Below are 102,458 nucleotides of genomic sequence, written 5' to 3'. Positions count from 1 at the left end.
GTTAGGCACTGTTCTGGGCACATGACGTGCATTAAGACATTTCACAGCAACTTTGTGTTGCTGCAGGGACAGTTTTATCACCTTGTTATTTCCTGTGTTCCTGGAGGGGAAAATGTGAGTTTCAATGGAAATCTATGCGTTACCTACAGGAACAGCGTGTCGCAAACTGTCGCCTGTGGGCCAAATCCTGTCGGCGCCGGTTTTGGTGAGGCTCGCGAGCTAAGAATTCTCTTACCTTTTTTAATTGGTCGGTGAAAAAATCCAAATAATATTCTGGGACATGTGAAAATTATATGAAATTCAAATTTCCGAATCCATAAATAAAGCTATGTTGGAACACAGTCATGCCCATTTGTTTCTTTATTGTCTACTCTCATTACAATGAGCAGTTGGAACAAAGATTGTATGGTCTGCAAAAACTAAACTATTTACTATTTGACTCTTTACAAACAAATTTTTTTTCCTCTTTGTTAGAGGACACCCTTCAGGGTTTTCTGATTTTGATTCTATGGGAGATATTTTATAAACCCTGTGGTTATAACTGATAACAGGGAAAAATAATTCTTCCCTATAGACATGCAAATGAATTCTGCTGAGTGGAGAGATGCCCACCCCCAGTTTTTTGGCCTTCATTTGCACATTCATTTTACTGTGCTTGTTTTGTCTTGTTGTTTGGTTCTTCTTTGAAATGGGCTTAACGCCTGACCAGTTCCCTTTATTAACAACGAGTTAACAATTTTGAACACGTACTCATTTTTATTTCTGTATGAGAGTCGTGATTTTTACCTTTTTTGGGAAAATTATCCTTCAACACTTCCTACTGCTGTCAAGTAACTCAGTCTGGTATTCCAGGTTCCAGATTTCACTGCATTTTTGTGGAAAACCTCCAAAATGGTTAAAAGAGGGGGAAAAGTCAAATTAGGATTCACGAAACAGAGTCAGGTAAACTTTTTCAGCAGAGAAGTGCATTTCATGGTGGCTGAAGCCCTGGCAACTCCAAGAGGTAAGAGAATCTTGCTGATTCTCTATTTTTCTCATCTGTGTTTTCCTCTCTCTAGATAGGTGCCTTGTTTTTGATGCTTTTATGATGGGTAATGTCACCAGCATTAGAGGCATCAGGGACTGAGAATTTGGCTTTATGGTCTGACCATTTGGCAATCTCTATCAATGGATTACTGGTTTACTGGCTGAAAAGCAGTGGAGAATCCACTAAGAATTTAGTGCCCACCAGGAGGAACAGCTTTTGATGTCTAGACCTGTGATTTTGGGTGTTTCTGTTGAAGGAGTTTTCAGAACATGCCACCGCAAAATATGCTGCTCTGGTAGATTAATTATTTTGAGTTAAAGGCATTAGTAAGACTGCAAGATGCAACAAGGGCTCTTGGTCTTTCCTTTTTCTTACTGAAAGCAGGAAATAAAATTCCCATGGCAAAGGTGCCCTCCCTCTACTGGGAGGAAGAAACCCTCTTATCCCCAGAGACAGGGAGTCAAAGCTGAGAGAAATCTGTACAAATAGGTCTTGTTGAAATAACTCTTATCTTCCTTTAGTCTCCCCCATGTATTTTAGTTGCTTTTCTGCAGTTGACACTCTGTTCAACCTAGTAAATAACAAGTCTTTGGGTCTTCATTTTTCTTGCGAAGACTCCCACGTACATGTAAATAAATTTTTTATGCTTTTCCCCTGTTAATCTGTCTCGTGTGTCAGTCTCAGCCAGAGACTTGTGTGCCGAGAGCTTGGCTTGGCTTTCTGTCTGCTAGGGCATGCTGGTTTTGGTCCTACATGTCCAACCATCAGGTGAGAGCCCTGAGAATATGTAGATGGCCAGAAAGAAATGTGGGTTGCACCCCATTTGTGGCTAGGGTCCTACCGACTACTGGACCACTGTTGCCAGCCTCTGAGGGGAATTGTCTAAGTCTTTCTCTCTTTTGGCCATCTTTGGGAGTGGCTGTGGATCTTGAGAGAGCTGCCTTTTTTGCACCCTCTTTGGGGACCCCTCTATGGTTTAGTCATAGAAGGCTGATTGGTTTTGGTTTTGAATCACTTAGAATAGGTATGCTTTTGGTTAAAAAAAGAAGTTAAAAAAAAAAAAAGGGAGTTCAATACTGCCGGGAAAATTTACTGTTTGTCTGGGCTGAAACCTGATGATAAGATATTGAAAGGATTTTTTTTTTTAAAAGGAACTCTATGTCAGAAATTGGCTTTATTGGAGACATTCAGAGCCTGATTGGAACTATTTTCAAGGCCTTCTTCTTTCCTAAGCCAAAATGGAACTATGTACTCAGAGGGCTATTTGGAAATACACCGGCAAGAAAAAAAGTTTAAAAAGGCTTCTTCACAAATATTAGTAACTTGATCCATCTGCCAGAAACACACTTTGGATCCAAATTTTTTTTTTCTTCAATAATGAGTTAAAAATTCTTGTACCTGTCTCATGGCTAAAATTTAAAAATAAAAGTTATAAGATCTCTGCTTCTGTCTCTAGGTTTATGTTTGTCTATATACATGTGATATTCTTCTACCTCTGGGAAGTATTGCTAAAAATTAACTTGTAAAAGAGCTCTATTTAATTGGCTTAAAAAAAAGTGCTTATGTAAGTTGATTAGTCAAACTAATTGTCTCTACTAGATGTTTAGATTATAAAACTGTAAATTCAAACTAAGAACAAAACAGACAATAAAAGTTAATTGCTTGATGTATATCAAGCACAACAGTAAATTTTAAAATAAAGGAGGTCATATATTTAACTTTTTACATTCTTCTGTGATTTTTGATACTTGATTTATCAACAAGAAAAATAACAAGATTATGGCTAGCTATTTAATGACTCATGAAATTTTCATGAATAATTTAAGCATAATTGTTAAAAACAAGTTAAGTAATAAATGTAAATAGGATAAAAGTTTATAAGTGAACTTCTCAACAATAATTTTGTTTTATAATGTCTCCTGAAAAATAGTTTCTAGGGCTTCCCTGGTGGTGCAGTGGATAAGAACCTGCCTGCCAATGCAGGGGACATGGGTTCCATCCCTGGTCCAGGAAGATCCCACATGCCACGGAGCAACTAAGCCCGTGCGCCACAACTACTGAGTCTGCGCTCTAGAGCCCGTGCTCCGCAGCAAGAGAAACTACCGCAATGAGAAGCCCGTGCACCGCAGCGAAGAGTAGCCCCTGCTCGCCACAACTAGAGAAAGCCTGCGTGCAGCCACGAAGACCCAACACAGCCAAAAATAAATAAATGTAAAAAAAAAAGTTTCTAGGGCTTCCCTGGTGGCGCAGTGGTTGAGAGTCCGCCTGCCGATACAGGGGACACGGGTTCGTTCCCCGGTCCGGGAAGATCCCACATGCCGCGGAGCGGCTGGGCCCGTGAGCCATGGCCGCTGAGCCTGCGCGTCCGGAGCCTGTGCTCCGCAACGGGAGAGGCCACAACAGTGAGAGGCCTGCGTACCGCAAAAAAAAAAAAAAAAGTTTCCAGAATCATTTTGGAAACTTGAAACCTTATACTAAGTTAAGTGAAATGGTGGATATTCATTGAATATGTAGATAATTTTCAAACATGAGAAAATACTGAAATATTAATCAGTAAACATAAGTTTATCTCGTTGGCTTCTTGATTTTTACAAAGGGAGTAGTGATGTTTCCGCTAGTAAACACGTCCTTTGCCACATCAAAAATTTGTATTATAAGGAAGCATATGCATCTAGAAATTATGAAATGATGTATCCATAAATTTGCTAATCTACTAGAGAATGTTGGTATGGCCACAGGCAGTTTACAATTGCTTGCTTCCTAGTTTTCACTGGAACTTAGGGTTATGAATTATAATCAATGTAAGTAAATGAAACTGCTAGGAATAATAAAGGTACAGAAAAAAAAACTCTGTATAAAAAAAAAAAAAACTCTGTATGTGAAGTGTGCACGGAAAATAAGATGTGTTTCTGCAGGAAAGAGTATGAGGTATGAAGGATGCGCTCTTTTTTTTTTTAATTAGCAAGTATTTAATGTAAATTATTTATGTTTGGCTGCGTTGGGTCTTCGTTGCTGTGCATGGGCTTTCTCTAGTTGCGGCGAGCGGGGACTACTCTTCGTTGCGGTGCGCGGGCTTCTCATTGTGGTGGCTTCTCGTTGTGGAGCACAGGCTCTAGGCACGTGGGCTTCAGTAGTTGTGGCACACAGGCTCAGTAGTTGTGGCAGTCGGGCTTAGTTGCTCCACGGCATGTGATATCTTCCTGGACCAGTGATTGAACCCTTGTCCCCTGCATTGGCAGGCGGATTCTTAACCACTGAGCCACCAGGGAAGTCCAAGGATGCGTTCTTAGGAAGGAAAAAGAAGAGTAATTTTGTCCTTGTTTAAGGGTATTTAGTGATTGTCTCAAAATACAAAAGAGGAAAATAAAGGAGAAAAACCTAAATGGATTTAGAAAGTTGGAGACGGAGAAAGAGGAAATCTTATCTTGTGTGGTCAAATTGGCAAAAATTAAATGGATTATTATAAGAATTTTTAAAATGAGCTTTATTTTTAAAAATTTTTTATTGAAATATAGTTGATTTACAATGTTGCATTAGTTGCAGGTGTACAGCAAAGTGATTCAGTTATACATAATATATACCTATCTATTCCTTTTTAAATTCTTTTTCATTATAGGTTATTACAAGATATTGAGTATAGTTCCCTGTGCCATACAGTAGGTCCTTGTTGGTTATCAACAATGAGCTTTACTATCAATAATGTGACTAGAATTTGGCTTTCTTTCTCTGTTAAAAAAATAACATTTTCTTGGATTATTGTAAGAGATTTTTCTTTACCTGTTAAGTAATTCATATAGAAAACAAAGATTCTGTTTTATCAAAATGTTGTCTTTATCAAGTCTCTAATTAGGAAAACTGAGTCGTCTCAAAATTAAAAGAGCTGGAGCTTTTTCTTTTATTATGTTACTGTATTTGCCTGTCACATCTTTTATTGTCACTTTGGTTAAATAGGTAACTAAGTATTGTTTCATTTAACGTAGTGTTAATTTAACCTAGTGTTCGATTTAACCTAGTGTTCGAATCTTTGACATTCTGGACAAACTTCCCAAAATCAAATTCTAAATTTTATTTCCCCTACACTGTGTTTCCTGTTGAACCATGGTTGGAATTTTAGAATTGGAGCCACTAAACTCTGTCTGCATACCTATTGGTCTGTAATTCAGAGAGGCTTTTACTTCTCACTATGTATTTTTGTATTTTTCTACACCAGGAGGTGTGAGAGGCAGGATTCTAAGATATGGCCCCAAGATTTCTGCCTCAGATGTACATCAGTACATCCTCCTCAAGTGTAGGTAGAACTTGTGAATATGATAAAATGCAAATATGACGTTATGTTGTATTTTAGAAGGGATTTTTAAAAAACTTATTTTACTGAAGTATAGTTGATTTACAGTGTTGTGTTAATTTTTAGAAGGGATTTTGTAGGCATAAGTACCCTAGTCAGTTAATTAAAAAGGAGCTTGGTTAGTGCCCTCACTGTGATGCATTTCTTTTTTTTTAATTGAAATATAGTTGTATAATATTATATGTTATAGGTATACAATATAGTGATTCACAACTTTTAAAGGTTATACTCCATTTGTAGTTATTATAAAATATTGGTGGGACTTCCCTGGCAGCTCAGTGGATAAGACTCCCCGCTCCCAATGCAGGGGGCCTGGGTTCGATCCTTGGTCAGGGAACTAGATCCCACATGCATGCCACAACTAAGAGTTTGCGTGCCACAACTAAGGAGCCCGCCTGCCACAACTAAGACCTGGTGCAACCAAATAAATAAATATTTTTTAAAAAAGATTGGGCTTCCCTGGTGGCACAGTGGTTAAGAATCCGCCTGCCAATGCAGGTGACATGGGTTCGAGCCCTGGTCCGGGAAGATCCCACATGCCACGAAACAGCTAAGCCGATGCACCATAACTACTGAGCCTGTGCTCTACAGCCCGCGAGCCACAACTACTGAGCCTGCATGCCACAACTACTGAAGCCCACGCGCCTAGAGCCCGTGCTCTGCAACAAGGGAAGCCACCGCAATGAGAAGCCTGTGCACTGCAACGAAGGGTAGCCTCCGCTCGCCACAACCAGAGAAAAGCCCACGTGCAGCAACAAAGACCCAACGCAGCCAAAAATAAAATAAATAAAATACAATTAAAAAGAATATTGGCTATAGTCCCCGTGTTGTAGAATATATCCTTGTAGCTTATTTTACACCTAATAGTCTCTACCTCTTAATCCCCTACCCCTATATTGCCCCTCTCCCCTCCCCCTGCCCACTGGTAACCACTAGCTTCTTCTCTATATCTGTGAGGTCTGCTTCTTTTTTTTTTTTTAAACATCTTTATTGGAGAATAATTGCTTTACAATTGTATGTCAGTTTCTGCTTCATAACAAAGTGGACCAGTTATACATATACATATATCCCCATACCCCCTCCCTCTTGCGTCTCCCTCCCACCCTCCCTATCCCACCCCTCTAGGTGGTCACAAAGCACCGAGCTGATCTCCCTGTGCTATGTGACTGCTTCCCACTAGCTATCTATTTTACATTTGGTAGTGTATATATGTCCATGCCACTCTGCTTCTTTTTTGTTACATTCAGTAGTTGGTTGTATTTTTTAGCTCTGTGATACATTTCTTTAAAATTTTTTTTTTTTAGTATTTATTTAATTTTTGGCTGCGTTTGGGTCTTAGTTGCAGCTCGTGGGATCTTTCGTTGTGGTGTGTGGGCTCCAGAGAGCGTGGGCTCAGTAGTTGTGGTGCGCGGGCTTAGTTGCCCTGCAGCATGTGGGATCTTAGTTCCCCGACCAGGGATCGAACTCCCGTCCCCTGAATTGGAAGGCAGATTCTTAAGCACTGGACCACCAAGGAAGTCCCTGTGATACAATTCTATTTGGCAAATTCCTGAAGGTGCATTGGCTGATGTTAGGGAACCACAGGACAGCATTATCAATCCTAATTCCAGTTACTCGTTCAAGTGTGAACTTGGCCACGATCCCACCACATTGCGTTTAGTCATCCCCTCAGGCTCCTCTGGTCTGTGATTCTTTCTGGTTTTTTTCTTGTTTTTCATGACCTTGACACTTTTGAAGAGGACCGGTGGGACATTTTGTAGAATGTCCCTCCATCTTGGTTCGGGTGCTGTTTTCTTGTGGTTAGACTGGGGTTCTGGGTTTTTGGGGAGAATCCCACAGAGGTGGTGTCCTCCTTGCGTCAGATGGTGCGTGTGATATCACATGATTTACCCCGGTGCCTCTAACTCGGATCACATGATGTTAACCAGGGTCACGTGAGGCTCACCTGGCTCACGTGATTAAGGGACGTCTGCCAGGTGTTTCTACTCCACTGTCAGGTTACCATTTCTCCCTTTCCCTACTCTTTGGAATTGAGTTCCAAAATCCAGTCCACTCTCAGGGCTAGAGTCGGGGGGTGGAATTAAGCTCCACCTCCTGGAAGACAGACTGTTTCCAGATACAATTTCACCAGCCAGTTTCAAGAAACTAAGTTGGACTTTTGGGAGCCAGTGCTTACAAAACCCTCACAGGAAAACTGGCTTGTCCCTTGCTTGAGGGTCAGCCCTACAGGTCCAGCCTGGCCAACCAAGATCCTTGCCATACTTTGGGGACATCAAAGAAGAGAGAAATTCACCAAAAGGCACAGATGAAACTGCAGGTGAAACTTGAGTTGTCATCTCCAGTTAACAAATGATAGAGGCTTTTAGAAGTCCACCCTGAGATTCCTTACAGAAACTTCCAGTAAAGCAAACTGGACGCCTGCTGCACCTGTGTAAAATAATCAGGGCAAATCCCATGAGACCTGTCAAGGAAGGACTTTCTTTGAGATTTTATTTTTTTATTTATTTTAATTTTTTTGGCTGAGCTGGATCCTCGTTGCTGCGCGTGGGGTTTCTCTAGTTGTGGAGAGCGGGGGCTACTCTTCGCTGCGGTACGCTGTCTTCTCATTGTGGTGGCTTCTCTTGTTGAGGATCACGGGCTCTAGGGCATGTGGGCTTCAGTAGTTGTGGCTCGCGGGCTTTAGAGCACAGGCTCAGTAGTTGTGGCGCGCGGGCTTAGTTGCTCTGCGGCATGTGCGATCTTCCCGGACCAGGGCTCGAACCTGTGTCCCCTGCATTGGCAGGCAGATTCCCACTGCGCCACCAGGGAAGTCCCTCAGCCTGCCATTCTAACTCCTGATTTTGCTGCTGTCTGGGCCTTTTTACACTGGTTCTCCTTCCCTGAAACACCATGATTTCCCCCCAGTGAACATATTCTTTCAAACTCCCCAGACAAGGTCCCTGCCCCATCCTCTGGCCTTGCCTGGCTCCAGTTACCATTCTCTGGCTTAACCCATAACACCCAATGTGAGGCAACAAAAAAGGGGAGCTAGGGATGTTTGTTGAATTAATAAATACATTTTCTGCCCAATGAACTCCTAGTCACCCTTCAAAACCCCAGTCCCAATGTCCCTCCTCCCTATGCAGAATGTTCACTCCTCCTCTGGGTTCTCTAGTGCTGGTGCCTCCCCCTCTAGCCCATCCCTGCCCCCATGGGACTAGGAATGTCTGTCTGGCTCTGCATCCCCTGGACAGGGGGCTTCTCAGGGATTCCAGCATTGTGCAGATCCAGGAAAAGGGGATTTGCTGACTTATCAAATGAATCACAACATCCAGAAGTGAGAAGTGTTTATTGAACTAGTTTCAGTGTAGCACCGTTCTCAGTGGGGCGAGATTCTTGATCTCAGGGCAGAATTTTGAGTCTCGGCTTCGTGGAATGTGTAGAAGTTATCTGGATGATAAGTAGTGGCTGCTGAGTCAGGGATCAAAAAATGAGGGCAGGTGGGATCTTGTTCTTCCAGCATCAGTTCCCTCCCAGGGCACTGGCCATCACTTGAAGCAGACTTCCTTGTGGGAACTGGCTCTGAGTTGGCAGACATCCGGCTTCTTGCCCTGGAGGAGATGGCCACGAGTTGGGGTCCTGAAAGGAGACCCTGCCCCCACCAGCTGAGTCCCTCTGTTCCCTGTCTAGCTTACCTGGTACAACTGGCAGATGAGGCGTAAGAGCTGGTCCTTCTCTTTCATGGGTTTCTGCACAAGCAAGACAGGAGGTCATAAGTCCCACTTGCCCCAACCGACCCGTGCTCGGCCCAGAAGGGGCTGCAAATGGCCCCAAGTCTGGCCCCTGCCTCCTGCCTCCCAGCCCAGTGGTCACATCCATCAACCCGGTCCCTGCCTGGGGGATGACCTGAGAGCTGCAAGAGTTCTTACCCCATTGACGACGACCCAGGGCACATACTCGTGGGGTGGCTGCAGAGCGTCCGTGAGCTGGGCGTTGATGTGCAAGAGCTGCATGCCACGGTCCCCTGTGGCACACTCCATGATGGAGTCAGGGGACACCTTTGGAGCATAGATCTGCAGGCACTGAGGGCAGAGGGGTTGCTGACTGGCTGGGGTGTTGTCTCAGCTTCCTCCCTGTTATCTCCCCAACGGTCCTCCCACTAGCACCACCCCCCAACCCAAGCCAAGCTTTTGTTTCCTCACTAGCAACAGGAGACAGTTGGGTTCACAGGGACGCAGCAATACCCATAAACAACGGGTGCTTAATTCATGCCTGAGTGGAGGCCCCCAAGGCAGGGGCTCAGGCTGCTCCTGTCTCCCGTAAGACCAGACCCGCAGCCCGACCCCTATAGTGTTTTATTTTCCTGAGAGCATCGTACTTGCTCTTCCCTCTGCCAGGAGCACTTTTCCTTCCCCTTCCCCTGAGTCTCCTGAGTGTCCCCTCATCCTTTGCACTCCATACTATGACTCTGCAGGGCCTGGAGGTGTCTCAGGGTGGCTCAGGTCTCTTGGGTGGCCCAGATGTTTGATGAATGAATAAACGATCAGGGCAGATGAGCCACTCCTTTGGGAGTTCTTTTTCATAAACCCCCAGGGAGCTAAGTGGGCCTGTCCTGTCATCTCCTTACCCCAGAGAAGGGTCACTATCTGTGTCCCTGCACATTCCTGTTTGTCTGAGCCCAGCTCGGAGGCATCTTGTCCAGGAAGCCCTCCCTGATCTACCCACGTCCCAGAAGATCTTGGTTCTCTCGATTCAGAGATCGAGGCTTCGAGAGGGGAGGCTGTTTTCCTGGGGCTGCACGGAGAGTGGTAGTCGTGGCCAGCACTTGAACCTGGGTCTGTCTGGATGCAGGAAGGCCAGGGCCCTCCGACCCAGGCTGAGTGAGGGGCATTGCTCACCGGCTTCAGATTTTTCTCCATGTCATCCATTTCCTCTAGGCAGACAATGGTCAGGAAGGCCGCGCTCTTCTCCAGCTGGTCCAACAGGCAGGCCTGGCGGGCGGGGGACAGGCAAGGATGTGAGGGTGGCCCAGAGCACCCCAAGACCACTCTGGGAATAACCACGAGTGTCCACTAATGAAGCGGAGAATGAAGATGTGATTAAATGGAGGCACACAGGCAAGGGACGGAGCTGGTTGCAGTCCATCCCTTGTGAGCCTTGATTCCATTTTCCTTACGGTGGGCACTCTCCCCAGCCTCGTGTCCCCCCCCCAGGAACTCTGCGTGCTGCTCACCTCCACCTTGTTAAGCTTGCACTCCTGCTCGCCGTGCTGGCACGTGAACTCCCACCTGCCGCTGATGTTCTGTTCCTGAAAAGCAGTGGGGTGAGTGCTGGCTGCACCCCCCGACCCCCTTCCCCTGGCCACGGGCCTCAGTTTCACCTGTACCCACGCACATGAGCGTTTCCGTAGGGCACCAGCGTGACATTGAGGATTTCCCAGACCATCAGCCACGTTGGGTAGAGCTCGCGGATCAGGAAGTACCGGCAGCCGGGGCACAGTGACTCATAGTAGAGGCTCACGTTGATGGGCGGAGGGTCAGACTTCCAGACGGGCACCTGCAGGCACAGCTCACCGGCCTGCAATGGAAGGGAGGGATGCGATTCAAATGCAGCTCTGCTTGGTTCTCTTGCAGGAAGGGAGCTGCAAACAGTAGGTTGTCTATCTCACACTCCTTCCAGACCTTGCCAGGTGGGATCCTGACTCTGAGGCTTTATGGCATTCCTAAATATTCCTAAATGTCAGTCTGTCTGCAGAATGGATGTGACAAAGATTTGCAAACGGTAGGCAGTTAATGAATGCACAAGCCTTGCTTTCTTCCTCCAGGTGAGGTGAAACTCCTCACCCAGGGGACGCCATGCAGTAAGAATTCAAGGCATGCACATTTCTGGTCTCTGCCGTCAATCCTGCCTTCTCATGAGGCATACCACTAAGGCAGGCTCATTCGTTCCCACTTCATCCCTAGAGCCTTGGCCCTGAGCTGAGCAAGGCCCTACATACCCGCTTGACTCATTTATTCTTCCTCTCAACCCCTCCCAAGGCTACTGCAGAGGCAGCGCCTAATAGGTGTTGACTTCCGACTACAGCTGAGGGGCCGCGGGCGGTCGCGTCTGTGAGCGAGTCGTTCAGCCTCCAGGGCATCTGCTTACTCCGCACCAGGAGCACGCGAGCTCTTCCCCGGCCGAAATGCACCCAGTAAGGCGCCCCTAATAAATGCGGTGGCCACGCGCAGGCCGCGTAGCTAGTCTGGGCTTCCCCTGGCCTAAAAGAGGAGACTCCGATTCCTGCTCCAGATGTACACAGTAGGTGCTCAATGCACCCTGGGGGGGGGGCGGGGGGAGTTGCGGGGGGATGGGGTGGGGGGACAGCTGAGCGACTCAGACTCCAGTTAGGGAAGGAAAAGGGAAAGGAAAGTATGGCCAAAGTGTCAGGATTGAAGCGGGGGTGGGGGGTGGGGCGGCCGGCACCGACCCGGGCAGCGTCCCCTCCGGACCCCGGTCGTCCCCGTCGAAGTCTGGGGTGCGGGAGGAGCCGCGTGCACCTCGCCCGGGCGCTGGTCCCCGCCGGCCCGCCCGCCGCGTCGCCTTCTCTACCTCGCAGGGGGCCGCCCCCTCGGGGAGTATTTCCAGCGGGGACGCCCGCGCCGCAGCGGCGACCTCCAGCAGCAGCAGGAGAGGCAGGAACGGCAGGAGAGGCGACGAGGCCATCACAGTGGGGGCGAAAGTGCGACGGCGGGAGCAGCGTCCCGGGAAAGAAGCCGCCTTTAACCAGGCGGTGGCCCAGCCCCCAGGCCGGACCCGCCTCCCGGTGCACACGCCTCTCGGGGGCCGGGGCTGACGTCTCCAGGTATCTCTACTTTTTTCTCTCTCTCTGGGTCTTTCTTTCCACCTCGACCCCACCCGCATCCCACCGCCCGCCAGGTTCTGGGCCCCCAATCCCCTGGACAACGGGCTGCCCTTCGATCTTCCCCGACACTTCCCCGTAATCAGCCCCGTCCAGCCCTGTGAGGCTGGGTAAGCTTTAGCACCTTGAGCGGAGGATATGCGGGGGCTTAGAGACAGAGACACGGAGAGACCAAGAGATAGGAGGGTCTCTATGGGTCCACGGATCCCTCTGGGGGCCGCCAGGGTGCTCCAGGCCCCTGCTCCTAGCCCGGGGACCCCGCCTCGCCACCCCATGCTCCGGTGAGTGGTGATCCCTGGCTTGGGAGCGGGCAGCAGCTGAGCAGCCCGGGCCCTTTCCCCTAGCCTGGCCCGGACCCCCCTCATTCTCAACCGCCACCCCCTCCCCCTCTCAGGCTCCAGAGCCCAGATCCACCAGCGTGGTCCCGTGGGGCTGACTCAGGCTTGGCCACAGCTGGGCCAGAAAGCAGAAATCAGAGCAGGGAGGGGCTCACTTCTCTTGGCTCCCTCACCCCTGGCTGGGGGTTGGGGAGAGAAAAAAGCTGGTGTTCCTTCTTTCCACCGTCCAAAGGCTTGAGGAGGAGGCCACCCCTGTCCTCAGCCAGCGCCCTGGTCAGAAGAGGCCCGGGTTGGAGCAGTCATTACCTGAAGCCTGTACTCTGTACATGGAGCGGGGGTGGGGGATTGGCCCCGTAGGACCCAAACCCACAGGAATCAGCTCTGGGACCGTGTGGGCATCTCAAGAGATGAAGCCTCAACTCATTCTGTAAAACGGGAGAAGTGAGGTTTGGGGAATAAAGCTACCATAGAGGGCTCGGAGCAGAGAGAGAGCTGCCCCAGGCTGGGTGTGGAGGTGACAAGGTGAGCCTGGGGAGGTGTTGACAGGACAGTGGTGCGGGCAGGGAGAATAGCCCAGATAAGGGCTTGGCGGCTGCTGGTGTTGGGGGAAGTAACCGAGACGTTCAGACTTCGAGGCCTTGACACGACCCAGATTCCGATCCCACCAGAGGAAATGCTCACCCGTGGGCCAGAAAACAACCCAGTCCTCCGCTCCACAGCCCGTGTCCCGCTTCAGTTCTGGAGAAACCCTGGCCCACGTGGCCACATTCATAGCAGCAGGTTTGGGAGCTGGAGTTCCCCTGAAGTCTCCACTGCGGGATGATCCCCCCACCCCATTCTTCTGAACCCTTAACAAAACCCATTTCCTTTGTGAAACCTCTGCAAGCCTAAGCAACACAAGTTTGGGGAACTAGTGTGTGCTCGGTCTTGTACTGGGCAGGACAGAAGACATAGCAATAAATATAATTGCTACTATTTTTCCGGTGGTTATGAAACACCAGCCCTGTTGGAGGAATTCATAAATGTAACCTCACCCATTTGATCACGGAACCCTCAGAGGTGTCCACTGGGGGCAGGGGTAGAAACCATTGACCCTACTTGGTAAGAGGAAGCAGGATCAGAGAGGGGAGGTGATGTCTCTGAGAAAACACAGTTGATTGAGTGTGGGGACCGGCTAGAGGCTCTGTGAGCCTCTGTGAGCTGGACTCATGGGACTGAGAAGGTGAGCTTTACCCTGCGTCCACCCATGCAGTGGGTGAAGACCGCAGTGGGGGCAGAGTCCGGGCTGGAGTTATTTAGGGGGTGCCTCCTGACTGATCACTCAGCAGGGACAGTGCTTGGGAAGGACCAGAGCTCTGAGGCCAAGGGAAGCAAGTCCTGTCCCTCTGAGAGCCCAGTGGAGAGATGGGTCAGAGGCAGCCTGGTTCCTTCATCCACCTGGGGCTGCCTCAGGCAGGGTGGATCCTGACAGGTGCTGTATGGGGAGAAGAAAGGTGAGAAGGTTCCCAGCCCTGGAGGTGTGAGAGGGGAGGGTAGAGAGACAGGGACCTTTGGGAGGAGGAAGATGGTGAACATGAATCTGCATCAAAGACAGCATGAGGGGGCTTCTCTGGTGGCGCAGCGGTTGAGAGTCCGCCTGCCGATGCAGGGGACGCGGGTTCGTGCCCCGGTCCGGGAAGATCCCACATGCCGCGGAGCGGCTGGGCCCGTGAGCCATGGCCGCTGAGCCTGCGCGTCCGGAGCCTGTGCTCCACAACGGGAGAGGCCACAACAGGGAGAGGCCCGCGTACCGCAAAAAATAAATAAATAAGTAAAGAAAGAAAGAAAGACAGCATGAGGACCCAGCTCAGTGTCCCCTGGGACGTGGCAGCCGGCGTCAGGGACAGGTGTGGAGAGGGCGTCAGTGGAAGGTCAGCAGGGAGGGGCTGGCACTGCAGACTCCTCTGGGTGTCACGGGAGGGGTTGTGACTATTAAGCCTGCCTGGCAATGAAGCTGCACATCAGAGGGGAGGTGACTTTCTGGAGGGTAGGGCTGGTGGCTGATTGCCGGAACTCCAACTCAAACTTGGGGGCCAGGGAGGAGCTGGGCCAGGGTCTGCCTGGGGTCCCCCCAGCAGGCCAGGGTGTGGGGCAGAGCTTGGGGTCTGAGCCTCTGCTGTGTGACCTTGGCAGGTCTCTCAACTTCTCTGGACATGAGCATCTAAACTGGGGTTGGGGGACTTCCCTGGTGGCACAGTGGTTAAGAATCCGCCTGCCAATGCAGGGGACACGAGTTTGAGCCCTTGTCCAGTAAGATCCCACATGCCGCGGAGCAACTAAGCCCGTGCGCCACGACTGAGCCTGTGCTCTGGAGCCCGCGAGTCACAACTACTGAGCCCACGTGCCACAACTACTGAAGCCCGCGCACCACAACAAAGAGCAGCCCCCGCTCGCCGCAACTAGAGAAAGCCCGCACGCAGCAACAAAGACCCAACGCAGGCAAAAAATAAATTAAATAAAATAAAAAATAATAAAAAAAATAAACGGGGGTTGTGGGGGTGGAGGTGGGGAGGAGGCAGGGGTTGTCAGCCCTCATTTAGCAGCCCGGAGCTAAAGAAGCCTGTCACGAAAGACAGAAGCATCCATCAAGTTCAATGTTTTATATCCACATCAGTATCAACGTACCATACAAAACCCGCCTGCCAGCCTGGCCAGGCAGGCAGGAGGTGGGGTGGGGTGGGGGTCCGTGGGCGGCATAGAAAACCAGGGCTCTCGTCCCAAAGAGGAGAGAAAAGAAGGCTTTACGTACAGTCGAGGAAAAACAAAATCAGAGCCCGACATGATTGAGAAGCCTTGAGTCTGCGTCGCGTAGAGGTGCTGTGGGCAGCGCTGCGTGTCGGCTGCCCCAGAGGTGCTGGTGGCCTCGGTTCCTGGGAGGCCTGGGGTCAGCTCATGAGTTTATTTTTACTTATTTTCTTTCTGGGGGTGACTTCTTGGCAGCAGCCCCATTGTGGTGTTAACTGGGTTTCACTTCAGGATTTGAAGGGGAAGTTGGGGTCTGTGGGGCAGGTCCCACCTGGCCCCAAACGTCATGGATGAGGTTCTTGGAAGTGGCCAAGCAAAGTTCCTTCCTGCCCTGATCCCGGTCTATGGCTTAAAAATCGGGGTACCCAGGTCGGGGCCGCACGGCCCGGAGGCCTCTGTAAACATGGCAGGTGCAGCCAAGGTGGGGCTTTGGGGACCCCAGGGGCCTGTCAGGGGCAGGGCACAGGGGTGTGGGTGGCCAGAGCTGCAGGGAGGGCAGTGCCGGTGGGGGGAGGGGGATGGAGCGGGGGAGGCGGGACCCCCACAATAGAGGGAAAGAGACCAAGAGGGAAAGAGAGGACAGACGGATGGAGCTAGAAAGAGACGAAGTGTGACAGCGCGAGATGCACAGAGACTCAGAGAGATGGAGAGACAGGCAGACATGGAGGAGAACCTGAGAGAGACAGAATTGCAGAGAGAGAAAGAGAAAAACAGATAGACCTGGAGAAATTCACAAAGACGAGAGAGATGGAGAAAACCCAAGAAAGGAGAGACAGGTTCAAAAAGGTGGAGACCGCGGATGTAGCCGCCACCCCAGCTGGGCCGGTTCTCCTGCTCAGAGCTCAGCGGGGGGCGGGTGGGGGCCCGGGGCCCGGGGCGCGCACAGGATGGGCAAGTGTGACGGTGAGCGCGTCGTTGTGCTGCACTAGCGAGGCGTGCTGGTAGTGCAGCACCAGCTCCTTCAGCGACCCGTACAGGTTGTAGGGTTCTGCGAAGCCAAAGCCCGTGGCTGTGCGGTAGATGACGCAGTGTTTGGTGTCGCCGTCCACCCTGTGGGTGCAGGCGGAGGGGTGGGTCAGATGGTCCCCCGCCGGGCTCTCCCAGCCCCGCCCCCCTATTCCTGTCAGGTGACCCTGCCTGGGACGTATATTTCCCCCTTTCCTGGATGCTGGATGCCGACCCGGTCCAGACCCCGCCATCTCCTGCTGTGATACCGTCCCAGCTTCCTCCCCCGTCCCCAAGAATGCAGGGCTTCTTCCTGTCTTTCCGAGGCCTCACATACAGTTGGCACTCAATGAGAGCTCTCGGAAGGAATGGGCGGATCCCTCCTCCCCACCTCCAGTCCACTCGCCGTTCCCTTGCCAGGCACTCACACCACAGAACAGGCATAGCAACCCCGCTGGCTGCTTTCACGGATGAGGAAGGTGCCATCTCGCTTGCCACTCAGCATTTCCTCAGCTTGGGTGCGGTTGATCTTGCCTACATACCATGTGCGTTCCTCGTGGTGGGGGAGATCATCTTCATCCTCCATCAGTGAGTACTGGCTGTGGGGGAGGCAGGGAGGAGCCCTGGTCACTTACTCGTTAGCCTCCAAGGTCCCCCTGCCACCTGGACAACTGTCCCTCCCTGGTGAACTCCTACTCATTCTGCAAAGCCCACCAAAAATGGCCTCTCCCCTGGGACAACCCTTCCCCCACCACCACAAATTGGCCACTCACTCCTCAGTCTCGTTCTTGATCCCCAACCATTCATTGATCTTCTTCTGCCGGGCACCTTTCTGAGTGAGCCACCTGGGGGGAAGAGGAAACGTGGGCTCCTGCCGCTCTGCTGGTAGGGGAACAGCAGCTGCAACACAGGCAGGGCAAGCCACCATGGGCCAGGCCAGCCTGGTTGGAGGCAAGGGCTGACAAGTGCAGGTTCTGGGTGTAATACCCCTGGTTGCCACAAGGGGTCAGCCTCGGTCCGGCCAAGGACCACTTGAACCCAGGTGGACTCCCCAAGCTCTGCCAGGGAACCCCCCTATTTCTTATGTTTCTGTTAACACTTTTTGAGACTCTGGATTGTACCATCATGGCAAGGTCTTATCACTATCAGAGGCTCAGTCCTGGGGACTACACGGTGGTGCACCTTTGCACAGGGCAGATTTACAAAGGACTTTTAAAGGACCTAGTGAGCTAATATGTGCACGGTGCTTGGCACACAACAGGTGTACATGAGCGTCAAAGACCCAGGCAGAAGAAGGAAGCCCCTGATGAAGTCCTCAGTGGGTCAGTGGGCAGAGGAGGGATCTTGGGCTCAGGCTGGGCGCCGTGTGCTGGGTTGCACAGTTGGCATTCATTCATGGAGTGGACCCTGTCGGAGGCTCCCAATGACCTGGCCTCGTGAGAGCAGTGTTCCCGTTACACAACTGAGGCTGAGGCCGCCGCACAGGGAGCCCTTCTGAGGGGGCTGGGAGGAGCCTGATCGAGAGGGAAGGGGTTGGCGGACAGACGAGGGGGCTAGGGGACCAGGTAGGGCTAGTTGGTGGAGAAAGCAAGAGTGAGATGCATGCAGAGGTCACCTCGCCAGGTGCCCCTGCACTAACGGGGGGATCCACGGGTGAGTGCAGAGCCAGGCACTCACACGAGGTACTGGTCTCTGATCTTGCGCAGCTGCATGAGGTCTGGCTTGAGGCTGTTCATGCGCTTGTCAATCTCTCGGTTGTCGGAGGCCTGTGCCCGCAGCTCCTGTTCCAGCTTTGTGCGGCTCTCGTGGATCTCAGCAATGCGAGACTTAAGTCGCTCTGAGTTCAGCAGGATCCTGTGGGAGGAGTGGCTCAGAGGCCTCAGATGGCTCCCAGTATCTAAGCCTTTGGACATGCTGTTTCCCTGATTGCTCTTTCTGGCAAACTCCTATTCATCCTTCAAAGCCCATTTCAACTGACCCTCTCTTCCCCTGAAACCCAGGCTGCCCTCTCTGTTTCCGTTCTTTCCCCACTTGCGCTGTGTCAGATCAAGGTGCAGTAGGGCAGGGCAGAGGAACCAGACTCACCTCTGCATCTCTTTCTCATTGCCCTCACGCCGGAAGCGCTCCAGATATTCCTTGCTGCACTTCTCCTGTGTCTGGCCCTGCTCTTCAAAGATCTTGATAGTCTCATTGAAGGCCTCAATGGCTGTGCGCTTCATCTGCAGTTCCTGGAGGAGGGGGTAAATCTGAGCACCTCCTGGGACTCCATCCAAGTCCCTCGTGAGGGATAAAGGCAGATCCCAACCTGATATGGAGACTCTGCTCAAGCTGTTCCCTCCACCACGTGCATCGTTCCTCTAGCCCCTCCTTCACCAAACGAACTCCTATTCAGCCTTCAAACCCCACACTCCCCAAACCCCCTCTTCCTTTAGATCCTCCTTTAGGCACCTTAAAAAATACCTGGGTCTGTGAGCACGGCTGAGAATTAATGATAAATCTAGTTGCTACAATTCATGGGGCTCCTTCTCAGAGTAGATGCTGCACCAAGCACCTTCCATGCATCATCTCATAAAACCTCCCAAGAGCCTCCTACAAAGTCAGAACTATTAATGGGGAAACTGAGGCTCAGGGGGCCTAAGCCATTTCCACGGTCATGATGTTCCTAATTGATCCCAGACAGGTATCTTGTCCACTTAGAACCTCAGGTGACCCATCACTAGAAAGGGGACAAGACAGAAATTGCTCAGGGACGACAGGGGAGACAGAGAAATTCCCTGCTCGAGATGGGATGTTCTATCTGAATAAGTTGCATCTCAACTTACAAAAGAAATTTATTAACACAGTCCTTGAGTAATAAAACCTCCCCCCACTTCCTTGTTTTTAAAAGACACTGCTCTTTTCCATGACCTCCCGACCCTTTGTCTTAGGCAACTCTTTGTCAGGTGGTTATTATCATTTTGAATAACATCCAGGTTGAAGGGGATGGAGAAGTAATTAAGACTCACGGTTCCAGTTTCCAGATGGGGAGACTGAGGCCCAGAGGCTCAACCAAGACATCTCCCACAGCTCAGCCGCTCCTGGGAGGCTGGTTGGTGCCTCTTCATCTGTTTTGGTTTTTTGTTCTTTTTAGAACCACATACATTGATTTCTATGTTTTTAGGGTGGTCCCTGGTTGTAAGAGCCTGCTGTGACCTAGAAGTGGACGTCTGTCCCTGTGGCCTTGGCACTGCCCCTCCGTGCCTGGGTCTCCCGGGGTGCGCTGGCCCGCGGTACCTGGGAGGTGCGTGTGTACTCCTCGTAGAGCTGGTCATACTCGCGGCTCTTGTCCTGGTACTGCTGGTGGTAGACCTTGAGCTGGGCGCCCACTGCTTCCACACTGTCCTCCTTGACGATCTGGTCCTGGGGATACCCGGTGCCGTCAGGGAAGCTACCTGGGAAACAGGCCCAGGGCCGGCCAGGCACCACCACCACCACCACCACCCCCGCCCCCAACTCCCACCCCAGTCCTGCACCTGCTGGTACTTGGACACCGGGTAGAGGAGCCGCGTGTCCAGCTTGGCGTTGTACTGAGCCAGCGACTCGTGGCGGTAGTGGGTGATGAGGTCCACAACAGAGCAGAAGGTGAGTGGCTCCGAAAAGCCGTAGTGCCCGTCTCGGTGGAAGACCTTGATCAGTTTGTTGTTCCCACCTTTCCTAGGGGCGGGTGAGAGGGGGTGTCAGCAACCAGCAGCATCCGCCAGACCCAGCAACGTCCCACTGGCTGTACGACCCCCAGTCCTCTGACCTGGGTGTTCTCCCTCCCACCGCTCACCCCTGGTCTCCCTGAAGGGACAGGCCCCCACCTGAGGGTCAGCGTGTACTCCCCCTGGATCTTGCTAGATGCATCTCGGACCAGAAAGGTGCCATCAGGTGTGTCCCGCAGTTTCTCATTTACCTCCTCCCTGTGGAGACAGCCAGGACTGGGGCTGCCCACTGGGAGACCCGACCCCTCAGGCTTTGTCCACCATGTAGCTCCACCCCACAACCCTACCTGGAGATGTCACCCCAGTACCACTCAGCATCCTGCAGGGAGGGCGGGTTGCCCCCATTGGCCAGGCCTGTGGGGGCTGGCTTTGCCTTGGGGGGTTTTGGCGGCAGTGCTGGGGGACAGGAAAACAAACGCACACTGAGCACCAATTGCATACTGTGGCCAGCTCCCACTGCAACCAAGCCTGCTGATACTGGCAGGGCTCCGAGTCAGCATTCTTGGTCCCCAACGATAGGAGCTAATAAAAGGGGGTGGAGGTCACCTGGGGGCACAATCTCCTGTTCCTCCAGATGTTCCTGAAGCAACTTCTCCACCAGAAGTGCAGGGAAGTCGGGGGTGGCCTCAGTCCTAGGGGGAAGGGACGTGTCGTGAGCGCTGGGTAGGGCCTGGTGTGCACAGGGCCCTGCACGTGCATGTGGGTCTGGCGGGGGGTCTACGTGAAAGCATGCAAGGGGAAGAAGAGTAGGTGACACAGGTGTGCGAGACCCACTACTGTTTATGTATATGCAGTTAGCTCCCAGTAAGTATTCATACAACAAACAATAGGAGTCAGCGTGTGAAGGAAGGTACAGACACCACCCAAGTGCCGGCCCTCCGGTCTAGGCCCCATCGCCTTGCCCCAAGCCCTGCTAGAGTCTTCCTGGACCTCAAGTCCCACCCCTTGTTATCTTTCCTAGCTCGCCCATCATGACAGCTCTGGCCTCTTCCCCCGCTGGGCCCCGTCCACACTCCTTTCTCATCGTCTAGACCCCCGCCCTGGCTACATCTCCAGCCCTTCCTCCATCTAAAGCCCCACCCCTTTTTGCTCCGGCTCAGCCCCGCCTCCCCAGCCCTGGCCACTCACCCGTCGGGCGCGCCCCCTGGCGGCGGCGAAGGCGACGGCGCCCGCAGCAGCAGCGGCCCGAAGGCGGCGCTCAGGGCACGCACAGCTGGGCCCAGGGCTGGGGCGCGCCGGGCCACCCGGCCCAGGTGCTGGAGCAGGAAGCGCAGTGTGAGCGCACTGTGCAGCGGCAGCGTCGGGGGCTCCAGCGCCGGCCCCACGGGCCCCGCGGCCTCTGCGGACAGACGGCCAGGGGAAGGTGAGCCAGGGCCGGCACCCGCCCGCCCCAGCGCCCTCCCCAGTCCGGGATTCCTGCCAGACTCACCCCGCAGGGCTCGGTGTGCCTCAGCCGCGGCCTCGGGTGTCACAAGGGGTGCGGGCAGCGCCAGCAGGAAGCCCTTCACGCCATCTGTTAGGGCTGCAGCGTCCCACTGCTCCATATCGTTCAGCGACCAGTCTGCGGGTGCAAGGGGGTTACATCGATCCAAGGCGGGTGCAGGGAGGGGACATCATCCGTCCAGGGCAGGTTCCTCTCCCACTCTTGCCCACTGAAGCTTTCCCTCACCTGTGCGCGCGGCGGGTGCCTCAGGCCTGTAGCTGTCTAGCCCTGTGGGGAAGGGGATGGGGTAGGTCAGTGCCACCCCACGTGGCAAGGCCAGCTCTCAAATGCTGCCTCGACCCCCGTGTGGGGTCTGGGGTGGCTACTAACCTCCCAGAGGTAAGAACAGGGGGAGGGGAGGGAAATGGTGGCAGAGGGCACGGCACATGCAATGATGGGGTCTACATTCCCCTGGGAGTTACTCCTTCCCCAACTCAATACGGAGGCCCAGAACATCCAGACTCAGCCACTTCCCATACAGAGTGAGCCCAGCAGCCCTGTGAGGGAGATGAGTTGCCCATCACCAGAGGCAAGCAAGCAGAACCCAGGGGTTGCAGCCAGGCCGAGGCTCACCTGTCCGCTCAATGGCCTCCACAAGTTTCACCAGGATAGGGGGAGCCACATCAGGCGGGGAGAACTGCTCGGGTAGGTCAGGGAGTGTGAGGCCTGGCAGGAGGGGACAGAATGTTGGCAGGGTCCCTAGAAGGACCTAGGCCCCTCTCTTTGCCTGCTGCATCTCAGCCCAAGTGCCTGGAATCTGGACCACCACTCTTGGGGGGGCGGACAGAAGGCCCAGCTGGTGGGGCTGGGAGGGCTGAATTAGTGGGAAACGATTTTCTAGGTTAAAATATCAATTCACCCAACTACAGAGGCCAGATAGTGTTGGCTGACTAGTGTCCTCCCAAATGGTATGTCTACTTCCTAATCTCTGGTACCTGTGACTGTGACCTTACTTGGAAATAGGGTCTTTGCGGATATAATTAAGGTAAGGATTTCAAGATGAGATCCCTAAATCCGATGACTGGTGTCTTTATAAGAGAAGGCCATATGAAGAGAGAGGCAGAGATTGGGGTGATGTGGCCACAAGCCAAGGTACACCTGGAGCCCCCAGAAGCTGGAAGAAGCAAGGAAAGATCCTCCCCTAAAGCCTCTGGACAGAGCACAGCCCTGCCCACACCTTGATTTTGGACTTCTGGTCTCCGGAACCATGAGAGAATAAACTCCTGTTGTTTGAAGCCACCAGTTTATGGTAGTTCATTACAGCAGCCACAGGACACTCATACAGCAGGTTTAGGGCTCTGCCACAGGACACTCATACGGCAGGTTTAGGGCTCTGCCATTGCTTGCTGTGCAACCCCAGGCACAGGACCCACCCTCTCTGTGCCTCAGATTCCTCAACTGAGAAACTGGTCGATGGAATCATCTCTCCTTTCTCAGTGGGAACAACAAAGTGGTTGAAGAGAGTAAAAGGAAAATATCCCAGCTGGATCAGAACACCTCATTCCAAGGACCTTTCTCCATTTTCTAAGTCATTTTGCTTAAAAAAAATTCCCCCCTTTTAGAAATGCTGACCTCCTTCCATGTCCCAACCCCACCCCACCCCCAGCCCCATGTTTCTGCCCCACCCAGCCTTTTGTGCTCAGGCGAACTCTGCCTGCACGGCCACCATTGGATGCAGCTTTGGCCCTTGGCGGGGACGCCCTGGCACACAGCAGGAGCAAGCCGGGGCCTGCGGGGCCTCCCTGAATGATGGGCCAGGTGGTGCCTTGAGCTGAAGAAAGGCCCAGCTGTGTCGAAAATGAAAAAAAAAAAAAAAAAAAAAAGTGAGGGAACAAGGGGAGGTGGGTGACATCCCAGCTGGTAAGGGGGCTCTGAAATTCAACTTTGAAATTTGCCTGTGACCAGTTTGCAAAGCATGGAGGGAGGTCCCATCAGAATAGGCATTATCCCCATTTTACGGATGAGGAACTGAGGCTCAGGGAGGGAGCAACCTGCCCGTGGGTGCACAGCCAGATGGGGGCACAGGTGACATCAGGGTTTGGCACGCAGCTCCCTGCGTGGAGTTGAATGGAGGGAAGGCAGGGAGCTGCAGCCTGCTGCCTGGTGGTCCCAGGATCCCGGAGGGTCAGGGCTTGAACAAAAGGACTAGTACCCCCCATTTCCAGATGAGGAGACTGAGGCCTGGAGAGGGCTGGTCCTAGCCGATGTCACATAGTCCTGGAAGATTTGGAGGGTGGGGCCGGGTGGCCGCCCGGAGTGGGGATGTGTGTGGTGTCTGGACCCAGGCCAGGCACAGGAGGGAGGCGGCTGTTACCAGGGGGAGAGGCAGATTCTGGCTGGGAGCCCGGATGGGGCCGCCTCCTGCTCCTCTAGGCCGAGGCAGGACGCAGGCCCCGGCCCTGGAGACACCAGATGCTGCAAAGCCCAAGACAGCAGCCATGCTGCCTCAGCACCCCGCCATTCCACCCCATGCTGTGGGACTCTGGCCTGACCCTCTTTGGGCATCAGTGTCCCTCGGGCACAAGACCAGGCAGGCCATCGGGTGGGGCCACGGTGCCTCCCAGGGGCTTTGGCCTTCACTGGGTGACTGCCCCTGAGCGAGTGGTTCAACCCCCTTGCACCTTGGTCTCCACATCTGTACACACGGCCTCACTGGGCGGCTGTGAGGGTTGGAGCAGACCACGCCGGGTGCTCAGCACTCATCAGCCTCCTCCCCACAAGCTGAGCCTCGGTTTCCCTGGTTGGAACCCACACACCCTGCCCAGCATACAGCCCAGCACACAACAATTGCAGCGTATGTTCAGTGCCCTGATTCTCCACTCCCAGGACACTCTTTGTCTGCAAACCACAAGATGAAGCTAAATTGAGCCCCTGAGTCTTACTGGACACTCCCTATTGTCTTCAAAATCAATCCCACGAAGTCCTTGAGGTGAGGACCCTGCCCCTTTTCTCACTCTGCTCCACCTGACGGCTTGTTCCCTGAACCCGTCATGACATTCCCACCTCAGGGCTTTTGTCCTCGCTGTACCTGCTGCCCGGAGCCCTTTACCCCCATCTCTCCTGAGAGGCTCCTTCCTCACAGCATCTGTCATTCCCTAATCACGTTCTCATCACTTCTTGAACCAGAAGCTCCATGAGGGCAGGGCCAGGCCTTGTGTCCACCACTCGGTGCCCAGTGCCATGAACTGCATCCAGCCCTGACGGCAGTGTAATCAACATTTGCTGACCAACCAAATGTCCTTATTCCTCCTCTCCTGGAAGAAGCACCATTGCCTCATGGGAGAGAAGAGGAAACTGAGGGTCTGAGGGCACTCCCCCTTTTCCCCAGCCCTGCCAGGGCCCCTACCTGTTGCTCACCTGGCTCAGGGGGCCCATCTCGGGGCCTGGCAGGCAGTGGGCGTGGGCCACGTGGGCGAGGCCCAGGCCGGGCCAGGGTCACAGGCCCTAGGAACTCAACATAGGTGCCAGGGAAGTCGCCGCGCTGCCGTGTACGCTCATTGAGGCCAGGCATCCAGCCCACGCTCTGTGGGCAGCGCTCGCTGCCCTCGGCCACGCCCAGCGCCTGCAGGGCTGCCCTGCTCACCACCAGCACGTCGCCCGGCAGCAGCTCCAGGTCCTCCGGCCGCTCCCGGCAGAACGGGTACAATGCACGGTATTGGAAGCCCTCGGCGCCAGCCATGGCTGGGCAGGGTGGGGTATGGATGGTCAGGTGGCTGCTTGGGGCCCCAGTGGCCCCATCAGCCTGGGGTGGGGGCCAGGAGGGTCCGCTGGGTGGGCTTGGGGACTCAGACCTCTATTTCCACCAAGAAGTTACAGGTGACCACAGGGGATGCTCACGCCTTGCTTCCCACCATTGTTCCACGACCCTGACAAGGGTCACTCGTTGCTCGGTCCACCATTCGTCAACTGGTGGGAGGGGGTCGGCAGCAGCGTGATCTCAGGTCACTCAGCCGCTGCGTCCCCCCTCAATCCGTAGGGCTGGGCTGGGCCGCTCACTCCCTCGGGTGGGGAGCCATCGGCTCCCGAGGCTGGCGGCTCTTCCAGCTGCGCCAGGCGAGGGGGCCGAGGGCACAGGCTGTCACCATGCTCGGCTCGGGACGCCGACCTAAGGGGAGAGGGGCAGGGCAGCATCAGCCAGTTTGGACTCCTGCCACCCCCAACTCAGAGATGGGCCCAAACACCAGGTTAGAATCCCCTGACTCATTGGGTAACAGGGGGCCAGTCCCTGCCCCCTCAGTTTACCCAGCTGTAAAATGGGTACAATAATAGCCCTCCTTTGGGGTTGTTGGGGGCAGAGCTCCAAAGAATCTGCCCCGGGCATATTGCATGCTCAGTAAACAAGCTCTTCATCACCCCTGTTAGAGATGGGGAATCTGAGGCTCAGAGCAGGGAGGTCTTTGTTGGACAACTCAATGGGCCAGGATGCCAGGACTCAAAAACTCAGATCCGTCCAACTTCACAAGGCCCAGGATAGATGAGAGGAGGCAGCAGCCACATGACAGATAGTTATACCCAGAGTGGGTAGGGTGTAATGGGTGATGCTCAGGGTGCTGTGGGAGCCCTGAGGAGAGACTGGGCCAGCTGAGCACAGGAGGCATCAGGGGCAAAAGGCGGTAGGAAAGGAGGTCCAAGCAGAGGCCCTAGCACAGGCAAAGGCCTAGAGGTGAGATCAAACAAATGGATCTCTGATCTCTGCAGGGGAGGAGGGAATGGGGGGCGAGGTGTCCAGACATTGCCCAGTTTGGTGCCCACAGTAGGTACTCAAAACAGAAGGGGGTTGGTGGGAGGCCAAGAGGACCTTAGCCCCAGGGTAGACATGGAGCCAGTAAAGGGTGAAGGGAAGGAGGGCACTACGACTGCCAAGAGGGAGGCTGCTGGATGCAGGGGCAATGATCACTCCTTAGGAGCCCCCAGTCTCAGGGTGACACAGCCCAGCACAGACACGTTCTCAATCTCAGCCCTGCAGGTTCAGTCCTCCAGAGAGGTTGGGGGGTGGTAGGCGGTGCTTTTCCTAGGGGCGGGTCCTCCAGAGGAGAGGAGGGGGCACTGGCCAGAGTAAATAGTACAGGCAAAGACTTGACAGCAAGAAATGCTTGCCGAGAGTTCAGGGTGGCTTTAAGAAAGCCGCAGACCACGCAGGGCCTCGAGTGCCAGGCAGAGGGTCAGACTTTATCCCTCAACCACGGGAGCAGCAAGAGGTGTCCAAGCAGGGAGCACAAGCTCCACATTCCAGGACGCCCCAACTTACCCACTCCCTGGCCCCTGTACCCCCACTCTACAGGTGGGGAAACTGAGGCCCAGCGAGGGGGACGTCCAGGAAACCGCCTAAATCCGCTTGCCTGCCCGCCTCCGCGCCCAGCTGAGCACACGTTTGCACACGCCCCGGTGTGCGCGCCTGGGAACCAGCGCTCCCCGAATCCAAGAGGCGGGTGGAGAGGCCAGGCCTGGCTGGGGTCTTGGCGGCTGGACTCAGGGCCTGCGCGCTCACGCGTGTGCAGACGCGCACTCGGGCCTGCGTGGACCCCGCAGCCCAGCCCAGGGGCCGGAAGTGGAGTCGACCCTCTACCGTCTTGCACCCCACTATGCCCCACACAATGCCTGGGCGCCCCTCATTACTGCTCGATGCCCCACTCCCGGCAGGGCCTCCCTCAATTCAGGGCCGCAGCTCCAACCCCTTATCTCTGCCTAGGGTCCCCCGTTCCGCCCCCATCGTCCGGGGAAGGCTGTAACGCAGCCAGGTCGAGCCAGAGGCCTCCCGCTCCCTGCGGCCCCCAATTCCCGCGGGGCCCGATGCAACCCTGCTCGCATTCTGGCTTCCACCGCGGCCCCACACTCTGCCTGGGCGCCCCGCATCTGACCGAACCCCCAGACCGGCCTGGCACGCGGACCAACGCGGACTTACCTGGTCGCGGCCGCCACCGCTGCTGCCGCGGCCGCCGTCACGCAGAGCCGAGCCAGACCCGTGGCTCCACCGCGGCCGCCGTCGCCGCAGCCGCGGGATCCCCACCTCCGCCGCCGCCGATGTTCCGAACGGTCGGGCCCGCCCCCGGCGGAAACGGCCGAGCGTATTCGGGCCGAGAGGGTGCAATGAGGCCGAGGCAGAGCCTGGGAACGCGCGAATGTTTCCGGAAAGAGCCGAACGTACTCCCGCGGGACTGGAGGGTAACGGGGGTGGGGGTGGGGCGCCCCGAGATAGCCGATCATTTCCGGAAACAGCCGAACATAATCGGGTCAGAGGACTAATTCGGAGGCTGGGCTCGGCTAGGCTCGGCTGGACTCAAGAGATGCCCGAGCGATTCCGGAAATGACCGAGCGCGCTGCCCCTGGACCGGCAGAACAGAGGCTGGGCCCCGAGACTTCGGAAAGTTTCTGGAAAGAACCAAGGGTGCTCGGTCCCAAATGAGGCCCTGGGAACTTAGATCTAGGGGCGACCACCAGCTTCCGGAAACTGCCGAAGCACGGACGGCTCCAGAGGACGAGTGAGGCGGCCCAGAACTCAGGAAATGGAGGCGGCAGGGTTGGGGGGAGGGGCTCAGACAGAAAGCTGCGCTTTTCCGGAAACAAGCTGAGAGCCGAGAAGGAGCCGGAGTTGAAAGCCGGGGTTTCCGTGGTAGCCCAGAGTGTCTGGAAACAGCTGAACTAACTCTGTCGGGTACGGTGAACTAGCCCAACGCCTGTACAGATGCGGACTGTTTCCGGAGATAGCCGAAGACACTCGGAAACAGGGGGCGTGGCCAAAGGTTTCCGACCTACGGAGCGCTTCGGAAGTAACCGAACGCGCTCGGGCTGGGCTGGGTACCAGTGGTGGTGAGGGGAACTTAAGGGCACAGCCCAAGCAAAGACGGGTTTAAAAAGGACACAAAGATGGTTTATTTATTTATTAACACAGCTTCAAGGCCCCAGACGGGTGTCTGGATGAAGCTTCTAAGGACAGAGCCCATGATGGGTACTCAATTCAGACAGGGCAGCAGGAGGGAAGCAGGAGGCTAGGACCAGAGAAGGCATCAGGAAGAATCTCAACAGTGAATTCCCAGCAGCCTTCAAAGCCCACTTCAAGGGCTTCTCTGGTGGTGCAGTGGTTGAGAGTCCGCCTGCCGATGCAGGGGACACGGGTTCGTGCCCCGCTCCGGGAAGATCCCACATGCCGCGGCGCGCCTGGGCCCGTGAGCCACGGCCGCTGAGCTTGCACGTCAGGAGCCTGTGCTCCACGACCGGAGAGGCCACAACGGTAAGAGGCCCGCGTACCGCCAAAAACAAAAAACAAAAACCACTTCAAGTGACTTTGAGCCAAGGGTCTGTTTTCATCCCGCCCCCCACCCCACTCTTCCCTTACCCTTTTCTTGGCCCCTCACAAATCCAGACATTGGACCTCTTCTTTGTAAATGTGGGCTTTTATTCACCGTCAGCTCCGGGATGGAAGGTGGGAGCAAGTCATGCACAGCCTTGATCTAGTTTCAACACCAGGCAGTGCTGCACGGATGTCTCCAGAGAGAACACAGAGTGGGCTGCAGTGCCTGGAAAGTGCCCTCACCATTGTGGGGTACGGTGATCTTGCTGGGCACCTCTGAATGGGAAATGGAGACTCTGAGATGCCCAATGGGTCACACAGCATTACAGGGGAGAGAGCTGGAGCTGGAGTCGGCTGTATCTGACAACAGATTCTCCATTCCAGCTCCCTTGACTACAATGCCCAGGACAGGGCCTGGCTGCATGACTCTTTCCAGGCAATGGTGGGGGCAAGTCTCCACGCCTTGCCAGGCCTTAGTTATTTGTCTGTAAAATGGGGATGACGACACCACCTCCAGCCTTCTCAAGGTTGGCTGAGGGAAAAGCCACAAGTAAAGCGCTTGGCATACAGTAGGTGCTTAATAGTCGTTGGGATTTGTTTTGTAAACACAAGGAAACTGAGGCACAGAGTGGGGAAGTCATTTTCCCAGAGCCAAACAGTGAAGCCAAGATTCCAACTTGGGCCTCACTGCCCCCCAGTTGGATTTTTCTCACTCGAATTTCAGCCCTACAAGGCTCTGGCATATCGAGGGCACCCCCCAGGGGCTGTTTCAGACACATCATGGTCAAGTTCTCACCCTGGTGGGCATCAAATACAAAAAATCTTGTCCAGGGTCTTCTCCTACCCTGGCAGTGTCCTCTGAGGCCTCTGCCTCCTGGGCCATCAGTGTCTGCTTGTGACGCAGGTGACCCCTCTGCCTAGATCTGGTGAACTTCTACTCATATATCAAAGCCCCAGTTCCCACACCTCCTAAGCCTATAGGACTGGAGGCAGACTCTAGCATGGCTGGCCTAGGGATGGAGGCTATGATGGTAGGAAGTAGCCTTCAGAATCCAGTCCATCATCAAGATTACTTTGTTTTGTGGTGGAGGGGAATTGTTTACGGAATCTCCAAGTCATCCAAACTGGGCCTGGACAGGTAAGCTTGGCTGCATCCCTTCAAATCTGCGGGTCTTGAGTCAGGGGTGGGATCAAGTCACACAAAAAAACTTTAAAAGTACAGAAAAACCATAAAACACGAATACACGTTGACTTGTCCAAAGTGCTTCCTTCTCAGCCCAGGGGGCAGGGTCTACAGATGGGTCCCAAGTGCATGGGACAAGACCTGGGCAGCTGCCTTAACAGTGGCAGCTCAGTCTGGCTATCGCTTATAAAACGTAATAAATTAGCTGCAGGGATTTGCTGCTATTTACAATGCCACCCTAGTCTCCCTTGCCTGCCCCTGTGGCCCCCTGATTGATCGGCTCCAGAACATGAGGGAGGCACCTTCCAGCAAGAAACGCGATCGCTTCTCATCTTCCAGGTGTCAGAGGCTGGTGGCTCAGTCTCCATCCAGGTGTCAATTTATGGAAAACACATTCCACAAAAAATGCGTTGACTTCCAGGCCGGGGAGAGGATGGGTAGGAGGGATTAGTCTTTCTCAGAGGGTCCAAGGGCTCCTGGCACAGCCTCAGCGCCCTCCACGGCGATCTGCGGCACCAAGGTGGGTGGCCCAGTGGCCTCCTCAGGTGGTTCATCAAAGCTCACCTCCTGCACAGCCTCCTGCTTCTTGAATGAGTCTCGGCGCTCGGACAGATGCAGCCGTCGCATGACCACCAGCTCGGAGTCTGGCCCGCGGCTGCGGCGCCCCAGCTCCCCGTCGAGCCGCTCACCTGTACCCAGCTTGTCAGCCGACTGGCCTCGGCGCAGCCTTGGGGACCGGGCAGGCGCAGGCGGGTGCCCTGGCAGGGGTGAGGGTGAGCGGGGTGGGGGCGCTGGCACGGGCGGGCAGGCCAGCGGGGAGGGCGGGATGCTGCTGGTGGACTTGCGGCGGCCGGCTTTGGGGCGGGGTGGCCCAAGCTTGGTGGCCAGGCCATGCAGGGAGCTGGGTCGGGTGTGGCCAGCGGCAGCCGGAGATGCAGGGCTGCTGGAGCTTGGGGATGCGCTGGGTGGAGACACTGTGTCTGTGGGTGACGGGAGGGTCAGGGCCACCAGCCTCAATGTGCCAGCCTCGAGGTGGGGCCCTAAGACTGACTGCCAAAAGCCCACACTGTTCCCTGTGGCCACCCATCAGGCCTGGTGTTTCCTTTGTTTGCACAGGCTCTTCCTTTGGCTTAGATCTGGTGGACTCCTACTCATCCATCAAAGCCCTAGCTCCTCTTCACCCACTTCTCACTTAAATGACCCACTGACTCATTCAGCCAAAGGTACCTGCCCACCGTCCATCTATCCATCCCATGAGCCATCCACCCACTGGTTCTGCAAGTTATCCAGTAAGGGCCCTGCCTCTGCCTGTGTCCACTCCCCACCCCTAGGCCTCAGCCCCTGAGGATGCCTGATCTGAGAAAGACAAAGATGGCACAGACACCCCCAGCCCCATGAGGTCAGGGTAGGCCAGAGGGAGAGATAGCAGTTGGGGTCCCCAGAAGGCAGGGAGGGCTTCCTGGTGGCTCTCCTCCAGGAGGCCTTCCCTGCCTCTGTGGATTGCCCCAGACTGTCTCTCTAGTCTGATGCTAACCCAGTGGGACTAGGGGTGTCCACCTCTGTCTGTCTCTCACAGACTGGGGACCCTCAGGGTTGGGCCAAGTCACCATCCTTTCCTGCTCCAGAACAATCTTTCCATGCCCTCTCTGGCTCACCCTCCATGGCTCCCTACTGCCCCCCAATTTAAGCCCAGCTCTTCGGCCTTATCCATCCCCCAATCCCCTCTCCCTAGCCTCCCTCTAGCTTTCACATCTCTCCTGTCTGGATCCCCTTTGTTCATGATGTTCCGTCTGCTGGGCACAATCTTCCCTGCCCATCCCAGACTGCCTTTGAGGCTGTCACACATCAGGTCATTCCAGCCTCCCAACTCTGCTCACTCCCCCGCTGGGCTGACCACCACAGCCCTAAGGGGCTGTTCTTCCCAGGGTGGTCCTGGGGGTGCACCCACCTGCTGGGGCATCGGGAGCCGGGCTGCAGCAGGGCGTGGTGGGGCTGGGGGAGAGGCTGTGGGTGGGTGAGCCCGGGAGGCTCTCACTGGATGACAGGGAGTGGTGGAGGCCGGAAGAGAAGCTGCGGCTGGTGTGCAGCACCGACGACTGTTTTGAGATCTTCTTGAAGAGCGACTTCCGCCTGGGGGTTAGGAACCCAGATTCTTCAAAACCCCTGCCCCCAGCGGCCCGGGCCGCCCAAATGTGCCACAGGTCCTGCATGAACCCTCCCCGGCAGCCAGGCCGCCGCTCACCGCTCCTGCGTCTCCCGCCTTCGGCTCCGCTTGTTCCTGCGCGCCATGCGGCCCTTGGTCACATTCTTCCGTGCAGGGCCCACCTTGATGGAGGTGTTCTCCAGGGGCGTGGTCCGAAGGGCGATCTTGTTGCCACTCTGCAGGAGGGATGGCAAGGGGTCGCCTGTGTGCCTTCCATCCAACGAGCCGTCCATGCACCCACCCACCCACCCATCTACTCATCCATTGGAAGCCCCGGATCCTAACCACCCGCTTCTTACCTAATGACCCCACCACTCATTGGGCCAAAGATGGATGTCTGCCATCTGTCCATCCATCCAATGAGCCATCTACCCACCCACTGGTCCCGGGAGCTATCCAACTAGGGGTCTGCCTCCTCACCTGTGTCCACCTCCCCGCCTCTAGGCCTCAGCCCCCGAGGACCCTTGGTCTGAGGGGAGGCAGGAGGCCAAGACGGTACAGATACCGCCAGCCCCACAGAGTCAGGGTGGGCCAGAGGCAAGGTCAGGAGAAGGGGCACTCAGGGGGCAGGAAGGGCTTCCTGGAGGAGTGGCTCTGAGGCAGAGGGGACGGGGCATGCAGGGCCGAATGCGGAGTGGTATGGTTGGACGGGGGGAACCACACAGACTTGGGAGCTGAGGCCAAGGCGTAGGGATGGAGGTCACAGGAGCAGCCCAGAGGGTGGGCAGTGTTGGGAGATCCAGGGGCCCTGAGGATGGACGGGGGTGGAGGCTCTGGGGTGGAGGCTGGGGTGGGGTTGGGGGCCTGCACCTTCAGCAGTAGCTCCACGACGTCCATGTGCACCAGCCCCAGGACCGACTCCCCGTTGATGTGGGTGATGAGGTCCCCGGCCCGCAGGCCTGCCTCCTGGGCAGGGCTTCCCTCCTCCACACTCTGGGGGTGGGGGCAGATAGCGGGGTCAGTGGCCTGGGCCCCAGAGCTAGAGACCCCAGCCCAGCTGAGTCAGCTACAGGCCCCCAGCAAGCTGCTGCCTTTCACACTGCCTGGTTTCCCAGACCTTTCAGAGACCAGTAGGGAGGGGACAGGTCCTGGGCTGGGGGAGGGAGGACAAAACACTGTGCGGGAGCTTTGTGCCCACTTGAGGTCTCCATCCCTCTTGCTCAGTCCTCTCCCCATAACTGACAAGGACCATTAAGACACAGGTGGCATCAGTTCCCTGCCCTGGGCTCCAAAACCTCATAGGCAATGAGTACTCGCTTGCTTTCCAAGACTAACAAATGCAGCTCCAAAAGGGAGGCGCCTTGCCAGGGCAGAGCTGGGACTCAAACCAGGTCTGGCTGTTCCCGCCCATCCCAGGGCCAACTCACCCACACGACATGGTGCACGGTGTAGATGTCACTGTCACCCATGTAGACGCGGATTGCCCGCAGGCTGAAGCCATACTTCTTGCCCGAGCTGTGGATGACAATGGGGGGCCGCAGGCTGCCACACACGGGGGAAGGGTCTCGGCTTGGAGAGGAGTCGCGTGACGACGGGTTTGAGGACAGCGAGCGTGGGGACAGGGGGCTCATGAGGGGGCCGCCGCTACCGTCATCTGCAGGGACGAGGTTCAGGGAGGGGGGTCACTCCCTTGTGGGTCCCCTCTCAAGGCACCTTCCCCTCCCTCCACACCGATCAGTCAGTTTGTTTCTGTTTTTGTTTTTTGGCCGCACGGCGCAGCATGTGGGATCTTAGTTCCTGGACCAGGGATCGAACCTGTGACCCTGCAGTGGAAGCTCAGAGTCTTAACCACTGGACCACCAGGGAAGTCCCCACACTGATCACTCTGGCTGCTTTGCTGCCACTCCAATGCCCCGAACACCCTCCCCCTTCCCCTCCAGGCCTTTGCACATGTAGTGCCCGCTGCCAGGAATGCCAGTTCCCCAGCTGCTTCCTATCTCCTGGGCTCAGCCCCGAACAGCAGCCCTGGGAGCTTTGTGCCTGGGGACACATCACCTGGAGGGACCCCCTCCAGCTCCCGCTGGCCAAAGCAGCCCCTACTCCGTGGTTAAAATGGACATGGACAGACAAGCAAAGATGAGGCTGGGCCATGGGCGTCACCTGCCGTGATGATGAGCGACAGGGCAGACACTGAGGCTGACTTGGGCACGCGACCACCGCTGGGGGAGGTCCTGGATTTCTCAGGGGCTGAGTCTCTCGGGCCCCCAAGGCGGCGGCCCCGGCCGGCATCCAGGGCCCTCGGCGTAGAGTGTCGTGCACCGGTGCTGTTGCTTCGTAGGCGCGCGTGGCTGAGGGCAGCTGTGTCAGCTACGGGGATCAGCAGGGTCGGGGGGTCAGTCTGCCCCTCCCCCATCTCACCACTTGGCCCTTCTGCCCTCAGAAGGCAAAGCCCCTTCCTCCCTGGTCGGTGTGTACACAGTCCAGCCTCCTGGCCTTTGTTCAGGCATTCCCTCTTCCTGCACACCTTTCTTTCACTGCTTTCCCTGGGAAGCTCCACTCTTCAAGTCCCCTACTTCAAGAAGCCTTCCCCTCACCCCAGTCAGATTCCTAACTCCCACTCTTGCAGCTCCCCAGTTCAATTCCTCTCTCCCATCCTAATCCAATGAAGCTGGGGGGTATCACCCCCAGACTGAGGCCTTTGTTACACAAGTGAATGTTGTCTCTAGAGAACTCCTACTCATCCTTCAAAACCCATCTCAAATAGTCCCTCCTGTGGGAAACTCTCCATGACACCATCCCTCCCACCCTGGATTCCACCTACCAGAAAGGCTTGAGGGCTTGGGCAACACTGGGGTGGCTGCTGGGGGTGGGTCAGGCTCCCCGAGAATGAAGACGGGCCTTTTGGGGCCCACAGGAGCTGGGCCGACTCCCTCATCCTCTGATGAGAAGGCAAATTTGGGCATCGTGTCCAGGTTGATGGTGTTCAGGAAAGATGGGCTAGGGCCCCGCTCAGGCTGGGAAAAGGGTAAGTGGCAGGAGGAACCGGAGGATGTGCAGGACCTCAGCCTGTAGCAGGGAAGAGCCTGAGTCACACCTGCCAGGTGCCCTCACCCCAGGACACCCAGTCTCCCCTAGTGACCATACCTTAACTCTCAGCCTAGAGTCAGAGGTAATTTGTAAATATAAGGTGAGTTCCCTCTGCCTGCTCTGTCCTCTGTGACCGCCCAGAGAACTCCTATTCAATTTTTAAAACCCAGCTTCCAACGCCCATCCTCTAGCAGACATTGATTATTTCTGTGAGTTTGGACATTGAAAGATGAAAGGGACTTCATGAGCAAAGGGTATTCTGGGCAGAGGAAACAGCACAAGCAAAAGCCTAGCAGTGTGATGGTACATGGCTGCTTTAGGTTTAGTGTGGTTAGGAATGCAAAGCCAAAGAGAGTGATGATAGGGGCCAGGTTGGCAGGGGTCTGACAGGCTGGCCAATATGTTTTGCCCTTTTCTACTGGGCCACTGGGAAGCTCTTTCCAATGTTAAGACTTTGTGGCTCCACCTCTCAGCAGGTTTGGAAGCTGGACCTGCTTATACTCCCCAGCCCACCTACCGGACCTCGGTGGTGCTCAGCCGGCGCCCATAGTCCCCCTCACTGCTGCGCTCCCACCCTTCCTCCCGGTCCTCACTGAAGCTCCGTTCAGCAAAGGTTGGGGTGGGCTGGGCGGCCAGGAACTCAGAGCTGCTGTAGACCTGGGAAGCAATTAAAAATAACAGTAACGGGACTTCCCTGGCAGTCCAGTGGTTAAGACTTCGCCTTCCAATGCAGCGGGTGTGGGTTCAATCCCTGGTCAGGGAGCTGAGATCCCACATGCCTTGCAGCCAAAAAACCAAAACATAAAACAGAAGCAATATCGAAACAAATTCAATAACGACTTTAAAAAATGGTCCACATCCGAAGGGGAGTTCTGGGCAGAGCTCTGGCCCTTGAGGCTTCTGAGGAGGAGCTGCTACCATCATGACAAGCATGGATTTCTGTACATGAGCCCCTTTGGCAAAGTGGTAACACCTACAGACCTCTTCTCAGCGTAGTAATTTTTTTTTTTTTTTTTGCGGTATGCGGGCCTCTCACTGCTGTGGCCTCTCCCGCTGCGGAGCACAGGCTCTGGACGCACAGGCTCAGCGGCCATGGCTCACGGGCCCAGCCGCGCCGTGGCATGTGGGATCTTCCCAAACCGGGGCACGAACCCGTGTCCCCTGCATCGGCAGGCGGACTCTCAACCACTGCGCCACCTGGGAAGCCCTCAGAGTAATATTTTTAAATGCATCAAATGAAATAGGTCAGGTTGCAAGTGAGGCTGATTATATTAAAATAATATTAGAATATTTTTTAAACCAGCAATATGGTACTATACGTGCCTCTTTAGTAATGCATTAAATAACAAGATCTAGCAGGTCTCATAAGTACCATAATTTTGAAGTAGTTTTGAACTTGAAAGGTATTTTACAATGACTCCAGCGTGATGTGAAAAATCCATGATTTGTATTGGTGACAAAGTCAAGGTCATGCTAATATTACTGTGATTTGTTGCTTATATTACAATTGGAAAACATACCAAATTTCAGTTAGAGATTAGTGAAAATAAAGATGTAATTTATTCCCATGCAAGTTCACAAACCCTAGATTAAGAAGCCCTTCAATAAATTCAGATAGTACCTGAAAAAAAAAAAAGGTCTACATCGTAAAAAAAAAAAAACAGAAACAAAAAAACCATAACAACAAGCACATTCGTGGGGGACGGCTTAGTTGAGTGTTTCCTACATGCCTGACACTTCCCTGAGTCACTTCCTCAGATGCTTACTTACCACATCTCTAAAGACGTACAGTTTTTTTTTTTTTTTTTTTTTTTGCGGTACACGGGCCTTTCACTGCTGTGGCCTCTCCCGTTGCGGAGCATAAGCTCCGGACATGCAGGCTCAGCGGCCACAGCTCACGGGCCCAGCCGCTCCGCGGCATGTGGGATCTTCCCGGACCGACGCACAAACCCGTGTCCCCTGCATCGGCAGGCGGACTCTCAACCACTGCACCACCAGGGAAGCCCAAGACGTAGAGTCTTTAGCCCACTGTACAGGTGGAGAAACTGAGGCTCAGAGCAGCCTGGCTACCAAGGGGCCACAGCTGGGGTTTCCTGCCTGGGGCCCAGACCCATAAGCAGTGCAGGTTTTAAAATCAAATTATAAACAAAGGAAGGAACTCAAGTTAAGCTGATGAGGCTATAATATAACACCCAGCATAGCAGATCTATTTACAATTGCCCCAAAGTGGAAACAACCCAAACGTCCATCAACTGATGAGTGGATAAAACAAAATATGGTCCAACCACACAATGGAATATTATTCAGCCATAACAAGGAATGAAGCACTGACACATGCTACCATGTGGATCAACCTTAAGAAGCCAGACACAGGGAATTCCCCAGTGGTCCCACATAGCGTATGATTCTATGTATGTGAAATGTCCAGAACAGGTAAATGCATAGAGACAGAAAGCAGATGAGTGGTTGCCGGGGGAGGGGGAGACGAGGAGTGACTGCAGCCGGGTACAAGGTTGCCCTTTGGGGATGATGGAAATGTTCTGGAACTAGATACAGGTGACGGTTGCACAACATTGCGAATGTACTAAATGTCACTGAATTGTATGTACAGTTTAAAATAGCTAAAATAGTCTATTTTACGTTACATGTATTTCACTACAATAAAAAAAAGAAAAAAACCCCCAAACATCTTGCCCTGTTTCCTGAGCACTAGCTACATCCAGGGCCCAGGCTCACCTTGCTGAACCGGTGGGAACAGGATGAGAACTGGGGGATCTCCGTGGATGACTCCTCATCATTCGTCTCGTCATCTTCAGAGCCCAGGTGACGGTAACGCTCTGAGCGCGCTGCGGGAGGGAAAGGCATGCTGATGCTGGGGAAGGTGGACACAGGGGCTGTGGGGTGATGTGGAGAGGGCCTCCCAGGTCGGGAGACACTGTCAGGGCAAAGGCTTTGTGGTGGGACCAGGCTTGGTATGTTTAAGGACCAGAGGAGGCTTGGGCGGCAGATTTAGTATCTGGGAATAAATCCCAGTTGTGTTCCTAAAAGCTGTGGGACTGTGGATGGGAATTCTTGTGTCTCAGTTTCCTCACCCTTAAGATGGGTTACCCAGAGTTAGGTAAAATTGTGCATCTCAAACATAAAGGATGTTCCTCATCTTACAGAAAAGGAAACAGATGCTCAGAGAGGATCTCTGACATGCCCAAGATCACACATCAAGCTCTGGAGGAGGCACTGGAAGCCGGGGGCGTTTACTCTGCGTTTGGCCAGAGCACCGAGTGGGGAGAAGGAGATTTGTCTGAGCTCACCTCAAGTGCTTGAGGGGACCCCCTCCACTAAAGCTGAGCGAGGCACCCCACCCTCCTGTATGACAGGCAGGGCTCCATGCCTGGTCAGGGCTGACACTCAGGAGGCTGAACCTGCTGGGGGACCCCCAGGCAAGGGCTGCCACATGCAGTGCTTTGGTTTCCCCTCCCGCAACCCAAGGTGGTGCGACAGCCTCCTGAGCTCAGACGCATAGGAAATCCGGGCGGGGGGCAGCCAGCAGACATGCCCCAGCTTCTTGGAAAGCTCAGGAAGTTGGAAGCTCCAGGCCCAAGGCGAGGCACGAAGCTGGGGTGGAGACCCTGTTAGACACCCCTCACCACCCCAGGAGATCGTGGGACAGCACAGGCCACCTCCTGGACCCCTGCTTACTGTCAAAGTAGCTGGTGTCGTCCTCAGCTTCAAGCTGCGGCACAAACTCGGCCTTGTGTCGCAGAAGCCCCGCCCAGTCCAGTGTCCAGAAGAAGGGGTGCTGCTTTACTTCGTGGGTGCCTCCTGCAGACATGCCTGGCTGAGCCCTGCTGGTCCCCACCCCCCATGGCCCCCTGGGCCAATTATGAACCCAAACTTGGCCAACACAGAACCAGAAAGATGGGAGGGGAAACGAGCCATCCTTTAAGAGCCCATAGGGGAACCAAGCTAGGGCTAGAACCCAGGCCCTGCTCTTCCCTCTGCTGGACTCTGAGACCCCATCACCTGGAGAAACCCCAGAACCTTAGGAGAGGGCTTTTTCCACATGTTTCTACCCCATGGAGCAGAGCTGACTGCATGAAGCAGAGCTGACTGTATCCTGTTCCCCAACCTCAGCCCCCATAGTCCTCTCCAGTGGCCAAGCTGCATCCTGACTGTGATCTGTAGTGGCCACATAATGGGTGGCTGCATGAATATTAAATAGTCCCTTAATCAATATTTTGGTGGCTGGGGAAACTTGGGACAGTGGGATCCACTGGGCTGGGCCTTGGGGACCGTAGGACACAGCCCATGGCGACCTGGCAGGCTCATATACACAGCCTCAGTGCCCCTTGTCTGAACCAGACCCAGCTACCTGTTACTCTTCAAAATCTTATGCTAGTTCTTGGTGAGCTCCTATGCATCCTTCAAAACCCCAGTTTCAAGTCCCCCTCCTCTATGCAGCCTCTCAAATAGAGCTCTTGTTTACCCCAGCCCCCAGCCCACCCACCTGGGCCTCACCCACACCTACGTACCAGTGCCCAGACGGTCCAGGGGGCTCTGTCGGAGCAGCCTGGTGATGAGGTCCTGGGCGTCAGCTGGAAGGGCTTCATCCCCCTCTGGCCACATGATCTCATCTAAAATGAGAGGAGGGAATGAGGGACTGAGGATAGCGCTTCCTAGCACCTCCTACCACCTCCCCTTTCTATGCTCCAAGCCATCAGCCTCCTCTGCTCCTTCAGCTACCAGGCTTGGTCCCATACAGCCTTTGTTCTGGCTGTGCCCTCTGCCCTGAGCACCTTCCCTTCATCCATCTCTGTGACTCCCTCTCGCTCCTTTAAGTCTTTGCCCACACATCACCCAGTGTGGCCTGCATGACTCTCTATTTAATATAGCACCCCTGCACCCGCCCCCCGCCCCCTCCCTTCTCCCTGCTTCCTTCCCTCCTCGGCATTTTTTGCCTCTGATTGCTCCATAATTTGCTTATTTATCTCCCTTACTGTCCCTCTCACCCTTGGCTGTGTCCCCAGGGCTCAGCTGGGGCCGGGCACGCCATACGTGCCCAATCCACAAGTGGGCCTGCTCCCCTCCCCGGCAAAGGCAGGGAGGACCACCGACCGGAGCCAAAGTGGGGCTGAGACTTAAACCTGGGGCGACAGGGCAGGGGGAACGCACCACTGACCACCTGGCCAAAGAGTTCCTCAGGGGTATCTCCGAAGAATGGCACACAGCCCACCAGGAATTCGTAGAGGACGACGCCCATGGCCCACCAGTCCACTGGCTTCCCGTAGCCCTGGCGGAAGATCACCTCGGGGGCGATGTACTCAGGCGTCCCGCATACCTGGGCCAGGTGGGACAGGGAAATGAAAGACCGCCCCCAGCCAGGGAGGGAAGTGTGGGTAGAATTACAGGGATAGTTTCTTTTCTCCTTTTTGCTGCAAAGTCTCCCCATGTCCTGGGCTCAGGCTTCGGGCAGAGGGAGGCAGCCCCGCCCACCTGCTTGTCCACGAACTCCCGAGTGTCCTTCTCGATGTGGCCCTCGTAGAGGTTGGTGGCCATACTCATGAGCCCGATCTTAGACAGGCCGAAGTCAGTTAGCTTGATGTGGCCGAGCGAGGTGATGAGCAGGCTGTGGGCAGGCGGGTGGTGCGCTCAGGGCTGGGGGGCCCGAGGTGCCTGGCTGCTCCCGCCCCCTCGCCCCCCCAGAACTTGATCCTACAGGAGGCGGCCCGACCCCTCCCTGGATCAGAAAGCACTGCCTGTGCTTGATCACGTTATTGAAAGAAGCAGCGGGTCTTGGGCAATATTACAAATTTGGCAAACATCTCTGTGCACCAACTGGGTGCATCTGGTGTTGCTCTTAAGCATCTACTGTATACTCCGCTGTGCAAAAGTTAAGTTCCTGAGAATCACAGCATGTCCCCACTGGGCATGAAAACGTTTCGTGAACACTTCCTGGGGGGGATCTACAGCATATTCTTGTACGAGCATCCATGATTTTAACAAACTGAATACTCTGTAAGCGCCTATTGTTAAGTGAACATGTCTTTAGCACCTGCTGTGTACGGAAATATTTGTGCCTCTCATGGGCGCACCAGTTTTTTAAAACTCACACACCTACCATGCATGCTGCGGTTCATGTTCTCCTGCAAGCTTAAGGATATAAATATTTTAAGTGATAAAATGATATGCGCCAGCTTTATTTTATAAAGTCACATTTTCACGCACCTCCTGGGGACATCTACCCATTTAAAAATAAATTTCTGGGGACTTCTGTGGTGGTCCAGTGGTTAAGACTCAGAGCTCCCAATGCAGGTGGCCCAGGTTCGATCCCTGGTCAGGGAACTAGATCCCACATGCGTGTCGCAACTAAGGAGCTGGCGGGCCGAAACTAAGGAGCCCACCTGCCGCAACCAAGACCCAGTGCAACCAAATAAATATTTTAAAAAGTAAAAAATAAATAAATAAAATAAAAAGGGGGAATTTGGACACAGACACGCACACAGGAGGAGCACCACAGCCTAGGGACTAACAGAAACCGAGAGAAAGGCCTAGAACACATCCTTCCCCATCACCTTCAGAGGGAGCACGGCCCTGCCGACACCTTGACCTTGGACTTCTGGCCTCCAGAACTGTGAGAATAAATTTCTGTTGTTTAAGCCCCCGAGTCTGTGGTACTTTGTTACGACAACCCTAGCAAATAAATGTACCTTCTCCTGACTTGGGGTGTATTTGAAATTTTCCGAAGCAAAGAGGAAAAAATATTTTTCTGGAGCACCTACTGTGTGGGCCTATCCCTCCCTGAACCCTCCAGGGCTGCACCTTCCCACACCGTTTTTCAGAAGAGGGTCCTGAGCTTGGGAGGGGCAGGCCCTGCCTTGGGGACACTTGGAAGATCCCACTCCAGGATGATCCCACAGAGGCCCAATGGGCACAAAGCAAGCAGCCTCAGAGCGTCGAGCACAGAGGCCCAGGTACACAGCAGATGCCAACACACATTTGCTTTGTTTTCTAAGTCACTCGCAAACAAGATGCCCTGAAAACATGCAGGGCTCTTAAGGCCCTGAAAACATGCAGGGCTCTTCACGCCTCCACATAGCAAGTACCTCCATTGGAAAGGGACCCATGTCCCTGGCACACAGCAGGTGATCAATGCATGCTGACCTCAACATAAAAACTTTATAAAAAGATAGCTGCAGTGTTCGGGGACTGACACACAGCCTAATAACTGTTGTTCTGATCACCTTTACACAGCTGGTGCCCAGTAAATACACACCAGCTAAAAAATGTGCTTTATAAACTCAAAAGGGTCATCAGTGTGTGAGAAGTTAGTTATGCCGCCGTCTGGGTTCCTGAAAATGGTGAGCACAGGCCCAGGTATACAGCAGGTGCCAAATACAGGTGCTTTGTTTTCTAAGCCACTTGCAAACTACAAGATGCCCTGAAAACATGCAGATTCTTAACGCTTATGTCCGCACCTCCACATGGCAAGTACCTGAGAAACTCATACTTCTTGCCTGGTATCCAAAGGGCACTTGATGAAAGAGCAGCCCTTTCCTCTGTACACAGGAGGTGCTCAACTAATGTACGGAAGAGTGCTTTGAAAGTTATGAAAGGGTTACAAAGCATGAGGGATTATTTACACCCACAGTTGCGTTTTTCAGTCACCCAGAGAGCACCAGGCACTCAGTAGGTGCTTACTAGAAACTAGGATAAAATAAACACTCTAGGACCCTCTTTCTTCCCTGCACTAACACACAGCAGGAGCTCAAGACATGCAGTCCCTTTCTCTACACATAAGGTCTTGCAAAGTGTATGTCCCTGCTCTTTGTATATAGCTGGTGCCCCATAAGTGCACGTTCACTTCCCTTGTGTGGCAGCAGCTCTGTGAGTGCATGGTCCCTTCCCCTGTCCAGTCTGTACTGCCTCACTTTGCCTGGCCAGCACCTCGATAAGTGCAGTCCTTCCCCTGCACACAGCAGATGCCTGTTAAATACCTGCTCTCTTCAGTACACACCAGGTGCTCAACATTGCCAAGATCCCTGCTTTCTACCAGCAGGGGGCCCATGATGCCAGGAGAATCTAGACGGTGGGGCTCCTGAGCAGTCCCAGACCCACTCAGAGGCCCCGCCCCCAGGCTACTCTGAGCCCCGCCCCCTGAGAGCCAGGCCCACTCACTTGTCTGGCTTGAGGTCCCTGTGCACGATGCCATAGTTGTGCAGGTACTCCAGCGCGAGCACCGTCTCGGCGAAGTACATGCGGGCCATATCCACGGGCAGCGGGCCCATGTTCTTTAGGAGAGTGGCACAGTCGCCGCCTGCAGAGGGGTGGACGTGCTCACAGAGGCCCTCGGCTCTACAGCCGTGCCCAGATTTGTGCCTATGTGCCCTCCCCACCTTTTGGAAAGTGTCTCCAATCTGTCCTGAATTGGGGTGGGGACCTGGGAGGTGCGGGAGGATAGGCAGACCCTGCCTTCTGATTTTCCCCTGCCAGGGCAGCAGCTCTGTTAAGTGCACAGTCCCTTCCCCTGTACACAGCTGGTGCCTCCTAAGGGCATGTTCCTCTGCTCACCCGGCAGCCGCTTGGTAAATGCATGTCCTGCACTTACCTGAAGGCCCTGCTCTTTCCTGAACTGCAAACCTGATCCCACAACTCCTCACCCTGGCCCCCAACCCCCCTAGTCCTTCTGACACACGCCTCCCTCCCTTCGCTGCTCTAGCCTCTAGGCCCTTGCCCACCAGTCCCTCCTGCCTAGGCCGTCCATCCTACCCCTATACCCTAGGGTCCTGCCCTCACACTTCTCTTTGGGATCCCCCAGTTCCAACTCCCTGAGGCTGGGTCCCCCACCACAGACTGAGGGTCCCCCAAGGCAGGCTGGGACCCCATGGAGGACAGAGCAGACTGTGGGCTTGATCAAAGGAGGGATAAGGTATTTCTTCTGGATCAGGAGTAAGCTCTCCATTGCTCTGGAGGCATGCAAGCCCCAGTGACCGCACCTTCCACATACTCCATAACCATGCAGAGGTGGCGCCGGGTCTCGAAGGAGCAGAACATGCTGACCACAAACGGGTTCTCAGCGAAGGTGAGGATGTCGCGCTCCACGAAGACCTGCTGGATCTGGTTGCGAAGGATCAGGTTCTGCTTGTTGATCTTCTTGATGGCAAAGCGCTGCCTCGTTTCCCGGTGCCGCACCAGGTAGACGGCCCTGGGGCGGGGCGGGGCGGGGTGGGGTGGGGGGGGAGCCGGGCTCGCTGAGGCCCGAGATCCAGGTCCCGGCAAGCACTGGGACCCGACCTGGGTCCAGAACCCAACCCGCTGTGCCTTTGCCTGTGCTGTGCCCTTGCCTGTGCTGTGCCCTCCACCGGGGACACCTGTTCTCTTTACCCGGCCCTCCCTTCTCCCAAAGCGGCCACCGCGTGGGTTTAAGCCACTCTCCCTGGTGTCATACAAAGAGCCAAAGATGACTCTTAGCTTGTTTATTTCTTCACAGCCGACTGTGAGGGACTCCTCCCCCCTCTCCCAAAGCAAATCCGTCAAAGCGGCACTTAAAGAATGCTTGGCGCACGCTACTGCCATCGTGTGGCCATCTTTGCCCTTGCTCAGTCCCCAGATTCCTAGAACCCCAAACACCTGGGGTAAGTAAGGACCTAGATCACGGACAAGCCCTTCCAAGGCCATGCCCCTGCTGTTTTGTGCCTCCACTTCCCTCTTCAGGCCTCAGTTTCCCTGTCTGCACACTCAGGGGCTGTGTGGGCTTCAGCCATCCCCATGAGCATCTGAGAAAGGGGTCTACGGGGTACCCAAGGACTCACCCATAGGCCCCGTTGCTAATGAGTTTGATAGTCTCGAAGTCGCTCTCACAGGGCTTCCTCCGTGAAGGGCCGACCAGGGCACGACTCTGGGGGGTGGGTAGCAAGAGGGGTCAGGGTCCTGCCCCACTGCTGAGCAGGCTGTGTTCTTCCTGCCCCCAAGTCCCAACTGCTGGTCCTGGCACCTGACGCTACCTCTTCTCCTTTACAAACTTCTCAAACTCAGCTTCCGAGTTTGAGCTTTTGCTTAAGCCACGCATGCCCTCCTTCCAGAAAACTCCTACACATTCTGCAAAGCTCCCCTTTCCAGTGCCCCCTCCAACCCTGCCCTGCCCAACCTCCATGGCAGGGCAGTCTCACCTGAACCCACCATCCCCCGCAAAGTCACAGGCGTTCATTAAGCACCTGCTGTATGCAAAACCTCAGCAAACAGCAAACCCAGCCCTTCTCACGGCCACCTGGTCTACCGTCAAAAGAACAAGACAGGTGGGGCCGCCAAAGCTCTGCGTCTTACTTCTGGGGACTCCGGTGCTGCTGCTGGTGCTGGGGGCTGTCCTCCACTGTCATCAAGGTGACTCAGAGGCACCGTCTCTGTAAAATGAGGGAGGAGCCTCAAATGGGGTTTCTGAGCCCTGCCCCTCCACCACCCAGAGACTTCCGGAGGCCTCCAGGGCTCATCCTGGGCTGGGGAAATGGTGCCTCCCCTGACCAGCTCCCACGATACTGTCATTCAGCCCCTACTGCGTCCAGGTGTCGGTCAAACCCAGGAAGCTGGACTGAACAACGACTAAGGAACCTTCTAGAAGGGCCAGTGGGAAGCCCAGGCTCCGAATGCTCAGCCTACCTTGAACCCTGGCCCCAAGTCTCGGGCCTGTGAACACCGGCTGTGACGCTGCCCCTCTGGGTGATGGCTCCTAACATCCTCCTCAGCTCAGGGCATGGCCCAGGCGAGCCCCCTTAGTTTCCAGCCCTGGGGCTTAGCAGAGGGGTGGCCCCGGGTGGGAGTGTGCAGCTGGTGAACAACAGCAGTGACGGTGGCCATGAAGACAGTGTCTTGCGTTCACAGAGCAAGGCTAAGGTGAGGCAGTGAGCCTCGGGGTGAGGGAGGCCCGGGTTCAAATGCAGCCCACCCGTCCCACTGTCAGTGGGCCCACTGCGCGGTGCCGGGTAGATGATCTGCCCCCGCAGCCTCAGCTGCCACCTGCCTGCCTGGCCACTTCGTGTTTCCTCTGACACCCGGGCCCACCCACAGTGCCACCTGCGTCATCTTCATGAGACAGAAAAGAGGTTGGCTGCGGCCACACGGCTAGTCCACGGGCGATCTGGTCTCGGGCACGCCTGGGCCTGAACCCCAGCTCAATCTCATCTGCCCGGAGCCTGAGTCTCTCCGACTTTAAATGGGGACAATGGCAGCCCAATCCCAGCGGACGCTGGCCACTGCGGCTGGTCCCTGCTGACCCCGTCGCCTCCCCACAGCTCCCCTCCTTCCTCAGCCACACCCCTTTCCTCGCTGCTCTTTCAACACGCCAGACACAGACCCACCTCAGGACCTTTGCCTTCACCATTCCCCCTGCCCGGTTCATTTTCTCTCTCCCCTAAATCTGCACACCTTTCCATCCTCCAGGCCCCAGACTGAATATCCTCTCTTCCCAGAGCTCCCCTAACCACCCCTGGACCAGGCCAGGTTCAATGCTCCCCTAGCACCATGTCTCGGTTGTTCCCCCGTCCTGGCTGGGGGGTTCTCGGCCACCTCGGTCGTGCCCATGGGCTGCCCCGTCTGACTCCCACTTCCCGGGCCACAGTAGGATGGAACTGGGAAAGTGCTTTGTGAATTCACAGGACAGCGTGAATGCACCCTGGCCCAACCTGACTTAGCATTTGAGGACTTGGCAGGTCAGGGGCTCCAACTTGTGGCCACCTTACCCCGGAATCCTGGGCACTTTCCCCATAATATGCCCTGCAGGTGGCTGAGGACAGGGCCAAAGAGAGAGGAAGGACAGTGTGGCGGCTCTGGAGTCAGGTGGGCATGGGTTGGAATCCCGGCTCCACCGCAATCTCACCCCAGTTTCTTCTTTCTGCCCCACCCCCAGCTCACCCTGGAGGGGGTCCTTAGCCAGGCCCAGCTGCCCAATGATGTACCGCGGCAGGTCCGTCTTGATGCCCTGGCCCTCGCGGGCCTGGCCCTCGGCAGCCTCCAGCAGGTGGTAAAACTCCTCAGGGTCAAACTCCTGGGGGTGCAGAGGGGTTGGTCAGCCGAGGCCTGGTCCCACCTGCAGGCCTTTGCACACGCCGCTCCCTCTGTCTGAAGCATCCTCACCAGTGGCTCCAACTCGTCCCTGGGATCTTAGCTCCCGGCCCCTCCTCTGGGAAGCCCGCCGCAGCCCGGCAGCCCCCAGCATTCCTCTCAAAGCCCTATACGATGGGGCCTGTCTCTTGTATCTCGGCAGGACTGTTGGGTGCCTGGACTCAGCCCGGCACCTGGCCATGTGCCAAGACACTCACCAGACACTCGAGGAGCCTCGCTGGCCGTGAGATGATGACCAGCAGCTTCCGGACAAGCTGGACAATGAAGCCAACTTCCTCACTGTCTGAGCGCTCATGGGCCTGGGGGCAGATGGGTGGTAGCGTCATCCGCAAGCCCTTGGTCCTGCCCTGCCCTCCTTGGGGACCCCTAAACCCTGCGCTCCCCTGCCCCCACGCACATCCTGCAGCAGCCTCTCCAGCTTCTCCTGCATCTCCAGGAAGTAGCGGGAGGTGACAAGAGCCTCTCCAGACTTGGCCAGGCAGTCGCGGGCCAGCTCGATGATTTGGTGGTGGATGAAACCCAGGACGCCGTCAGCCAGTGCCAGCCGGGCGCCGGGTGAGAAGGCGGCCAGAAACTCCTGCAGACGGCCCTCCATCTGTGCTGTGGCCTGGGCAGGGAGCGGGGGAGATGGGGTGACCTGGTCATTGGATGGGGCTGGGGAGCGACATGCGCAGATGGGGGCGGGAGAGAGAGAAGATGTGACGATGGGGTCCAAAGATTGGAGGAGAAGAAGCAACGTGTACAGGTGCGGGTGGGGGAGGGGGGAGTTTGAGACAGAGAGACAGGGAGAAACAGAAATGGACAGATAGGGGGGACGCAGCCAGGAAGACAGCAGGTGCCATTGGAGGGACAGCAACACGGAGGGAGCTGGGGCTGGTCTAGCCGCCAGGCGCTGCCCACCTTGGGGAATCTCTCCCGGTACACGTGATTCATCATGACGATCTCATTGTCGAAGGCCCCTGTTGCGCGTCCAGGGCTGAAGGAGGGGACAACTGGCTTATGACATGGGACCCAAAACACAGCCCAGGGAAGGGCGGCTGAGTCAGGTCTGAGGGCCAAGGGCCGGAGGCCAGGCTTGTGCACGGTCAGGACCAAAGGTGGAGGAGGAGCCATGATGTGGGTCCCAAAGCCAGCCCAGGGAGGGGCTGGGGCTGGGGTCAGAGGTTGAGGCCCACCTGAGGCTGCGGGAGCGGGGCCGAAGGCGAGGTGAGTGGTGGCCGCCCTCCTCATCAACCATGCTCTCTGAGCTGCGGAAATGCTTGGACAGGAAGCATAGTTCGTCCGGCGTCGGCTGGAAAGGAAGCTGGTGGAGGCGCTCCCTGGAGGATGAGCTCGACTGGCAGGAGGGGGTATCGGGGCCATGGGTTCATGGTCAGTGCCACAGCCAGGACCCCAGCATTACCCCTCAAGGCTCAGGCTGTCTGCTGGTCATCAGATGGTAACTCTCCTGCCTGGCTCCTATGCATCCCTTAAAATTCCAGCTTTGATGTCCCCTCTTCCAGGAAGCCTTCCCTACCTGCTCCCTTGGCAGCCCCAAGACCCCCTCTGACCAGGCCTTCCCTGACCACACAAGGATGAGGATATCTGTGTATCCCGGACCAGGAGTCCCTTGGGGCTGAGGCTGGGTCCTTTCAGGGACGCCCCAACATTGCCCAAAATGGGGCACAGAGGGGCCAGCCAGGATGTTTGCTGATTGGGTAACTACCCAACACCTTAAAAAAAAATCCCAAAGGGGCTTCCCGGGTGGCGCAGTGGTTGAGAGTCCGCCTGCCGATGCAGGGGACATGGGTTCGTGCCCCGGTCCGGGAAGATCCCACATGCCGCGGAGCGGCTAGGCCCGTGAGCCATGGCTGCTGAGCCTGCGTGTCTGGAGCCTGTGCTCCGCGGCTGGAGAGGCCACAACAGTGAGAGGCCCGCATACTGCAAAAAAAAAAAAACCCAAAGATGTGTCTTCCCCACCCCCAACCTGGCACTCCCCTGTCTGCCTGCCAAGGTAGGACTTGTGGGTACCGAGACAGTGGAGCTGGGCGTGTTGGTTCCATAGCCAGAAGACGGGAGGGACGCGAGGGACCATCTTCTGCCGTCGGCCCTGGAGAGAATGAGAAGTTGGAAGGAAGGCAAGGCCCCTGCAGCTTGTGGGGACCAAGGGCAAGCACTGTGGCTGGCCGATCCTGGCCCCATTGGAGGAAGGACCTTCAGAAAAGGCCAAGAACAGGAATACAGGGTGAGCAAGTCCACTGTATGTTTTCTCCTTGTTCTTCAGCTGCCTCCTCCGGGAAGTCTTCCCTGACACCAGCGGCCAGTACGTCCCCCATCAAAGCTGCTCTCTGAGTTGCAGCTGCTGGAGTACACGCTGGCCACTCCCACCAGACTGAGGACTCCCTGAGGGCCAAAGTCCAGCCTCCCATTCCTCAGCCCCCAGTGTAGGGCACGGCATCCAGCAGGCACTGAATAAACGTTGTTGAATGAATAAGTGACACCTAAGTGCCTGGCACATAACAGGTCCTCCATCAGGTCTTGTTAAGTGAATTAACAACTTTCAGTGAATGAGTGATTCCTGGACCAAGCCATGCCACCCCCTCCCCCTGCCCCTCCCCGAGGGCTCATAGAAATTACCTGTCTGTGCTCGGGATGTGGCTGCAGGAGACCGTGCGTGCATGTGTGCATTTGCCAGGGGCGGAAGCCAGAGGAGAGACCACAGCAGGGCAGAGGCCAGGGGTGGGGAAAAGGCTAATGAGGAGGCAGGTCCAGCCACCAGGTGCATGCCCCTGCCTGTCCCCTCGCCCATCATGTCAACACCATCCCCCAAAGCCGGAGACCACTCACCTCCGGGCAAAAGGGAAGTTGACAGCAGATGCAGCTGAGAAGTTCCGAGGACTATCCAGGGGGCTGCTGCCTGCTGAGGAGGAGGTGGGGGGGAACTGAGTCAGTGGGGGTGGAGACAGGACACTCCCACCCTGCCCCGCTTGCCCCCGCGCTCACCTGTTGGGATGGACAGGGGTGACAGGGGCCGGGAAAGGGTCGGCGAGGGCGTTCCTACCACCAGGCTCTTGCGGTTCCCGCTGCGGCAGCTGTTGGGGGGGAAGGTGGGGACAAGTCCAGGACTCCTGCTTCACAGGACCACTTGCTCGGCTGGGAGCACATGGGTGATGGCTTCAGGGCAGGACAGGAAGCTGGGGGTGACCACTCTCTCTCTGCTCCCCAGGCGGACCGCCCCTCTGCAACATCATGGCCCTGGCCCAGCTTCTCCAGCTTCTGTGTTCACAATCCCACGCCCAGGACTTCCCAGGCGGTCCAGTGGTTAAGACTCCACACTTCCAATGCAGGGGGCACGGGTTCGATCTCTGGTGGGGGAAGTTCTGCATGCTGCGCAATGCCGGGGTGGGGGGCGGGGTGGGGGGAAAGGTTGCTCCACAATCCCGCCCCCACAGCCTTGCCCACATCGTGGCCACTGCCAGGAACAATGGCAAATAAGGCAGAGGTTGGAGAGGATCCTGGAACCCACAGGTGGGTTGAGGCAGGCGCCCACTCCATTTTATGCACCTTTTCCCAGGGCCACTGCTCCAATCTCTGAGCAGACCCCCTCCCCAAGATCCCCCTAAAACGCCAATCTGATCCTTGGAAACCCTAAAGCCAGCATCTTGCATATTGGGTCCTGTTCTTGTTCTACCAAACTTTTTTTTTTTTCAAAGAATGTTTTTTTTAAAAAAGTATTTATTTGTTTATTTATTTATTTTATTTTGGGTACACCGGGTCTTCGTTTCGGCACGTGGGATCTTCGTTGCGGCACACGGGATCTTTTAGTTCCGGCATGCGGGATCTAGCTCCCCGACCAGGGATCGAACCTGGGGCCCCCCCTGCATTGGGAGCGCTGAGTCTTACCCACCGGACCATCAGGGAAGTCCCTGTTCTGCCAAACTTTTGCCCACATGTTTTCCTCCCTTCATCCCAGCTCCCTCCTGGCCACCAGACCCCTGGCCCAGGCGCCCCCCGCAACCCTTGCCCAGTAATTCCCATATGTGCCCTGGCCCCAGCCCCCGCCCTGGCAGAGGGAAGTTGGGAGCGACACGGTTCCCCCCACCCACCCCAGCAGTCGCCCGGCAACGGCTCCTATTGCTCTCGACAAGTGCATCAGCCCACACAGCCTGAGCCGCCAACGCAGCCCAGCCTTGGCGGGAGAACTGCTCAGGGAGGGAGAGATGACACCTCGGGGCCTCACAGGGCCAGGAATGGCATCCCAGGCAGAAGGCACAGTGCAGGCCAAGGAGAGTGAGGTCAGCAACCAGTTCAGGAGACAAGACATGCACGGAGGAGGGGTTCAGCCTATCCACGGCTCCATGTGCAGCTGCTCTGCTGAGCCTATTTTCCCATCTGTATACTTTGCAAAGGTGCATACACAGTGCTCAGCTTTGGGCCTGGCACTGGGTAAATTGTGGCATGTACGTATATTGTCATCTTTCTCCTGACATTACTCACAGGGCCTGGTGCATGGTGGGAGAGCAAGCAATGCCTCTCCAGCGAATTAAATCACCAACATCTGCCAATACTAATAAGCCCAGAGGAGGGAGAGACCAGCTGCACCCATTTCCCAGCCTGGAAAACTGAGGCCACAGATGTCATCAGCCACAGAGATTGTCCTCTAGTCTGAGATGCAAAAGCAAAAGCGAAACCCACAGGTTCCTGCAAAACTTCCTGTCACCACCCCCCCAACACACACACATCCGACAGCCCACATCCTCTTCCAGCCCCTCACCCCCACACTGCACCCCAATGCATCATTTTTCACTTCCAACAGCATTTGGGAAAAACACTGGGAGCCTCCCTCTTGCTCTCAGGCAGGGCTTTCTTGAAAACAACCAAATCTGAGATCCCAACGGGGAACTGGGCATCATCTGTTCAATTCCCGAGCATCTACTGAGCACCAACTGTGTGCTCAGCCCTCCCTGGAGAAGGCCCAGGACCCTGAGAAGCTGCCTAGTTTTTCAATAACCAGCCCTGTGGCACAACAGAGAGTGAGAATTATGTCAGAAAAGAGGAGCCTGAGGCCAGTTTCCTGCACCTGATCCCTGAGGTGCCCATGAGCCTTCTGTGGCTCCCCAGGTTCTGGGAGAAGAGCCTAAACCCTGGATTAGTCATTCAAGGCCCTTCAGCAGCTGGTCCCACCGCCCAGCCTTTGCCTGTGCTCCCCTCTGGTGCCCCGACCAAGCACTGGTGAGACACTCAAGCACAGAGAGGTTAAGGAACTGCCTGAAGGCACACAGCCTGACAGTGGCTGAGCTGGAATTTCAACGCAGGTCCAGCAGAGCTCACAGCCCTCACTTAGCTTCTCTGCCTTTCAGGAGAAACTGAGACTCCACTTTGCTCTGGATAGAACACCGTGATTTCCCCCCACCCCCCCATAACCGACAAACACACCATCCTCCCGCAGCAAATGTTTGCTTCTGAACCATCATTTCCGCTGACTGGGCCCCAGGGACTAAACAGCCTCAGTTTTTCCAAGAAGCTCCTCCGCAGGTCTGCCCAGAGGACAGGTTCGAATCCTGATTCAGTCCCAAATCCCTGCTGCTTCTGTCACCACCTGAGCTGCGACCCCGGCGGACAGACATCCCAATTTGGGTAAGGAGCGGTGAAAGGAAGGCGCCTGGGACCCCAGGGGATACCTGGATCCCAGTGCATCCGCCCACTTCCCCCTACCGCCGGACACAGTGGCCCTCCCCGCGCTGCCGAGACACACTTTTGGCAACTCGTGTCTGCTCGGTCGGCCTTTGCCCGCGCGAAGCCCCCTACCTCTTGGAGCGCTGCAGCAGCGCGCCCTTGGCCAGGCGGCTCCGGTGGCCGGGCGCCGCCACCGCCGTCCAGTAGCTAGGATCGGACATGCTGCTTCCCTTTGTGCCGCCGCCGCCGCCAGAGGCCCGAGAGGCGCGCGGGCGCAACCAGCGGCGGCGGGACGCGAACCTTCACGGCGGTATCTGCCCCGGGAGTCCCGCGGTGAGGGGCGGGGCACGCGCCGCGGGGCTGGGGGTGGGGGGCGAGGAGGAAGCGCGAGGCCTGGAGCGAGGCCTGGAACCCCGCCCAGGACAGCGCGGGGGCGGGGCCTGGCCTGGCGGGTGGGGCGAGCGACGCGGAAGCAAGACCTGCGAACCCGCGTGCTGGCTGGTGGGCGTGGCGTTGCCGTGGCCGCGGGCGGAGGGGCGGGGCGTTGCTAGGGTTGCGGGCGGCGGGGGCGGGGCGTTGGCGGTACCTGGATGTAGGACCTTCGAAGTTGGCTCCCTTCCTTCAAAATGTAAATCCGATCGCGCCCCTTTCTCCCCTACCTCGGCGCTAACCCCTTCTGAGTGCGGCACTCAAGACCCATTCAGCTGCCTGGCCCAGCTCATGCTACTGCACCCACGCTGGCTGTACTTCTTGGAATGCCTTTCCCGCCTGGCAAAATCCAGCGTCCCCTCCTTCAGGAGGTCTTCTCTTGTGTCTGTCCAGCTCTGTCTTCCCCAGGCTTGGGCTCCTTGAGGTCCCAGCATCTTCCAGCACTGGACTGGCACAGAGGGTGTGTTTAGCAGACTGAGTCAGGGCATCTGATATGCTCTTCCTGTCTGTACGACGGGAAAGGCCATCAGCCTGGCTACTATCAGGAGTCAGATGCCTGATTTAACTTCTCAAGCCTCAGTATTCTCAACTGTAAGATGGGAGGAAGATGGGGCTGACATGATTACACTGTGCCTCCCAAGAGTGCCTGGTAAACGTTCGATAAACGTTAGCATTAGGCAAACTTCCAGGCCTCTGGTTCCCCATATACACATGTCCCTTTGTGAAAATGTAATAAAATCAGAGGCACAGAAAGTGCCTGGTACAGAGCTGGGGGTACAGTTCATCTTCACGATGGAATGTCTGTGAATTAATGCTTCCTCCTTTCATGACAGCCCCAGGAAGTCAGGGACAGTGTCACCCTGAAGGTGGACCCTCCACAGGCCACACAACGCTTTGGGAACCGGCCGAGGCAGGACTGACCTGGAGCCCAGACCCCACATCTGAGAAAACTGAGGCGTACAGGGGGACTTGCTACCTGATGTGTAGCCCTAACCCTGCCCGTCCATCTTGCCACCGATTTTGCTTCTCAAGTCTCTTTCAGACTCCCTGCCTTGCTGCCTCCAAGCCCAGTGTCTCCTTCAGGTGGCCCACACGCAGTGGGCCAGATATCTGCTGAGTGTCTCCCCAGGCCTGCTCTCCATGCCCCCAGACTGGGGCTCAAACAACCCATATCTGGCCACTCATTCACTCAACAAACATTGAGCACCTACTGTGTGTCTGCCCTTGTACTGAACCCTGGGGATGCAGGCCACAAATAATCCCTGCCCCCAGGAGTCCCCAGTCTGGTAGGGGAGGCAGAGAGTGAACAGGAAACAATTAAATGAACAAGTTAGTTTCACACACTGAAGTTGAGGAAGGAAAAGCGCAGGGGTAAGGCTGGCAAAGGACGACTTTAGCCAGGAGGCCTCTCTGAGGTGACACTGCAGCCAGCAGTGAGACATCGAGAAGGAAGAGGAGCCAGCCATGGAGAAAGAGCATCCCAGGCAGGGAGCACAGCTCACGTGCAAAGGCCCTGAAGCAGGACTGAGGGGAAGATGCCAGCAAGACTCACCATGCGGGCCTTGTGGGCTACAGGGAGGAGTGCAGTTTTACTGCAGCAGCAACAGGGAGTCATGGAGGATGTGTGAGCAGCGGGAGGGTGTGATCTGGACTATGTCTGTAAACCCCGCCCCCCATGTCTGCCATGAGGAACAGAAGCTGTTGGGGGGGCAGGAGTGGAGGCGGCAGGAGGCTAGTGAGGGGCTGTAACAGGGTCTGGGAGGGGAGGACACAGGCCTGGACCAGGGTGGGGCTGTGGAGTAAAGTGGGTGGATTCTGGACTTATTCTGAGGCTAAAGAACAGGCTCTGCTGTGGGGTCATATGTGTAGATGAGGATGAGAGAGGTTACCCATCATCCTCATCCTTAGTCTGAGCCACGTACAGGAAACACAGCCTCCTGCATGGGAGGAATTCGAGGTCCCATAGGTCTGGGGACCCAAGTGGGGATGAAGCCACGGTCTCATGCACCATAGGCTAACGTGCTGTGTCCACAAGCTCCCCCTACCATGTGTGCCGGGGACACTTCTGCACACAGTTAGTAAAGGAGCTGCCCATCGTCCCCAGCCTGTGCTGCCTACACGCCTCCCACTATGCCCATTGTGTTGGCATCCCCAGCAGCTGTTTCTCCCACGCCCATCTGGCCTCAGTTTCCTCCTCTGCAGAACAGGGCTACAGCTGGCAATCCAGAGGGCCTGTGGCCACGGCAAAGACCTCCCGCGAAAGGCTGGCTGATCAAGTGACCTCTGGCGCCAGCCCCTTGCCCACTAGATCAAGCCCCTCCCCTACTCACACACCCTCCACGGCTCCTCATCTTACGGCAAATTCACACTCCTGGGTCAATCCCTTTCCTAGAGCTCGAATCCTAACTCTGTGCCTCAGACTTTGCCTCTCTCTGCTTGTGCCAGTAACTGTGTAAATAGGAAAGCCCTAGGTGGACAAACAGACCCCCATCTCCGACCCCACATTGGTAGGGCCACCCCAGCCCTTCATACCTGCCCATGAGCTGTCCATGCCCCTCCAAGCCCCATACTTTATGTGGCTCCCAGTGCCCTCGGTAGAAAATCCAAATTCTTCCCGTCCTTGGTGTCCAAGCCCCCAGAGGGAACACGCCTCTGACAATGCTGTTCCTGCCTGGAACAGCCTCTTTGTCGTCCCCTTGGCCATATGGGCCCAACTCATGACCTTCTCTTCAAACTGCTCCCCCCCCCCAACACCACAGGTACAGCCCTCCCAGCTGCTTCCCATTTGTCCGTGCCACAAGCATTAATTGAGCACCTGATGTATAGCAGGCCCTGCCTGAGGCTATAGGATGACCAGGACAGATCCAGGTCAGGCTTTCAGGGGGCTCTCAAACCTTTGGATGAGAAAAACAACTCAATAATCACACAAGAAAACATGGAAATCACAACCATGATGGGGTCAGGGTGAGGGAAATGGATGTGCATAATGGATGCAACCGGGGCTTGGGGGCCCTTATGGTGGGGTGGGGCAGGGGCGGGCAGGTTTAGACACGAAAGGCTTCCTATCTGAGAGCTTGATGGATACTTGACAAATGAATAAAGGAGTAAACAGAGAAAGCGGAGCTCTGGGCAGGGGGGGCAACAAGTGCAAAGGCCCTGAGGCTGGCCAGCTTATATTCTGGCAGTCCAGGAAGCCGCACGGCTAGAATAGGGTGAGCACTGGAGAGGTGGATGGGAGAACGCGGGGCGGGGGGGTGGTTCATCACAGGAGCTGGACCCACAGGGCCTTGGAGGCCGAGGGGACAAATGTGGGCTTATTCCCCCTGGAGCAGGGGAGGCAGGTACCCATTTCCCTGCCTGGCCCAAGTCAACGGGGCTCTGCTGCCCCCTGGTGGCAAGCAAGGGGCCAGTGGACTCAGCTAGAATCCCAAACTGCCTCTATTTCCTCCTGGTAAAACTGGCTTATCTGCTCTCAACAGGTCCCTTCCCTCATCTTGTCCTCACCTGAGGTTGAGGCCAAGGACCCAGAGTCAGATCTGGCCTGACACTCTCTCTCAGGGTGCCTCTGGACAACACACTTTGAGGTCCCAAGCCGAGTTTCTCCTCAGCTAAATGGGGGCGACACAGTCTCTGCCTCCCATTGGACACCCCAGCCTGGTCCAGGCCCCACCATCTCCCACCTAGATGTTGCCCTAGCCACTTCCCTGCCTCTGCCACCTCCATTCCTGTCTCCTGTCCCCAGCCAACCTTTCTTCCCCCAAGGTAGCCACAGGGGCTTTAAAAATCTTGGTCCTGCCTCAGGACCTTTGCATGTGCAGCTCCCTCTGCTTGGTGCTTCCCTTCCCCTAGCTCTGCTCAGGCCTTGGCTCAAACACCACATTAAGAGATCTCCGTCTGAATGTGTCTTGTTTGTCCATTCCCTTGTTCATTGCCTACTTCCTGAGAACTGACTGAGCGCCTCATGAGGGAGAAACTATGTTCATCTTTTCACAGCTATGCCCTTAGCACCTGGCACACAGTAGATGCCTACTTAATGAAGGTACCTGCCTGTTGCCCAGCTCCCAGTGTGGGCTCCAAAGTGTTCTCTCTTCTTCCCACTAAAGGCCCATGGGAAGAGTCTGAGCAGCTCATTCATACTAAGGTGTAAATGGTTGATGGGCCATCAAATTCTAGACATCACTGACCTGTACATCTGTCCCCTCCCTGAATTTTTGCCCAAGCTGTGTGAGGAGCCCACTATATCCCTGATGTTCTCTCCCATACAGGGGCAAGATCCTGAGACCCCGCCATCGCAGAGAGTGGCTCAAACCCTCAACAGACTCTGATGGCAAAGCTGGCCCTGACTTGGCCCCCAGACGTACTGAACCAGGAGAACTGGTGTCCCCTCTCTGAGCCTCAGTTTCCTCCACTGGGCAATGGGATCAGAAAGGGTGCTTCTCTCCCAGGGTTGCAGAGGGGACAGAAGGAACTTGAGGTGCTCAGTCAAGCTGGTTCTTTTCTCCCTATACCACTTGGCCTGGTTGACTTCAGTGCACAGGGCTCTAATGGTGGACTCTCAGCGTTAGGAATGTGTGTGTGTGTGTGTGTGTGTGTGTGTGTGTGTGTGTGTATACATTCACAGGGAGGAGCTTTCCGGCCAGCTGAGCTGGGTCACAGCACAGGAGGCCAGGCCAATTCAGCAGGGCCCTGAGCAGGCTGGGAACCCAGCACCTGTCTCCAGGAAGTCCTTGGGCAACAGCTCAAGTTCTGGCCTTGCCCTGACCGTCTATCAGAAGGGGGAACCTGCTGCCTATGACCGAATATGGAATTTTCCCATCATGGTCCTAGTGTGGATCACAGTGCCATTTTATGGAGAGGTAAACTGAGGCCCAGAGAGTCCATGTCACCAGCCCACAGTACCTTGCGGGGGAGCTGGGTCTGGGCAGCTTCCAAGTCTCTGGGGTGCCAGGGCGATGTCCGAGCCCCGCCCGCGCGCGCTGTCACTTACCTCCAGGGGTGCAGGCCCAGTGAGGGGCTGCAGGGGCTGCAGGGGCTGCTGGGACTCAGTAAGGACGGGCTCTGGCTGCTTGGAGACAGACTGCAAAGAAAGAGGCCGGGGACGGTGAACCCGGCAACGGCCCCTGCGTGTGGCCGAATGGGGAGACGGGACCGGGGTTGTGGTTTCCTTAGGGAGAAGGGGCCTGAGGCTGGGGATACTAGATCTCTCGCAGGCCGCGAGGGCGGGGCCAGGCCGTTGACCCGGGAGGGCTCCCTGGAGGCGGCGGTGCGACTCGGGGCGACTTGAACAGAGACACGGAAGAAAGGTGGTTGTCAGTCTGCCCCTCTTCCCCCAAATCTCCCCTTCCAGGTCCAAGCACTCACTCGAGGGTCAGCGCCGGGATGTGCAGCTTGTCCCTGCGGGACTTCATGACGAGGCCGGGGCCGCGTCTACGCGACCGAGTACTGACGCCCCCTTCGTGGCCGCCAAGCCCCGACTGTGTCGCGATCGGACAGACAGACAGACGCGGACAGCGGGACAGCACGCCTGGCAGGCGAGACAGACGCCGAGTGGGGCCTGGGCCGCCGGGTGGTGGTGGGGGGGCGGGCTCTCTCCGTCCCGGGGCGGGGCTCGGAGCCCCGCACCTGCGCGCAGGCACAGACCCGCAGCAAAGGTCGGATTGTGCGAGGCGGGAGCCGCGGTGCCACCCCTCCCGAGCAGGGACGCCGAGGGTGCCGGGTATCGAGCCCCCGAGCTGCACGGCCGGAAAGGAAGGGCAGTCACTGCCTTCTCTGCCGGACTTTTTGCTCCATCAACTGGCCCCGCCCCTTCCCTGTCGAGGCCTTACCTCCGCGCTCACCGAGCCCCGCCCCGCCCCGCCCCCGGGGGGTGTCTCTCGGACACCAATCCACGGTGTGCGTGCCCCACCCCAATCCTCCCACCCGCAGCCGCTCGGCCCAGGCGTTCCCGGCCGTCCGCAGCGGGTGTCACCATCCCGGCGCACACCGGAGGCCCCGACCACGCCTCCAGCACTTTGTTTCCCTGGGTTCCCTCTGCCAGGACAGTCATCCCCCTCATTCATATCCTAATTCAGCCCCACCAGCCTCCTCCCTACACGTGGACCCCTGGCGCTCAGAGCCCCACCCTCCCTCCTGCCCAGCCCTGACTCCGAAGGTTTGCGGTTGTCTGTGTCTGGCCATGGCCCCCTTGAAATCCTGGTTGGACCCGGTCAGGCACACCGCAGGTGGCAAAGACTAGACAGCCCTCAGGGAGTCTTTGTCCCGGTCCTATTCCGTGGCCCAGGACTTTGCCCTCAGTGGTTTGTACTGATTCACGGTCCACTACCCCGCCCCCAGCCTGGGCAAAGGCTGGGGACAGTGCCTGCCTTCCGGGCAGTGTCCAAGCCCCTTCCCTACTGGGGTCCTCAGGGCCCTCCCCACCAGGTGCACTATTCCCAGTCCAACAAGAGATGGTCTGGGCTTGGGGGCTACTCCCGACACCAGCCCCACCATCAGATTTCAAACTCTCATCCAACCCCCAGGACCTACCCCTTCTCCTCTCCCTCCACCTCCCCTATGCTCACTTCACCCCAGCTACCCCTGTCTCCATGCTGTTTTTCCAGTGCCAAGCTAGTTCGCACCTCAGGACCTTTGACCATGCTGTTTCCTCTGCCTGGAATGCTGTTCCCCCCACACCTTCCCCCTAGCTCTTCCTCCTCTTCCAGATCTAGTCTCAAATGTCACCTCCTCTAAGAGATCCCACATCTTCAGGGCTAAAGCCACCCTCCAGCCCCCTCTGTCTGTCTCTGTTTAATTTCTCCCCTGTATAACATCACTTCATCACTCTCCCCAAGAGAGTGCAAGCTCCATGGGCAGGGTCCAGCATTGACTCGTCACCGTGTTCCCTGTGCCTGGAACAGAGCCCAGCACACAGTAGATCCTAAAAAAATGTTTGTTGAGTGAGTGATTTCACTGAGGCACAAGGGAATTCCCACCCCCAACTTAGGCAAATGCAGCCTCCAAAGAGGGAGTGTCTGCACTCACACTCCCCCAGACCACCAGTACAAGGCAAACTCCTCCCCCTCCTGGGCTTTGATTTCCCCATCTGTAAACAGGGGAGGGCACTGAACAAATGTTTTTTGAGCTTTTGGGATCTCAAAATGCCAATCACCAGGAACATTAATGTGACCCTGAAGTGTATGATTTTCTGCCGGTGTTCCCCAAAATAGAGTGAGCTTCCTGTCATGGGAGGCATGCAAGCTGGTTCCAGGATACTTGACTGGAATTCTACAGTCTGGACTCTGGATGCCACCTTTTCAAGTTGGTTGCCGTACAGCCAGTGAAACAACCCTTATGCACCTCAGTTTCCTCGTTTGCAAACTGGCATAGTTTGTACCTCACCTCCCAGCCTGTGGTGAGGGCCACGTGAGGCACCTGTGAAGTACTTTGCAAACACCGGGGCAGGATCAAGGTGAGAAGCTTTGTAGTAATTACTAAATAAATTCACAATTTGGAGGCTGCTGCTGAAATATCTGTGCCCAGGACCACAGGGCCCCACCCAGCCCATTGGCCCCAGGTGAACTCACCCACGTCCCCGGCGCGGTAGGCTCAGCTCCTTCTGAAAAGAAAACAGGGGTCATTCTCAAGGAGACAAACTCTTCACATCCCTAGCTTTCCACCCACCTCATTTCCCAGTTGGCCCCTTGTTCACCCTGTTCCAACCAATGCCTCTTTTCTGCTCACCCCACACGTTGGGCTCAGCCCTGCCTCAGGGCCTTTGCACCAACTGTATCTTCTGCCAGGACCACTTTCCCTCCCTTCTGGTGCTTGTTAATTGAAGCTCATCCTTCAGGCTTCAGCTCAAGTGTCCCTTCCTCTAGGAAGCCCTTTCAGATTCCCAATCTACCTCCCTTCTCAGCTCCCCTACTTACATTTTTTTAAAGTCATTATTCAAAATAAATTAGTTATATTTACAAAGAAGTATGTCAGTAGTGGCTAAATACTAATAATCTATTGAGAAAAGGGAGATTCCTTAGTCATCCTCACCCTGTCCCCTCCCAGATCTGAAAGCCATTCCCCGCTCACCTTCTGCAGAATCTATGCAGGTTTGGGTCCTGGTCATTTGTGGGGGCTGGGCACACTGACCAGTGACTCCCTATTGAAGACTCTTTTAGAGCTCAGCAAGCCGATCTGCACCAACCCTGGGTGTCCTCACCATATATAGGGCAGAAAGCCCTGTGCTTGGGTTCCACTGTGACCCCAGAGTCCACCCTCAAATATGGCTTGCCCAAGAGGGCTTTTTAATTCTCAAAAGGCTGTGTGGCACAAGTTTAGAATCTGAGGACACCCAGACCTGGGTCCAGATCTATCATCTGTTCTTTCCTGGCCGTGGAACCTTGAGCCAAGTGACTGGTACTACCTGTGCTTTGGTTTCCCCATCTGTAATTTGGAGATAATGTAAGAGGGTTCTGGGGTAAAAATGATCAGAAATTATTGTTGTTGTGTTACTGTTGAGCTCAGCAAGGGCCTTCGCAGACTATCGCAATACTTGCTAAATTTTACGCACATTTACTGAGCCGCTACTACGCATCAGGAGCAGAAGCCTTTTTACAGGCGGGGAAACTGAGGCGCGGAGGGCAGCATCTGCCCACATCTCTCGACGGAGGTAGGGCCGGGAATCCAGGTCTCTGGACACCACACACACCCACACCCACACACCCACCCACCCACACACACCCACACACACACACACACACACACACACACACACACACACTGGGGCGGTTGCGCTGAGGATGCAGGACTATTTTTACCTCGGTGGGCTCAGGGCTGCCCACATCCAGAGTTGGGCGTTCGTCATGGCAACCAATGATGTCATCAGCCCCCGCAGCCAATTGGAGGGGGCCGGAAGCTGCTGGGCTCGGGATGACAGGGCTGGGAGGGGTTAACAGGGTCTCCAGGCAGGGGAAGAGGAGGATGTGCGGGGGTGGGGCGTCGCCCTGAGGCTGGACCCCGGCTACCTTGAGCTCAGAAAATCAAGTCAGAGCCCTTCAAGGTGGGAGAAGGCTCACCTGCCACCCTGAGGTCCCCTTGTTTGCTTGAATACCTCTGGGGACGGAGAGCTCACTATCATTCTGTGCAAACGTTCGTGGACCCACCACCACCGCCACCACCATTAGGGTCTCCTTCGGCCCCCTCCGGTTGTTATGAGATCTCATACCAGCTTCCTCCTCCCCTACTAACCCGCAAAACAGTGAGGAGCTGGGATCTGAACTCAGGGGTTCTTGCTGTGTCCACACATGCCACCCCCCGACACACCCCATCCCAGCCATTTCCTTCCAAAACACGGACAGTCCTGTGTTCCCAGTCTGGCTCCCTAATCTGGTCTGTGTGATCCCCGACAAACGACTTCACCCGTCTGTGCCTCAGTTTCCTCCTTTGGAAAATGGTCCAGTTACATAGGGCCCTGGGAGGAATCAAGTAGCAGGCTCAGGGCCTGGCGCTGGGGGAAGCTTTGATCGATCAGAGCCCACACAATGATTTTGTGAGGTTAATAACTACCAATTCAACCACAAATTTTAATTTACTTCCAAAATACAAAAAGATGTGAAGTGGCACAGAGAGGTGAGGGACAGTCAGCAGCCCCCCTACAAAGGCTCAGTGGAACGCTGGGCCCACATGGAACTCTCCCGGCACCACCCCCGGACCCTCTGCTCCCTGCGCCATCTGCTTCTGCCTTCAGCCCCCTCTTTGCCAGCTGTTCCTCAGCGAGTGGCTCCCGCCTAGGAAGGGGGTGGGGGTGGGGTGGGGGTGGGGGTGGTCTAACCCCCCAGAACTGCCCTTTAAAGATAATATTTATGGCATCTTCTTCTGGGCTTGACTGGGCTGGGAGATGCTGCCTCCTCACCAGAAGCCTCAGCTCCACCCTGAGGAGCCCACATTCTGAAGGAGACAGGGTAGGGCATGGACACCCCCATACTGGAGGCATCAGTAGGGATCCAGAGGAAGAGAAGGGGCTGGAGTGAGAGGGGAGCCAAAAGAGTTCCAGGAGGAGGGCTTCAGGCTGGGCTAGCAGGCTAGTGGGAAACAGTAGGGTGGAGGTGGGACTCAGCCCAGTGGGCACCAAGTCTCATCGGAAGTTGGCAGCTGGAGCGAAGAGAGAGAGGTCAGCAGGGACCACATGGCACCAGCCGGAGGGCTTCCTGGAGGAGGAGAATAGTTGGAACTGGGCCGTGAGGATGCCAGATGGACCTTCCAGGGAGCTTCCCCAGCAGCAGGAGAGACAAAGTCCAGACACAGACTGGACACCTTCTCTGTCCCTGGATGCTCTCTTTGGGGATCTGCTTTTAAAATTCTGTCGTTTGTTAAGCAAAGGGCAAAGTGGGAGATGATGAAAAAAATGATAAAATAATAGTGGTAGTAGTCCTAGTAATAACAGCTTACGTTAACTGGCGCCTACAAATGCTACACAGAAGACTGAGCTTAACCCAAACCAGAAGGGCCAGTCTCCACCTCTTCCCCTTACCCACAGCCAATGCAAACTGGTGGTCCACAGGCCAAGCCAGGTCCTGTTTACAACCTCCTAGTACTCAGTCAACCGCATGCCCTGCATTGCCACAGTCAGATTGGCCAGGATACCCCCAGCTATTGTCTGGACTGGCCAATCGGCACCTGACTTCCTCAAGCTTTTATGAATTGACTCTTTGACCTTTGGCAAGGATCACCCTCCAGGGTATCTGATTGGCTCTGACCTGATCGGCTGGGGGCGCTCTGGGCTCCAATTAAAGGAGTGTGTGACTGATGCCCCAAACCAAGGCCCTCAACATCTTTGCACCCTCAAGTGCCAGACCACTTAGAATTCCAACTCCCTGACTTCCTGGGTGTTATTTTCCTTCTCTGAGCCTCAGTTTCCCCTGGTGAAAAATAAGGCTAATAATCTCTTGGGCTGTTGGAGAACTAAATGCAGGTGCAGTGCTTAGCATTTGTAGATGCCCCTTAATGTGAGCAGTTATTATTTTAAAAATTATTTTCATGTGTCTCCTACTTGGTCCTTTACTCTAGATGCCTTCCTGGTTTCTGGCCCCCTTTTTGGCCCCCACCTGCTCCAGAGGAGTCTTTCAAAGCGCTCAGATCTGACATGACCTCCCCTGTTCCATCACCTTCCATAGCTCCCAATCACCCTAGGAAGAAAGTCTAACCTCTTCAAAATCGGCACTGGAAGCCCTGGAAGCAGATGGTCCCATCTCACATGCCCAGTTCTAGCGCTAAGAAATGGCTTCTAGCTTCCCCATAAACACATATGGTTGCATACCTCTGGGCATTTGCACGTGCCGTTCCCTCTGTCCAGAATGCCCTCACTCAACTGGGCAAACCCTACTTGCCCCTCCGCCTCCTTGGATGGAGGCCTGCCAGTGTGGGGTTGGGCTGCAGGGAGAGCCAGATCTGCCTGGGTTCAAATCCTCTGTCGCCTTACACACTGTGACACCTGGACAGAGGCTATGATTCTATGAGCCTCAGTCTTCCCATTTGTAACATGGGACTCGTCATCAGGGAATGGGTGCCTCTTCCCCATGGAACAGCAACCCCCCCGTTTCTGACGTCAGCTGCACCCCCCATTCGCCTACCCGAAGGCGGTTTCTCTATTTTAAGAGGCTGCAGGCAGGGCTCAATTCTATCTGGGGCTCCGGGCGGGGCTTGTTTCCCCACAACACCCCACTGCAAACCAGTCCTGCTGCACCCCCTCCTCTATGCTCAGGCCCCCGACTCCTGCCTCTGGCAACGGTCCCTCCCCCCGCCCCCCGCATGTCCTCAGGGTCTCTGCCTTGCAGCTCTACCCACACCCTCCCCGACTCCCAACCGAAACACATGTGGCTCTTCCTTCACCTCCCAACAAGTTCGCAGTTCCGCAGCTGGGGTTCAAGGCCTGCCTTTCCCCTCCCTCCTCGGCCTCAGTGCCCACCTCCCCACCCCATCCCCTACTTTCTAGCTTCTCTGAGCCTCATTCATTTCCCCAAACACCTACTCCCTGCCCTGCCACCAGTGGCTGCTTCCTCTGTCCCAAGGCCACCCAGCAACCCTCGGTTCAGCCGCCTTCTCCAGGGGTGCCTGAGCGTGCCCCATCGCAGCTGACACCTGTGCGGGGTCACTGCTGCTCAGGCATTCGTCTCCCCCAACAGGCTGGGAGATCCAGGAGGGCGGTTCCAGGGGTGAACCCCCCCATCCCCCGCCTCTCCAGGGGGACGGGGGTGGGGTGGGACGGGGGACTACAGCAGGCACTCAACAAACGTTTGTTGGGTAAATGATGAATCCCGGGTTCCCCCACTTGCAACTGGTGGCTTCTTACGGGTGTGGTCTAAGCCCCAGAGGGAAACGGCTAGATTGTCTAAATTCCCACTGGATGGATGGGGACACTGAGGTCCAGAGAGGTCAAGGAAGTTGCCGCCGCGGGGTCACGTGCGTTAGAATGTCAGCCTCCCCTAGGTCTGATGCCTTTTTTGCTTATCTCCTGGTGGCGCTGCCTCCCGAACACAAACCGGGGGCCAGTGGTCAGAAAAGGAGGGCCCTTCTAATGAATGGGGAAACTGAGGTCGGGAGACCCAAGAGTGCCTCCCAACGCCTCAGCCTCCCCACCCCCACCCAGGCCACAGAGCTAGCTGGCAGTGGCTTGTGCACCTGAGAGCTGGTTAAGGTCGCTGGACTGAATCCCTGCTGTGCGACCTGGGGTTTGTGACTTTCCCAGACTCCAGCCTCAGTTTCCTGATCTGACGAAAGGGCGGACTGACATCCCCAGCCTCCCCATCTTGCCTTAGGGGTGAGCTGAGGCAGGGCTGCGGTGGCGCTGCGAAGGCACGAGTCATGTATTAATACACATTAATTAATATTAATATAGCACTAGTAAAAGTATTGACACAACGAGATGAACTTATGGTGAGCGCTCAAAGGCTGTCGCTGCTCATATGATTAGAGCTGCTGGTGGAGAGGTCGAAACCTCAGCCCCTTTCTCCCACGGAGCCTCAGTTTCTCCATATGTCAAATGGACATACCCTCTTCCCAACAGGCGAAAAGCACTTTGAGATGCGGGTGGACAAGTGGGAGTCTCCGGAGCGCGCACCTCCCTCCGCCTCAGTTTCCCCTGGTCCGCCAAAGCCCCGAGCCCGGCACCCAAGCAGGTTCGCCAAAGCCCCGACCCCGGCACCCAAGCAGGTTCACTCCGCCTGCGCCCTCTGCCCGCCCGCGCAGGGGCCTCACCTGGAGCCCACGGCGCCGCAGGAGGCTCGGCTCGTCCATCGCCGGCTAGTCCGCAATGCTCGCTTGCGCCCTGCCCCGTCTCAGTCTGCCAGGCCCCGCCACACCCTGCCGTTGGCCAAAGCGGTCAGCTGACGAGGCCTGACCCCGCCCCTCTCCGAGAGCTGGTCTCGAAAGGCCCGCCCCCTTCGAGCGAGCCTGCCCCGCCCTTTCAGGCCCCGCCCCCCCCCCCCCAGAGCCTAGAAGTAAACATTTTTCAATGAATCTTCCTAGAAGGGAGAGTTATCCCCATTTTGCAAATGAGGAAACTGAGGCTCAGAAAAGTTAATCCATGTTCCCCGCCCCGGGGGGCACACAACAAGGGTGAGGCGAGTGGGGCACTCACGTCTGTGCAAAATTTAAGAAGCGCCCACAAAAAACGTCAGTAATGAAGATACACAACATTTTAATACAATAGTTTAACAAATCGAAACGAATACAAAAATGCATGATGAGCTAGACATGAACATTTTAAATAAAAACAGGATCAGACTCTGCCCTTGCACGACCCTGCCTGCTTGCCTCACTCCAAGCCTGGCCCTTGTCCCAATAAAACTTTATTTACAAGAATAGGTGGCCACTGTAGTTACCAGTTTCTTTTTTGAGGATGGCTGCCTTTGCCGAGCGCCAATTGGGCACCCGACTAAGTGCCTCATGAGGACCTCCTCTCACAGGTATCTGATGATAATTGTTCAGCCTGACTTTGCAGAAGGGAAAGGGAGGCTGGGAAAAGTCCAAGGTCCCAAGGTGGCACCCATATTCTCTCTTTCACTAGGACTCCCACTGTCTCTGCAGCTGCAGGGTCCCTTGGTTACCAACTGTTCGAGCTGGACATTAGAGTATGTTCTCAGATTGGAGGGAACCCTAGCTAAGGTCTCTGGCTAATCGCCTGTGAGGTACAGTAGTGTCCCACCAAGTTATGGTGGCCAGATTGAGCACATAAAAATACAGGACTCCAAGGCCAAATTGACTTTTCTCACACACATTTTGAAATTAACATGTAATTTACCTACCATAAAATGCACCTTTTTAAAGTGTACAATTCTGTGGTTTTTAAACATATTCACAGGGGTGTGCAATCATCACCACTATCTAATTCCAGAACACTTTCATCACCCTCAAAAGAAACCCTATACCAGTGAGCAGTCACTCCCCATTCTCCCTCCCCCAGCCCCTGTTAAAGACGAATCTTTCTGTCCCTGTGGATCTGCCTGTCCTGGACATTTCACATAAATGAAATCATACAACATGTGGCCTTTCGTGTCTGGCTTCTTTCACTCAGCAAGACGTTTTCAAGATTCATCCTTGTTGCAGCAAACGCCACTACTTCATTCCTTTTGATGGCTGAATAATATTTCATTGCATGGATCGACACATTTTGTTTACTCATTCATCCATTAGTGGACATCTGAGTTTTTCCACTTTCTGGCTATTGTGAAGAGTGCTTCTGTGAACATTCAGGTACAACTTTTAGTGTGGACATATGCTTTCGATTCTCTTGGGTATATACCTAGGAGTGGAATTCCTGGGTCCTATGGTAACTCTACATTTAAATACTCTCAAAAACTACCAGACCGTTTTCCAAAGCAGCCACTGTTATGGGTTGAATTGCATTCTCCCAAAATTCATAAGTTGAAATCCTCACCCCCGGTACCTCGGAATGTGATTGTATTTGGAGATAAGGCCTTTAAAGAGGTAATTAACTAAAATGAGGTCATGTGGGTAGATCCAAATCCAATATGACTGGTGTCTTTATAAGAGGAGATTAGTATACAAACTTGTACAAGGGAAGACCACGTGAAGACACAGGGAAAAGATACCATCTTCAAGCCGTGGAGAGAGACCCTGGAAGAAATCAAACCTGCCGACACCTTGATCTTGGACTTCTGGCCTCCAAAACTATAATAAAGTAAATTTCTGTTGTTGAAATCACTCTGTGATTTCAGTCTGTGATACTTTGTTATGGCAGCTCTACCAAACTAATACAGACACCTGGTCAAATTTAATTTCACATAAACAATGAATACTTTTTCAGTATATGTCCTGTGCAATAATTGGGACATAGATATGCTAAAAAGCTATGTGTTATTTATCTGAAATTCTAATTTAACTGGATGTTGTGTGTTTTATCTGACAACCCTACAATAAATGGACTTCATCTGGAGCTTGCATACCCCAGGTGAAGCTTACACCCTACCATGGCCAACTTTCTGTCTCTGGCTAGTTCTGCCTAAAAGTTCTGTAATCCAAGCTGGGGTGGACATGTGACCTAGAGTCCTTATCCATCTCAGTCACTGTGATTGGTTCAAGATGGAGATGTGACTCAAGCTCAGCCCTCAGGGTTCCAGCCCTGGGACTTTGGCTGGAACCCTGAGGAAAGAGAGGTTCCCTGTACTAGAGGTGGTTGGGCTGGACAGATGGGGAGCTGCTGGAGGGGAAGCCACCAGAGAGGTCTCAAATGCCCGTGATCTATCTGGAGAACTTCTTCCCAGAACCCCTTCCCAAATGACCTCTTCAAAGGGCAACAGGGAGCATTTATTGACTGACCGACTGGAGGACTGACTGAATGCAATTTTTCCACGGTGAACACCTATCCTTCAAAATCCACTTCAAATTCTCTTTGAGAATCATCAGAGAACATTTATTGAATAAATAGATTTTTTTCTTGCAAACTTCTACACATCCATCAAAACCTTCCTCAAATATCTCCATGAAGAGTATCAGGGAGTGTAATCAGGGAGTGAATGAATGAGTTCTTTTCTTGGTAACTTATGTATTCTTTTTTAAAAAATAAATATATGTACTTATTTACTTTTAGATTTTTATTTATTTATTTTTGGCTGCGTTGGGTCTTCGTTACGGTGCGCGGGCTTCTCATTGCGGTGCCTTCTCGTTGTGGAGCACGGGCTTCAGTAGTTGTGACATGCGGACTCAGTAGTTGTGGCTCGCGGGCTCTAGAGTGCATGCTCAGTGGTTGTGGCACACGGGCTTAGTTGCTCTGGGACATGTGGGATCTTCCCGGGCCAGGGATCGAACCTATGTCCCCTGCATTGGCAGGTGGATTCTTAACCACTGCACCACCAGGGAAGTCCCACCTATGTATTCTTTTTTTGGGGGGTGGGGGTGGGGCCCCACACTGCACGGCATGCAGGATCTTTGTTCCCCAACCAGGGATCGATGTCCTATGTCCCCTGCAGCGGAGGTGCGGAGTCTTAACCACTGGACCTCCAGGGGAGTTCCCCTATGTATTCTTTTTTAAAAAATCGAATTATAGGGCTTCCCTGGTGGCGCAGTGGTTGAGAGTCCGCCTGCCGATGCAAGGGACACAGGTTCGTGCCCCGGTCCGGGAAGGTCCCACATGCCGCGGAGTGGCTAGGCCCATGAGCCATGGCCGCTGAGCCTGTGTGTCCGGAGACTGTGCTCCGCAACGGGAGAGGCCACAACAGTGAGAGGCCCGCGTACCGAAAAAAAGAAAAAAAAAAAGAATTATAATTGACCTACAACATTATGTTAGTTCCAGGTGCACAATATATTGATTTGATATTTCTATATCTTACAAAATGATCACCACTATGTATTCTTTAAAGCATCCTCAGTTGATCCTCTGGAGGCCTCAGGAAGTCCTGGTTGAGTAAATGAAGAATGTTCTTATTGGTGAAAAATGTTCTTATTAATAAATGTGTTTGTTAAATGAACTCATGGATTTTCTCCTTGCCAACTCCTACTCATCCTTCAAGATCCTCCTTAGATGCCCCTCAGGGGCACCAGGTCTCTTGACCACATGGAGAGAAGCTCAGCCCTTCTCGGGCTAAAGGTTACTACCTGTCCTTCCCCCAGAAGGCGGAAGCTGAGGGGGTGGGGAAGTTCTGTGGTTCTTCCCATTACCATTTCCTGGGGAGGGCGGCCTATGACCCTATCCTTCCTGCCTCTCCCTCCCCCCAGTTTGTGGGGCATCTGAAAGTGGGACAGCTCTGGGGACATATCCCACGTGTGCTTCTGGGGCAGCTGGGAGGGCTTCCTGGAGTAGGTGGCAGGCAGGCCAAGAGAGGTGGGAGTATAAAGATTTGGCACGGGGAAGGTGGGCTGCGGTGAACCTCAAGGTGAGCTTCCAACTGTGACTTCAAAAAGGGTAGAAACAACACCTGACAAGTGGCTGGAATCCTTCTCACACTCCTGCCATAGCTCCTTGGGAAAAAGCTCTTGGGAAAAAGCCCAGCCCTTCAGCCCAGCACTCAAGGCCCTGGCCCCCCTTACCATCTTCGTCTCTCCCATGGAGCCCCAGACCTGCCACGTTCATCTTGCTGTTCCCCAAATCATGTCCCCCAAACTTTTGCCTCTTCTGTGACCTCTGCCGGGAATGCCCTTTAATTCTACAAAGCCAGTTCAAGACCTCCTTACTCTGGGCAGCCCTCCTTGGTCCCCTGCAGGACCCCCTTAACCTCTGCCCCTCCCTGCACCCAGCCCCTGACCTCAAGGAGCTGGGGGTGTCTGTGTCCAGCTCTGCCCCACCCCCCTTGACGTTTTTCCAGTGACTGCTCTAACTTTGGGGGGATGGGAAAGAGGTGTGACAAGCGCAGAGGCCACTGTGAGCCGCCAAAGAGTGATAAATCATACTGGCTGTCTGGTGGGCAGCAACCCTCTTTTATCCACACTCTAGCCCATTTGCAGATGGGGAAGCTGAGGCCTGGGAGGCCCAACTTTCGGGAGGGGGGTTGGTGGGAGGTAGGGAGTAGCCCCGGGGCATGGGTCTTACTCTGGAAGGTGCAAAGCTCAGCCCCACTGTGGGGGGTGCCCTGCCTCAGGGTTTGCATCCATGTTTTCACCTCTAGCTGGGGCCCTGAGTGGTCTGGGTGTCTCTGGACCCAGTTTCTCCATCTGCAAAATGGGGCACCTGATGTAGGGGTCTCAGGATCATCGAGAGGTGGGCCATGGGTTTACCCCTATCTCCAATGGTCCCTTCTATCTTTATGTTTCTCTCCATTTGTGTCTCTGTCTCTCTCTGTCTCTGACCCTCCCCCAGGCCTCAAACCTACTCCGCCCCCTGGCCTGGCCTGGGCCCTGCTGCCTGTGAAGACTGCTCTGTGCAGGGTCACAGGGTCCCCGTCCCCACTGTGCCAGGCCTGGAACACTGCCTCTTTGTTCCGATGGCTCTGACTTCATGGCCTGCTGGGCGCCTGACCCTGGCCAGCCCAGCTGCCCCTCAGGACTGGCTCTCAGAGAATGGGCTTCCTCCTGGCCTCTTGGGCCTCAGTTTCCCCAGATGCTCTCCCCCAGGAGAGACCCTTACCCTGTTCTTTTCCCACCTGGGCTCCGAGAACATTTTTTTTTAGGTGAAAATCACATAACATAAAATTAACCATTTAAAAATATACAGTTCAGTGACATTTAGAATATTCTCTATATGGTACAACAATTACCTCTGTCTAGTTCCAAAACATTTTCAGCACCCCAAAATGCAGCCCCATCCCCATGAGCAGTCACTCCCCGTTCCCCTCCCCCAGCCCCTGGCAACCACTAATCTACCTTCTGTCTCTGTGGATTTGCCTGTTCCAGACATTTCTTATACATAGAATCATACAACATATGGGCTGCTGTGTCTGACTTTTTTCACTCAGCCTGTTGTTTTGGGGGTTCATCCACTTGGTAGCATGAATCAGCTCTTCTCCATGGACATTTTGGGCCTTTGTTGACAGAAACTGAGACCACCCCCCTCCCCCCCCCCCCCACCTCTCCACCTCTGGCTGAGAAAAAGACACAGAGAAAAGACAAAGTTGAGTCTGAAGGAAGCAAGGAGACTCTTCCAGACCTGGAACCCAGGGTGCCCTGAGGCTGGAATTCGGGAAATGGGGAGGTGGAAATTTTTGGAGGGCCCAGCCTACAGCAAGCACTTCATAACAATTTACTGGGAGAGTGAACTCTGATGTCTGAAGACCCTGGCCTCCCATTTAGCTCCTAAGTCTCAGAAGTGGACCAGAGAGGGCTGGAGACCTGGCCAAGGGCACAGAGCCCTAGGCCACCCATGGGGCTCTCACCCAGTGTCCAGCTTCAGTCTGGGGCCAGCAGAGAAGACCCCCCGGACCTAGGGCTCAAGGGTCCAGGGCTCGGGTGTGTTTGTGGTCTGAATGAGGCCACCACGCCCAGGCTGACTTCCTGGGTTTCTTTTTCACTTTGACTTGCCCTGGGAGGGGCCATGACAACTAACTTTTTTTTTCCTTTTAGTTTTTCTTGCTAAGCTTTAATGTGTTCCTGGGTGAGGACTGGGTGGCTGGGGCCTCTCCAGCAGCACAGAAGCTCGTCTGGGATTGCCACCCTCTTCGAGGACCTCATGGGGCAGCGGGTGACCAGGCTGGTCTCCCTCTTTCTCCTCCTGCTACCCCGGCAGGGCGGTGAGTCCCCTACCCTGGAGTAGTCCCCTATGGCTCTTCTTGCCGGGGCGGGGGGCTGTGTGTGTATATGTGGAGGGCTGTGGACCCGGTTCCCAGGGTTGTTTCTGTGTCTCTGGGCCTCAGTCTTTCCCTCTATCAAATGTGAGCTGGATGATCATGGATTCTGATGTCAGACTTGGGCATCTCCCCTCCGGTCTTGATTTTGTCTTCTGTGGGGTGGGCTGAAGCTCTGAATCTTTCCCACATCCCAGAGTTTAATGAGAAATAGCTAAGGAAGGGATAAAGACCAAGTATATATATATTATATATATATATATATATATATATATATAAATAATAGTGTTATGTACCCAGTGTACGTAATATACATACTCTCTCTCCATCTTGTGGAATCGAATGGGAAGGGACCCAGCCCCCAGCAGATGACTAGGTTTGGACTCTCATCCCAGCTCTGCTGTTGCATGACCTCGGGCAACTTCTTTGTGCCTCAGTTTCCCTCTCTGTAAACAGGAGATCAGCAAGGTTTCAGGGCTTTTAGAGGTCAGGCAGGGCTGGAGACCAGCAAAAGGGAGAGGTACAGGGGACCCTGGATTGCTTTAGAGGAGCGGCCCGAGAGCTGGATGGGTGGGTGGATGGATGGATGGGTGGATGTATGGATAGATGAGTGTGGATGGGTGGATGGATGAATGGATGGATAGGTGAGTGGATGGATGGATGGATGGATGGGTGGGTGGGTGGGTGGAAAGATGGATGGCTGAATAGATGAGTGGATGGGTGGATGGATGGATGGATGGATGGATGGATAGAAAGGTGGATGGGTGGGTGGGTGCAAGGATGGGAAAGTGGGCAGGTGCATGGATGGTCACTGGGCAAGCCCCCCTCCCCTGCAGTGAAAGGCTGAGACTGTCATTATCTCTTCATTGCCTTTGCAGCTGAAGCCTGTGGCACCATGGGGTGCTGTTTTCAGGATCCACCGTATCCGGATGCAGACTCAGGTCTGGGGCAGCTCCCCATCGTGGGAGGAAGGGGTTGTACTGGGCTCTGACTGACCCATCCCGAGCAGCCACTCTCTCAGCTCCCTCCTGCCCAGCCAAAGACTGGGGTCTCAGGAGCCCCAACCCGACAGCCTGATGGCCTGGCCTCACCAAACTCAGGTGTCCTGGAGCAGTCACCTCTGTAAGCCTCATCTACTCCGTAACAGGGTCGCAGGACTGGTGTCTGTGTCCGTCCTGATTGGTCAGCATGTGGGGCTAAGAAGCTATTAAACATTTTGAAGTTGCTCCGAGGCAAGCATTGCTGGAACATTCATGCTTGTAACAGACTCACTAAATCTGCCACGGGGCAAGGCGTTTCATCTATTCTTTTGTTCCAGAAATATTTACCAAGCACGTACTATGTGCAGACACAGTTCTAGACATGAAGGAATCAGCTGCGAGCCCAGCTGTCCTCCTGGGGTCACAGCCTAGTGCAGGAGGTGGACAAGAGGCACATAAATGCATATCCTGCATACAATGACGTGCTAGGAAAAAAACAGCAGGGTGAGGGATGGAGAAGGAGGGGGCTGCTTCAAATAGCCTAGTGCTTGAAGAGGTGACACTGAAGGAGAAATTGGAATGTCAAGCTCTGGGCCAAGGACATTTCAGGCAGGGGGCATAGCACATGCAAAGGTCCTGAGGTAGGAGTGAGCCTGGTGTGTTTGAGGACCAGTGAAGAGGCTGAAGTGGCTGGAGGAGGAGATGCAAGGGAGATGGCAGGAGACAGGCGGGAAGGGCACAGGAAGGTGCTGGAAGTCACAGCGTGTTTAGGCTGAGGTGACACCGGATTGCATAAGTGTCACAAAGATTCCTCTCTGGGGTGTGTCAGTTTGGGGATCCCACCCCCCCACACTCTAATCTGTTCTCAAACCTCCAGGCTTAGCTTCGGGTCCCCGGGACCTAAACTGCTACCGGATACTCAGCAACGCTGGTTACGAATGTTCCTGGGAATATGAGGGCCCCGCAGCTGGGGTCAGCCACTTCCTGAGATGCTGGTGAGGATCCTGCCTTTGCTCCTGACCCCCTGCCTCTACTCTCAGATGTATGAGCTCGGCAGTGTCTTTGCCTCTTCCTGGGCCTCAGTTTCTCATGTCAGAAGGGAGGGCTTGGGGATCTGTGTTGTGGGGTCAGCATGGGTGGGTATCCAGTTTGGGCGGCAATTAGGATCCCTGTGGTCCTTCCTTCATCCTCACCCTGTGACTTATACATCCATCTATTCATTTCTTCCCTCCCTCTGTGGCAGCCCATGTTAGGAGATTCTGGGATCCTCCAAACCCCTTAGTCCTAAGTTGATCCCTAAGAAAACCCCAGGCTGGGGAGCAGCGGTAAAAGGGGAAGAAAAGGATGCTGGGAAGTGATGCACATCATCTGCTGTGGCCGCTGAGACTCAGTACCGATACCCTCCTTCCCGCAGCCTCAAGCCTGGGCGCTGTTGCTACTTTGCTGCAGGCTCAGCCACCAAGCTGCAGTTCTCCGACCAGGATGGCATATCCGTGCTCCACGCTGTCACTCTCTGGGTGGAATCCCGGGCTGCCAACTGGACAGAGAAGTCCCCCAACATTACCCTGAACCTCTACAGCTCAGGTCAGCACCCTGTTCTCTTCCTCTCCACTCCCACTTCCTCACCCAGAGAAGCCTCTGGTCCACAAGCCTAGACCTGAGGGAATTCTGGGTCCCTGGCAAGGGGCTGGATACTGCCTGCTGTTTTTACATCCAACTCTGTCATGTAACCTGGCAGAGTCTTTCATGGTCCCCTAACGGATCCCCTACTGATGAGCATGTAGGTAGCTTCCGTTTCTCCTTGATACTGTAATGTGGCCAAGACCCTGTTGGGTCTTATAATTTTTTTTTTTGTTTTGTTTTTTTGCTGCATTGGGTCATCATTGCTGTGTGTGGGCTTCCTCTAGTTGCAGAGCGTGGGGGCTACTCTTCGTTGCGATGCTCTGGCTGCTCATTGTGGTGGCTTCTCTTGTTGCGGAGCACGGTCTCTAGGTGCGCAGGCTTGAGTAGTTGCAGCACACGGGCTCAGTAGTTGTGGCTCGCGGGCTTTAGAACACAGGCTCAGTAGTTGTGGCGCACGGGCTTAGTTGCTCCGCGGCATGTGGGATCTTCCCGGGCCAGGGATCGGACCCGTGTCCCCTGCATTGGCAGGCGGATTCTTAACCACTGCGTCACCAGGGAAGTCCCCTGTGTTCGGTCTTTAAAATCTGTTTTCACGAATCAATAACATATACTTAGTTTATACTCTTTGAACTGCTACTGAGTGCCATGCTCAGTCAACAGGGGACATGGGCAAGGCCAATGGAGGTCACAGAACAGGGCTGGGACAAGGGTGAGATGAATGAGGTACGCTCCTTGGCCACAGAATGTTATGGGGGTGCCAAAAAACCTCAGTAGTCATTATAAACCATATCATGATGCAACTTTTCTTTTTTAATATTTATTTTTTTTTTTGGCTGTGCCGCTCTTAGTTGTGGCACGCAGGATCTTTGTTGCCACATGAGGGTTCTTTGTTGAAGCATGCGGGATCTTTTAGTTGCAGCATGCATGTGGGATCTAGTTCCCTGACCAGGGATCGAACCCAGGTCCCCTGCATTGGGAGTGCGAAGTATTGACCCATGGACCACCAGGGAAGTCCCATGATGCAACATTTTAAAAAAATCAATATTAATGCAAAAAAAAAAAAAAAAGCCATGACAAATCAAATATCAGGTTTTTGTTTTTTTTTTCGGCCGCACTGCACAAGCACGCAGGATCTTATTTCCCCGACCAGGGATCGAACCCACACCCCCTGCAGTGGAAGTGCAGAACCCTAACCACTGGACCGCCAGAGAATTCCCCAGAACTTCAAATAAAGACAGGATCTGACCCTGTATTTGTACAACCTTGCCTGACTCTCCTCACCCTAATCTCAACCCTGTCCCTGCCTTCATGGAGCCCAGATTCATGTAGGGTGATGAACAAGGCATGATCGTTACACATGATGAGATACTGCTGGGAGGTCAGGGAGGGCTCCAGCTCAAGGATGAAAAAGATCCAGTAGGAATAAAGATGGGGAAGTGTGGATACAGCAAAACAGAGGATACAGCAAGTGCAAAGACCCTGAGCTGGAATCAAGCACAGTATGACCGAGATGCAGAAAGCATGATAGATGTCTCTCCTCAGGCCAGGCTCCTTGAAGTGGGCTTAAAAAGTTAGTAAGATTTCCCTAATAGTCCTTCAGAAAAAAAATAGAATCAGTTAATTACCCTCTCACCAGCAATTTACAAAAGTGCCTGTCTCACCACAGCCTTGTCAGCAATGAGTATTAATATTTTAAAGACACCTTTACTAATAGGATCCTGTGTATAAATCTTAACTCTTTGACCTCAGGCTTAGATAGAACCCCAGGCTTAGATGGGACCTGTAGAGGTGTCCCTGATTCAAATTTGGGGAGCTTGGTGGTTTACTATGGGCCAGGAGGATCATGGGAAGATTTTCCAGAGTTTTCAGGACCAACGGCTCACACACATGCCGGCTTCCCCTTCCCAACCCCCAACTCTGCTTCCAGTTAAATACGACCCTCCCCCAGGAAACATCAAGGTGTCCAGGTCAGCGGGGCAGCTGCTCATGGAGTGGGAGACCCCAGCCCACCAGGATGGTGCTGAGGTACAGTTCCGGCACCGGACACCTGGCAGCCCGTGGAAGTGGGTGAGTTTATTCCCCAGATCAGGGGTTTGCACAGGCACAGGGCACCCTCACACCTCTCCCATCAGTTTTGCAATCTCTGTATCTATCACCCTTCTCAAGTGGCCTCCGCTCTTGCCCCATGTTTAGCCTCTGGGTCTCTCTGACGTGAAGATCTGATTGTGATCTCCCTTGCTCACACACAACCTCCGTGGCTCCCCACTACCCTCAGTAAGTCATCCTTATCTTCAGCTGGCCCTAGTTTCCCTCACTTGCCTCATGCTTTCTCTGGCCCCTTTTTGAATGGCCATCATTCTTTGCCTATGCCCTGGATTCCCAGCCTCTTTGCCTTGGTATATGCAGTTCCTTCCACCTGCATGCCCTCCTCTGTATCTGAGCACATGTGAATCCAGCCCACCTTCAGGGTCCAGCTCAAGGGCTACCTCTTCCAGGAAACTACCTTTCCACCATTCCTCCCTCCCTCCCTCCTTTCTTTTTTTCTATTTTTTTTTTTTTTTTAAGCCGTGCTGTGTGGCATGTGGGGTCTTAGTTCCCCGACCAGGGACTGAACCCCTGCCCACTGCATTGGGAGCACAGAGTCTTAACTGGACCTCCAGGGAAGTCCCTCCTTTTTTTAAATTCAGATGTAACTGACATACAAAATCATATTAGTTTCAAGTGTACAACACGATTTGATATTTGTATACATTGTGAAATCATCACTGCAATAAGTCTGTTTAACATCCGTCACCACACAGGCATGTTCCAGATTTTGCTTCTTGTAATGAGAACTTTTAAGATTTACTCTCTTAGCAACTTTTATCCATTCATCCATCGATGGACACTAAGATGGCTTTCACATCTTGGCTGCTGTAAATAATGCTGCAGTGAACATGAAGGTGCATGTATCTTTTCCAATTAGTGTTTTGCTTTTCTTTGGATGGATACTCAGAAGTGGTATTGCTGGATGATATGGTAGCTCTATTTTTAATATTTTGAGGAACTTGCACTCTGTTTTCCATAGTGGCTGCTGCAATTTACATCCCCACCAACAGTGCACAGGGTTCCCTTTTCTCCACATCCTCACCAACAATTGTTATCTCTTGCCTTTTTGATGATAACCATTCTGACAGGTGTGAGGTGGTATCTCGTTGTGGTTTTGATCTGCATTTCCTTGATGATTAGTGACGTCGAACACATTTTCGTGTCCCTGTTGGCCATCTGTATGTCTTCTCTGGACCTTCATCCATGCTTGAGCTACTCTATTCTCCCCTCTGTCCCCTGCAAGCAGGGCAAGCCTAGGCTTGCAAGAAACCTCAGCCCTGACCAAGTCCCCAAGGAGTCCCTGGTTTGGGAGAGACAGAGAACACCCACCCAGCTTCTGAATTGTGGTGTCTCCCCCTCCCCCAGCCTGGGAATATCTTGAGTCCAGGGAGTAGCCTCAGTTTGGGCCCTATTTTCCCTCCAAATGTTGTGCCCCTCCCTGAGCCTCAGTTTTCCCATCAAGTGAATGGGTTCGGATCAGTCAGGGACAGGTGACATGGGACTCCTGTTGGGGAGGGGCATCTCTTTGCTTTTTATCTCCAGCCCCCTAACACACTCTGCAGTGGACCCTCTCAGCCCCCCTTTGCAGATGAGGAAACCGAAGCTCAGGATGTCCAGGGACCTCTCAGCATCAGCCGGGGGAGTGTGGGGCTAGCTGGGTCCTAAACTTGCCTCTCCTCATCCACGACACCACAAACAGATAGGTTTTGTCTCTTAAAGTATTTTTTTAGGAAATTATAAAAATATAATTTTGCCTCCTAAAATAATTATTTTATTTTATTTTTTAATTTTTGGCCTCAACACACGGCTTGTGGGATATTAGTTCTCCGACCAGGGATCGAACCCGGGCCCCGGAAGTGAACGTGCCAAGTCCTGACCACTGGACTGCAAGGAAATTCCCCCAAATAATTCTTTTAAAAAAAACAAAAACAAAAGTTTTTTATTTTGGAATAATCTTAGATTTTCAGAAAAGTTACAAAGAAGTACATAGAGCCTTCACCCGGCTTCCCCACAGGTTAATGGCTTTCGTTCCCAAGTCTGTCTGTCACTGGTCTCTTGCTATGAACTAAACTCCAGAGTTTATTTGGATTATCACCCACTTTTCCAAGAATGTCCTCTTTCTGTTCTCAGATCCAATCCAGGCTTCCATGTTACATTTAGCAAAGTAATTGTTGAAAATTTCAAAAAAGCTACAATTTTCAACACCCAAGTGTAAAACAATGTATAAATATGGTCTTGTTTTAGGGCGACTGTGGACATCAGGATGATGCTGGCTTCGGTGAGAATAATAGTGACAATGACAGCGGTAGCAAGTTAGCATTAATTAGGCACCCACTGTGTGCTAGACCCAGTGCTGAATTCTCTGTAGGCTTGTTTGCGCCTCCCTGTAGCTCAGTCTTGGATTATCCCCATTTCACAGGTGAGGAAACAAAGGCTTGGGCTTGTGAAGCCTTTGGCCAAGTTCACATCCCTAGTAGATGGCCTTGCTGAGACTTGAACTCCGGACAGTAGAAGAAGTGGGTGATCCTTGAGGCCCCAAGAGCACAGGACCTGGCCAATTCCGGCTGTGTCCTCAGGGTCCGGCACATGATCAGCTCTCAATAAGTGCTTGTACACAGTTGGCACTCAATAAGTGCATGTGCACAGTTGGAGCTTAATATGTGCACGATGGCTGAGTGACCAGTGCCAAGCCCTGGGTGCTCCCGGCTTTGGGACAGCCCCTTTGCTTGATGTTTGATCTGCTTCTTCCCAGAGTCATGCCTCTGCCCCTTGGAGATGGACACGGCCCAGGAATTCCAGCTGCGGCGACGGCTGAGGCCAGGGGTCTCCGGAGGTCCCTGGAGCAGCTGGAGCAGCCCTGTGTGCATCCCCCCTGGTGAGAGCACCCTGGACCACAGGAAGGGAGACAGGCGTTAGAAAGATGGTAGTAGTATTAGAAATAAGGTGGTGAGCGTTAGCATTAAGGTGATGGATGTTAGAAATAAGGCTGCCGAAGAAATTAGGGAAAATTAGTGCAAGGTGGCAGGGCAGTGGGCAAGTTTCACTTTGTAAAACGTGGCAAATCCATAATAAAAAGAAAACATTTATCAGTCTTTCTCTCCTTCCAATGAGTTTGGTGGGTTTTGTTCTTTGAAAGCCGAACAAGGAGTTGATGGGTGCAAGTGGCTGTGTCGTGAAGGCAGATTTTTCCAAATGACACAGGAAGCTGGAGCCAGGGCAGCTCCAGAGTGGAGACGTGGCCCGAGGTGGGGGTGGGAGGGAGAGATGGGGGGAGTGACTGTCAACATTTGTCCCCCTACCCTTTGAGCTGGAGCTTCCTCCTGCCCACCCAAGTGCGTATCTGCTGGGAAACAATTCTGATGGCTGTTTTCAGATTTTTTTTTTTAATTGTAGTAGAAAAAGACATAATATAAAATTTGCCATTTTAACCATTTTTAGCCAGTTGCATTAAGTATATTCACACTATCGTGGAGTGGATCTCCATGTTTGCAGATTTTGAAAACTACTTAACGACCCATGGAATCCTGTGTTTCATTGGAGGGAAGGAAAAGGTCCTGGGTCCCAATCCAGGGTCTGCAGGACGTTGTGAGCAAGGACCCCACCCCCAGTGTCACTGTCTTGCTGTCTCATTGCAGAAACCCCCCCACAGGCCAAGGTGAGGTTCTCGGTGGAGCAGCTCCGCCCGGATGGGAGGAGGAAGGTGACCTTGCATGAGCAGGTAATGGGACCATCGCAGGCCTGTGGGGTGGCCTGAGGACAGAGAGAAGGAGACAAGAGGCTGGAGTGGAAGTGTTTAAAAGGAGGGAGATGAGCCGTGGAGGTGGTAGGGACCGGAAGGACTGTGGGTCGAACTCTGAAGGTAATGGGGAGCCATGGAGGGTGTGTGAGCAGAGGAAGGATATGGCTGGACTCAGGTGTTCACAGGCTCCCTCAGGCAGCCATTGGGGGAGCAGATTTTGGGGGGCTCACGTGAAAGCTGGAAGGCCAGGAAGGGGTTGACTGTGCTGGTCTGGATGGGAGATGATTTTTTTGAAGTCCCCCAAACAACTCATTAAGTACAGTCGAATGAATCCATTTTCCAGAGGAGGAAACTGAGGTGCAGAGGGGAAATCCCCTGCCTGAGTTGGGGCAAACTCACCATACATTTCAACCCCTGACTTCACCATAATTGATTCCGCCAGGTCCCCAATGGGCTGGCACGATAGAGCTGTAGTGAAGCTCCTTCTCGTCCTAGGTTTCCTATAATTTGAATTTCTTTTCTTAGGAAAAATGTCCAGGCTCGAAGTAACTGGGTCCAAAGACAGAAACATTTTTTTCCTCTGGCTTTCAGTGGGTTTTGCCGAATTATTCCCCCCTCCCCCTAAATCAATGAGCAGTGGATGTGTCAGTTTCCCAGCAGCCTGGCCAGCACTGAGGTTTACTATTTTTAAAAAAATTTTCATACGTGTCATGAGCTGTGGCCCGTGGATGAGCCTGTGCTCGTTGGCAGCAACCTGATGTCAACCCACGGGGACGAGGTGCATGTTCAGGTCCCCACAAACCATCTCTCACACTCACAACAGCTGCCCCAGCTGGAGCTTCCAGAAGGCTGCCTCGGGCCCGACTCAGGCATGGAGGTGACCTACCATGTCCACCTGCATATGCTGTCCTGCCCATGTAAGGCCAAGGCCACGAGGACCCTGCGCCTGCGGAAAAAGCTCAGCCTCTCGGGTGCCGCCTATGACCTGGTTGTCGTTTCCCGGAATCGCTTTGGCCTCGGTCCCAACCAGACATGGCACATTCCTGCCTATACCCACTCAGGTGCCTTTGGCTGGGCAGTGGGGGGGCCTCTTGGAGCTGAGCACGTACTCGAGCCTCAGCTAGACTAGAGTGAAGCGAGTGAGGCACGAAAATGTAATGTGATGTCTAATTTAGGAGTGTGTAAAGTCAGTATTCAAAATGCATAGCATTAAAAAATGCATAGCGCTATAGTGTAATAGTTAAAAAATTTCTCACTGGCAAACTGTGGCCCAGGCCAAACACTTGTTTTTGTAAATAAAGTTTTATTAGGACCAGGGCCAAGATCAGGGTGTGGCAAGCAAGGCAGGGCCGTGCAAATACAGGGTTGATCCTGTCTTTATTTAAAATCTAGACATTTTGCTCATTTTATATACACGTATACATATATTAAATATATACATATATTTATACACAATGAAAAAATCAATGGCGGTGATGTGGATAAAAGGGAACCTTCATACACCGTTGGCAGGAATGTAAATTGGTGCAGCCACTATGGAAAACAGTATGGAGATTCCTCAGAAAATTAAGACTAGAACTACCATATGATCCAGCAATTCCACTTCTGGGTATTTATCCAAAGAAAAAGAAAACATAATTGGAGAAGATATACGCACCCCTATGTTCATTGCAGCGTTATTCGCAATAGCCAAGATATGGAAACAACCTAAGTGCCCATCAATGGATGAATGGACAAAAAAGATGTGGTGCATGTATACAATGGAATACTACTCGGCCATAAAAAAGAACGAAATGTTGCCATTTGTGACAACACGCGTGGACCTTGAGGATATTATGCTTAGTGAAACAATTCAGCTGGAGAAAGACAAATACCCTATGATTTCACTCAGATGTGGAATATAAAAACCAACCAACCAGCCAACCAACCAACCAACCAAACAAACAACTGACTGACTAACTAGATGGACGAACCAAAACGAATACCTAGATATAGAGAACAGATTAGTGGTTACCAGAGGGGAAGAGGCAAGGGGAGGGGAGGGGTAAAGGGGATCCACTCTATGGTGACAGACGGAAACGAAAGTTTTCATGCTGGGCACACAGTAGGGTATTCAGAGGTCAAAATATTCAGAAGTGCACGTGAAATATTTTTATTATTATAATATTTTAAACCAGTGTTACCTCAAAAAAAATCTAAAATTTAAAAATTAAGGCTTTATATGTATGTATATAAACATATGTATTTTATTGAGGTAAAGTTCACATATCAAGAGGAACCATTTTAACAAGTACAATTTGGTGCCTTAATTACATTCACAGTGTTGTACAATCATCACCTCTGTCTAGTTCCAGAACCTTTTCATCATGCCCAAAAGGAGACCCCGTCCCCCTTAGCAGTCACTCCCCCTCCCCCTCCCCCTCCCCCTCCCCCAGCCCCTGACAATCACCAATCTGCTTTCTGTCTCTGTGGATTTGCCTGTTCTGGACATTTCATAGAATTAATCATATACTATGTGACCTTTTGTGTCTGGCTTCTTTCACAGCCTGATGTCTTCAAGATTCATCCACATTGTAGCAGGCATCAGTGCTTCATTCCTTTTTATGGCTGAGTAATATTCCACTGTGTGAATGGGCCACATTTTGTTTATCTGTTTTTCCACTGACGGACATTTGAGCTGTTTCCCTTGTTTGGCAACCGTGAATAGCACTCAGTACATCTTTTTAGGTTCATTTTGATTTTTTAAAAAAATATTGCATTAGAAGAGTGTTGATTTTGAGTTCTTTGGCGCCTCCTTAATTTCATGCCCTGCTCGCTTCACCTTAGTCCTGATCCTGCTGGGCACCCAGCTGGGCTGTTAGGATGATGCCCATTTCAGAGATGAGACGACTGAGGCTCAGACAGATGAAGCCACTTGCCAGGGTGACTCAGCGGCAAGTCTGTCAGCTCCTGGTCTGCTTTGGGCCATGGCCTTGCTATGTGACATTGGGCTGGTGGCTCTCCGACTTGGAGCCTCAGTTTTTATACCATTGGGATAATCACGGTCCCACTTTGTGGGAAAGTGGCACCTGTAAAATGCTCGGCACTGGCCTGGCGCATACAGTCGGAACTCAATAAATGATAGCTATTGTCCCTAGAATTGGAAGCAGTACTCACAGCTCAGGTTGGTACAGGTGGCCTTGCTGTAGGGAGTGGAGAGATGAGCCCAGGGCGTTGAGTGGGTCTGTCCTCGGGGCTCTGAGCTCTGGTCCAGCCGGGAGGCTCCTCCTCCACCACAGCCACCCACCGCTGGGCAAGGTGGGTGGTGGGTGGCCAGGCATCTGCTGGACCAGGAGATGCCCACTAGCCTGACAGGGTAGTAGTGGCAGCATAGGGAGCACTGACTGTGGGCATCCTGGCAGGGAACCCACAGTCAGGCTGGGGGAGGACTCGATTCATTCAAACAGCCCCTGCTGTCCCCTCTGTGCTCAGCCCCCATCCTGGCAGCCCCCAGCGTAGGGAGACAGAGCCAGATACAGACACTCCTGGCCCTGGGGGGCTAGAGCTTGTCAAGAGGGTGGGATGGGGCTATAGGAGCCTTGGGGTGGGGGGAGCATGGGGCAGCTATTCTGATGTGCCTCTCTTGTCTTCTTCCAGAACCAGGGGTTCTGAATATCAGTACCAGAGCCAACAGGACCACCATGCATTGGCCAGCCCAGGCCCAGGGCATGACATACTGCATTGAGTGGCAGCCCCAGGGCCAGGATGAGAGCCTTGCCACCTGCACCCTGACGGCACCCCAGGACCGGGACCCTGATGGAATGGGTACCGTAATATCGGTTGCCCTGCATCCTCCATTAGAGCTCCTGGTCAGCGCAAACCTACAGGCATCATCCTTGTGGAGTGTCTGAGGCCCAGAGAGGTCTTGCCACTTGCGCAAGGTCACACAGAGGTGGGGACAGGCCAAGACAGACCCTTCCACTCATGCAGGTCTGGAGCTTCCTGCTGGGATCCTGGGGTGTCAGGGCTCAGCCCTGGGAAAGTTGCACCCCAGCAGGTAATGAGTCTCACGTCCCAGGGTGTTTGTTAAACATTCACCCGTGCCTAGCAAGATGCAGGTGGCAAATTAATGAGGCCTCTGGAGGGAAAGGGAGGGTGCCAAATGGCCCAAGCAGCCTCTCACTCTCTGACGTGGTCTTGGCCGGGGCCCCAGGAAGCCTCAGCCTCAACCTGGTCCTCAAAGAGCTCCCAGCCAGGGGAGACAGAGCTGGATGCAGACACCCCGGCGCCATAGAGCAGGAGCTGTGCTGGAGGGGGTGGGGACAGGTTGGGAAGGGGCGGGGATGGGGTGGCGAGGGGCATGAGGACGGAATCCTGGAGGAGGGGACATTGGTGCAAGGGCTTTAAAGCATGGGTAGGAGTGCTCTAAGAGTTTCTGGCAGATGGCACAGGGGCGGACGTGGGGACACAATCTATTTACTGGTCTGACCCTTGCTAATCCTTCCAGCAACGCACAGCTTGAGCCAAGCATCTGGGGCAATGTGGCAGAAGGAGTGTTACCGCATCACTATCTTTGCCTCTGCACGCCCGGAGAAGCCCACCTCGTGGTCCACCGTCTTGTCCACCTTCCACTTTGGAGGCAATGGTGAGTGGCCCAAACCTGCAGGGTGGTCTCCCCAGGGGACTCGGCAGTGTCCTTGGGTATCAGGAAGGGGGAATACCATTTAGAGGCACCTACTGCATATCAGGCCCTGGCCAGAAGCCAGACACATAGAAGTCAGCTCAGTCAACTCTTAAGATACCCCGAGAGGCATTGCACCATTATATAGTAAGAAAACTGAGGCTCAGAGAGGGGAAGTGATGACACCAAGAGTGGTGGAACTGGCAGACACAGCTGACTCTGTGGCCAAGGTTCCCTGGGTCTCTGGACAGTAGCAGGCTGGGCAGGCAGGAAGTACTCAACCAGCACCCTTGGAGCTGACCGTGGTAAAGGATGTTGGTTGCAGCCTCGGAGGTCGGGAGCCCACAACATGTGTCTGTAAAGAAACTCAGCCAGGATTCAGTGTCTGTGGACTGGACACCATCCCTGCTGAGCACCTGCCCCGGCGTCCTGAAGGAGTACGTTGTGCGCTGCCAGGATGAGGCCAGCAACCAAGTATCCGGTACGTGAGGCAGCACAGGCCTGGCTGGGGGAGGAAGGGCTCTGGCCTTGAGTTCTGCCTTGCTGTGTGACCCTGGGCACCTCACTGTCCCTCTCTGGGCCTTGGTTTTCACACCCATGGAACAATAGAGTTGGACTCAAGGGTCTTGACTGGCCCTTTAGACGGCAACCCCCATGGAGCGGGGATGACTGTCTCCATTCTACAGACGGGGAAACTGAGGCCTGGAGAGGGATTCACCTGCCCAAAGGTTAAACAAGCTTGGATTTGAGCTCACTTAGGTGCCCCTTCCTGCCCCATAGGAGGGAAAGAAATGAGGATGTACAGGGCAGGTCTCACCAGGGCTGAAACTTCCTGTCATTTCCCACATTGGGAGCCTCTTCCTCCCCACTGGGTAACATAGCCTTGCGAGAATACAGCCTCGCCCATCCATCTCCTGCAGCAGCAGGCCAGGCCGCCAAGACCATGAGTTTATATCCTGCCTTCCCTCCTCGAGCCCAGCACAGGGGCGGGAGGGGGGTGGAGGAGGGAGGAGGGTGGAACGGGGGCTGCTCTGACATCAGACATAGACATTCTGCCATCAGCCTGGTCACCCTCCGTTGTTTAGAGGGGGTAAATGAGGCCAAATGGGAGTCGGTGACTTGTTCATAGTGGCACAGCTGGAAGCAGCCCATTTGCTGAAAAGCAGTTTGCCAAAAGTCAAATTGCTGAAGGTTTATGCACCAAATGCCCATTTGGCCAAATGTACCAACTTCCCCGAAATTTCTTTTGAAGAATATTCCTCTTGAATATTTACAACGAATATGGATTTAGGGTTCTAGGCATTTTTCCTCCATGTAGTTATCTGGCGAAAGGGTGAACCAGGCCAGGGAAACAGCCAGTGCAAAGGCCCTGAGGTTTGGGATTGAACCTGGTGCCTTTTAGGGAGCTCTGAGGAGAAGGCAGATGCGGCTGGAAAGCAGAGGACTAGGAGCGAGTGAAGGGCAAATTGGTCAGAATTTGAGAAAAAACAGCATCATTCACTGAATAGTTTGATGAAGAATATTTTCCAAATAAGTTTGATGTGAATGGGTGCATTTAGGGAAGATTATTCAGCAAAATGTCTGTGAGCCCCTACTCCCACCCCCAGGGTGGAGCCCAGAGTAAAGGGGGTTTAGGGACACACGCTGCCTCCCGCCCACAGAGCTGTCAGTGAATGCCACAGAGACCCAGATCACCCTCCAGGGCCTGCGGGCTGCCACAGCCTACAAGGTGCAGGTTCGAGCAGACACAGCCAAGTGGCGGGGTGCCTGGAGCCAGCCCCTGCGCTTCACCGTCGGTGAGTGAGCGGGGGGGGCCCGGGTACTTACCCAGAGTGCACTGCCCTATCCCACACGTCAGCAAGCAGTCCCGCCCTGACCCTCCATCCTTCCATGGCTCCCCATGCATCCCTCTCAGGAGAAAGTCGCAGGCTGACCTGCTCCCAACTCCTTCACCTCTGCTGCAGCTTCCCCTCATGAACCTTCTCTTATGCTGGCTTTTCCTTGCAGGCTTCTCTGTCTGGAATGTTTGGTCTCCTTGTCAAACTCCTATTCATCCTTCAAAACTCAGCTCAAAAGCTTTCTCCTCCAGGAAGCCTTCCAGGCTTCCTTCTGGGCACCCCCCACTGCCCCTCCTACCTGGCCTGATGCCTTGGGAGTGTGTGTGGGTGTCTGTGTGGGCTCTGCCTCCCCCAGCCTTGGAGCTCCTGGGGAAAGGAAGGGAGCAGGGGGGCTATTTATTGAGTGAATGAATGAATATGAATGAATGAGTATCTCATCACAAACATAAGGAGGTGGGCTCCATTGTCTTGGGGTGTGTGGCAATGACAGATTTGGAGACCAAATGATCCCTGTTCCTGCCACGGTCCCTGCCTGTTGTCCTTGTTGTGAAGTCTGGTCCCAAGAGAACCAGTGAGTCAGACTGGGTGTGCGGTGGGCTGGTCTGGGTCCGGGGGAGCAACCACACGGGCCCTACCTGCAGGCTCTTGGAGCTATAGTGTCCTGAGCACTTATTGTGTGCCAGGGCTTTATCCTGTAGTCACAGGGTGGGGGGGGGGGGGTCCCACTTCACAGAAGAGGAAACTGAGGCACAGAGGGATTCACAGCATGCCAGCGTCAGCAGTGAGTTGATGGAGGGCCCGCCCCTCCCACTCCCTCCTCAATGAGAAGCGGGAGGTGGCTCTCCCCCAGCCCAAGCTCTTCTGCTTCCAGAAGTCCAGGTTTCTGAGCTGTCCGATTTGTCCATCTTCCTCGCATCTTTTGGGAGCTTCGTGAGCATCCTTCTCCTGGGAATCTTTGGGTACCTCGGCTTGAACAGGTAACTTGCACCCCTTCCCCCGAGATGATCTGTAATAGTGATAATAAGAATAGTAATAACTGCTCCACCCCAAGTAGGTTTTTATGTCCACTTTCGAGATGAGGAAACTGAGGCCCAGATAGTCAGGCCCAGGCATCCAGCAGTGGCGACAGTGCTGGGATTTCAATCCGGGTCTATCAGTCTCCCGTACCCCTGACCCCTTGGCCACATCCTCACTCCCCTTATTATAACCGAATGGAGATGAAAAAAATAAGTCAGAACAATTAAAAAGTAAGAACGAACAGAAGCACTGACCAGTTCTCCTCCTTCCCCAGGGCTGTAAGGCACCTGTGCCCACCCCTGCCCACACCTTGTGCCAGCACTGCCGTCGAGTTCTCTGGCAGCCAGGGGAAGCAGGTAAGGGCCCCCTTTCTAATTCCAGGTCTTGTTTATTGGGTCCATATCTGGACCAGGGTTCTGAAGAGTAATGGCCATGCATTAACTCATTTTACTTTCCCCCAACCCACTGGTGCAAAAACTCCAAAAGCCTGTCCAATTTTATAGACAGGCAAATAGAAACCCAAAGCGGAACCTCGTGTGGGCCATTTACTAGTAGCAGAAACAGAACTGAAGTGAGTTCCACAAAGGAACCTGATAGGAAAAAAAAAAAAATCCAGGGTGGTGGGCTTCAGGCATGGCTGGATCCAGGAACTAGGACTCCATCTCTTTGTGGTGCTATCCTCCCTTCAGGCTTCTGTCTCAGGCAGACTCAGCCTTCCCCCTGTGGAAGCAGGGTATCCATTTTTCCCATTAACTGGAGCAGAATTCTCGGACATCACTGATTGGCCCAGCTTGGGTCATATGCCCATCCCTTAGCCTATCACTAGAACCAGGGGGTAGGAGTGTTCTGATTGGCTGGGCCAGGATCACATGCCAGTGGCAAGAGCTGGCGTGGGGCTACTGCCCTGTCCAACCATGTCAACTAAGAGAGGAGAAGGGGCAACTTTCCAAAGAGAAATGGGGGGGGTCCTTCCAACTGATCCTTGAATTAGTCTCGGGTTTTAGAGAATTAAGCCAGAAGGGACCTGGTCCACTCCATCCTTGTGTGGATGAGAAATAGGGCCCTGCCCACAGCCTTGACCCCACCGTCCGTCTCCAGGTTTGGCAGTGGAACAGCCCGGCAGACTTCCCGGAGGAGGTGTCCCAGCAAGAGGCCCTGGTGGTGAACATATCCTGGGACAAAGGAGAGCGAACTGACGTGGACACAGCTGGGCTTCTCAAGGAGAAGATGGAGCTGCCTCTGGGTGCCCCTGAGCCAGCCCTGGACACGGAGCTGCCCTTGAAAGACAGGAAATGGGTGCAGGGATGCCCTGAGGCTGGGACTCTGGGGCCTGGCTGGAAGGACAGTCTGGAGGACAGCCCTGCCCAGGCAGCTGGACTCCCGCTGCTCCTGGGAGACCTAAGGCAGACCCCCAAATTCCGTTCCCAGGGAGAAACAGAAACATCTGCCTCCCCTTACAGATAGGAAGACCAATGATCGCAATCACGACAGTTGGTTATTAAGTGCTTATTGCATACCCAGCCTGTTCTTTCTAGGCACGTGATGCCCTGAATCCCCATAACCGCCTTGAGGTACATGGCTGTCTTATTAACCTATTTCAGTGAGCCTCAGTGAGGCTCAGAGAGGGCGAGTGGCTGACCTGTGGCCACACAACACAGGCAGGAGTCTAACCCAGGCGGAGTGACTCAGACCCCATCCCCACTGCCCAGACTCTGGCGTCAGTGCCCCCCCACCAACACCCACTCTGTCCAGCACTGGTTGCCACATGTCCTGTGGTGGGAACCCTACAAACCGCCATGAAACGGGAGCTGCTACCCAGGGCCAGGGCCTGGCATCCATGGAGCAAGGCGCTCTTGGCCTGTTGGGGGTGTGTGGGATAGACTGGAGGGGGGGCCCAAACGGTCTCAGGCTGATCCCAGGGTCCTGGGCTGGGCATCCTGTCCCAGAAGCATTGGGTGGGGAATCTGGGCACAGAGTTCCTGGCTGCACCGCAGGGTCTCCAGGCTTGGAGGATCTAGGTGTGAGGAAAAGAACGGGAGCTCTAAGCATTCTGAGGGGGGCATTGGCACCTCCCTGGCCTCAGACTCCTCCCCTATAAAATGGGAGTGAAAAAGTAAAATAAAATAAAAAATAAAATGGAAACGCGGCTGCTGCTTTCACTATGGCTCATTACAAAGCCGCCCATCAGTTATGGAGGTACTTGGAGAAGTCGGGGGTGCTGGACACGCTGACCAAGGTATTGGTAATCTTATATGAAGAACCAGAGAATCCTAATAGTGCTTTGGATTTTTTAAAACATTGCTTAGGAGCTGCTACCCCAGAAAATCTAGAAATAGAGCTGCTTCACCTAGAATTGGCAGAAATGGAAGAGGAATATGAAGCAATTGTAGAAGAAAATAAAAAACTGAAAACAAAGGAGAAAGTTCAGTAAACTTATGGTGGAGAGGAAGAAAATACCCTACTATAAGCCACAACATCTTTGGGAAGATGTAGATGATTGCATATCAAGTATTTGTGCAGTGCAGTTATGAATGGGATTTAAATTTTAGTTTCCCAGTAATTTTAAAGATTTATATAAAAAGAGTTTTCATTAGGTTTGATTGTATTAAATATTAAAAATCACTGAGTGGTTTAAAAAGATAGGACGGGGACTTCCCTGGTGGCTCAGTGGATAAGAATCCTCCTGCCAATGCAGGAGACTACAGGTTCGATCCCTAGTGCGGGAAGATCCCACATGCCCCGGAGCAACTAAGCCCGTGTGCCGCAACCACTGAGCGCACACGCCTAGAGCCCATGAGCCACAACTACTGAGCCCACGTGCCACAGCTACTGAAGCCCGCACGCATCAATGAAGACCCAATGCAGCCCAAAATAAATGAAATTAATTCTTAAAATAAAGGACTTCAGGGCTTCCCTGGTGGCGCAGTGGTTGAGAGTCCGCCTGCCGATGCAGGGGACACGGGTTCGCGCCCCGGTCCGTGAAGATCCCACATGCCGCGGAGCGGCTGGGCCCGTGAGCCATGGCCGCTGAGCCTGCGCGTCCGGAGCCTGTGCTCCGCAACGGGAGAGGCCACAACAGTGAGAAGCCCGCGTACCGCAAAAAAAAAAAAAAAAGGACTTTAATATAAACTTACTGATTCAGTAATTAAATTGAATGTAATAGTTAACTTGTTTTGTTGTTTAGTTTCTTACCCAATTTAGAATAAAATTCACCTAAACTCCAAAAATTAATTAATTAAATGGGGATGATAATAATGTTGACCTCACAGAGCTGCTGGGGAGGGGGGGGCGGGTGTCTGAGGCTTAATAAATGAGTATCTTTCCCCTGACTAAAGCCTGAATGTCCTGCTCAAAATCCCCCAATAGGAGCCTGAGAATTAATTTATTCATTCCACACATTTATTAATCTCTCCCTCTGGGTGCCCCCAGGAGAACCCAATCTGGGGGAGACAGAGCTAGATGATCACTTGGAACTCTGCAAAGTTAGGACTGGGAGGCGGGGGTGGGGGTGGTGGACCAGCCCAAGGGGCAGTGGGGCTGAGACCGCTAGTAACAGGAGCCTTTGTTGTCCCCCAACCCCGCCCCTCTGCCCAGGGCTCAGGCCGGGACCTGGGGTCCTTCCTTGGTCCTAACACCCGACGCCCCGCAGCAGGACCCGTAACCCCCAGACACACCTTGAATCTGCCCGCTTCCTGTACCCTTGCCACCCGACCTCCCCTCATTCTATTTTTTAAAAAATAAATGTATTTATTTATTTATTTTTGGCTGCGTTGGGTCTTCATTGCCGCGCACCGGCTTTCTCTAGTTGGGGGGAGCCGGGGCTACTCTTCGTTGTGATGCGCGGGCTTCTCATTACGGTAGCTTCTCTTTGTTGCGGAGCATGGGCTCTAGGCACGTGGGCTTCAGTCTTTGTGGCACGTGAGCTTCAGTCGTTGTGGCACGTGGGCTCAGTAGTTGTGGCTCGCGGGCTCTAGAGCGCAGGCTCAGCAGCTGTGGCACACGGGCTTAGTTTCTCAGCAGCATGTGGGATCCCGGACCCGGGCTCAAACCTTCGTGCCCTTCATTGGCAGGCGGATTCTTAACCACTGCGCCACCAGGGAAGTCCTCCCCTCATTCTTAAACAAGTTGGCTCTGATTCCCCGCATGGCCACTAGGTGGCAGCAGCGGCGCGTGTCTCCAGGGCCCAGTCCGCCCAGCCCCCCTCCCACCTCCCAGGGAGTTTCCAAAACAGACTTTTCCGGTTTTAAACGAGGGCTGGGTGGAGATTAAAACCCAGTACCACTGAATTCTGTGGCAAAAGGAGATGGGACCTCTAGGTGAGGGAGGTCTGGCAGCCAGTAGGGCCGGGAATCGAGAGGTCCAGACCCCTCCTCTTTGGGGGTCTTCTGTTTCCCCATCTATGCATCTAGATGGGGAAACAGAAGACTGGGTCCGAGTGCTCCAGCTACAGCGCTGCTTACTGTTCTGCGAATGTTCCCTCCCTTGGATTTGCCACCTCGCAGCTTTTGCTCAAGTGCCCTCTGCTAGATATGCCCTCCCTTGAGGATCAGCCCTCCTCATTCCTTAGGGCTGGACTCCAGCCTGAGGAAGAGGCCTGGACAGTGGCAGAACCAAGTGGACAGGAAGGAGGGGATGCTGGGTCAGCAGCTTCATGAGAAAGACCAGACTGACCTGACCCCCAGGGGCTCAGAGCTACCCACCTCAAGTCTAGCATCTCCCCTACCCCCCAACACACATACACAGCAGAACCTCCAGGGAGCTAAATGCCCCCATGCTGGCCATCCCATTCTTGGGCCCACAGGTAGCACACGACCCAGTTATGTGCTCTTGGTGTTGGCAAACTCACCCCCTGGGTCCAAGGGGTAGGAGTTTGGTGTTTATTGAGCACCACCAGAAATTCTTGCTGAAATGAATGGGAAAAATGAACACCTTGCTTCCACTGGGGGAAGGCTGCACCTGCCTGGAAGAGAAGCTTGCAGGGAGGACAGGAACACAAAGAGGTGGAGTCCTAGTTCCCGGATCCAGCCATGCCTGAAGCCCACCACTCTGGTTCTCTTTCTGTTAAAGCCACGTTGAGTTCTTTTTCTGCTGCTAGAAAATTACCCACAGGAGGGTCATTTTCTGGGCCTCTACTTGTCCATCTCTGTTTTTATAGAGGAAGGGGTTCAGGGCACTGGCTTGAGGGCCCTACCTCAGTGGGTTGGACAACCTTACTTAGCAGAACCCTGGTCCAGTGTTTATTGAGTGCTTGCTGTGTACTCATTATTCTGGTGCTCCTCTGAGTGTTGATCCCTCAGCTCCTCCCAGCAGCTCCAGGAATCAAGACTGGGGTAGACCCCCTTTCACAGCTTCATTCCTTCATTGATTCAGGAAATCAGTGTTGAGCACCTACTGTATACCAATTCCTGTCCCGAACAGGTCAGAATTGGTCCAGGCATGAGGGGTTCCTGATTGGGTAGGGAAGGCAGATGTTAATCTAATCATCACAGAGAGTTATAATAAACCTGGGAGAGTGACAAGTGAAAGTGTGAGGAACAGGAGTGAGGGAGGGCTTCCTGGAAGAGGTGGTGCTAGGGCCCAATGATGAAGAGAGGCCAGAACATCAAGAGCAAAGGCCCTGTGGCAGATGTGGTCGGTGGGGAGTAGGTGAGGGGGATGGATAGAGGTCACAGCCTCCAGGGGCTTGGGGACCTAAGAGTTTTATTCTTAAGTTGGTGGGGGGTGGGGGCGGACGTTCTGGAGCAGAAGAGTTAGAGACCTGATTTGTGAGTTGTTCAAAGATTCTTCCTGCTGCAGTTCAGCCCAGAACAGATGACTCAGCCTGTCTGGCCTCAGTGTTCCAGTCTGTAAAATGGGTAAGGTGGCTTCTCCAGAGCACTTGCCCCCACTCTCAACTTCCTTTCCTCTGAGTCTTTCTCTCTTGAGAAAGAGACTCATCCCACCATGAGTCAGGATGCATGTTTCCATCAGGGGGACAGGCTGCCTCAGTTTACCTCCCCAGATACCTGCCTCTTCTGTCTCTCCAGCAGCCTGTGGGTGGTTTGGTCACAAAGACATGTTGTCTCCGCCTCTTCCCTTGAACCAGGATGGCGCTGGGGTATCAGGGGCCTCTGGGGACAGTGGCTGCAGGAGATGACACAGAACAGCCCTGGCCTAGCTTCTTACGCGTCACAGCCTGCCCTTTCCCCAACTGTGCACCTTTGCCCATTCCTCCTTTTCTCTCTTTTTTTTTTTAAGGCTATGTTTGCATACCACACTATTCACCCTTTTAAAGTGAACAATTCAGTGGCATTTAGTACATTTACAATGTTGTGCAACCATCATTACTATCTAGTTCCAGAACATTTCCATCATCCCAAAAGAGACCCCGGCACCATGAGCCATCACTCCCATTCCCCCTCCCCCAGCCCCAGGCAACCACTGATCTGCTCTCTGTCTCTATGGGTCTGCCTGTTCTGGACATTTCATATAAATGGGATCATGTAACAGGTGGTTCTTTTGTAAAAGAAATTCAGCTTGGTGTCCTCGATGTTTGAGGTTAATCCACGTTGTAGCGCATATCAAAACTTCATTCCTTTTTTTCTATTGCTGCACTGCAAGGCTTGCGGGATCTTAGTTCCCAGACCAGGAATTGAACCCGGGTCCTAGCAGTGAAAACGCTGAGTCCTAACCACTGGACCGCCAGGGAATTCCCACTTCGTTCCTTTTTATGGCTGAGTAATATTCCATTGTATGGATGGACTGCATTTTGTTTATCCATTCATCTATTGATGGACATTTGGGTTATTCCCACCTTTTGGCGATTGTGACTAGCGCTGCTGTGAACATTGTGTACAGGCATGAGTGTGAACACCTGTTTTCAATTCTCTTGGTATATATTTAGAAGTAGAATTGTTTGATCACATTGTAATTCTAGGTTTAAATGATTGGTGAACTGCCACATTGTTGTTTTTTTTTTTGCGGTACGCGGGCCTCTCACTGTCGTGGCCTCTCCCGTTGCAAAGCACAGGCTCCGGACGTGCAGGCTCAACGGCCATAGGCTCACAGGCCAAGCCGCTCCGCGGCATGTGGGATCTTCCCGGACCGGGGCACGAACCTGTGTCCCCTGCATCGGCAGGCGTACTCTCAACCACTGCGCCACCAGGGAAGCCCCCGGGTTATTTACCTTTTATTGAGTTGTGAGAGTTCTTTACATATTCTGGATATTAATCTCTTGTCAGATACATGATTCGCAAGTATTTTCTGCCATTCTGTGGGTTGTCTTTTCACTCTCTTAAATGTCCTTTGTCAAAAAAACTTAAATTTGGAGCTCAATTCATGTATTTTCCTTTGGTTACTTGGGTGTTAGACCTCATAGCTGAGAATTCTCCTTGTGTTTGATGCCCCTTCTTGCAGGCCCCTCTCCCCATTCTCCCTGCCCCCCCCCCAGCCTCTCCCTCTGACGGGCCCTGACCTACACCCCCTCCCCCAACTCCCTGCCACCCTGCGCTAACTCGGGTTGGGGCATCTGTGTCCAACCCTGTCCCCGCACTGGGAGGCCTCTTGGGCAGGCACCAGGCAGCTTCCATCAATGTTTAATAACGGAGCGCTCGGAACCTTGGCACGGACGTGGGAAACCCCGCCAGGAGGCATCTGCCCCTTGGCCACACGTGGGGGCCTGCGACCAGGCAGGGCCCCGCTTTCCAGGTGGAGAAACCAACATACGGAGGGAGCAGGAGGGAACTGCCTGGTCCCCTTGTTGGGGCGATGGCCGAGGTCGTGCCCTGGGTTCGGCCCGAGCTGCTCCTGGCTTCTGTCCCCTCCCTGGACTGACCCTGCCCAGCGGGAACCGCCTGCGGGCAAGGCGGTTCCTGCTGAAACCAAAACACCCAGGAGGAGAAGAAAAACACTCTGCGGGCTGGGATGGGGAGGGGGGGAGAGGGAGTAGAGGCGGGCCAGTGGGGAGGGGCAGGGCGGGTTTCTCCTCTGCCAGCTGGGTTGCGCCTTCGGGTTGGGGGCTGGAGGAACGGAATGTCACACAGTAGGTGGACAAACGTCTCTCACATCCTGACCGAGTCCTGCTCGGCCTCCAACTAGCTGTGCAGCCTGGGGCTCTCCAGCCTAAGTGTCCCCATCGGTGGAATGGGGGTGGTTAACCCTCCTTGGGGGTTGTGAGAGGTGAAGAGGGTGCTGGGCCCTGGAGGCACGCACCTCAGGGAGCTGTCCCTAACATCATCCTCAATAGTATGCAAGTCACGGTTTGTTCAGGAGCACGCAGAGATCTGTTCCACGTAGGGGCGCCTCTGGCTGTGTTTACGTCCCCAGCTTCCCGTGATTTGCCAGGTGTGGGGGCGACCGTGTCTCCCTCACTGCCCACCTCCCTCTCTGTCTGTCTCTTTTTGTCTCTGTCTCTCCAGCTCTCCTGTTTCTCTCCCTTTCTCTTCGGTCTCATCTCTCCCTTTTCTCTCCACCTCACCTGTCCCTGTCTCTCCCTCTCTCTCTCTATCTCTCACCGCCTCTGTCTCTCCCTCAACCCTCCTCCAGATCTCCCAGACTAGGCCTGCGGTCAGCCGGGGCAGCCCAGGCCTGGCCAGTGTCTTAGGCCCACATTTCCCTGAGACAAGCCCAGATCCTAATCTCCCCGCAGCCACCCCCCACTGTAGCCTCAGGGTCGGGATCCAGGCATCTTGGGGCCCTCACTTGCCGCCTGGAAAACCCGCATGGCATAAGGATCCCTCTCTAAGCCTGAGAGCCTAGCAGCTCAAAACCCACAGTCTCAAGACACAAGAGTTGCCCCCCCCCGCCCCATTTACTTAGATGGGGAAACTGAGGCCTGCATCATGAAAAATCTCATCCAGAGCCCCCCAGCTCCGGTGCTGTCACTGGTCACCCTGTTCCCTAGCCTGTGGCCCCCCCTGGGCCTACCCCATAAAAGGTCGCGATTGTTCCACCCGGACAGGCTGGGTGGTGACATCCCCACCTCCCAGAGCTGGTTTCCCAGTGGCAGATTTGGAAGGTGGCCCAGGCCATGTCCCAGTGGCACTGGCAGCTGCCTGGTGCCAGCTGGAAATGGGGACCAGAGGGTGGGGTCTGAGGTGGGGCCTCAGGCCCAGGAGACTCCGGGGTCAGGAAGTCCCACAGTGTCCCCACCCTCCCTGGCTTACATCTTTGTGTAGGGGGTGGGGCAGGGAGGGAGCCGCTTCTCAGTCCGAGGGTCCCTTCTTCAGGAAACATCCCTCACCACCTCCCAGACTCCTGGGGATCCTCAGCTCCGAGTACCTCCCTCTGGGCCAACCTTGACCCTGTGGAACTGGGGGTATCTATGTTGGGCCCTGACCCTCCCAAACTGGGGCCTTGGACATCTTCCCACACAAGGCAGGCGCATGAAGGTGGCCGGGAATGAATGAGCAAATGAGTGAACAAACACGTGATATACGTGCGTCCTTGAACCACAGAAACGCAGGCCATGAACACTGAAACTGGAATTCTTAGCACACCTAGGGGGCTCCCACCCCAGCCTGCATCTGAAGCCAGGAACTGAATAATACATTCCAGGGTGGGAGGGACATTTGATGGTATGTGTCTGCACCCCCAGGCCACCCCAACTCAGGTAGAGTGCGGTCCCAGGACCAGGCTCTGGAGCCCTAAGTTCACATCTCGCCTCTGCCACTCATTGACCTGGACAACCACTTCACCTCTTGGAACCTCAGTTTGCCCATCTGTAAAATGGGGATGGTGCCCTTGTCTCAGGCTTGTTGGGGGAAGTGAATGAATCTGTGTGAAGCAGGGTCAGGCCTATCTTCAACTGTGAGTGATGAGCCTTCTCCCTCTGACAAGGATTGAAATTATAGCGATAAAATCAAAGATGGAAGGAGGGTAGTTGCGCAGAAGGAAGCTGACACCCTGGTGACTCCGTTGGGGGGTGGGGCATGAGGCTCCCTCCCAGGTCCTGGTTGCCTCTTGACTTCCTACTAACCCTTTCAGCCTCTCCTTTACTCAGATATCTCTGCGTCCAGAGCCTCAGTTCTCCCTCTGTGAAATAGGACCAAACAGGCATCACTGACGCTCTTCATTCCCCACCCCATCCACCAGTGAAACTGTTCCCAAATCCCACCTCTCCTCACCACCTTGTCCAGCCCTGTCATTGATGCCTGGACCAGAGCAGGCATTCCTGGCCTCCTCACTTCTGCCCTCATCCCCCATAGACTCTGTAGTGACCAGAGTCACACTCATCCTTCCTTCCTCCAGAACCCTCTATGGCTCCCACCTCCCTCAAGGTAAAAGCCAAAGTCTTCCTCGAGGCCACAAGGCCCTGCTGGTCTTACTGCTCCCATTTCTTTTCCCCTCTTACCTGGCTCAGGCCACATAGGCCTCCTCAAATTACCTCCAACAAGTCTGGCACTTTCTTGCCTCAGCGACTTTGCACAGGCTATGCCTCTGCCTGGAACCGTCTTCCCTGAGACACCCAAATGTTTCCCCACCTCCTTCAGGTCTTGGCTCAAATGCCATTCTCACCCACATGCCCTTTCTTCCTCTCCTACCATCAGGAGTCTAGATTTTGTTCACAGCAGTGTCAAATCAATGTGCTCACAAATAATCACACTGATAATAAGAGTCATTTATCACATGCTACTGTGTGCCAGGCCCTGGGCTGGTGGCTGGGAACACAGCTGGGGACAACTGAGACATCCCTGCCCTTGAGGGATTCATGGTCTGGAGGCAGGGAGGGAGATGGACAGTACGGATAAAGTGGGACACACGACCAGATGTGGCAGAGGGAGGGTCTTTTCAGATTGGGAAGTCGTGGAGGGCCTCCTGGTAGAGGTGACATTGGAGCCCAGGCCCGAATGGAGGGAGAGAGTGGGAGGTGTGATGAGAAGGTTCCAGGCAGAGGTAAAGGCTCTGACCTGGTAATGAGCTTGCTTGCAAGGAGGCCATGGAAGGAGATGATGCGGGGAGGGCAGCAGGGCTGGGCCTCATGGGGCCTTGGGGGCCACAGGGAGGGCGATAGTCTTTACCTTAAAAACAATCGGTGGGGCTTCCCTGGTGGCGCAGCAGTTGAGAGTCTGCCTGCCGATGCAGGGGACACGGGTTCGTGCCCCGGTCCGGGAAGATCCCACATGCCGCAGAGCTGGGCCCGTGAGCCGTGGCCGCTGGGCCTGCGCGTCCGGAGCCTGTGCTCCACAACGGGAGAGGCCACAACAGTAAGAGGCCCGCGTACCGCAAAAAACAAACAAAAAAAAAACAACAACAATCGGCGGACTTCCCTGGCAGTACAGTGGTTAAGACTCCCCACTTCCACTGCAGGGGACACGGGTTCTATCCCTGGTCAGGGAACTAAAATCCCACTGCTGCGCGGCCACAGCAAAACAAAACCAAATAAAACAAAAACAACTGGGCACGCTGGGGGGGTCTGGTGGCGGGGGGCGACGGCGCATAGGACTTGATTTGTGTCTCCCAAGGGAAAGACGTGACTGCGTGTGGTTACTCTGGTGGTCGTGTATTTCTCACTAGTTCACAGATGGAGAAACGGAGGCTCAGAGACGCGAAGTGATTTACTCAGCATCCCCGGGTCCAATCTCCCCGGCCTGGAGCTTGCAATCCCCTCCCACCCCAGGCACCCCCACCCCCGCCCCTGTGCGGCCCAGATGTAGATGGGGAAATCGAGGCACAGAGGTGCTATCACTCCCCAAGACCCCCCTGGGAATGGAGTCAGCCCCCTCCACGCTCCCTGCCTTTCCCCTGCGTAGCCTCACTAGGGGACTTTCTCACAGGGAGGAAGCAGCAGCAGCTGTTTTCACAAGTGGGTGGCCAAAGCTGCAGGCCTGGGTTTCAGTCTGCAAATAGCACCCGGCTCCAACCGCCCGCTGCAGCCTGGGAGGTTTGCTGGGCCACTGCCTGCAGGACACTATCTGTGCTAAGAGGACGCACTACCTGCTGACTTGGGGAAGCGGGGCACCGCCGGGCCTGGGGGCGGCCAGGGGTCAGCAGTCTGGGGGGGGGGGTCACTGACGCCTCGTTCTCATTTAGCCTCGATCACTCATTCAATCAATAGCCAATGCTTACTTCATGCTTTGCTGTATTAGTACATTTTATTCTCCCGGTGATCATAAATTAAGTGCATACCAGGCTGTGTACCAGGTATTGTTCATTTAAGCATCCTGACAGTCCTAAGAGGCGATATAGGCCTTGTGGCCGCTGTAACAGATGGCCGTAAACCTGGTGCTTAATACAATAAAAATGTATTCTCTGACAGTTCAGGAGGCCGGAAGTCTGGAATCAAGGCGTGGGCAGGGTGGGTTCCTTCTGGAGGCTCTGAGGGAGAATCTTCCCCTTGCCTCTCTCCCAGCTGCTGGTGGCTGCTTGCAACCCTCGGCATTCCTTGGCTTGTGGCTTCATCACTCCAATCTCTGTCTCTGTCTTCTCCTCTGTCTCTCTTTGTCTTCTCCTTTTCTGTCTCTTATAAGGACACCTGTCATTGGATTTATGGTCACCCTACTCTAGGATGATCTTGTCTCAAGATCCTCAATTACATCTGCAAAGACCCCTGTTCCAAATAAGGTCACATTTGGAGGTTCTGGGTAGGCAGATTTTTGGGGGGCCACGATTCAACTCTCTCCGGGCAGGTATTATCAGCTCTACTTTACAGGTCAGAGAACCGAGGCACAGAGAGGTCAAGTTGCTGATCTAAAGGGCTAGGACTTAAACCTAGCTGGTTGGAGCCTAGATCTACTCATTTCACTGCTCTGGAATCACCTCCAGTCTGCTGTGTTCCAGGTCCTTGTTGGGAGCTGGGGACACAGAAGGGAGCAAGAATTGCAGTATCAGGCACGTGGCTTTTGAACTTGAGGCTGATGACTCTTCCGTGTGTTAGAGAGTGATCTTAGGATCAAGGGTCTCTTCTGTGGTGGGCTGAATGGTTATCCTCCAAAAGACATGTCCACCTGGTACCAATGAATGAGAACTTATTTGGAAATAAAGTCTTTGCAGATTTAATTAAGGTAAGGATCTCAAGATTAGCTCAGCCTGGATTAGGACGGTTCTTAAATCCAATGCCAAGTGTCCCTATAAGATAAGAGAAAGGAGGGGAAGATGTGAGACAGAGGAGACAGCCATACGAAGACAGAGGTAGAGACTGGAATGTTGCTGCTATAAGCCAAGGAATGCTAAGCGTTTCCAGCAGCCATCAAAAGACAGGAGAGAGGTGTTGGACAGAGCCTCTAGAAGGAACCAACCCTGCCAGCACCTTGATCTCAGGCTTCTGGCCTCCAGAACTGTGAAAGAATAATTTTTTGTTGTTTTAAGCTACCCAGTTCTCTTGGTCCTTTGTTTCGGTAGCCCCAGGAGACTTCCACACTACTCTCATCCCGAATAACGACCCCCCTGTCTTCCTGCG

General features: G+C 54.3%; 4 protein-coding genes across 9 annotated transcripts; 1 reads left to right on the top strand and 3 right to left on the bottom strand.

Moving 5' to 3' along the window:
• Positions 1–8,661: 8,661 nt before the first annotated feature.
• Positions 8,662–12,112, bottom strand: IFI30 (IFI30 lysosomal thiol reductase). The gene is made up of 7 exons (XM_065874172.1): positions 11,943–12,112; positions 10,746–10,928; positions 10,585–10,659; positions 10,250–10,342; positions 9,281–9,433; positions 9,047–9,100; positions 8,662–8,962 (listed from the first exon to the last, which is right to left on the bottom strand). Exons 1-7 carry the CDS (start codon positions 12,054–12,056, stop codon positions 8,900–8,902), a joined length of 735 nt encoding a protein of 244 aa, XP_065730244.1. The 5' UTR covers positions 12,057–12,112; the 3' UTR covers positions 8,662–8,899.
• Positions 12,113–15,217: 3,105 nt separating this feature from the next.
• On the bottom strand, positions 15,218–27,522 carry PIK3R2 (phosphoinositide-3-kinase regulatory subunit 2). Its single transcript, XM_065874950.1, has 16 exons — positions 27,448–27,522; positions 24,903–25,650; positions 22,119–22,211; positions 21,732–21,773; positions 21,492–21,623; positions 21,191–21,401; positions 20,609–20,694; positions 20,350–20,458; positions 20,162–20,260; positions 19,832–20,012; positions 19,593–19,718; positions 18,405–18,547; positions 17,997–18,173; positions 17,093–17,164; positions 16,748–16,918; positions 15,218–16,424 (listed from the first exon to the last, which is right to left on the bottom strand). The coding sequence occupies exons 2-16, from the start codon at positions 25,222–25,224 to the stop codon at positions 16,217–16,219; spliced, it is 2,172 nt and encodes a 723-aa protein (XP_065731022.1). The 5' UTR covers positions 25,225–25,650; positions 27,448–27,522; the 3' UTR covers positions 15,218–16,216.
• A 1,398-nt stretch (positions 27,523–28,920) lies between these two features.
• On the bottom strand, positions 28,921–58,846 carry MAST3 (microtubule associated serine/threonine kinase 3). 6 transcript variants are annotated; one of them, XM_065874243.1, is made up of 28 exons: positions 58,800–58,846; positions 58,426–58,515; positions 50,337–50,425; positions 50,181–50,250; positions 49,971–49,991; positions 49,365–49,443; positions 48,530–48,690; positions 48,255–48,330; positions 47,752–47,961; positions 47,552–47,653; positions 47,145–47,277; positions 45,564–45,640; positions 45,053–45,138; positions 44,237–44,445; positions 43,419–43,557; positions 40,737–40,869; positions 40,416–40,581; positions 39,776–39,877; positions 38,943–39,065; positions 37,983–38,092; positions 35,764–35,903; positions 34,981–35,225; positions 34,320–34,526; positions 33,587–33,813; positions 33,030–33,152; positions 32,259–32,395; positions 31,965–32,146; positions 28,921–30,996 (listed from the first exon to the last, which is right to left on the bottom strand). In XM_065874243.1, the coding sequence occupies exons 1-28, from the start codon at positions 58,844–58,846 to the stop codon at positions 30,464–30,466; spliced, it is 4,017 nt and encodes a 1,338-aa protein (XP_065730315.1). In that variant the 3' UTR covers positions 28,921–30,463. The 6 variants fall into 6 exon arrangements, with proteins under 6 accessions (XP_065730315.1, XP_065730317.1, XP_065730318.1 ...); XM_065874245.1 differs by lacking the exon at positions 49,971–49,991 and having other exon boundaries at positions 50,181–50,253; XM_065874246.1 differs by lacking the exons at positions 58,426–58,515; positions 58,800–58,846 and adding an exon at positions 53,142–53,230 and having other exon boundaries at positions 50,181–50,253.
• Positions 58,847–73,023: 14,177 nt separating this feature from the next.
• On the top strand, positions 73,024–90,711 carry IL12RB1 (interleukin 12 receptor subunit beta 1). The gene is made up of 16 exons (XM_065874112.1): positions 73,024–73,084; positions 74,017–74,079; positions 74,996–75,113; positions 75,533–75,702; positions 77,669–77,808; positions 80,074–80,107; positions 80,582–80,704; positions 81,465–81,547; positions 82,392–82,629; positions 85,205–85,372; positions 86,055–86,192; positions 86,554–86,709; positions 87,890–88,024; positions 88,938–89,043; positions 89,358–89,439; positions 90,182–90,711. Exons 1-16 carry the CDS (start codon positions 73,024–73,026, stop codon positions 90,545–90,547), a joined length of 2,181 nt encoding a protein of 726 aa, XP_065730184.1. The 3' UTR covers positions 90,548–90,711.
• Positions 90,712–102,458: the final 11,747 nt, after the last annotated feature.

Source organism: Phocoena phocoena, chromosome 3 (genome assembly GCF_963924675.1).
Source record: "Phocoena phocoena chromosome 3, mPhoPho1.1, whole genome shotgun sequence".
NCBI classification, from domain to species: domain Eukaryota; kingdom Metazoa; phylum Chordata; class Mammalia; order Artiodactyla; family Phocoenidae; genus Phocoena; species Phocoena phocoena.
This window is presented reverse-complemented; position numbering and strand designations above follow the sequence as displayed.

Bases quoted from the DNA above. Each gene is read 5' to 3' on its own strand.
- MAST3 (XM_065874243.1), bottom strand. From the start codon at position 58,846: ATGAAGTCCCGCAGGGACAAGCTGCACATCCCGGCGCTGACCCTCGA. The intron at 43,558-44,236 runs GTGCGGTCACTG...ACCCCTCTGCAG, and splicing joins GGTTATGGAGTATGTGGAAG to GCGGCGACTGTGCCACTCTC. The intron at 33,814-34,319 runs GTGACGCCCATG...TCGTCCCTGCAG, and splicing joins GTCGCTCATCATCACGGCAG to ATGACGGTAGCGGCGGCCCC.
- IFI30 (XM_065874172.1), bottom strand. From the start codon at position 12,056: ATGGCCTCGTCGCCTCTCCTGCCGTTCCTGCCTCTCCTGCTGCTGCTG. The intron at 10,660-10,745 runs GTGCGTGGGTAC...ACTGCTTTTCAG, and splicing joins TGCCCTACGGAAACGCTCAT to GAACAGAACATCAGCGGCAG. The intron at 9,434-10,249 runs GTGAGCAATGCC...CTCTGCCCTCAG, and splicing joins TGGAGAAAAATCTGAAGCCG to TGCCTGCAGATCTATGCTCC.
- PIK3R2 (XM_065874950.1), bottom strand. From the start codon at position 25,224: ATGGCTGGCGCCGAGGGCTTCCAATACCGTGCATTGTACCCGTTCTGC. The intron at 21,624-21,731 runs GTGAGGGAAAGC...TTGCACCCGCAG, and splicing joins GGCACCCGCCGCGCGCACAG to ACTGGTCGCTGAACGATATG. The intron at 19,719-19,831 runs GTGCAGGACTGG...GGGTATCCCCAG, and splicing joins CGGTGTCCAAGTACCAGCAG to GACCAGATCGTCAAGGAGGA.
- IL12RB1 (XM_065874112.1), top strand. From the start codon at position 73,024: ATGGGGCAGCGGGTGACCAGGCTGGTCTCCCTCTTTCTCCTCCTGCTA. The intron at 75,703-77,668 runs GTCAGCACCCTG...CTCTGCTTCCAG, and splicing joins CCTGAACCTCTACAGCTCAG to TTAAATACGACCCTCCCCCA. The intron at 89,044-89,357 runs GTAACTTGCACC...CTCCTTCCCCAG, and splicing joins GGGTACCTCGGCTTGAACAG to GGCTGTAAGGCACCTGTGCC.